Genomic DNA, 137,628 nt, shown 5'->3' on the forward strand with positions numbered 1-137,628 from the left:
AATGCAGTTTGCTATATCAATAAATACCGTTTTATTAGACTAATTGATTAGTGCAGCTTTTCTCTTGTAATACTTAAAATTGCACTCACTTGTTTGGCGTAATCCAGAGAGGGTTTCTTGAGAAAGCATCATTCTTTTTTGCTCTGATAATTTGACTGGTTGTGAGTAGGCATACTGCTCCCACTCATCCAAGTAAGGTAGGTAAACATCTCTAAGCCACTAATAGTAAAAACAAATGGATATCAAGTATTTAGATTAGACTTAGAAATAAGGAAAAATACCACTTACCTTTAATCTGCAATCATTCGGTGTGTAAAATGGTCTAATATTTGGATTGCGTGTATGATATCCTTTCAAAACATGTCCTAGATTCATAATATCAAACCATTTGTTAAATATTTCAATGAATCTAACAAGTTCCGGACATGTGTCTCCAAATTCAATTTTCAAGGCGTTTGCCACAGACTGACTAAGCACTTGGGTAGCGTATTTTACTTTCATTCTGTTTTGAAGGTTTACGTGTTCTGAAGTTAATTTGTGTAGCTTCACTAGGTTTCCCTCAGAGTAAAGTCCCTTGTTATAAACATCTCTTATTTTGCTCCACATCAGAAGTTCCTCATTAATTTTCATAAGCCTATGTTTGTTGCATTCTTTGCTGTTGGCTAAACAATTTCTGACGGTTTTAATGAGATGTGGTGGATCAAAAATAAAGTAAACAGGTCGAGCTTCAGAACCAGAGTAAGGGTTGTTGCATTTGAAATACCCTTCTTTGCTAGAATTCATGAGGAAACATTTCCGATTTGTGGCAGCTCCATCACCAACAACAGTCAGAACTTTAAATCCACAAAGTTCCAATTTTTCAATAGCTTCCCAAATTAGTCTGTCAAGCTTTTCTGCAGTTAACGTTCTAGTTGCGAAATAAGCAAATGGGTATTTGAATCCACTTAAAATTCCTCTTAACATAAATTGTAGAACGTGGGAAGCAAGTGGTTTTTCTCTGTATTTTTCAGTGTTGAGCGATGCAATTTTTTCATCAATGTTGCTAAGCTGAGTGTATCCAATTAAATCACCAGTTTCAACACTATATACGAGGTCTTCTTCTATTTTAATTTCGTCCAATACCAAACTAAAATATTCTTTATAATCTGGATCTTTAGAATGGTCAATATCTTCTTTCATTTTTCTAAAAACATCCCCATGAAATCCAGGCCTTGAACCAAAATTAGAGGCATGTTTACGTAATGTTTTTCTTGACGGCAATTGAAGGATTCCGGATTGTTCTAAAACATCGTATAGAGATGCCGACTTTTCATGCATATATATGCACCACTGAAGAATGTAGGGATGCCAACGTCTACGGTTAGAATTTTTCAACTGCAACATTTCAAATTGAGTTTTCATGAACAATCTTCTGAATTCTTCATTGGTTTTATTTCTTGAACTTCCAATCGCAGTATCACCCGTACTTTTTGAAGAAGTAAGATCTTTCTCTAGCATACTTGTGAAAACTTGATCTGTTTCTGTATCCAGTTCCTGTCCATTTTTATTGATAATTCGTTCATATTTAATGCGTAAGCGACTCATTTTGCGTTTCACCTTTGATAATGTATAACTCTTTTTCCGCAAACAAACTACTAATTCTTCTCTAGACAAGTTCTTCAATTGGGTAACACTGTTTTCCAGTTTTTTAATTCTTCTCTTTGCGATTACTCGAAATGAATCTCTTTGTTTTAAACAATAAAAACATCTTTTTCTATTGCCTTTTTCGTTAATAATCAGAGTACATCGGTTACTATGAACGCCTCCACCAATACCTTGAAAACCCAAAGGTTCACTACGAGCTTTAAAGATTTTTACGTATTCCTCATCTGGGTTTCCAACACAAAGTTTGGATTCACTTAGTTTTTTTAATACCATATCAAGCTCTCTAGAACAGCGAACATATTCAGGAAATTTTGGTTCAGAAATCTGATTGGTGAATTTCTTGCCATTGACCATATATTTTGCTTCATAACTACTGTTAATGGAAATACCAAAAACGGTAGCACCAGTTTCTTCATTAATCTTGCCTATACGTAGGCAATCTTCGAGGATAGTGATTGACCAGCCCAAAGGACAATTAAAATCTTTTGAAAGTATCTTAAAATCATTATTCTCCAACATGTTATCCGACGAAACGTTTTGGTTATTTTCTACGGTTTGTGTAATAAGCACCTAATATGCAAAGACAAAAAGTATTTAATCAATTCCCTATGCTAAACGTGCAAAAAAACAGCTAATTATATTTTACTCCATTTTCCTGATTGCTCAAAGACTCATCAATGTCTAACGGTTTCATAGCATTTAGGCTTTCATTGGTTTCCTCGGCCAAAACCTCAGATTGACCTAATTCTGAGCAAGATAGTGGTTTGGAGGATTTAAGCTGCATCGAGCTTACATAATTTTGAGGGTTTTCTGGCTGAACGTTTGAAGGCTTATTTCCCACATCCCCTAGTATTTTTTCCCCACTAGCTTCTTGCGCTTGTGGTCTCAAGATTGAAACCAGATCCTATTACGTTGAAAATATATATTTTATTAAATAGATTGCCTATGAAATACCTTAATTACTTTTTGAGAATGAATGGGGTCTGGAAATTCAATGGTTGGACCATTTCCATTGATACAACACAAATATCTATGACCATTAACTCTTTCGATTGGGAAGTCATCTCTGCCCAGTCAATTAATCCATTTCTTGCAAATATTTAAATTTCTACGACGCTTTGGGAAAGGAATAAACCAAACGCCTTTCATATAATCTTTGTGAGAAGAGCGTGTGTCACTTCTGCAAGATCGGTACACACAAATCTTGTGCCGTATCATTTTAAATCAATAATCTTAAAATAATATTAATAAAATATTAATTAAATTTAGCCTTGGCATGCTATTAAACTAAATTAGTGTAGACTCACCTCATATATTCTGGAACTTATGGATTATGGCTTTAATCTTCAAATAATATTTATAAAAACTTTTAGCTTTGGTCTTGTCTATTAATAAAATTAAATTATGATTTTTAGAAACTCACCTCATTCTTGAACTGAAATAAAGAATGTTTTTAACGACCGTTGACAATTCATACAAGGACTATACAACATGCTTTAGAAATCTATCTCTCTTTCGTCTATGCTTTCGCGAAAATAAGATAGGTGGCGCCATACCGATATTTCTTTTCCGTTTGACGCACCAAAACAGTAGGTGGGGAAGAGGGGGATGGGTTATAATTTCGGAACAACTAGAGAACATTCCCTTACTATAGAGATCTGTGTGTGCGTTTTATCCCTAGACATTTTAAATAATCCTTGATACGAAAAAAGTTAAAACCAATCCAAAAACCTGGAATACCGCTCCCTTGGAATATGATAATTTAACAAGTTGGGAAAACCAAAATATTTCCTCTCCGAGGAGGACTACTTACAAACTTACTTACCCAGATATGGAAATGTTTCTTTTTTTAAGAACAAATACTGAAGTTAAAATTTATGAAATATTAAAGCAGTATACAAAGCATAGCAATTATACTGTAAATCAGACGACATTTTACATCCAATAAGGATATACTTGTACACATTAAAATCATCCGATGGGGGAAAAACGGGAAATGAAGAGCTAAAACTTTGGAGGGATATTACCTTTACGTTTTTGTAAAGGCCCAATTTTCTACTTCTCAACTGTATACCCTCTATGTTCAAAGCCATATTCACAACAGGGTTGCCATGTAAACACTATACTCTCGTTTTACCTCAACGATTTTCTTAGTTTGTCAACATGACTGTTAACGTTACATAACACCAAAGCTTATTTGTGGCTACACACACTGAAAGTAAATGCGCACCATAAAAAGCATGAAAACACGAAGCTATAATCCGATTACGATCAGACATTTCACTGGTCTGGGCTGCGTCCAGCAGAGCTCCCCAAAATGACAGCGGATTTTGGAAAACGTTTACCGGTGAGATCTGTCGTCATAGCTTTTCTCCGGTCATCGGTGTTTTAAAAATGACGCTAGCGCAATAAAGCGTGCAAGGTACCAAGGCTTAACAAAAATTGTATGATAACATATTTGAAGAGATAGATAACAACTTTTATAATTAAAATTAGAAAGTAACATGTCTCTTAAAATTCTCGCGTGATCAACTGGTTTCACGCCAATTAAATAGCTATAGTCCCATCAGAATCAGCAAGAGCTATTTGTATTAATTCCTCCATGTTTTTTGCCAAGCTGAGAACTACGCGTTTTACGTAACGTTTTCCAAAAACCCGACTATTTTCTATGAAGACCGCGCTGGCTCAGCGCTGAGCACCGTGACGTCAAATTCTAAAAACAAAATCCCGTCCTGTAGGACACTGCTAACAGCGCTGAGCTCTGCTGAACGCGGCCCAGATATCCACCATGATTATAAAATCTAAGCCTAATTATTTAAAAGTGTATTTAACTTTCGGCTCACTTTGAACCGTTAATGTCTCTGCATTACAGAAACGGAACTAAACCCAAGCGTTTACTTTTTGGTTCACTAGGCCTATTGACAATTAGAAGTTCAATTGACCAATATCGTTGCGTTCTTCTTGAAATCACTATAGAAAGGATTATGCTATAAACAGATGTAGTATAGCTTAAGTAATATATAAACTTCCATTTCAAATAACAATATTAAAAAACATCCTTGGAATATCAAAATGAAACAGAGCTTTAAAGCTACAAAAGTACTAAATGCATCGTAATTACGAAAAAGATTTCCACATATTCACTTTATATTATGGAAAAAGTGAATATTAAGGTTCTGTAGGATTTCTTAACACGTCAAAACAAAGCGAACTGCTAACTCGGCGCACTAGTGTGACAACGGACAGACACACACAGACAAAAAAATAGACTGCTTTTTAACTCTTTCCGTTTTAATTTTGATTTGAGAAACAAGATTATCTTAAATATTAAAACAAGTTGGGAAAACCAAAATATTACCTCTCCGAGTCAAGACGACTACTTACAAACTTATTTACCCAGATATGGAAATGTTTCTTAAGTTAAAATTTATGAAATATTAAAGCAGTATACAAAGCATAGCAAATATACTGTAAATCAGACGACATTTTACATCCAATAATGATATACTTGTACACATTAAAATCATCCGATTGGGGAAAAACGGGAAATGAAGAGATAAAACTTTGGAGGGATATTACCTTTACGTGTTTGTAAAGGCCCAATTTTCTACTCCTCAACTGTATGCCCTATATGTTCAAAGCCATATTCACAACAGGGTTGCCATGTAAACACTATCCTCTCGTTTCATCTCAACGATTTTCTTAGTTTGTCAACATGACTGTTAACGTTACATAACACCAAAGCTTATTTGTGGCTACACACACTGAAAGTAAATGCGTACCATAAAAAGCATGAAAACACGAAGCTATTATCCGATTACGATCAGACCTTTCACTGGTCTGAGCTGCGTTCAGCAGAGCTCACCAAAAAAGACAGCGGATTTTGGAAATGTTTACCGGTGAGGTCTGTCGTCATAGCTTTTCTCCGGTCATCGGCGTTTTATAAATGACGCTAGCGCAATAAAGCGTGCAAGGTACCAAGGCTTAACAAAAATTGTATGATAACATATTTATAGAGATAGATAACAACTTTTATAATTAAAATTAGAAACTAACATATCTCTTAAAATTCTCGCGTGATCAACGGGTTTCACGCCAATTAAATAGCTATAGTCCCATAGAGCTATTTGTATTAATTCCTCCATGGTTTTTTCGCCAAGCTGAGAACTACGCGTTTTACGTCACGTTATCCAAAAAGCCGATTATTTTCTTTGAAGACCGCGCTAGCTCAGCGCTAACCACCGTGACATCAAAATTTTAAAACAAAATCCCGTTATGTAGGACACTGCTAACAGTGCTGGGCTCTGCTGAACGCGGCCCAGATTTCCACCATGATTTAAAAATCTAAGCCTAATTAGTTAAAAGTGTATTTAACTTTCGGCTCACTCTGAACCGTTAATGTCACTGAATTACAGAAACGAAAACCAAACCCAACCGTTTACTTTTTGGTTCATTAGGCCTATTGACAAATAAAAGTTCATTTGACCAACATAGTAGCGTTGTTCTTGTATTCACTTTAGAAAGGATTATGCTATAAACAGATGTAGTATAGCTTAAGTAATATATAAACATCCATTTAAAATAATAATATTAAAACAAATCTTTGGAATATCAAAATGAAATAGAGCTTTAAAGCTACAAAAGTACTAAATGCATCATAATTACGAAAAATATTTCCACATATTCGCTTTATATTAAGGATAAAGGGAATATTATGGTTCTGTAGGATTTCTTTACAAATCAAAACAAAACGAACTTCTAACGCAGCGCACTACTGTAACAACGGACGGACACACACAGACAAAAACATAGACTGCTTTTTAACTCTTTCCGTATTAATTTGGAATTGAGAAACAAGATTATCTTAAATATTAAAATAAATATAATTAATATTTAATATTTTCTTCGTTAGTTATTCGCCTTATTGAACGTTACATCGTTTTAAAAAGGAACGATTAAACATTCTTGAGAGACTTGACTAATATTGGCGTTTGAAATGAAGCATACGCCGGTTGCTTTGCCTTACTCTAATAGGTAGTATACAGCTAAAAGCAAGAACAACCGCAATTGCGAAAACCTATCGTGGACAACCCACCCTAGGGAGGCTAGACGTTTCTCGTAACCCTAGCTGATCGCCGCGAATGTCTTAAACCCAACGATGACGATGGAGTAGAAGACAGGTGTGCAGACTGGTGTCCATGTGGGATGGACAAAAACAAAGACCAGAAGATGGTGGTGTAGAAGCCAGGTGTACAGACTGGTGTCCATGTGGGATGGACGAAAACAAAGACCAGAAGATGGTGGTGTAGAAGCCAGGTGTACAGACTGGTGTCCATGTGGGATGGACATAAACAAAGACCAGAAGATGGTGGTGTTAGAAGCCAGTATGTACAGACTGGTGTCCAAGTGGAATGGACAAAAACAAAGACCAGAAGATGGTGGTGATTAGAAGCCGGTATGTACAGAGCGGTGTCCATGTGGGATGGACAATGACCAAAATATGGTGGTGATTAGAAGCTAATATGTACAAACTGGTGTCCGTGTGGAATGGACAAAGAATAGAAGATGGTGGTGTTAGAACTCAAGTAGAGGAGCCATTTCCGTGACTGTGAAAGCAGTTCGGAAATGGCGAACATGTTTGCTCCGATTTGGAAACTGCGAACGCGGTCACGTGGGTGTAACAACAGACACACAGACAGACAGACAGACACACACACAGACACACACGATCGTTATAGAACCTCTCCGTGACATACGTCACTCGGAGAGGTAATAAATATAATTAATATTAAATATTTTCTTCGTTAGTTGTTCGCCTTATTGAGCGTTACATCGTCTTGATAAAGAACAATTAAACATTCTTGAGAGACTTGGCGTTTAAAATGAAGCATACGCCGGTTGCTTCGCCTTACTGAAATAGGTAGTATATAAGGATTTCGAATCGCAGCTATGGATAAGAACAGCGCAATTGCGTGAACCTTTGGTGGAAACCCTGCCATTGGGAGGCCGGACGTTTCTCCTAACCCTGGCCGATCGCCGCGTATGTCTTAACCTTTAGGATGATGATGGAGTAGAAGCCAGGTGTGCAGACTGGTGTCCATGTGGGATGGATAAAAACAATGACCAGAAGATGGTGGTGTAGAAGCCAGGTGTACAGACTGGTGTCCATGTGGGATGGACAAAAACAAAGACCAGAAGATGGTGGTGTAGAAGCCAGGTGTACAGACTGGTGTCCATGTGGGATGGACAAAAACGAAGACCAGAAGATGGTGGTGTTAGAAGCCAGTAAATACAGACTGGTGTCTATGTGGGATAGACATAAGCAACTCCCAGAAGAGTCTGGTGTTTTAAACCAGTGAATACAGATTGGTGTTCATGTGGAATGGACAATTGACTAGTCAGATGAAATAATAGTGGCCAGTTGAATTGTGGATAGCCTCAAGTTTTGAATTTTCCGGGAACTGTGAATGCGGTCCGGAAATAGCGAACACATTTGCTTCGATTCGGAAACTGCGAACGCGGTCCCCTGGGGTGTAAGTTAATAACAACAGCCTGACACACACACACACACCCCTACACACATACAATCCATCAGCGCAAAAATTAGGTGTGATTATATAACAACACCAGGGAGGAGAGACTTGAGAGGGAGTGTTAAAGTGAATAGGCGCGTTCGTTCGCTTTCCTGGCTAAACTCGTCTCTCTCTGGCGCTGACTCGGGGACTCATCGCGGTGTCCGCGCGCATGCGTCAAATTTAAAAACCGGCTTTGAACTAGAAGGGGAAGGTCGTGTTTGAATTTCTGCCATGGTTATCTATAAGAAGTGTTGTTTTTTAATTGTTCAAGTAACCCTAAGTATTTAACAAGACCCGACATGGCAAATATCGTTTTCAAACCATTTCCCAAACCAAAAACAAAGCTTGAAATTTTTTAGAGGTGTGCGGTTAACCGTTTCAATCGAATAATTCGATCGAATACCGAACCGAATTATTCGATTCGGTATTCGATAAGCCCATTTTCACTATTCGATACGAATATCGAATACCGAACTGACTATTCGGATAAAGTTCGACTACCATAAATTTAGGTCCTTGGCACAAGAGACCCACCTTGTTTTAAAAATATCATTTAATTTGTCCTCCATCAAAAACTACCAACAAGTGCCTAGGAAAATTTTAGGAAACACTTGACCACCAGTGAGGAGAGGTATTTTGAAATTTAAGAGCTTCTAAATGTTTTTCTCCTTACTTTGTATTAACTATTCGCGAATATTGGGATTGCCACCTGGTTTATCGCGAAAAGTTAAGCCTAGTATTCGCGAGTATTAGGGTTAACTATTCGCGAATACTAGGCTTAACTTTTCGCGATTAATCGGGAAGGAAAAAAATTACCAAGGCCCAACTATTCGGTATTCGATTTGGAATAAACTATTCGATTCGGTATTTGATAAGGAAAATTTTTTAGTATTCGATAACCGGTTCGATACCCAAAAAGTGCTATTCGCACACCCCTAAAATTTTTTGAAAGTGAATAGAAGCTAGTGGAAATCGGTCTTCCACAAGCTAATATCCATCTTTTACATTTTTCTATCTGGGTTTTTGGCCTTGGAAACGCGTGGAAGGATATTCCTTTCATATATTTTTAAGCGAATACCTTGAATCATTCCTACAACCGTTACAAAAACAATTTGGCATTTTTATTAAGCCTAGGTTTCCTCCCAACAGACGTTGATTGTTGGTTGAACAGAGTGAGTGGGGCAACAGTCGATGGAAGGGGAAGCTGGCGCTGGCGGCCACGGCCAACTTAGGAGATGATCTAAGTTGGCCGTGTGGCGGCAGATAGAATTTTTAAATTCTCTCTGCTGGCGGTAGTAAACGACGTCACTCGCGCCTGTGCGTTAGCTAAAATTGAGGAACGGAGATAAAAATTCCTACCCCCCACTTTTTTTCCTATTTGCCACTGTATGACGGTTTTTTTAGCATTAGATCAAAACTCCCTCTAACGTTCCTTACTCCCTGACCACACCTAGCTAAAAACTAATAGTTCGTTACGTTTGCGAACCATCTTAAATGAAAGATAAAATTTCAGTGTAGTGCCTTTTCATAGTTTACAAGTAGACTTCGGCACATTCTTCAATAAGTAGGGGGGGGTTACAGAGTTCGTTTTAGCAGAAGTGAGATGAGACTAGAAGTACTGAGCTAACCAAATTCTTCACTCGGCGAAAGTGAATATTCTTGAAAACACACCAACGGTTGGCCCTCTATTGGCGGTTTCAGAATTTCCCCTCAAAAACGAGAGACGCTCGCGGTGGTAGACGGCCGAACTAGATTCAAGCACCCGCGTCCGTGTTTCGCCGCTTTAGGTTGAGGGGAAGGGGTAAGAAATTTTTTTGGAACTCGACCAATTTTTTCTCTCTAGCGTAGGCGCGATTGAAGCGGCGTAAAATCCTCAAATTTGTTCACTAATGCCAGGATCTATTACCAATGCTAGACCCCTTCACTTCTAGTCTCATCTCACTTCTGGTTTTAGTATGTATTTCAGGCTTTTTCATCTCTACTCATTTAACATTCGTAACTACATTTAATAGCTCTTTTTTAATAAGTCAAGTCCGACTTTATCATTAAATAAACGTAACTTACTTTCAATAATTATCAAAATATCACGCACATAGTTCAAGTAATTACTGTTAAAAATGCGTCCGGGTTCAAAGATATTTGAATAGGCTTCCATTCAATAAATTCTTAGCAGCTTGGAAAGTAGGTAGCGTATTGAAATAAATAATAAATCCCTCCATGGTCGTTAGAATATAGAAAGCCAATGTTGTCCATAATAACCCAAAACATTTGGCGATCGACTGCATCTTGCAGCATGTCTTTCTCATATGAATTTTTCATGGGATTCTAAATGGGTTTTCTGCACCGTTTCGATAATTTAGTTATATTGACTCCTTTCATCATAGAGCAGCGGAAAACGCCGCTGTACGTTTCATAAACGCGATTGTCATAATTTGCAGTAAGTGGATTATTTTATATCTAGAAATTCGCCGTATCAAGAGCTTCGTTTAGTTGATTAACACTGTTGATATTATTTTGTCCAAGTAAACCCTTTACACTTTCTAGCTGGAAAACCGGGCAAAATATTAGATTATTTGACCGACTTTTAGTTATATTTACGAACAATAGAAGGGTATGTATGCATAGCAGCAGCTACATAGAAAATATATCCCATCCATTATCGCTTAAGTAAATATTTAACTTCCCCGGGTCTACTTTTCAAATATTCGTGACTGCAAAAACACACTTACATAAAAATATCTAATGTTTAGAATCATGAGTTATAAATTATAATTTTAGTGCTATTGTCATAGCGGCCGGTCAAGCGTGGCCGAAGCACTTAAGTTTATGAATAGTTTTGTTTCCCACAACAGTGGACTATTAAACTATATATAAATTCTAGGAAAATTTGCCTTGGAACTCGTCTATGGTCGACTCCAGTGAAAAATGTCAATAGTCGCTGAAGTAATCGGGACAAAAGAGGTTCATGGTTAGAAATTTTCCAATTACATTATCAAAATTTTCCTTAAAATTACATTTAGGTTTTCATTTAGATTTCAGACACGTAAAGCTGTATTGAGATCGGAATAGGTATGGCTTTCGACTCGATGGCAATAAACCTTTCCGTAGCAATATCAAAAGTAAGATTAATCCTTATTACTAAGAGATCAGGTGTCAATGAAAATATTTATATAGTTTTAGGGGAAGTTTTGGAATCATTTGATTTATTTTCTTTATGTAGAATAATTTGACTTATTTTCTTTATGTATAATTATTTGATTTATTTTCTTTATGTAGAATAATTTTATTTATTTTCTTTATGTAGAATAATTTGACTTATTTTCTTTATGTATAATTATTTGATTTATTTTCTTTATGTAGAATAATTTGATTTATTTTCTTTATGTAGAATAATTTGATTTATTTTCTTTATGTAGAATCATTTGATTTATTTTCTTTGTGTAGAATCAATTGATTTATTTTCTTTATTTAGAATAATTTGATTTATTTTCTTTATGTAGAATCATTTCATTTATTTTCTTTATGTAGAATCATTTCATTTATTTTCTTCATGTAGAATCATTTGATTTATTTTCTTTATATAGAATCATTTGATTTATTTTCTTTATGTAGAATCATTTCATTTATTTTCTTTATGTAGAATCATTTCATTTATTTTCTTTATGTAGAATCATTTGATTTATTTTCTTTCTGTAGAATCATTTCATTTATCTTCTTTATGTACAATAATTTGATTTATTTTCATTATGTAGAATCATTTCATTTATTTTCTTTATGTAGAATAATTAGATATATATTTTCTTTATGTGGAATCATTAGATATATATTTCCTTTATGAAGAATCATCCTTTATGAAAATTGTTCTGTAATGAATTTTATATTGATTCTACATTTGATCAAAGCTGTGTCAAACATCATTCAAGAATTTTAGATTATAATTCAATTATATAAGCCTGGGCTAAATTTTAATTTTAAACATAACGAAAACCTTAAAATAGATTTACTATAATTTGAGTAACAAGTGTGATCTATGCAATTAATTATACAGTTTTGATCTCCAATTTGTTTTAACGGATGATATCACGCGATAATAAGAGCCCCATTTCTAAAACCTTTTATTTTCGTATCCAGTGGATTCCATGGATTTCTTATCAGAAAACGGAGAACGGCAATATCAAAGACTTGGAAGGTTCAATGACAACTTTACTAGATCAATTCACTAGAAACATGAATGTTAGGTGAGGTCTTTAAAATATGTTTTTACATTTACTCTCTACTTTTTAAATTGGCATCATATATTAATTTAAATTAATGGCATCACACCCTTATCAACTGCGCTAAAGAAAACCTTCCATTGGTTCACACTTGTAGACATCATTTATATATTTATATCTTGAAGGAAGAACTATTTTTTTCGAAATATCATAAGACATAATGAATATTTGATATCGGAATAATTTTTAGATTAATATATATATTTTAAATCGTTCGTTTCCGTGCGGATCTTTGTACGGGAACTCCATTTACCTCCAATTCGGACGTCAGACGTGCGAGGGTGACACTGTAAAGCTTTTGAGTTTGACCTCGAGTTCACAGAGGTCAAACCACATGATAATTTGACCCGCTTATGTCTTACACAGAAATGTTCTGTGAATTAAAGGGGCTGTCTGACCCCTCTCCTTTTTTTCCTGTCCGCTATTTATTTACACTTTAATCAAGCTTACTAATTGACAATTAAGACTGATTTTCCCACATCTTAGCAGAAAAGTTTTGATATTATTATCATTGCTATATCTATCAAATGCATATTTTTCTTTTGCAGTTTTCATTACATCGAAGCTCCTGATAAATCATGGGGTAGAAGACTCGATAATGGTTCGTACAACGGAATGATTGGAATGGTTCATAGAAATGTAATTATTATAAATTTAAATTTAAATTTAATTGAAGATTATAAAAATGCTATCCTTATTTTAGGAAGCTCATTTTGCTGTTGGACCATTTACAATAACTCAAGAACGAAGTTTGGTTGTTCAATTCACAAACCCAATCTATATGGATGTCGTGACGATGCTGGTTGGAAGCCAAGAAGAAGCGCAACCCTTATTCTTTGTTCTTCAAGTTTTTCAAAAACTGGTATTAGGCTACTGCGATCCTAAATTCATAAGATATGTTCCATAAGTTTGTCACTGTTTACTGAGATCCTGTCACGAAGTGACGAAGAAGAAATTTCATAGATTCTCGTAATGTGACGCCTGGTGAGGCGCAGTCAAAGGCTTGGTACAGACTGAATAGGAAGATGGACTGCAAAACCGACTGTAGTCAAATCTCGCTTGTCGTTCTCGAACTGGCTCTCATTAAGTTTCTAGCATTAGGGAGTATAGGAAGTGACATACTTATGGAATATATCTTATAAACTTATGCTTTTATACAGTGTAAATTATATTTTGATAAGATCAAACCTCTCCCTAATTAGATTATGTAAGAACACCAAAATTAACAAATCAGAAATAGATATTATAAGGGTACTAAAACTTAAATGAAACTACTAAGACTCATATCAAACACCAAAAGCTTTAATAGTACCACACAGTTTCGCAAATACCATTCACCCAAGATAGTCAGGTCACCCCCATAGCGGTGCTACCATGGAAAGAAAACCTCTTGTATTATTGGCGCCTGATTCCTCTTAGACGCTGACGTAAAGGGCAGGAGACTTTCCAACAAAGACCTAATGGTGGACACTTAAAGATGATTATTCGCTTATGCTTATAGGTGTGGATGTCTATTCTTCTAGCATTCTTATTCATAGTCTCCACTCACGTCTTAATAGATTTGTTAATCAGTCACAAATCTAGCACCAATTATTTAGTCAACGACGCCTCTTTGACATATTTTCGACCATTAACATTTACATGTAAGAATATCTTATTTTGTTAACTTGCATTGTATTGCGTTGAAATATGTATTTAATTATAAAGGTACTCCTCTAAGACAAGACCTGAAGTTGAGCCAAAGATTGTTATTCGCATTTTGGTTGTTTGCAACTGGTTTCCTGTGCCGAGCGTTATCTGGAGAGTTGCTTTCGTATTTAGTAGTAACACGCCCGGAAGATTTTGTTAAGAGTTTGGAGGATTTCCAAAGATTTCCTAATGCAATACCACTCCTAGAAGATGGTTCAAGTTTTGTATCTGTTGTTAAAGTAAGTACCTGTTTCATTTAGCAAGTTTACCCAGGAAGGAGTAGAAAAGGAGAGGTATTGCACGCGCTGACATCCGTCTCTAAACGGGAGAAAGCGGGATGTTGGAAAACTTGGTTTATCACGTGTCAAGTATCATCAGAGTTCCCACAAACTCCTGAATTGAACTGCCCTTTCGTGAGGATGTTGATCATGAAAAAAGGCATTCGCTGACTGTAGTTGCCCAATCAGTACGAGACCCTTTGGAAAATAGTTCATTTTTTGTTCGAGAGAGGGCACAAAATTGTAACAAATATACAAAGAAGGAACCAACTTGACCCCTCTTTATCGACCCTCTGTGGAGGATTAGGCGAGTGGTGTAAAATATTAGTTTGCCCCACAATAAGTCTCCTTCTCTACTGCTCCCTGAAGGCTTGACATAACCCAATAATGCATAAGTATGGGGCTACTGTTATAACTTCTAAACAACCGCCAAGATAACGAACTGAATAGAATCGAACTAGAATCTAGACTTATGGCTTTCAATTAAAAAACTAATGATTATAAAAAAACTAGATAAGACTGTATATAAACGAGATAACATAGTGTAAAAGCTCAGTTGTAAATAGAGTTTTAGTTTAGAGTATAATGTTTAATCGAGTATCCATAGTTCGCTTTGTCAACCTTTCTAATTAAATTTATGTTAAACGCACGGTTTATAAATTAAGCTGTTTAGGACATGACCAATAAAAGTTTTTAGTAACATATCTTTCGTGAGTCATTTCCTACTGCAACTGTCGAGTCGCAACATATTGGTGCCGAAACCCGGGAGACAAGGACTGAGGAGATATTTTGCGGCAGGTCAGACATCGAGAAAGAGCGTGCAGTAAACTTGATTCACCAAAGATATGGAGGCAGCGAAGAAAGCGAGGAAAGTCATTCGCCAGAGAACAACAATCCTAATGAACCAAATCGAGCAATATTTGAGAGAAGAGTATCTTGATACAAACGAGCTAGAGGAGCTCTTGGAGCTGCTTGAGAGTAAAAACACGAGTCTAAACGAGCTCAATACAGCCATCCAAGAGAACATGGAAGAGAACGAGATAGAGGCGGAGGTAGCAGCCTCAGAGGATTACAAAGAGAAAATAGTAAAGTGGCGAACGAAACTGAGAAGAGCTGTGAAATCAATACCGGACCGAAGACAGGAGGACGTAGTTTTCACCGAGGCTCAGGGACGAGTGGGACATGAGAGACACTTTGAACGCAAAGCTACAGTCAAGCTACCACGCTTGACCATTCAAAAGTTCGGAGGAGACCCATCAAGTTGGCAAGGCTTCTGGAGTCAGTTCGAAGCTTCGATTCATTGTAATTCAACACTAGCGGCCGTAGACAAGTTTGGGTATTTGAAATCATTCCTTGAGGGTCCAGCGTTACAAGCCATTGGAGGATACACTTCGTCCGCCGAAAACTACCAAGCTGCCGTAGATAAACTCATTGATCAGTTTGGAAAGAAGTCATCCGCCGTTAATACTCACATGGTGAAACTCCTACACTTGCAACCAGTGAAGAGAGCGACAGATGTTGTAGCCCTGAGACAGCTCTATGACACCTGTGAAATCCAAATAAAAAGTCTGGAGGCCTTGGGCACAAGCATGGAAACTTACGGCTCTTTCTTGTTCCCGATACTCACACAAGTTTTGCCTCAAGAGGTCTTGTTGGACTTTAACAAGACGCACCCGGACGAGCTACAGGATGCGGGAAACCTTCTCAGACATTGTAAGCAAGAAGTCGAGAGCAGAGAGAAAACGCTTGCTTTGTGCAGACCAAATCAACGAGCCGATGAAGAACCCCGTGGACAAGAAATTGGACGATGGAGTAATCAGAGAGGAAAGAACGAGCCCAGTCATTTCAAGATGTAGCATTACCCAAAGAGCCGGATTCCTACGGCAGCAGTCCTCAAGACAGCAGTATCGAAACTATGTATATATTGCAACAATTCTGAACATCTAACCGAGCTATGTCGAGCCATTTCCATAGAACAGAAGTCCGAAATCATCAAAGACCAAAACCGATGTTTCGTATGCCTAACTGAAGGACATCGAGCACGTCGTTGTACATCGGGAGTAAAATGTACCCATTGCCAAAGGAGACACCATTCATCAATCTGCCGTCTGAAGTTCGGCGAAGTCATTGATCCATCTAGAGAAGACAACGTAAAACCAAGCGACCAGCAACCTGAGAAGAGAACCATTGCAATGACAACCTTCATTCCACGAGCCCCAGAGACACCTATCCGACGCAAACTACTTCTCCAAACTATCGTGACATATGCCGAGGGGGAAGATATCAGAACCCCCGTCAGATGCCTTTTTGACGGAGCCAGTGAAGGGACATTTGTTCGAGAAGATTTGGTTCGACATTTAAAGTTACCAGTCACTAAGACAGAAACCATTAACGTATTTCCCTTCGGGAAGACGGAGGCAGAACGAGTAGTACGACGAACAGTAAAATTGACGCTGCGGAGCGTCACGGATCCCACGGTTGTCGTCCACATCGAGGCGCTAGAAGTCCCAACAATTAGCGGAGCTATTATAACCGTTCCTGGAGAGCACATTCGATGTCGAATGGAGGAAAGCAAATTAGTGCTGGGCGACATGGATGAAGTACAAGGAGTACCTGTCCCGCACGAGGTTCCAGTGCTGATTGGAGTGGACTATTTCTGGACGTTAAACACTGGAGAGAATAAGAGACTGGATGATTCGTTGGTTGCTGTGAAAACTATCTTTGGATGGTCAGTACATGGAGTCCAGAATCAGTCACTTGCGGTCAATTCCATACAAGTTATGACAGTGGGGATCAAGGAATGTGAACTGAATGGTATACTGAAAGACTTCTGGGAGATTGAGTCGTTGGGTATCAGAGATAAACCCCAAACAACAGCAGTCGAAGATCAAGTACTTGCCTATCATGAGAACACGCTACAGTACGAAGATGAAAAATACACAACGATTCTCCCTTGGAAAACAAATAAAGATGAAATCGGCGACAATCTTACGCTATCCACCAAGAGACTGAACTATCTAGTCAAGAAATTAAAGCAAGACCCTGCGCTCTATATGAGATACGAAGAAGCCGTCGATGAGTTGCTCAATCAAGGCTTTGCCGAACTGTTCCCCGAGGAAGATTTATACAAGAGAAAGGGAATACATTACCTGCCACATTTCCCAGTCATTCGAGAAGACAAGACCACCACAAAGCTGCGGATAGTCCATGATGCTTCTTCACATGAGAAAGGGTTTCCTGCCTTGAATTCCTGTCTGCACAATGGACCTAGTCTTGTTCCAGACCTATTGACAATACTCTAACGATTCAGACGACACCGAATTGCCTTGATGAGCGACGTTGAGAAGGCATTTCTACAAATATGCCTAAATACCGAAGAACGAAACTACGTACGTTTCCTGTGGATTAAGAAGCTCCCGAATCCAGACGAGCCCCTGGAACTAATACATCTACGAATGACGAGAGTTCTCTTCGGGGTCGGTTCAAGCCCTTTCCTGCTAGCAGCCACTCTTCAGCACCATTTTAAGAAATTTCTGAAGCAGTATCCGGACATAAGCAAAATGTTGGCCACGCACCTTTACGTCGATGACTTGGTCACAGGAACAGAAACCGTTGAAGAAGCTAAAGAGATCTACAGGGTATCACGAGAGATATTCGCCCATGCCGGAATGAACCTGCGAAAATGGGTTACCAATTGCTATGAACTAGCGAGTCTGTGGTCTGAGGATCAAGCTACCGTCACCTTGCTAAATCAAGAATCTGATTCCAGTCTGCTAAAGGTCCTGGGTATATCCTGGAATCCAAGGGAAGATGTCCTGACTTTCGATGTTTCCGCTCTGCTTGAATTTCTGAGAGACAGACAAGACACAAAGAGGGGAGTCCTTAAAGAGGCAGCGAGAATCTTTGATCCGATCGGCCTACTCTCTCCTTACCTTATAAGAGTAAAGTGTCTCTTTCAAAAGTTATGGATCAAAGGAATTGCATGGGACGAGAAATTACCGTCAGATGAACAAGTCATGTGGGACGCCTGGGTGATGGAGCTAAAGCTATTCGAGAGAGTCCGGATTCCAAGATGGTACTATTCAGCTGTACAAGGACGAGTCACGGAAAGAGAGATCCACCTTTTCTCTGATGCTAGCGAGGTGGCCTATGGTGCTATGATTTACCTTCGTTACGAGACAAACGACGGGGAAATAGGAGTCTCCTTGATCTCATCTAAAACCAGAGTCGCACCAATTAAAACTCTTACCATCCCTAGACTGGAGCTGATGGCCGCCTTCATCGGAGCGAGGCTGTTGAAAAGCACTATGGAAGTGTTTGAGGGGATGGTGACGAAATATACATGCTGGACTGACTCGCAGATAACACTGCATTGGATTCAAAGAGTATCAAGGGAGTGGAAACCCTTCGTCGTAAATAGGGTCCGAGACATTCAGGCACTGACAGACCCTCATTCCTGGTGTCACGTGGCCGGCAAAGAAAATCCTGCTGATCTGGCATCCCGCGGCTGTTCAGTTGAAACCCTAATCAACAGTACGCTTTGGTGGAATGGACCGTCATGGCTTGCGGAAAAGAGAGACCAATGGCCGGATGGGTCACGAACGACTTTCAAGTTAGAAGAAGAATCAATCCTCAAGGAGAAAAGAAGTCTTGTCACCCTCCTTTGTACTACGGCCTCAGAGCCTTTGATTGATGTGAAGAAATATAGCCGAGTCAGCCGTCTTTACCGGGTCACCGCATGGGTTATGCGCTTCGTCTACAATACAAGAGCTACAGTCAATGATCGCCGCAAAGGATCACTCACCGCGCAGGGTTGGCAAGTTTTAAACAAATTGTTTTAAACTTTGGTTTAAAACTTGTTTTAAACAGCCATGAAAAAAAACTTTAATTTGTTTAAAACGTTTTAAACAAAAAGTTTAAAACATGTTTTTTTATGGAGAAAAATTTCGAATATTTTTAACTCTTTTTTTATTTGAAAATGAGCGAAAAGATTAAATAATAGAAATTATAAGCTCCAGTCAAAACCTTCCAATTATTCGACTGTTTCAAATGTGTGTTTAATTGTTTAGAGACCCTACCAGTTGTTTTATCCATTACCAATCTGTATTGAAGACTGATATTCAAAAATATGATTATGGATAACTTATTTTGTCATCTACTTAAAGCAAAGCAATAACATTTTTCCTATGTGGTTTCTCTACACTGTTGGTACATTTTACTGTTCTAAACAGATTACGCGTAATCTATAAAGCCAGGCCTTTGACAGTGCTAAAATTAATACGCCTAATCCGATAACGGAAAACATGAGCTCCTACAAATAAGTAAGGGGTGGTGAAGTTTCAAATGTATAATGAGTTCTGACCAAGAAACTCGGAAGTACGGAAGCGGAAATGACTGAATAGTGGCCACAAAAGAAATCAGGCATTTAGACATTAGGGGTTAAATGTACAAATTTACGCATCACACTCATTTTGTATCCGATATTAAAAAAATTATATTTTCCTTTTGAAAAGATCGTTTGCTCTTTCTTTTAACAGTCAGTAGAATTTTTCAAATATTAAATATTGTATCCTCAACACGTACTCCCTTTTAAATAATTAATTTCATGATAAAATGTTTTCCGAAAATCTAACTTTAAATCGTGTTATAAACAATAAAAACACAAAATTTTTTAACTAAGTTTTTGCCAACCCTGACAAGGACCCTTTCTTACACCTTCAAATTCTAAACTTTAGGAGCTCTTGATTTTCCTGTTTGACTTTGCAGTACATGTTCGTTGTACGTTGGTCTAGGGGTATGATACTCGCGCTGGTTGCGAGTGGTACCAGGTTAAATCCCGGAAGGTCGCGTCTTAGAGCTTCATATTATAAATTTAGGAGTATTTTTATTTTCGTGTTTTACTTCTCTATACGTTTCGTGGTTCGTTGGTCTAGGTGTATAATACTTGCTTTGGGTTCAAGTGGTCCCTGGTTCTAATTCCACACGGACAATTTCTTACACCTTGAAATTCTAAATTTATTCAATATTGAACGCTCAAAATAATTAATATCATAAAATAATTTCGGAAAATCTAATTTGTTCTTGAAAATGCGTAAATTTGTAGTTTCAATCAATTTGGAGGGAATAAATCGACTAACTGTTAAATCAGTTGATTGAATTAAATATTGATTAAGGATTAAATTAATATAAATAAAGAAAAATTGCAATATCGGGACTTCAGTCAATTGATAAACGTCACTCTTATCGTTTGTTTTTTCTGTCTTGGTCCAAAGCAAGACCTTTTTTAATCAAGTAGGTTGTAGCGGGAGTAGTGGCTTAAATGGAGACCGGCAATATAGACAATTAGATCTGGAAGAGTGATTTAAACATGTTTAAAACTAGTTTTTTTTGTGTTTTTTTACTGTTTTTTTCTACTTGTTTAAAAAACAGTTTAAAACAAAAAATCGTGTTTTAAACAATAAAAAACACAACTTTTTTTTTTTTTTTAAAAAAACATAATTTTTGCCAACCCTGTCACCGCGGAAGAACTTCAAGGATCAAAGCTCTATTGGATTCGAGAAACTCAACGTCAAGCGTATCCTGAGGATTTTGAGCGTCTTCAGGAAAGTCAACCATTAGAAAAGACATCAAAGATACTACAGTTCCAACCATTCTTCGAAAATAACGTCATACGCGTAGGAGGACGTCTTCAATTTGCGAACATCAGCTACGGATCAAAACACCCCTATCTGTTACCCGCTGAACAATGGCTGTCTGAAATTATCGCCTTGGATGCCCATCAAGAAGTAAAACATTGCGGTCTGGAAAGCACGTTGGTACAATTGCGAGAGGAGTTATGGATCACTCGAGGACGCCAGTCAGTAAAAAGGATCATCAACCGATGCGGGAAGTGTAGACGTTTTCGCACCAAGCCTGGAGTTCAGATAGCTGCACCCCTGCCAGCTGATCGAATATCGGAAATGCCACCGTTTGCAACTACAGGCATTGACTTCGCGGGCCCGTTATTCATAAGAGAAGGAGAGAATCAGAAAAAAGTGTACATCGCGCTATTCACCTGCGGAGTAACCAGAGCAGTACACCTAGAGGTGGTGACGGACCTAAGTACTGAGAAATTCATTCTATCATTTCGACGGTTCGTCGCACGAAGAGGTCTTGTTACCACGGTCTATTCGGATAATGCAAGAACGTTCAAGAGAGCCGAGCAAGAACTAAAGGAGCTTTATTCCGGCATCGAGAACAACGAGTTTCAAGATTTTTTGGGTCAGAAAAATATTCGTTGGAAGTATATCGTCGAACGAGCGGCCTGGTGGGGAGGCTTTTGGGAAAGAGTCGTGCGATCAGTCAAACAATGCTTAAAGAAGACGCTGGGTCGAAGTAGCCTAAATCACGAGGAGCTGTCCACCAGCTTGACGGAAATAGAAGCAGTGCTCAATTCACGACCGTTAACGTACACCCTCAACGAAGTCGATGAGCCCTTTCCCATTACCCCATCTCAATTCCTCATCGGCCAGCGCCTCACAAGTCTTCCAAGTCAGAACCTTGCAGCTACGCCACCAACCGTTAGCCGAACACAATTAGTCAGACGTTTGCGCTACAGACAGATGATCCTCGATCAATTTTGGAAACGCTGGAACTAAGGTTTCCCACAGTTCGGTTCAAACAGTTCAGTTTTCGGTTCAGTTCAGTTAAGGGACTAAACTGATTTGATTGCTTCAGTTCAGTTTCAGTTCTTAAATTTCTAAACTGATCAGTTTTCGGTTCGGTTCGGTTTTTTTCTTAAACTGAACTGATAAAAACTGAACTGAAGAGAACCTCAATGCCAGAAAAAGATAAGGTTCTTAAGAGTGCGACTTCGCGAGTCTGTAAGAAGACGGAGAGGATCAGGCGGTGCTCTGCAGCACAGCGCATTCGAATGCGTGGTCGAGTGGGCTGTGGCCGCGGAGTTATAAATTCTTACACGCGTTTCACAAATTCACATATATATTCTTGTGCCAGCGGAGCGAACTTAGTCAAACCAAAACTAAACCTTTAAAAGCAGTCTGAGCTTGTGGTCTTTGAACATTGAAATTGGCGTTTTCACTAGACTCTCTAAAAATAAAAATTGGCGTTTAACTTTAGTAGTTTTAATCTGAGAAGCCCTTGGCTTACTCAAATTAATACCAGTACCGGACTAATTAAATCCGAGTCATGGAGGAGGACGGAATTGCAGAATCACGGGTCTCTGATCAAGAATCTGATTTTACTGATACTGTTAATGACCACACTAATGAAATTGGTGTTTCGGTTTCGGCACCCAAGAAACGCCGCAGCGGAATTTGGGAACATTTTGATCTAATTGTTGAACAAAATCAAGGTAACAATGTTTCCTATGCGAAGTGTCGGCTTTGTAAAAACAGTAAAATGTAAGTATTTTATATTTATTATTTTTTTTTAATGTGGAATTAATAATCTATCTGCCAAATCTAAAGTTAGATAAGTCATGTCATATGATTCCTCTTATTAACTAAATAATCCTGCCCTCGTAGAAAATACAAAATTTCCGGAAAGACTAATGGCAGCACATCGAACTTGTTAAAGCATTTCAACACAAATCACAAATCGATCCAATCACATTCACAACCAACAATTGGACAAGTGGTTCAATCTCAGAAGGCTCGCCAAGGAATTTGCTTGGAGGTAAGTGTAGTACATAATTAAGGAAGCACTTTGAGCTATACTAACAAATATAACCGAAAAATAGGATTCGGAATTCTCCCAAAAGAACTTTCGAACTTCGGTTTTAGAATGGATTGTCCTTAACGACCAACCGCATACTGAAGTCGAAGCTCCTGCTTTTATAAAAATGATTAAAACTTGTAATCCCAGGGCTCAACTGTTCTCGAATAATACTGTTCGCAATGATCTACTTGAGGAATACCAAAGAAAATCTACCTGCTTAAAAGCAATGCTTAAGGTAAAATGATTCCTTTGCTAATAATTATTTAAAATTTTGCAGCTAGCACTATTAATACTAATTACTAAGTTATTTTTTAGGAAGTTAATGGAAAATTCTCCTTTACAATGGATATGTGGACTTCCAGAAATAATTTACCATTTCTTGGTGTGAAAATCTTTTTCTTGACAAACAGTTTTGAAAAAAGGATATTTTGCTAGATTTCCCAGTTGTGAGAGGCAGTCACAGTGGTGTATCCATTTGCAACGCATTTTTGGGTGCATTAGAGAAGTTCGATATTCCAGCTAGCAAAGTGTCAGGAATAACATTAGACAACGCAGGAAACAATGATACATTTTGTCAACAATTCGACGTTCGATGCGCAGAAATAAAGGTCGCCTTTTCATCAAAAGAAAACCAAGTTCGTTGTCTGGCACACGTTTTAAATCTTGCTGTGCAGGATTTGTTGAGTGGGCTCAAGGCATCCACAAACATACACGATGAAGCTGATTTGGATGATGAAATGGAAGAAGATGAAATCCTCACTGAGTCTGGAATTGAAATAGAAACGACGATGAGGAAATTGCGTCGAATCATAAAAAAAATCCGGAAATCACCTCAGAAATCCGATAAGCTACAAGAGATTTGTAAACTACAAAAACTGAAGCAACTCAACCCAATTATAGATGTCAAAACACGTTGGAATTCCACCTTCGAAATGATAAATAGAGCTTCCTACCTCAGATCTGCCTTAAATGCGCTTATAAGTATGGATGGAGATTTGTTCGCATTAGCTTTGAACGAATCTGAGTGGAAAACTTTAGAGTCGTTGCAGGACCTTCTGCAACACTTTCATAGGACAACCAACCACATATCAATGCACCGTCATCAGACAATTTGTTCTTACATACCGGCTTGGGATATTCTTATGGTAAAGCTGCAGTCATTCAAAACAAACGACGATATTCTAACACATGCGATTAATTCTGCCATTAAGAAGCTGGAAAAATATGCTCCAGATTTAGAAAAACACGAACTTCCTTTCATTGGAGTTATTCTTAACCCTGCACTGAAAATGGAGTATTTTAAGCAGCATAAATATTTGTACGACAAAAGAATGCTGAAAAACCTGAAAGATCTTATTACATCAAAATACAATTGGTATTGCAGCCAAGAACCAACTCCGATGGAAAACGAGCTGGAAGGTGAATTACTAGAAGATGAGTTTCTCATGCATATGCATTCTTCTAAAAAATCCAAGAAGTCTGAAGTCCAGAAATATTTGGATGAAGCTGTTTCAGGACGTACAATTGACCCTATTGAATGGTGGAAAGTTCATGAAGTGGAATATCCAATTTTGAGCAAGCTTGCAAAGGATGTGTTATGTGTTCAATGCACATCTGTTAGTATTGAGAGAACTATCTCCGCTGGTGCTGATCTCATCGTTCCTACACGTTGTAGACTTAATGCTGAAACTATAACGAAGACAATGTGCCTCAAGTCCTGGTTTAAAGAAATTAAATAATAAAGTTTCAACTTGAAGAATCAAACTTTATACAAAAAAATGTACATTTGTAACACTTCAAATAAATTGTATGGCACTTCATGATTCCAAAATACTTATTTAGTGGTAGTAGAAAATGTTAGCGGTTAATAGTGATAGTCAAAAATACCGTTACAATCTGGGTATTTTGGGCCTCATATCTTTTTTTTCTTCTCTATAATTTCAGAAGGGGTTTTCGGTTCAGTTCAGTTATAACTGAAAACTGAACTGGTCAGTTCGGTTTCCTGGCTGAACCGAACTGATAATTTCAGTTCAGTTTCAGTTCTTGAAAATCCTAACCGAAAAGTTTCAGTTCAGTTTCAGTTTTAGTCCAAAACCGATTTGAACCGAACTTAGCTGGAACCATTCATACCTGCTAGAGCTCAAATCGGCTCACGCCAGTAAACCAATCCATGGGGTCTTAGAGTTCAAGAAAGATGATGTTGTCCTATTATCGGAGCCCAAACTTCCTCGCCAAAGCTGGAGACTAGGACGAATACAAGAGGTGTTTCCTTTCCGAGATGGGCGCGTCCGAGCCGTAGCTGTCCAACTACCAGGAGGAACTATCATACGTCGAGCGGTTCAAATGTTACACCGTTTAGAAGTTTCGGCAGAATGAACAGTGTCCATTGTGGGGAGGATGTTATAACTTCTAAACAACCGCCAAGATACACTGCAAATTCCAGGATCATTCCAAGAATGGTTGAAGCACACATTAAGACCACCAAATTTGGTATCGATTTAAGAACACATTCACTTCAGGATCATTACAAGACCACTTTAAAATGTTCTAAAAGTGATGTTGAAATGTTCTTGATATGTTCATGCGTTCTTAAAACATTCTAATCATGTGTTCTTGAAGTGGGTAAACGTTCTTATAGTGTGCCGTATATTGTGCTCTTATTGTGTTCTAAAGACGCGAAGTGTTCTAAAATTCGCTTTTTTAAGAACACTTTATATGATCTTGATGTGGTTCTCGGAAGTGTGCTTAAAATGCTAATAATAATCATTCAGTATACATTTTCACTTTCTTTATTCATTTATTATTGCCACAGTGTTTTAATTTCCTTATCCAGTTTTGCTGCTCTATTTCCAAGCTTATAATACGAATGGTTCATGACCCATTTCGCAAAGAGGGCCATCGGTTGAAGAAACACAATTGGGTAGTCCAATTCTTGAGTGTAATATGCTGAAAGCAAGGTCATCAGTATCGTCGGGAGTTTCAGTTCATGATCCTTAAATATAATTTCGAATCCGTTGCCGACAATCACTGCTTTTGATATTTTACCGTTATCAATCGCCACTAGGCACAGGGGTGGTCCTTTCGCACGAATTTTCATTTGCTCAAGTATTTCTGAGTCCTGTCAGATGGGGAAAAGAGTTAAATATTCAAATGAATAGATATGAAAATAAATGATATTTACATACTTTAACTTCTTCAATAATTGACATAGTTTTAATTCCTTTGGTTTGAAAATTTCCTGCCTTTTTAACAAACCACATCCACGCGAAGTACATAAAATCGTGGCCCTGAATTAAACACTTTAAAACGCTGTTTATATTAGTTTAATTGATATGCAAATACCTTATTTTTTCTCGCTTCTGATATGTCTATAATTATATTGAAGAATTTTTCAACATTACGGGATACTGATTCAAATACCTCTCTTCCGCATAAGGTTTCCCACAGTTCGGTTCAAATCGGTTTTGGACTAAAACTGAAACTGAACTGAAACTTTTCGGTTAGGATTTTCAAGAACTGAAACTGAACTGAAATTATCAGTTCGGTTCAGCCAGGAAACCGAACTGACCAGTTCAGTTTTCAGTTATAACTGAACTGAACCGAAAACCCCTTCTGAAATTATAGAGAAGAAAAAAAAGATATCAGAGGCCCAAAATACCCAGATTGTAACGGTATTTTTGACTATCACTATTAACCGCTAACATTTTCTACTACCACTAAATAAGTATTTTGGAATCATGAAGTGCCATACAATTTATTTGAAGTGTTACAAATGTACATTTTTTTGTATAAAGTTTGATTCTTCAAGTTGAAACTTTATTATTTAATTTCTTTAAACCAGGACTTGAGGCACATTGTCTTCGTTATAGTTTCAGCATTAAGTCTACAACGTGTAGGAACGATGAGATCAGCACCAGCGGAGATAGTTCTCTCAATACTAACAGATGTGCATTGAACACATAACACATCCTTTGCAAGCTTGCTCAAAATTGGATATTCCACTTCATGAACTTTCCACCATTCAATAGGGTCAATTGTACGTCCTGAAACAGCTTCATCCAAATATTTCTGGACTTCAGACTTCTTGGATTTTTTAGAAGAATGCATATGCATGAGAAACTCATCTTCTAGTAATTCACCTTCCAGCTCGTTTTCCATCGGAGTTGGTTCTTGGCTGCAATACCAATTGTATTTTGATGTAATAAGATCTTTCAGGTTTTTCAGCATTCTTTTGTCGTACAAATATTTATGCTGCTTAAAATACTCCATTTTCAGTGCAGGGTTAAGAATAACTCCAATGAAAGGAAGTTCGTGTTTTTCTAAATCTGGAGCATATTTTTCCAGCTTCTTAATGGCAGAATTAATCGCATGTGTTAGAATATCGTCGTTTGTTTTGAATGACTGCAGCTTTACCATAAGAAAATCCCAAGCCGGTATGTAAGAACAAATTGTCTGATGACGGTGCATTGATATGTGGTTGGTTGTCCTATGAAAGTGTTGCAGAAGGTCCTGCAACGACTCTAAAGTTTTCCACTCAGATTCGTTCAAAGCTAATGCGAACAAATCTCCATCCATACTTATAAGCGCATTTAAGGCAGATCTGAGGTAGGAAGCTCTATTTATCATTTCGAAGGTGGAATTCCAACGTGTTTTGACATCTATAATTGGGTTGAGTTGCTTCAGTTTTTGTAGTTTACAAATCTCTTGTAGCTTATCGGATTTCTGAGGTGATTTCCGGATTTTTTTTATGATTCGACGCAATTTCCTCATCGTCGTTTCTATTTCAATTCCAGACTCAGTGAGGATTTCATCTTCTTCCATTTCATCATCCAAATCAGCTTCATCGTGTATGTTTGTGGATGCCTTGAGCCCACTCAACAAATCCTGCACAGCAAGATTTAAAACGTGTGCCAGACAACGAACTTGGTTTTCTTTTGATGAAAAGGCGACCTTTATTTCTGCGCATCGAACGTCGAATTGTTGACAAAATGTATCATTGTTTCCTGCGTTGTCTAATGTTATTCCTGACACTTTGCTAGCTGGAATATCGAACTTCTCTAAAGCACCCAAAAATGCGTTGCAAATGGATACACCACTGTGACTGCCTCTCACAACTGGGAAATCTAGCAAAATATCCTTTTTTTCAAAACTGTTTGTCAAGAAAAAGATTTTCACACCAAGAAATGGTAAATTATTTCTGGAAGTCCACATATCCATTGTAAAGGAGAATTTTCCATTAACTTCCTAAAAAATAACTTAGTAATTAGTATTAATAGTGCTAGCTGCAAAATTTTAAATAATTATTAGCAAAGGAATCATTTTACCTTAAGCATTGCTTTTAAGCAGGTAGATTTTCTTTGGTATTCCTCAAGTAGATCATTGCGAACAGTATTATTCGAGAACAGTTGAGCCCTGGGATTACAAGTTTTAATCATTTTTATAAAAGCAGGAGCTTCGACTTCAGTATGCGGTTGGTCGTTAAGGACAATCCATTCTAAAACCGAAGTTCGAAAGTTCTTTTGGGAGAATTCCGAATCCTATTTTTCGGTTATATTTGTTAGTATAGCTCAAAGTGCTTCCTTAATTATGTACTACACTTACCTCCAAGCAAATTCCTTGGCGAGCCTTCTGAGATTGAACCACTTGTCCAATTGTTGGTTGTGAATGTGATTGGATCGATTTGTGATTTGTGTTGAAATGCTTTAACAAGTTCGATGTGCTGCCATTAGTCTTTCCGGAAATTTTGTATTTTCTACGAGGGCAGGATTATTTAGTTAATAAGAGGAATCATATGACATGACTTATCTAACTTTAGATTTGGCAGATAGATTATTAATTCCACATTAAAAAAAAATAATAAATATAAAATACTTACATTTTACTGTTTTTACAAAGCCGACACTTCGCATAGGAAACATTGTTACCTTGATTTTGTTCAACAATTAGATCAAAATGTTCCCAAATTCCGCTGCGGCGTTTCTTGGGTGCCGAAACCGAAACACCAATTTCATTAGTGTGGTCATTAACAGTATCAGTAAAATCAGATTCTTGATCAGAGACCCGTGATTCTGCAATTCCGTCCTCCTCCATGACTCGGATTTAATTAGTCCGGTACTGGTATTAATTTGAGTAAGCCAAGGGCTTCTCAGCTTAAAACTACTAAAGTTAAACGCCAATTTTTATTTTTAGAGAGTCTAGTGAAAACGCCAATTTCAATGTTCAAAGACCACAAGCTCAGACTGCTTTTAAAGGTTTAGTTTTGGTTTGACTAAGTTCGCTCCGCTGGCACAAGAATATATATGTGAATTTGTGAAACGCGTGTAAGAATTTATAACTCCGCGGCCACAGCCCACTCGACCACGCATTCGAATGCGCTGTGCTGCAGAGCACCGCCTGATCCTTTCCGTCTTCTTACAGACTCGCGAAGTCGCACTCTTAAGAACCTTATCTTTTTCTGGCATTGAGGTTCTCTTCAGTTCAGTTTTTATCAGTTCAGTTTAAGAAAAAAACCGAACCGAACCGAAAACTGATCAGTTTAGAAATTTAAGAACTGAAACTGAACTGAAGCAATCAAATCAGTTTAGCCCCTTAACTGAACCGACAAATAACTGAACTGAACCGAAAACTGAACTGTTTGAACCGAACTGTGGGAAACCTTACTTCCGCACATAAGGCGAAACTCAAACAAAAACTGCAAAGTGCAAGAAATCTTATTCAATGTGGGCTTTATAAAGCACTTTTCTAAGTTAGAAGTTAAAAACAATACGTTTAACTTACAATGTCGACAGTTTCAAAACAAGAGAACACTTCTAAAATCACTTCATCGCTACTGATAAGGTTGGTTCGCAAATTGAATGTCTTTTTTAAATTTGCCTTTACAACGCCCATATCTGGCTTGGCTTTAATCCACTCAGTTTGAATAATTTTTATACAATTTTTCTCTTCATCAGCAGTTGCCTGGTCTCCCTTATAATGGCTTCTCGAAAATCCAGTAAAACAAACACACATATTTAAAGGAAAAATTGGTAAAGCCCTATTGAAATATGAAAAACCACAAAGTAAAGAAATCATTTAAAATAATAAGAATCTTAATATAAAATAATGTTACGCTGCTAGCTCTGGTGGGTATGCACATTTATACATTTGAATGAAAGGAAATAAATGATGGCAAATATATTCATTTAATGTGGGGTATAAAGTACAGCTATTAAGTAATTAATAATTTAAACGAGGGTTTTAGCTATAGAAATACTGCAAAATTCCTTTACTTTAAGATATCGTAGAATTTAGAAAGGCATTAAAATATAAATGCTCACTTTAAGACGGGTTTTGATTTCGAATTCTTAGAAACTTTTGGTTTTGAGACTGTCTCTGTATTTGCCGCAGCTAAACGCTTGAATCCTTTTGTTTCTCTCGTTTCATCAGTCGATTTTTCAATTATTCTTTGCTTTCTTATTTTCGAGCTAAGTGATTTTGTAAATTTTTCCTATAAACAACTTAATTACTCATAGCGAAGAGCTAAAAAATGCATTCATTATCGGATTTATACCCATGGTGTAGTGCCGTCTAATTTTATGCTTGGATATAGTTCATACATCCTTGAGCCTATATTTGTGTAAGCGGTTCGTGTACAAACATTGGGGTTTTTTATATAAAAAAAACAGCATTCAGAGACGAAAATGTGCCAAGTATGGCCACTGGTGACAGTACCATCCTTTAGGGCTTTCTCTATAAACTTAGAAAAGGCAGGAATACCATAGTCTGAAATCTTCGCGTATATATAGTTAGAATATTATCAAGTTATATATAATTCAAATATAACTTACTGAGTTTTCTGGCTTTTTGTTATTGGTATTTTCTTCCTCAATAGTAATAGAAGCAAAGCTGGCTTCTTGATCTTTGCCAATGGTATCAGTCTCATCAGCAGTTTCTTTGCTGTTTGAACTAAGAAAATTTGGCTTCTCCGTATGCTGCTGGCAATTTAAGGTCTGAGAATAGTTCTCGCAACTAGTTTCCATCACAGACATGCTAGAATTAGGTCCTACAAAAACAAAATCATTTCAAATATATAAAGTTACACCCCTATCCAATAATTTAACTACTTATGTCAGAAGACGCTCCTTTTTCTAATGGGAAGGCAGGTTTTGAAACATCATTTGCGTTAATCACTACATTAATAAATGCGCAGTTAAGTAATAGTCTATTTATGAAGGTTTATGAAATACTTTTTTCGTGTTTCGTAACTGGGCAACAACAGTAAGCACAATTGTTATTTGTTACATCTGCACTTCTTTCGTATTCACAGCACTCGTCCTTTCCACAATCTTTACACGCACCCCTAAGGATGTTCCGACTATCTAACATTTCCGAACTGCAAAAAAAATCTTCAAATTAGGAACAATATGCGAAATTGCAAGGGGATGACTAGCAAATTTGTCTTCCATTTGGTGGGATGAAATTAAATGTGCTAAACCAACGCCTTATTACACTAAATATCAATATAGCACATCTATCTCATTGAGAATAACGACTCAAATTATTAAAATTAAAAATTATATGGTACATAAAAAATTAAAAGTATCAAAATATACATAATTTTCATTAAAATTTAGTATAGTTAAATATGAATGAATATCTATAAATTTGTACTAGGAATGAGGCATGAATATTTGTTGACCACATAAAGATTTTCTGCTAAGTACCTTGGGGCCAATGGAAATGGGTTTTGCAGAGATGACTGACGAACCAAACTATATAATTCGTTTAATACTAATTTGTACGCATTAAAATCTGGGTTGTACTCGTTTTTTGAAGACTCTTGGATCACAAAGCACAAATCATTTTCTAAACTTAATATCCGATGAACAACGGCAAAATTTGGCTGTGCTTCATTAATGCAATTTAATACTATACAGTTGCCTTCCCTGTAGATATGGCCATGTACAACAGCTTCTTTGATATCCCAAATTTGAGATAATCCCGCTAAAGCCCTAATGCCCGTTATTATATATTCTGGATATTTTGACAAGTCCAATGGTCTCTTAACAGATATGTCATTTCCACCGTATAAATAGTTCAAATTTCCGCTTCCATTTGGTCCTCTTTGATAAAAACAATTTCTCAGTAAACTATAATTGCCCATGCTTTTCGCTATGTTTTTAAAGCTTCCCCACTTGCGCCCTTTAAATACCGAAAAAAATGCTTCAAATCTCATATCTCAATGGTGTCTTAATGGTCCAAACATAGAAATCTGCCTAGGTAGATGTATTAGATAATGGAATTTTGGTTTAATTGAAATATCCGGGTAAAGCCGCCGAAACTCTATTATGTATAGTTAAACGGCATTTTTAAGCTCGTCAACCGTTTTTGATGTTGCGTAAGGCAATGTCCCGATGTGAACTATTTGCACCAAGCGAATGAAGTTTTTTAGATTGTCCTTTGACTCATCTGTAACCCTTTCTCGTATAACAAATGGCAAGATTTCTATTAGAGTTAGACACGAAGCTGCGGATATATTTAAAGATCCTTCAGATTTCAGGATAGAACTTTCAATTGTTGGTGGTTTATTTCTATTTTCAAGATAATAGTATTTAAAATTATTAAGGGATTGATTTAACCATTCTAAAGTAAACAATTTGGCTTCAGAAATGAAATAACTCAAAACTGCTTTTAACTCAACAAGGGCAACGCCTTCTAACAAAACATGCATAGGGTCATGGGTCGAAATACTTAAGTCAATACCCTTTATATCAAATAGAGGGGAACGCCGGTTTATACCATATTCCTTACTAAAATCCTTCCTATATTTTTCGGTAGAAATTTCATCTAGAATATCACATAAATCAAGGTGATCTTCTGTTGTACGCAAACTAAAATGCTCTTCTCTGAAGTGCTCAAAAACATCAGGCTTAGATCCATGGCATGTTCTGCAACATTTATGAGCGAATCCAACCCCCTCTTTAAAACCCCAAAGCTGGTTTGAAGCAGGAGTATCTGCTGGTGTACCAAGTAAAAGGCCAGTTAAATTTTTACTAACGCCATCTATTTTAAACCCCAAATCTACACCATTCTGAAGTTCATTCATAGATTGTACAAAATCTAAAAGAATATTTTTCATACCAAATTTCTTAATGTAGGATGATTTAACAATTGCCAGTAATTGTTTTGTGTACAATTTTGACCTGAACATAGGAGGGATATTCACTAACTCATACGTGAAAAATGTCAGTTTGTGAATTTTTTTGTGCATTCCAATTGGATTACATGTCTCAACATCATCTACATTTAAAATAATTTGCAGGCAAAATGCTCCAGCTAAATTATGGTTTTTATAGAAAATACCATCACACCAATCTTTCATTACGTCCCCAGTAGTATCAAGTGCATTTGTAAGCCAGAATTTGACATCAGGCATGGCAATTAAACATTTTAAGCTCTCTAAAATGGGAATACTATAACCCCAAACCGACTGATTTTTCAATTTCCCCTTAGAAACGACGGTCATTCTTCCCATGTACACTTCCTGAGGTGTAATTAAATTGAAATCTGACTTATAAAATGTTTTCCTTAACGCGTCAGATTTGAGAGATAATGAAATGTCTTTGATATCAAAAAAATTATCAAACAATGTATCTGATAACTTTTTCCCATCTTCATTTGCAAAATTGCCAAACTTAGAACGGATAAATACCCCAAATGCTTTCATAAGCTCACTAAATTCTTCAACAATGCAGTCTATACTTTTCTTACTGAATCCAAACTTTGCTTCAAGTTTTAGCAAAAAGTACCCGAAAGCTTTTTTTAGCAATAAGTATTCATTTTTAGGATCCTTCCCTTCAACTAACGGGGCATGGTCATTAATGTTAAACTCATCTGTGTCCATTGAAATATCTTCCAGCGAATGATATTCATCTTCATCATCAATTTCATTTGGAATTGGTTCATTAAGTTCCGGTTCAAGTTCCGGTTCATTATGATACTTTGAACAATGTTTTTTAAACGCGTGCCAACTTTTAGATGTGTAAGGACAATTTTTGCAAGAAACAAAAAATAATGGATCATTCCGATGTAATTTTATGCAATGCAAACTTTACGCTTGTAAAGTTTTTCCAGAATAGCTACAAATATTGCATGGGAAAGTATTCATATCTATATAATCCGTCCCTAGCTTAAAATAAGCTAGCCAAAAATAGCTGAAAAAAAGGGAAGAGAAACACTGATTCCTGGTCAGTGATGTTTCGAAAATTGATTTTTATCATAAATTGAACTTTGCTAGGTTATAGGACTATGAAATAAATGTGCATAAACAGAAAATTTCTCACAATTGCTCGTATACTTACCTGAAAAACAATGATCTTGTTTAACCAAGAAGCCTAGAAAAAATAAGAAAAATTTTTGAATACCTAGATTTACCGATGGTGAAGGAAAATAGTTTTAACTTTAAAATCTATTTTCCAATAATTACAGCCAAACTTCCCCAGCCACGCTTGCTCTTACCCAACTGTTCTCCGTTTGAATTTCCTTAGCACAGTTAATTACGAACCTGAATTTGTTTGTAGGCCTTTAACTAAGCCTATTGCAGATACAAAGAGAGCCTCATGTTACCCTAAGCCTAACAGAATTTTTTTTTTTTTGCTCCGTTTTTATTGTCGAGCTAGGACCAAAGAAAAGGTCTTACAGCTCCGAAACTTTTTGAAAATACTTATGTACACTTTACATTACAAGATATAGGGAATATAATACAAAAGTAACATTAATTAAAATTCAAAATTTCATCAGTACATTCTATGTCCTATAACCCCTGTGTTATTGTTATATAGAGTACCTTAACCAGTGGGAGCCGTAACGCTTTATCTTTTAAGTTGCTCAATTATTTTACGTTATTAAACAACAAAAAAGGTACTTACTTATGCTTATTTACTCGTGCCCTCTGCCGAAAAACTGGACTACGTTCAACAGAACTTAGTAACCTTCGCCGAAAGCCCGAAAGAAAACTTTCCAAAAACCGATAACTTCAACTCAACCGCCGGCTTTTCCGCAAGCCCGTATTCCGTTATTTTGCTCTTCAGAGACGAGGCAACTTCACTCTTTCTGTCCGAGTCGTGTCGTGTCACGTGCTATGAAACTAACAACGGCATTGGGTGAAAGAAATGCGTGCCTTCTGGCGGGTTTTACCGAAACGATCCTAAGACAGTAAGCTTAGCTCGCGAACGCGAAACCGTACGTCTCCGAACGCAGGAGCCTCGGAAAGTTGGAACATCATGGCGCCGTCGTTTTGTTGTGTACCTCAGTGTAATTCTTCGAAAAATAAAACCATCCCAGGACTTTCAATGCACTTATTTCCAAAGGATAAGAATATTAGATTAGAGTGGAAAACAAAAACTAAAAATTAGGAAGAAAATAAGCAATTATATGCGGGTTTGTGGCCTTCATTTCCAACGGAAGGATTTCTTCTTTCCAGGTAATTGAGCCAAGGCTTAAGTAAACATTTTGAAGTTCTGACCAAGCAATAATAATTAATTTGGAATAATAATATTTTTCTATTAGATTTGCCAGCAAAGAGACGAAAACTTAAGAAAGGAATAATTCCTTCACAGAATTTGCCAGTAACTTTGCTAGAACCAAAGGATATTGTCGGGAAGAGGAAGTTACGAAAACAGTTTGTGAAACATATTCCGAAGGAGGATAGTGGCTCTAAATCGGTTCAATATAGCGTATTGAAAGAAACTGACAGTAGTAATTCTGAAAATTCGGACCATTTATTCAGTTCATGTAATTTGACTACGTCCACTGAAACGTTTGTGTGTGTTAGAAAGTTTGACAAGACTTGCCAGGTCAATAAACATGTTTCCCATAACTTCAATCTTTTGAACATTATAAAAACTGATAGTGACTTGTATAATATGTGTGGAATAGCTTCTTTTGAGCTGTTCAACGTACTTGTTGGCTGTACGCGTTCCATATTTACTATAGATATTTCCCTGCCAACCGAAGGTCTAGTATTTTTAGTACTAATGAAAATGAAACTCAATCTGAGTTTTATCGTCATAGCGACAGTGCTAGGCATTTCTGAAAAAAGTTGTAGACTCTACTTTCATCAGGGTGTACGTGCTTTAGCGGATGTTTTGGAAACAGCAATTGAATGGCTCAGTAAGGATGAAATTCTAAAAAACCTGCCTACGTTTTTTGAGAATTACAAGAACGTGGTTTTGATTTTAGAATGCACAGAAGTACTAATTAAAAAGTCCAAGTGCTTGAGGTCCAGCATTTTGACATGTTCATTCTGTAAAAGTTGCAACTCAGTAAAGTTTTTAGTGGGTGTTGCTCCAGCTGGAAACATAACGTTTATCAGTAAAGCTTATGGAGGACGAACCTCTGATACGTTTGTAACTAATGATAGCCAAATATTAGACAAGCTCACACCATATACAGATGGTATTATGGTTGGCAAAGGTTTCCACATCGATGAACTGTGCTACAGTCGAGGAATTGAGCTAATTAGATTGCCATTTCCTAATAAAAACAAAAATCAGCTAACCGTTATGGAGCCAAAAACTGAAGTAGACCTAGTCAAAGTCAGGGATCATGTCAAAAAGTCCATTAAGCGATTAAAAATATTTGAAATATTTAATAACAACATGGAATGGGAATTCATGCCTCATTTTCATTCTATGATAACTATAGCCTCAGGCCTTGTGAATTTATCAAGGCCATAAGGCTGATACTGAGTCACTTTTTTCCCTGAAAGTAAACTATTTTTGCCATTGGTTACTGAAAGCAAGAGCAAATAGAAGAGTATAATACTTTGCCTCCATGCGCTGAACCTCGTTTGAGGGGCAAGATTCCTACCACGCGGTTAGCGTCGGCTGACGAGCAGCGGGATCTCTACACTCCCACACTCCCTTGAGTGGTTCTACTTTCTCAAAACACCTCTAGCGTCCTGATAGGTTAATTAAAATTCTAGGGGCAAAAGTTAGATTTTGACTTGAGTCAAAGCTATTTTTTAAACTGAGTTACTTAAAGTTGCTGATAAGTCCTATCTCAAAAATATGTTTTCCCTATCATTTCCGAGTTAATTAAGGGTGAAAAACCCGTAAACTAATTTTTATCAAGGTATGTGTATTATTCCAGGGTTGCCACGGGTCATAGAGAACCTGGAAAAGTCAGGGAATTTAAAAATGGGCTGAAAATCCGGGAATAGGGACTTGGCAATTCAGGCTTAACTCCGCCCCCAGCGCCATTATGGTATGTTTTTTAACAGAATGAAAGCTACATAAGCCCCTCCTCCTGGTATGTTTTTTAGCACTAGTGGAAGGTAGCCTGACGTTGCATGACGTAGTACTGCCAAGTCCCTATTTTAAAAGTTTCAGCAAAGTCAGGGAATTTGATTTTAGTGGGTAAAAGTTATGGTGATAAGTCTTTATTGAAAGAGTATAGTGAAAGTTGCTCCTCATCCTCTCTTAACACGGATAACTCTAGAGCAATCCTTAAAAATGTCTAGAATTTGTTTTTGTAAAGTAAATGCTCTCTAAAAAAATCTCTTAGACTGTTATTTATAGTTAAATATTTCTTAATCATTTTGGTAGAACAAATACATTGGAAAACTTAATGTAGAGAGTTTATTTAATTATAAGTACTTAAAATGTTTATTGCTCTGAATAAACTTAGTAATTTTTTGGAAACTTTTGGTTATCATTTCGTTAACCTTCTCTACGCTGATATGAAAAATTTAATTACTTTACAACCGTAAATCATGATAAATTTAATGAACTTGAGCAAAATGTGTTTTTAGGGTAAAAGTATTATTGTAAACTTCTCGTTAGAACACTTAGCACAGGAGCATAGTAAGATCACTTTCAAATATTTGGTGTTCGCTTTAATTTTCAAAGTCAAGTCATAAGAACACTTTAAACTTTCAAGAACACGAATGATCGCTATTAGAACGAAAACGGAACCATAAGATCATATTGAGAACACATCGACTCACTTCAAGAACTCATCAGGAACACTTAAGTGTTCTTTTGTGATCTTGAAGTGATCCTGAAATTTGCAGTGTAACGAACTGAATAGAATCGAACTAGAATCTAGACTTATGGCTTTCAATTAAAAAACTAATGATTATAAAAAACTAGATAAGACTGTATATAAACGAGATAACATAGTGTAAAAGCTCAGTTGTAAATAGAGTTTTAGTTTAGAGTATAATGTTTAATCGAGTATCCATAGTTCGCTTTGTCAACCTTTCTAATTAAATTTATGTTAAACGCACGGTTTATAAATTAAGCTGTTTAGGACATGACCAATAAAAGTTTTTAGTAACATATCTTTCGTGAGTCATTTCCTACTGCAACTGTCGAGTCGCAACAGCTACCGTTTGGAACTTTAGTAGTGTCATTGTCCGAGCGAGATAAAGCTAAACAGAGTTCTGCGTCGTATAGGGAGCTAACAACTGGTTAGGGGGAAGAGATAGTCTGACGTCAAGTAGCCCCTCTCTGGTTGGCATTTTTGCGCGTAGAATACTGTTTCCAACCGTTAGGGGAGATGAAACTCCAGTAAGAGATAGAAGGGTGTGACGTTTCAGGGTCAGAACTGTTAGCTCCCTATTCTTTTAAACAAGTCTCCTACAATCCTGAACAAAATCGAGGCAAGAGTATTCGATGGTTGCTATTTCCGGCAAATCCGCCACCAGAATACGTCCCTATACGAAAAATACACCTCAACGAGGCGCCACTCTACCCGTTTATAAAAGATTCTGTTATATTCAGTAACAAACAACAAATCAAATACAATAGTTCCTATAACCGCCGCTAGAAGACGACACATGCTTAACATGACGTCAGGCTTTTTGTATGTAAGAAAGTCGGGATTGGGGATTTTAGAGATCGGGACTTCTCGGAGAGACGCCGAGTGTGAAAGTCGATGTACACATTCCTTAATATTGTTTACCTTTTTATTGTTGATTAAACTTAGTAAATTAGTAGAACCACGTCTCACAATTATTACAAGAACACAACAAAAATGGCGACGGAGGCGAGATGTGAATTTCCTATTACGTATTAAAGTAAGACACTTTCAACACGGAAATCCACGCTATAATCGAACCAGTATTAGCCAAGGCTTAACCACCCAACGATAGCACAAAGGAAAGAACCATCGCAAGTTTGGAGACAACGTGTATACGCGCAATAAATAGCGAAAAATACCGACCCAGACTATTCACAACCACGTGTATACGCGCAACAAATAGCGAAAAATACCGACCCAACAATATACGAATCACGTTACGAAAATCGATTTCCATCGTCAAGATACTGGCCTGTAGCCCACATGTTACAGCCTTTTGTAATAAACAATTACATTAACTCGACGTCTACACAAGTATTTTTGTGATTCATCACTCACACACCACCTTCATAACGGGACTAGCACTCACAAACAAACACAATGGCACTGTTTGGTAAGCTAAACATATTTGATAACAAGACCGAATCATGGTCCCAGTATTCGGAACGTTTGAATGCCTATTTCTTGGCCAACTCTATAGTAGAAGCGGAAACGAAACGCGCGATCCTACAAACTGTCCTTAGTCCAGACACTTACACTCTTTTGCGGGATCGAATCCGTCCAGCTACGGTAGCTTCCAAGTCTTATGCCCAGTTGGTAGATACACTGAACACTCACTTCAACCCTAAGCCGTTACGTTGCATTGCCCGCCTGAGATTCTATCACCGTAATCGTCAGAATGGAGAAACCGTCGAAGCTTTTATCGCTGCGCTTCAATCTCTTACAGAACACTGCGAATTCACGAATCGCGAAGAAATGATCGTAGATAAGCTCATCTTCGGAATTAACAATGACACAATGCAACAAAAGTTAATTGCCGAAGAAGAAGAAAAGAAGTCGGTTACGCTAGCAAGCGCAAACACTATCCTGACGGCGATGGAAAATGCAAAACGATGTTTGGGTGAAATGAAAACGGAAGATTTGACCAGAGGGGCAGCTTCAGAGGTGCATCATGTTAACGGAAAACCTCCGGCACATCAACACAACGGAAAACCTAACAAAGGACGTCATAAACGACCACAGTCGCGTCCACAGAACACTGCCGAGAAACACACTCCGGTAAAGCCAAAACCTGATTTCAGTCGGTGTTTACGATGTTCAAATGATGGCCACAAGGGTCCAGCTTGCCCTTACATTGACGCAACATGTCTCCGATGTCATCGCAAAGGACACATAGCTAAGGCTTGTTTAAACACTCCTGATCAGACCACACAACGATCTCTTCAGCGTTCCCACTACATCGACAGTAATCCAGGTAATCCAGCGCTAATTCCTAATGACGATTACTCACCCGAAGTCTATCACATCGACGCATCGCCGCTGTCAGCTGCAGTTCCCCAAGCTGCTATACCTACAGTAGCCAACGTCGCGCCAGGTGACGAGGAGGTACCGCCTCCAGAACGCGTCACCTTGGATGTCAATGAGACCAAGATAGAGTTTGAAATCGATAATGGCTCTGGGTTTACGATGATCAATGAAAAAGATTTTGACGCGCTTGGATCAAGAGCTCCTATCACGCCGTTCCCACTGCAGTTGCAGTCTTACACGGGCAACAACATCGAAATAAAGGGCCAATCACTCGTCTCCGTCACGTTTCGGGGTCGACAGGCCACGTTACCCCTGTTGATCGTCCACGGCTCAAGACCAAATCTTTGCGGCCGTAAGTGGCTATACTCCACTTTGAACATTCTGCCCTCGTTTCACACTCATAACGATGGCACCGAAGTCGTCAGTACAATTGCATCACCGGACGTTCCGGAGCTCACTCAACTCTTGGATAAACACGCAGCTTTATTCACGCCAGGCCTGGGTAAACTAAAAGGGATAAAGGCCAAACTTTACGTCAAGGAGCAGGCCACGCCTAAATTTTGCAAGGCGCGCACCATTCCCTACGCCCGCCAGGAGGCCGTGGCGACTGAGTTGCGTCGAATGGAGAGCGAGGGTATTATCACCAAAGTCAACTATTCTGATTACGCATCCCCTATTGTGGTAGTACAAAAACCACAGGGTGGACTAGGCATTTGTGCGGACTTCAAAACGACGTTGAACCCGCAATTAAATATCGAAAAGTACCCGTTACCACGCCCTGACGATATTTTTGCGACTTTGGCTGGTTGTCAACTTTTCTCAAAGCTCGATTTAAAGGAGGCATACAATCAGATAGAGCTGGAAGAAGAATCCAAACAATACACAGTCATTAACACCCCACTGGGCCTATTTAAATTCAATCGACTGCCATTTGGAGTCGCCTCAGCCTCCGCGATCTTCCAACGCATTATGGAAACCGTACTTTCGGACATCAAACAAGTCACGCCTTTCCAGGACGACACCCTAGTTGGTGGTCGATCCCGCGAGGATCATCTCATCATCCTCGACGCTGTCCTCACGAAATTCATGCAGTATGGTTTGAAGCTGAAGAAAGAAAAATGTACCTTCCTTCAGACAGAGGTAGAGTTCTTGGGCCACCGATTAGACGCTAACGGAATACAGCCCCAAGAAATCAAGATGAAGGCCATTATGAATGCCCCGGCACCGCAGAACGTAGAAACCCTGCGTTCCTTCCTTGGTCTTGTGAATTATTATTCACATTTTCTTCCAAATAACGCGACCAAACTCGCGCCTCTGTACGAATTGCTTCAGAAGAACACTCCATGGCAATGGGAACTTCCGCAACAAACAGCATTTCAGAACGCCAAAGACGCATTCAAGTCTTCAACGTTACTCGTCCATTACGATCCGCAACAGAAAATATCTCTCGCATGCGACGCTTCCCCGGTAGGCATCGGTGCCGTTTTATCACACCATTGGGACGACCAAGAAAGACCAATTGCATTCGCATCAAGAAGCCTCACCCATGCTGAGAGAAACTACTCCCAACTCGATAAAGAAGCGCTCGCAATCATCTTCGGGGTGAAGAAATTTAAAGATTACCTCTACGGCACGCACTTCACGTTATTCAGTGATCATCAACCCTTGATCACGCTTCTGGGAGCCCACAAAGCGGTACCACCAATGGCAGCGGCTCGCTTACAACGCTGGTCGCTAATCCTAGCAGCCTACTCTTACACGCTGAAGTTCCGTAAAGGCTCCGCTAATGCCAATGCTGATGCAATGAGCCGGTTACCGCTTCCCGTCGACGCGACAGCAACACCAGTCCCGGCTGAGTATGTCTTTGTCGTCAACGAAGTAACGAACGCGGGTCCTTTAACGGTGCGCCAGCTTGACGAGGCCACGCAACGTGATATCACTTTGCAAACTCTCGGGACATACCTGAGAATTGGATGGCCAGACAAAAACAAACTGCCACAAGGACTAGAAGCGTTTTACCACAGACGAAATGACCTGTCAAACTTTAACAACATTTACCTGATGAGAAACCGCGTCATCATACCAGAGATTCATCGAACCTCAATGTTGCAAGAGCTCCACGGCTCACACATGGGCACAGTCAGAATGAAAGCTACCGCACGTTCCAGATTCTGGTGGCCCAATATAGATCGTGACATTGAGCGCATATCTCAGACCTGCCAGGTCTGTAGTGAACATGCTGCGTTGCCACCACGCGAATTCGGCCATGGCCTCCTACCAACACACCCTGGGGTCGTGTACATGCCGATTTCGCAGGTCCGATAGAAGATAAATATCTCCTAATCTTTGTAGATAGTCATACAAAGTGGCTAGAAGTCTACGTCACCAAGTCACAAACTACCCAAGTTGTCGTGTCACACCTGCGCGAACTCGTAGCTCGTTTTGGCATCATGCCAATTCTCGTCACGGATAACGGGCCATGCTTCGCAAGCATAGAATTCGCTGAATTTACACGTCTAAACGGCATTCGCCATATCACCTCCGCTCCATATCACCCTGCATCGAACGGACTCGCGGAAAGGGCAGTGCGAACTGTCAAAGATACCCTCAGGAAGATGTCTTCCCCTACTACGGACGTCATCGATGTTCTTAATTCCGGATTTGAAACACACAAATCGGGTTCGCTGGAAATACGTTTGGCGCGCATTCTCCTACACTATCGGCGAGCTCCCAATGACTCCGGAAAATCACCGGCAGAGTCCATGTTCGGTAGACAAATTACCTCGCGATTGGATCTTTGTCACCCGAAGGTAGTTACGGCACAACTTGAAGCCGTACATCGCCCTAACAAGGGTAAATTCGAAGTCAACGACTCCGTCTACGCCTACAACTATGGCAGAGGCGCTAAATGGATAGCTGGCACAGTCACGGGTCACATCGGGCAAATGATGTACGCTGTCCAAACCGTTAACGGAACGTTACGCCGTCATCGAAACCAAATCAGAGCTCGTCATGACTCCGCTGCACCCACATCACCTCAACCAAACGAGAATGGTTTCCTGCTCTGGGACACGTTCCATCAAACGCCAACAGATCCAGAAGGAGATCATACCTCTAGCGAGCCCATCGCGCCACCGATTCGACCGCTTAATGCACCACGACCTGTCCCTAAGGAACCTCAGCCACCCAGAGTTAACTATGACGCTGACCCATTAACAACAGTCCCAGACGTCCCACCTACGCAGAGATCGAACACTCGTCCCCAACGTCAAAGACGTGTGCCAGAACGCTTTCGCGATACTTGAACTCACCGTGTAATGATAACACGATAGGACAATGACATTTGATTTTACTTTTCCTTAACGTTTGCAATTTCGTTCATGTACCCTGTATTACTTTCATTGTTTACCTTGTGATAACATTAGTACAAAACCAAAAACGGGGATATTGTTATATTCAGTAACAAACAACAAATCAAATACAATAGTTCCTATAACCGCCGCTTAACATGACGTCAGGCTTTTTGTATGTAAGAAAGTCGGGATTGGGGATTTTAGAGATCGGGACTTCTCGGAGAGACGCCGAGTGTGAAAGTCGATGTACACATTCCTTAATATTGTTTACCTTTTTATTGTTGATTAAACTTAGTAAATTAGTAGATTCACGTCTCACAATTATTACAAGAACACAACAGATTCGTGGTTATATCCAATATCCATCGACCCATACTTATGGAGAATATTCCATGCTTATGGTTTTTAACGATAGACTTTATTCTTTTGCCATCTTAAAGCAAAGCGCAAATGACGGTACAAGACATCTGTGGGACATCATCCAACAAAATCCAAAGCAGTGCTTACTATCTAGTGACGTGATATTTACGCACCGTCAATTCCTTTCGGTATTGCGAGACAAGAGATACGTTGCTATTACCGAACTTTCATCAGTAATGGCGATGTTGGCTCAAATGGTGGCCAAAAAATTACCTTGCGGGTTTCACTTGACTGCCCTAGAGGCTTATGGTAAACCGCAATCGATTGCTTTGAACAAGCATTTGCCAAGAAGTTTAAAAGAACGCTTTACTTTCAAGTAAGAAGTACTTCATAGGAGCAGGATTTCCACTATTTAAAGAAGCAGAGATGAATAGCCATTTACCTTTATTTTAGTCTCAACTCCTTTCCCGAAGGTAAGACCCAGCCCTCAAAGCATATCGAAATTTTAAAATATAATGTTTACTCTATTTAATCTATGTTTTGGTGAAGTTCTGACTTGTACTAGCACTAGAGGCACCCTGCCTGTCAGCCCCTCGAGACATTCTTATTACTTTTCGGGAAGCCATTTGAAGATATGAAAGCAAATCTTACCCCAACAAACCGGAAGTTCGTCTATAGGAAAAATAGGGAACCAGTCTACTAAATATTGGTGAAATTTGCTGTAACGAGTGGAAGTTATTTCATATGAAAGGTTTTTTTTATTAAAGCTAGATTCCCACTCGACGGAAAACACGACGGAAACCCGACAGAAAGGGGTTCGACCGAAAAAATTTTACGTTGAGCCCGACGGAATTACCGTTCGGCCGGGCGTAAGTTGTGTTCTATTTTTTCGGTCGTGTTCGGCGTTACGCCGGTGTCTCAGCCAATGAAATTATCCCACTGACTTCTTCATAAATTTCAAGTGCGCACGCATACGCGAGATAGATTTTATAGCCGCCATTTTTTGTGGTTGACCAAGGCTTAGCTTAAACTTGCCACCAAGAAAGAAAAATGAAACCTAATGGAAGTAAAAAGAGATTAGATGTTAATAGGAAAGAATTTAGTGAGGAGGCTAGAAAATATCCCTTCTTGTACGATCGAAGCGACCAGGGGACAAAGATACCAATTCAGAGTGCGAAAGAGATGATGTGGAAACCACTTAAATCTGTCACGTGACCCAAAAATATCTAACGCCAAACTAAAAATTCAGTCGTAGTGAGAACGGTCTACCGCCGGACGCTGGCGTAAGTTAAAATTTCTACCGTCGGCTGCGTGATTTCCGCCTGGTATTTTCGGTCAAGTGGGAATCTAGCTTTACACTTCTGGCCGCCTTTTTCAAGATGGAAACGCCCGTAAACCCACTAAAGCTAGATTCCCACTCGACCGAAAAAACCCGGCGGAAATCACGCAGCCGACGGTAGAAATTTTAACTTACGCCGGCGTCCAGCGGTAGACCGTTCACACTACGGCTGAATTTTTAGTTTGGCGGTAGATATTTTTGGGTCACGTGGGAGATTTGAGTGGTTTCCACAACATCTCTTTCGCACTCTGAATTTGTATCTTTGTCCCCTTGTCGCTTCGATCGTACAAGAAGGGATATTTTCTAGCCTCCTCACTAAATTCTTTCCTATTAACATCTAATCTCCTTTAACTTCCATTAGTTTCATTTTTCTTTCTTAGTGGCATGTTTAAGCTAAGCCTTGGTCAACCACAAAAAAATGGCGGCTATAAAATCTATCTCGCGTATGCGTGCGCACTTGAAATTTATGACTTAGTCAGTGAGATAATTTCATTGGCTGAGACACCGGCGTAACGCCGAACACAACTGAAAAAATAGAACCGCGATTCTGTCCGACGAAACCGAAGTTCCGTCGGGGTCGACGCCAAATTCTTTACGTCGAGCCCTAAACGCCGAGTTTCCGTCGTGTTTTCTGCCGAGTGGGAATCCAGCTTTAAGCTTGTTATTCATTCCTGCTTCTTTAAATTAAGCAAATTCCTGATGTTAATTTAAAAACAGTTTCCATTATTTCGGTTATTTATTATTTCAAAAACTATATCATTGTTGAATTATCTTGTTTTCTATTTTTAATTATTGACGGTTTTAAGCAATGGCGATAAAAAAACTTAAATTGATAGCGTATTTTTCTATACATTTGCAGCTCTCTCCGTTTAGTGGACAATGGTTTAATTGCTCAAGACATTAAGCAAAGTAGCGAAAACTACGAAGTGTGCCTTCAAATTTTAAACAATGATTCATTTAAGGCTATAGGATTTTCAGATGCAAGAGGAGTTTTTATAATTTTTCTTAGTGGAGTTGGTGTTTCAATTTCATTGCTTATTTTGGAAAACGTTTTCCATTTTCTTTTTAAACGAAATTACTTTTATGGAAGAAGCAAAGCAAAATGAATTTTTTTGGGGGCTTTTTACAAATATAAAACATTATGTTTAAATTTATTGAAGAAATAACGCTTTAAGACAAGCATGGTCTAATAAATACATCGTCAAGAATGCATGAACTACTTCAATTTTCGCGTAGCTGATTTAATGAACTTTCACAATTTAATTAAAAGATCTGAATCGGATGAATTAAGATTTTTGTAAAGTAATTTTTTCGCTATGTTGAATAACTTTACTGGAAAACGTAATTAAGCATTAAAATTTTCATCGAGACCTTTGTAACAGCATATAAAACAAATTTGAAAATTTGATATTTTGACTTAATTCCTCAACCTAATTTAAGAAAATTTTATTTTTCTGATTCATGCTTGAATAATTTTATTAAAATACGTAATTAAGCCCTTTCATCGAGACATTTGTAATTACGTGTTAAACAGCAAATAAAGCTAATTTGATATTTTCACTTAATTCCTTAACCTGATTCACACTTCAATGAGTTTGATATTTTTACTTAATTCTTGAACCTGATTTAAATAATCTTTATCTTGATTAATTTCGGCCAAATCGTTTAAATGCCCTAAAAATTTATCACGAGCTTCCTGAAACATTTTTGCAGCATTATCAATTTCTCTTTCATAACCTTCAACCTTTTCCATTTGTCCCAAGAAATATTCCACAGGTACATTTACATATCGTGTCACAGTTTCGTTAAAAGTATTTCCTAATTTTTCCACAATTTCAAAGACGAAATAAGGCTTTGTAAAATAAGGTTTAATAGTCAGTACAATAACCCTATTTCGAATCAATATCTTTCTAAATGGAATTTTGGTAAACAGGCCAATTTTACGGCTAGATCTGGTCGATGAAAATTTCCTCCAACGAATAAACAAAAAGAATAGACAAATTTATCGTTTACGGTTCTTGTAATCATAATGTATCTCGGGTCAGTAAACGAACAGGACGTTACGCCATTGTACCACTCGACTTTGAACTGCTCACCTTCGAAAATCAGCGTTGGTTTTTCTAAATAGCCAATCATTTCGAAGAATACTCGACCTTTTCTACCATTTACTTCAATATTTAAATAAAGACAGCAGTGTGGGCTGTAATTTCTAATGAAAAACGTGTCCAGAGCAACGCCTTTTGCTTCCAAAACATCAGCTTCTTTATTACCGTTAGTGCTTGAAGCGATGCACCACATATTATCGTCAATATTGAAACTGGATTTAAATTCTTCACTTAAAATGTCCATTAACTTTAGCGCCCTTATAACGCAATTCATTTGCGTCGCGTCATACTTTTTGAAACTCATTTCATAATCGACGAAAAATGTTGCGAATGGTTTACTCTGATTCTTGAAGTCTTTGTGGAGATCGGTTCCAGGTGTGACTTCAACACTGCAGTTGGCTTCGAATTCATCAAGTATTTTGTGACATTGGTTCATAAAGCGTCCAATTTCTACCTCGTCCGTGAACTTTACCGTTGGCAACTCGAAGCTCCACCAATCTAATTTGGGTACTAATACTGAGTAAATTGACTCCATCGTGCTTGCGTGGTTCTGAACTGTTGTGAAGACTGACTTAAATATAGTATCTGAATACGATTTTATTAAACGATTTATCTTCTGTTATAGAGGTGCCATTAATACTAAGGATTTATTTGTGTTTATATTACTCAGATTGAGGGCACAGATGTCAATTGATTGGATAAGGATATTTCTTTTGTTAAATTAATAATACATCGAATATATACGTCTAACAACAACACATGATATCGTGCTAGTATATCAAAATTATCCATCATACATTTCGCCAGTCAAATTTAAGTTTACGTTTTCTATAAAAATAAATGGACTGTTTTGCCATTTTTAGTAGAATCAAAAATCTCTGATATAAAACTTGACGTATGCCAAAGTATAGTTTGAGTTAAAGTACGCCAAAGCATAGTTGGATTTAAAGTATGCCAAAGCATAGTTCGAGTTAAAGTCTTGCTAAATACGCTTTTATTTCCCCATTGAACCGTAAAAGGTTTTGTGGAATTCGAAGTTAACGAAATTAAAACAAAAAAAACGTTAATGTTCACGTTTTGATGTAAACTTTTAAACACTCTAATGTAAATTGAAGAAACTTGGAGTTGGAAAAGTCCAAAAAGATAACTTCGCAATATATCTCAAGTGATATATTAATAAACATTAACTATCATTAATTACCAGAACTTGCTGAGTTAGAAGAAGTAATTGACAATTAACCTAAATCGAGGTTTGTATAGAGATGGTTGAAAAACTATGACTTTCTGAGTGGCTAAAGTTTGGATAGACGAACCATTCCTGTCTTCCAACCATCTCTACACAAACCTTGCCTAGATGAACCTAGGGAAAACCCAAGTTCTTCAATAGAAAACAATTATTACACTTTCAAAACAACGAAAATAATGGAGGAAAACAATTACGATAATTAATAATTCACTCTTATCTATTAATGAGAACCACAATGACGGCAAGAAACATAATCATATCCTTATGTAATATAAAAACGGTAGCCTATCAACAATAGCAAATTGATTTTAGGTTGCAGAGTGTAGAAACCATTGAATTAACAATATGGAAAGCGTATACGAGGAATGCGTTCCTAAATGGGACTGGTGGCAGTACAATGTCGAAACGTTCGAATTCAAATCCAAGAAAGCTCTGGAAGAATTCGTGGACAAATGCAGCCAAATATGTTACGAGTATGAAGCCAATTCCAAACAAACCCTAACACAAACGCAAGACATATACCGTGAATACAAGAAACAGCAGCAATCATTCGAAGTATTTTTCTCGACCTATAATCCTGATGCGAATGACTACGGAATTGAAAACATAAACTGTTCAATTCGCGCTCGAATTTTACGAAATTTACTGGAAAACAAACTTCAAGATGACTACCCTGGAATCAGAAATAAAATATGCATAGCAAATTCAGTTATGGGTCACGAAGTGCCAATTGAAAACTTGGAAAACGTTGAAATTACAAAAATTCTTCATATTCGAAAATTTTGTCCACATTTATGTCCATTTTTAAAATTTAAAATTCGAGACCAGGATGCTGCTGGTTACATTATTTTCGAAATGCCGACGTATTTTGAAAAACCGGTAGTGATATTTGAAGGCAAGGTACAAAGATTTGATGGAAAATTTGATTACAAAATATGTCAGGTTATAAATAACTACGTCGTTATAAAGAAGTACGAGCGTGATCAGTTTTTGTTCATGTTCTATTTATACGTAGGTGGAAATTTAGTAAATTTCAATAAGGCTTTTAAATTATCTTGTTTACCGTTGGTTCCTGTGACAAAATACAGAATTAGTCAAGGACAGGTGACCTTTTTCTTATTGGGTAATTTGGTTAAATCGTATTTTAAACTTTTCTTGTGTAACAATATTCAAACTGAAAAAATGGAGAGTAATGAAAAACATAACAGACTTGTTAGTAAAATTTCGGTTGATTACATTTTGAATCGTGGTAAGATTGAGAAGGATTTAGACACGGAAAAAATTCTTGAAATGTGCGCGGAAAATTATGGAGAGACTGTTGAAGAATTTATGGAATGTTTAACCGAGATTGCAATTATTAATAGAGACAAAGAATTTGCGATTCAATTTCAAAATTATTGTCAAAAAGTGGATGAAATGAGAAAATATTACGTAGAAAATTTGCTACCAAAACTGCATTTAAGTTATCATTAAGAACTAAATAATTTTTTATGGCTTTTTTGTTTATATTTGGTGGTGGATGATCTTATACTAGTAATAACCTATCAATCTTTAGTGTCAAATAACTTATGATGTATTAAAAGAACATACGAATAAACTATCCATTGATCTTCAGTAACAGGTGCGTACTTCATTTACTAAGAGAGCGGTTGCAATCCGCTTCTGTCTTTTTGAAAATGGTGGCCTGGGTTTAATTAAGTTTTGATATTCTAAACGCGAATAGAGCAAATTACCAACTTTTCTTTATACATAAGTACTTATCCAATTTTTTTTTGTAAAAAAAAATAAAAGAAAGTGTAATTTTCATTACATTAAAAATGTTTTGATTTCGGTCTAACCAGGGTTCATTTTCAAGTAATATCTAAACCGTAATGACTCTAGATTATACAGGGTGTTTCTGAAATTTCTATCAGAATTTTGAGCGATTTCGAGTCAAACATTTTCAGTGACATTTTGCCGTCTGAGTCACCGTTTTCAAGCTATGTTAGGAGTACTTTACAGATGATCCCTAATTAAATTAGCATTGTCTTCCATAAAATACTCCTATCTTAACTTGAAACCGGTGACCCGGACAGCAAAATGGAGATAGAACAATTTCGACTCAAAATCGCCCAAATAACACGCCCCTTTATTTCAGACAGACTTTTCAGTAACACCCTGTATCGCTAGCACTTCACTAACCAATACATTATCTAAGCTTGACATAATTACAAAATCAACAACCTGCCTTCCATATAACGAGGAAATCATTATAACAATGAGGATAATCAAAAATGGATTTGACCAAAGCCATTGTTTTTCGTTTTCAAAACTCTCGACTCCAGAACATTTTGTTTGATCAGTTGGTATTGACAGTTCGGTCATAAGTATATAATGTAACATATTGCACAAGTCATCGAAAGTTTGGATATAAACTAAACTATGATTTGCTTAAGTATAGTCTGTTCTCACGTCGTTGTTTAACTTTATTTTTATTCAACCACCCTATTTCGTTAATTTTATACCAAATGTATGGTAAGTCGTTGTTTACACATACGTCATTCTGCTAAGTGTGGGCTGTTTTTACATTGCAATAAATAAATCTCGAACTAAGGATGTTGGTATCGGGAACAAAAATCGATATTTCGATTTATAGATATTGTTCAACATATCGATAAAAATTTCAATGTGAGAGAGTAAGGATGACGGTATAAACCCAAAAATTTTACCCCCCTTCTTTCCCCCCCTTTCAGGGGGGGGGTAAAACTTTTTGGTTTATACCGACATCCCTGGGGTAGGGGGATATGGGGGGGAATTGATGACGTCACGTGATGGTGTTGCGGGGGGGAGGAGAGGGGGGGAATTGACGACGTCACGTGATGCTGTTGGCGGGAAATTTGAATTGGTGCGTCGTTGTTGGTGGATGTTTTAGGGGTATATTTTAGCGTCTTTGGTGATGCTTGTTGTCGATTGTTGCGCCACCTAGTGGTGGGGTTTTTTTATTTTATGATGTGGCTAATTTTAGGCTTATTGTATGGTAGATCTTCCTTGTTGGTGGATGTTTTGGGGGTATATTTTAGCGTCTTTGGTGATGCTTGTTGTCGATTGTTGCGCCACCTGGGGGTGGGGTTTTTTATTTTATGATGTGGCTAATTTTAGGCTTTTTCTATGGTAGATCTTGAAAAAAATAGGCTTATGCTATGGTAGATCCTGAAAAGATAGGCTTATGCTATTGTAGGCTTAATTTATGGTAGATCCTCTTACGCTTATGCTAGTGTGTATCCTCAAAAAGGTAGGTTTTTTTTCTATGGTAGATCCTGGTTGGTTTATGCTATATTAGATCCTGAAAATATGTTTTTATGCTATTGTAGGCTTATTTTATGGTAGATCCTGGTAGGTTTATGCTATATTAGATAGGTTTATGCTATTGCAGGCTTATTCTATGGCAGATCCTGGTAGGTTTATGCTATATTAGATCATGAAAGATAGGTTTATGATAGGCTTAGTCTATGGTAAATGCCGAAAAAGATAGGTTTATGCTATTGTAGGCTTATTTTATGGTAAATGCCGAAAAAGATAGGTTTATGCTATTGTAGGCTTATTTTATGGCAGATCCTGGTAGGTTTATGCTATTGTAGGCTTATTTTATGGCAGATCCTGGTAGGTTTATGCTATATTGGATCGTGAAAGATAGGCTTTTATGCAACGTTTATTCTTTTGTAAATGCTGAAAAAGATAGGCTTTTGGTATTTTAGACTTATTCTATGGTAGATCCTGGCAGGCTTATGCTGTATTAGATTCTTTGGTAAATGCTGCAAAAATATACTCTAATGCTAGGTTATTCTATGGTAGATCCTAGGCGTTTTAAAATAGCTTCGTACATGCATTTTATAACTTGATCATTCAAAAGGTTGTAGTGAAATTTCATAAAACTAAATTTATCGTTCAGTTTCCATGCCTCGGTCTTTGTTAGAGTGAAGACGCTACCCGCGTTGAATACTATCTCCCCTCCATAACGGTTACTTTTATTTTCAAGTTTAAGTAACGATAATTACCCCAGTCGCTGAATAGATCTCCGTCCACTCCTCCATAAATTCCTTCAAAACGTCTTCTGATATGGTAACAATGAATCTATCCTTTTCTGTCAAAAGTATACTTGGCTCGTATTCACCCCGAAAACGGCATAACATTCATCCCCATAGTCTAACGAGTGCATTTGCGCGGTTTTCTTGAGAGTTCGGGTTGATAATTAGCCTGAGGGTATATTGACTGATGCTTTTTTATTGTCCTTTCTTGGCTACATACCATGTGATTTAGGACCTTAAAAGGGGGCGTGGCTAAAGCGTAACGAATGGAATTTATCCCCGTCGGCTTTTTATTTATAGGTAGAATAACCAGGTGGTGGTTTTCTTGATGGCGTCAGCACTAATTTTTGATGACATCACGTGGCTGATACCTGTAGGGGTAGGCTTATGCTAGGCTTATGTTATGGTAGATCCTGAAAAGATAGGCTTTTGCTAGGTTTATTCTTTGGTAAATGCTGAAAGATATGCTTATGCTTGGTTTATTCTATGGTAGATCATTAAAGATATTCTTATGCTAGGTTATTCTATGGTAGATCTTAGTAGGTTTATACTATATTAGAGCTTGAAACATGGACTTTTGCTAGGTTTATTCTTGGTAAATGCTGAAAAATATAGTCTTATGCTAGGTTATTCTATTGTAGATCCTGGTAGGTTTATACTATACTAGTTCTTGAACCATAGGCTTATGCTAAGTTATTCTATGATAGATCCTGAAACAATGGCTTATGTTAGGTTATTCTAGTTGTATAGGCGGAAGAATCAGAGTTTGTATTAGGTTTAGAACATTTAATGAGCACGAAAATCTGATTTTTCATAGAAAAATTACTACCGTTTTTTCATACGAATACTACTAAAATACACATGAATATTGATTAAAATACTGGCATTTATATAATACTACCTTAAAAAACACCAATTTTACCCTGCACAAGTGGCTTATTAGAGACTAATACCGATTTTCTATACGAATAATAATACTAAACTACATGGGATTTATATAAAATACATGCAAAGGTTATAGCTGACTACTACTAAAATACCCATTAATATTGAATAAAATACTGGCATTTATATAATACTACCTTAAAAAACACCAATTTTACCCTGCACAAGTGCCTTATTATATACTAATGCTGAACTTAATACAAACAATACTAAACTACATGGGATTTATATAAAATACATGCAAAGGTTATAGCTGACTACTACTAAAATACCCATTAATATTGAATAAAATACTGGCATTTATATAATACTACCTTAAAAAACACCAATTTTACCCTGCACAAGTGCCTTATTATATACTAATGCTGAACTTAATCCAAACAATACTAAATTACACGTGATTTATATAAAATACATGCAAAGGTTATAGCTGACTACTACTACTAAAATACCCATGAATATTGATTAAAATACAGGCATTTATATAATACTACCTAAAAAATCACCCATTTTATCCTGCACGAGTGGCTTATTAGAAACTAATACTGAATTTCATACGAATAATACTAAATTACACGTGATTTATATAAAATACATGCAAACGTTATAGCTAACTACTACTAAAGTACACATGAATATCGACTAAAATACAAACATTGTTATGATGCAAAGTGAAACATACCCTTTTTTTATGAAGCAAAAGTTGATTTGTATTAACTATGATGCTTCCAAAATTCTATTTCATCTCAAAAGTCACTGCCGTACCTGATTTAAATCTCTGGTGAATCATCTGTCCATTTGTAACACGGGCACAAGTCCTTAATTCGGTATTTAAACTCACTGCACAGAGTACAAAAGTTTCGCTCGTCAAGAAGATGTCTTCGCTCTTTATGGGTCGACATACGGATAAGGTTTTTGGTTTGAACTAAAACACAACGTCTGAAGTGCGCACAGTCAAGTGATGTGCAGAAATAATTTAATTGGCCGCAGTCAGGCACGTCTTTTAAAGTCCCATCACAATGAGGGCAGTGTAGATGACCCGTACGTGGCATGGGGGCATACCCTAGTTTTTTGAGGTTTTCATGAACATTTTCGGCCATACCGAAAGAGATGTGGTCAGATGAATGAAATATACCGGAATATAACTTATTATGCTAAAAAACTTACCGATCTTAACATTTCCGAGTAAAGTATACACGAATATGGCTAGACTGTCTCATATGTTTTCTATTTAGCACACATTTTAAGGGACATTTTTACCAAAACAAGAATTACATATTACGTAAGGTGCATCGGAGGAAACACGTGATCTCTTACTAGCCTTGTCACCAACCTTTCTCTCCAGAGTTCGGAAGTGAAATGACTCTCTATAGTTTACAAAATCGCCTTTTGGCCACCCAGGTGTGTGTTATATGACATTAAGGGGAGAGGAGGGGGGTCGAACATGGTTCATAACAAAAGAATTTATCCCAATCTGTTTTTACTTATACGTAAACACGTTCAGACGTGTCGTAATGGCTTTTGGGGGCGTGGTCGAACCAGTTGTATTGTTATCAATGGAATTTATTTTGTCCTTTCTTTAATTGGACCACCCACCAGGTTTTATGACATTGAAAAGGGGGGGGGGGTAAACCTTTATCCCCATCTGTGTTTTAGGTATACGTGAACATGTCCAGGCGTGTCTTAATGGCTTTCTGTAGAACCATTTGTAGTGCAAGGTTATCAATGGAATTTATTTTTAGAGTGATTTATTGCTTTATTAATAGGGGCTGGTGATTCATCCTACAAGGGGGTTCAAGCATTTAATTGATTACAGGTGGTTGCCCCGAGGGCATTATTAGTACAAGTCTCAACAAGTTTAAGATGTTTCCGTTGCGTCAACAAAAAAGGCAATATATCATTAGACCGAAGCATTGACCTAATCGTACTATATTTATCAAAATTATCGGCAGCGTAATCAAAAATTTGTGAAAAACGTAAAACGGTATTGAAAGAAGAATCATTCACAACGCATTTCGTGTTAGAAGTAAAAAACAATCGAAACGTTTTTGATCAACTACGATACATTTCTTCGAAACGAAAACACTAATTTACAATTCCTAAAAACCCATAGGAATACATGGGAAAATGAATAAGCCACCGAAACGAAATCAGTCGTTTAGGATACATTTTACCGAAACGAAAAGCGTCATTTGAAAAACATTTCAAACTGTTAAAAACGTTGAGTTAAATTTCAATGAAATTTATCAAAATTACTCTATGTTTCACCAAAAAAACTTTTAATTTAGCACCGATTAAGAATTTAGGATACATTTCTTAACGGTATATACTCCACCCAAGGGGGGGGTGGGAGGGGGAAGGAGATCAACAAAGATGTTAACGGCATGATTGTAAAAATAACTCACTATGACACGCTGAAGGGTCCGTTACCATTAGGTGCGGGAGGTTGCTACGTTCTCCCCATCCCCATTGTATGTTGTGAGTTGTTATGGAGTCAAGTACACAAAGGTTGACAAGAATACGCCAGATCTTGTAGTACAACCTCCTAAAAACTACTTATTGTACTATTTATTTCATTGATCTTGGGAATGCTGGAATTCCTTAATCTCTGGTTTCAGAGTTTGGACGAGATTGTTTGAAGAATGACGTCATCTTACAAACATGTTGAAACGCGCCCGTAACGAATAACTTAATCCTTTTGTTGAGAAATACTCTTTGTAATCTCTTTTGTATTTTTAAAAAATAAATGTGTCACCTTTTTAATACTGTTTTCCTTTATTTCATATATTAAGTAATGGAGGGGGGGGTAAAAGAGAGGGGTAGGAACTATTGGTGATAAATAAATCGTATATTTCTATCATCATATTCATTCATCATCATGAACTCGGAGCTGCAGAGATATCATACTTTTTACTCCTGGCCACAAGATGGAAACTATAGAAAAGCTTTAAGTAGAGCGGGGTTTTATTCGTTACATACCGATGATCTAGTACAGTGCTTCGAATGCAACGGCATTTTATTAGCCTGGAAACCCACCGATAATCCTTACGAAGAACATTTGAAACATTTCCCTAAGTGCAACTTTATCAGAGGTAGGCACACAAAAAACATACCCTTTAGCATAGATGAAACACAGACGTACACCAGGTCAATAAATAACAAAATCAAGACCGAGGAAAAAACACCTGAAAAACCCCAAGAAAACAAGGAAGAAATTTATCATACCTTTAAAGTTAAAACTACAGATCTCGAAAAATTAGTCTTGGAACTTTACGTTAGAAAACAACTAAACGCTTTGTATATCAAAGAAAAACTTAATGACTTACGTAAGATTTACAAATAATATTAAAATTTATCATCTTCCTTACGAAGATAGAAGAAATTACTATAGGTTAAATCAAATGCAATTTAAAATGAAAATTGAAAAAATATCCTTATTGTTAGAACCTATACTTTTAAAGAAAATAAATAACTTTTTACTTTATATCATAGTCTTTATAAATTTATTCCTACAGAAGCATCCTTTGTTATAAGCTTACAAAACTATAAGCCTACACAATCAATCAAATATTGACAGGTTGAGAAAAAAAGAGGGGAGTACGTAAAACCCGGTCCACGCCTTAACAGTGGCCGAGCATCTTGTTTCCCATGCATATTTATGGAATTACAGAAGATGTAAAATATTATTTTCGCTTTGGTCGGTGGCAAAGCAATTGATTCCAAAAATATGTTGTTACACACAGATGGTGCACAGAACTAGGCATTATCTTCTATAAGTTCCGAATTGAAAAAGGGGGAGGGGTTGCAAGAGCTGAAGAAACTCACTATCGTCCAAACATCAAAGGTAATCCTAATTTAAGAGTGGAACCTTGCGTTGACAAAGCATCCATTTACCGCCAAGAACGCTAAAATATGCCGCACAGAAACACACCACCAATTCAAATTTCCCACCAACAACATCACGTGACGTCATCAACCCCCCCTCCCCCCCAACCCATTCCTATTTCTAATTTGGTCTATGAGAGTTCCACAAAGTGATTTATGGCCTTTTGGGTGGGCACAGCAGAAATTACACTACCTCACAACTAGCCGTTCATTTAAATGTTATTATTCATGTCGGAATATATTACAGTGTAACTTTCTAGGATGTTTTCTTAAATTGTATATAAATTTTGTCTAAAATTGTCAGGATATATTATAGTGTATTTTTCTAGGATTTTTTTCTTACATTTTTTACAACTAGCCTTTCATTTAAATGTTATTCAGAATATCTTACAGTGTAGCTTTTCTATGATGTTTTCTTACATTATATATAAATTTTGTCTAAAATAGTACCTATAATAGTGTATTTTCTTAATGACATTCTACCGTGCTAATATATTTTTGCTTGAGTCATGCCTTAAGAGTTTTTTAATATAATATTTCAACTTTTTCTGAAACCAGAGATTAAGGAATTCCAGCATTCCCAAGATCAATGAAATAAATAGTACAATAAGTAGTTTTTAGGAGGTTGTACTACAAGATCTGGCGTATTCTTGTCAACCTTTGTGTACTTGACTCCATAACAACTCACAACATACAATGGGGATGGGGAGAACGTAGCAACCTCCCGCACCTAATGGTAACGGACCCTTCAGCGTGTCATAGTGAGTTATTTTTACAATCATGCCGTTAACATCAAGAAATGTATCCTAAATTCTTAATCGGTGCTAAATTAAAAGTTTTTTTGGTGAAACATAGAGTAATTTTGATAAATTTCATTGAAATTTAACTCAACGTTTTTAACAGTTTGAAATGTTTTTCAAATGACGCTTTTCGTTTCGGTAAAATGTATCCTAAACGACTGATTTCGTTTCGGTGGCTTATTCATTTTCCCATGTATTCCTATGGGTTTTTAGGAATTGTAAATTAGTGTTTTCGTTTCGAAGAAATGTATCGTAGTTGATCAAAAACGTTTCGATTGTTTTTTACTTCTAACACGAAATGCGTTGTGAATGATTCTTCTTTCAATACCGTTTTACGTTTTTCACAAATTTTTGATTACGCTGCCGATAATTTTGATAAATATAGTACGATTAGGTCAATGCTTCGGTCTAATGATATATTGCCTTTTTTGTTGACGCAACGGAAACATCTTAAACTTGTTGAGACTTGTACTAATAATGCCCTCGGGGCAACCACCTGTAATCAATTAAATGCTTGAACCCCCTTGTAGGATGAATCACCAGCCCCTATTAATAAAGCAATAAATCACTCTAAAAATAAATTCCATTGATAACCTTGCACTACAAATGGTTCTACAGAAAGCCATTAAGACACGCCTGGACATGTTCACGTATACCTAAAACACAGATGGGGATAAAGGTTTACCCCCCCCCTTTTCAATGTCATAAAACCTGGTGGGTGGTCCAATTAAAGAAAGGACAAAATAAATTCCATTGATAACAATACAACTGGTTCGACCACGCCCCCAAAAGCCATTACGACACGTCTGAACGTGTTTACGTATAAGTAAAAACAGATTGGGATAAATTCTTTTGTTATGAACCATGTTCGACCCCCCTCCTTCCCCCTTAATGTCCTATAACACACACCTGGGTGGCCAAAAGGCGATTTTGTAAACTATAGAGAGTCATTTCACTTCCGAACTCTGGAGAGAAAGGTTGGTGACAAGGCTAGTAAGAGATCACGTGTTTCCTCCGATGCACCTTACGTAATATGTAATTCTTGTTTTGGTAAAAATGTCCCTTAAAATGTGTGCTAAATAGAAAACATATGAGACAGTCTAGACAATGGGAACTATTATTTACTTCAGTTGCCTTCCAGGGCGACAATTAGAAGGAAAAGCCTCAGTACGTTGTGAAAGTACTGGGTTTTGGAGTGGTCAGGCACCAAGATGTCGACGTAAGCTGAAAATAATCTAGTAACATTCTTAATGGCTAACACGAACTATTTCTAAAACACATAGTAATAGCAAGCTGTACGGAACTCGGTTCACCTCAGTTCGGAGTAGTGTTTGGAAAAGTACAGACTCCTAAGGATGGGGACATTATATTTTTCTCGTGTGATATCGGATATAAGCTTGCAGGAAGACCATCTTTAAAGTGTCAAGATGATGGACATTGGGATGGACCCTCTCCAAAATGCGAAAGCGAAACGCAAACTGTCACATCAACCAAAGGTAATTAAAATGTAATGTTTTGACTCTGTAATGGAGTGTCACGTGCAAACTGCCAGCCAATAGAATACGCCTTAGCTTAAGCCTAGGAAGAAGCTTTTTCTCTAAATTAGCTTCTATATTTACTTATTTAAAATTTTAGAGTTTCCGGATAAGGTAGAAAAACACGTTATTCTCGAAAATGATTCCAAAATCCCACTTCCAGTCACGGTGGAAGCGAAAAACTGGCTTAACGTTAGAGATGTATGTTGATATTGAACAGAAATTAAGACGCAAATTTAACTTAGCTAAGACAGTATAGCATTGAAATTATTAGTACCAGTTGCATGGTGCTGGTAGAAACCTTTTTTTAGAAATTCGCGGTACGACATATTTCACATTATGGCTGCTAGTTGTTTATTTTAACACAGAAACACATTTTTGGAGCTTATGTAGCAGGAAAACATCGAAACAACACTAAAACTTTAATTTTATACTTAAAACTGTGGGAAAGCTCGTATCATATCATTATTGTCGTCACCATATGGTCCAAGCATGCTGAGCTTCCTAGAGTACCGAACCACTTCTCAAAGTATCATCTAAACACAGTTGAGAGAAGAAATAGAAAGATCCCCCGTGTCGCTTCTATATTTTTCTATGTCAGGCACCATAAGTTTATAAGATATGTTCCATAAGTATGACATTACCTATACTTCTTAACGCTAAAGGCTTAATGAGAGCTAGTTCGAGAACTACAAACGAGAATTGCAGACAACACTCGGTTTTGCAGTCCGTCTTCCTATCTAGTCTGTACTAAACCTTTGACAGCTTCTCACCAGGCACCACTCTCTTTACGGGAATGTATATTATAACGTTTCACCTACGTAACTTTCATGACAGGCTCTCAGTAACCAGTGACTAACTTATGGAACATATCGTATGAGCTTATGCAGGCACGTACTGCTTACATTGCGTAACTCAGGTTTCCCTAATATTAAGTGCGCCTTCACATAACTATAACCCTTTAAAAATACTGCATGTATTTGATTATTCCTGCAACATAATTTAACTTTCACGTCAAAATAAACAGTCCAATTAAAATTTCAACCGTTTGTAATGTTTCTCTTTATAATTTTCAGTGAGAATCTCACCGTGAATGTCTTCAGTCATGAAATAAATAAAATTTGAGAATTTTATTTAACGTTGTCTGAAATTCATTTAAACCTATAATATTGATTACAAAAATCCTTAGAATGTTTTGAGACTTTTGCAACGTAATCCTAATTTTTCTTGTTAAATGAGAGTCAATAAAAAAGAATAGTTTCATAAATAAGAGTTGAAATTAGAGATAAATAATAATTTCGAGTTAAACAAAACCATCGTAAATATTTAAAAGCCTGCAATAACTAACATGTAAAGGTTATCGCGTTTAATATACCTTGGTACTCTTTTTTATTTTGTCGAACACATCTGCATTGGATAAGAAATCGTAAAACTCTAGGTTTACGACTCTTTGTTCCCTTTCAAGCTTGATGTAATAAATTTCGTTCAAAAATTTTAATAAAAAACCATTCTAAATTGACTAAATTATAACTAGATCACAGCTTACTGTATGAAATCTCAAACTTTGCGCAAAAGCAAACGTTAACCTTGGTTGTCTTAATAATCCTAGGCTTTCTTGCATCCAGATAACTATGCGTTTCTCCGTGTTGATTTGTCTAATTATTACAAGTACATCGATTCAATGGTCCGAGGAAATGGAAGATGATATAAATAACATCAACGATGTTATGAGTGAAATTTTCCAAGATGCTAACCTAAGGAACAAGTTCATTTCCTCGTTAATGAGAACCTTACCACAGATATCTTCTGCTGCAGATTTCGAAAGTAAAATGGTAAATGCGAACGAGATTGATACCCCGATACCCCAGAAAGTCTTGAACTGTGTGAAATCTCTAGAATATATGTCAACGAATATAAAGAGTGCGTGGGTGCTACAAAGTAAGTCTGAACATAATCATCGTTATAAAATAGAGAACATTTATGTTCTGACCATGGTTAGAACCGTTAGAATACCGTTTACAGCAAAGAAATTGGTTGGTGGTTTGTTTGGTTTGCGTGTTTGTTCTAAACAACAAACACAATTCGTTGTTGAATTTGGTGAAGTTTATGGTTGATATCAGCAACCTCATGGGAACGTTTTTAGAAACGCATTAACCCTGTTAAGAACGTCTTATTTTAGACCAATAATATTTTAGCTTTATGGATAATTCCTAATTACGCACCGTTTGATTTAATTTGAAATTTGTACAAAAATTACTTTCTTAAAGACAAAATGATGCAGATATTTCATATGTTTGCCCCATAAGAATATTTTTTAAACTAGTCACTGCGACAAGTGATTAACCCCCTAGTGTTCAAAATAATAAACTTGTCTCCGGACTGGTACCCCCTTTGTTTTCCAATAGAATTGCAATTGATAACCTGGTCTTAGTAAAGATAATTAATAAACTGAATTTGTACCAGATGACAGCTAACGAGAATGTTTCTTTTTCCCCAGTGTTGGACTCTGTGGGCAAACCACCGAGTGGAATTTTATTAGGAAACACGTATTGGTCTGGAAGTTTCGATGAATGTGTACGAGTAAAGGCGCCAAAATCCACAGAATTCTCATCGGGATTAAAAGGGAGATACTGCAAGCTTGGGACGGAAGTTCACGGGGTACTACAAATTCAGATAATGTTTCATCAAAAGTATAGATTATGAGAAAAACTTATGTCATTTTTGAACCTACCGCTACCATTCTTATTCTTAATCTCAACTGTAGATCAGGAAAAAATTCATATATAGCATCAGTTATTATATTTAGAATATCTTACCACCGAGTACCGCTCAGATGATATGTTTTTTCAGGTATCAAGTGGTTTCAGATTAGGTCTCTGCGTACCGAACCCATGTGGCGCTGAAGAACTACAGCATAGTTATACTAGAAAACGAATTCAAGCAATGTTTCACCTAAAGAGGATCCTTAAAAGTATTGAAATATTTATATAGTCATCATGGCTAAGCGAGTATGGATATTATTGTACTAATTTCGGCAGTTATCGTGTCATAATTACCTTTCAAACCCCAATTTCCCATAATTACTAGGGGCCAACCACACAGCGTAATAAGTGTACATATATGCTGTACTTTTGACTGGACTAAAGATGTTACGCGTAATGTTTAAAACCCCTGCCCTTGCCAATGTTAAAATGATTACTAGTAATCCGGAGTGCAGTACAGAGGAGTGATTATCTGCTTGCATAATTCCCGCCAATTTATATCAAATTTTAAGCTTCTCTGCTGATAGGATACCATGATCATGTTAATCAAATGTCACATTTAAATTATTTACGTTGTATTTTGAATCCCCCTACTTTAAAGAAAGAATTCAATTGCCAGACAAGCAATCGATTAGAATAATGAAACAACAAAAGAATTCTTTAAAAATTTACCAAAAATATTGTGCTAACTAACAGTTTTTAAAGAAATCGCCATGAGGACCTTTCACTAATTAGCGATCGCGTTGCCACGTAATCTTTCAGATGACAGCGCACTCCTTTTATTTCTGATAAAACCTAGTGCTGTATTAGTCTATATGGGTTACTAATATTCAAACAGATTTTGTTATTTAACTAGTTTAACTATTAGTCAGTGGCCAATTGAATTTCCCTTTACCAAATATAAAATTACATCTATCACTCGCTTGCTCCATGGAACAACAACATGGTATTACGGAACATATTTTATGTTTAAAACCTTTTTTAGATAGGCCTAGCATGTCAGTTGAAGCATTAAATAGCATTCTCCCAGTTTCATTTCTGGGTAATATTTTATCTACGCATGATATTGTATGCACTCCAGTTGATGAATCTTTACCATTCCGGACAATCATATGCGTGTAAGTAAACCGTGAACAGACACAATATAGACCATTTCGATGTACGTACGATTAATTATTAAAATTACGTGTAATATTAAAAAGGGGATAGGCAACCCTCAGTTCGAAACATACCAGGGGGTTGATACATTGGGAAGCCCTCAGATGAGCGATTCCCGTATGAGCGGATTCCATAATAGCGGTCCTCATATCAGCAGTTCCCTAAATAGCGGTTTCCCGAAATGGCAGTTTACCCGTTACAACAGTTACCGATACAGCGGTTCTCGTAAACGCGGCGTACCATTACAGCAGTTCTCTAAAGAGCAGAAAAACAGGAATGCGAAAAACGACTGCTCTTTTTTATAGTGTACGCTGTGTTATATGAACTTAAATAGAACTAGGTCAGATATGGTTAGCTTCGAGTTGATTATTTGAACCCCCAATAGTGTTAGGTTAGGTTTGGTTAGGTTAGGTTAGGTTTGGTTAGGTTAGGTTTGGTTAGGTTAGGTTAGGCTAGGTTAGGTTTGGTTAGGCTAGGTTAGGTTTGGTTAGGTTTGGTTTGGTTTGGTTTGGTTTGGTTTGGTTAGGTTAGATTAGGTTGGGTTCGGTTGGATTTTTTAGGTTTTGTTTTGATTGGTTAGACTTAGGTTGGTAATATTTTGGAAAAGGTGTAATAATTTTACGCCTTTTCCAAAATATTGTTGTTTGTTATATTTCACTTCCTAAATAATAATATGCCTTTTCCAAAAAATTACTCTTTACAATTATCTACTTCCGAAATAAAATAAGCTTTCTTGAAATATTTTCTATTCTGGTATTAGAATTGTAAACTGATACAGCCTGAAGAATAGGGTAATATTTAAGTGTACTTTAAAAACACGATCCGTTAGTAAGTCACATTACTGACTAAATGATCACAGAAAAAGGTAGTTTTCGAAAACAACGAATATAACTGTATTGTTAAGAAATACTCGAAACTGAAGACAAACACTGCTATTTCCCAAAATAGCAGCCGCTATTTCTAAAACAGCGGCCGCTATTTCTAAAACAGCGGCCGCTATTTCTAAAACAGCAGCCGCTATTTCTAAAACAGCAGTTTTGAAGAACGCCGCTGTCTTTTTGGAATCGCGGCTGCTATTTCGAGAACTGCTCTACCGGGAACTGCTCATACGAGGTACACCCGATACATTACCGTCTCTGTGCACTATTATGATGCAAAAAGACTACAGCGCAGACGCCAAAAAACGAGGTGGAAAGCAAAGTTTTACCCCCGTGTCTTTTCCTCTTAGATACATCGAAAATTCGAAATGATCTATTCGCTGAACAATAACTAAATAAATTAATAATAACACTCTACGAAAGATGTCTTTCAACAGTTCGACGTAACGTAACTAGCTCTCACTTTGCAGGTTATTTCTAATTTTGTTGATTGTTATTGTGATCGTGGGTACATTCGTGGATTTCAAATCAAACCAATCCCGTAATATCGAACTTAAGACGCTCCCTAATATTTCCGTTCATTCAACTCCCGATGATGTAAAGTTTAGTTCTTCGAAAGTTCTGGAGCACGTGTCGAAACATCAAAGCGCAGTCAGAAAATTTAGTGGTAAAATAATTTTTACAGGTAAGCTGGTATAATTTTGCATGGAATAGCAACTTTGTTTGCGAAAATTTCAACAATTTCTCTCGTGAAAGATTTATGTTCCTCAATTTATTTACAATATTTCAATTTTTAACCCAATTTAAGAAATCATGCGATGCTTCTCCGTAATAAAGAATACAAGTATCATTTTCGACACATCAAGTAGGCCTGGTGATCTCAGTTGCTTACACGGAATTCGCGCAATTACCATGGCCTGGGTTATAGTTTGTCATTCGCTCGTTTTTGGTTTCACATCAATGGGTACGTTTAAACTTTTTCCTATATTGTAAAACTGAAAATAAGTTTCAATAATTTTCAGACAACTTTCCCGACTTTTATATTGAGGCATTAACGCTACATTTTAGTTTTTTATCGCACGGAAGTCTCTCTGTTGACAGTTTCTTCTTAATGAGGTAGAGTTAATATTAAATTTCACATAATTATCCTTCGATGTTCATTAATGGTTTCCCCTTTGTCAGTGGATTTCTTTCTGCGTACTTCTTCTTAAAAGAACAAACCGCCAAAGATTCAAAATGGAATATTTGCAAACAGTACGTTCTTAGATATTTAAGGTAAAATTAAGAAATATTTTCTCTAGTTTATGTGGCACTGCACACACGTTTATAACGTATGGGAGACACTCCATACCCTTGGATCATTATTAAGTGTTGTACTACATTGGAAACCACACGGAGTATTGCAAAATAATTTTTGACCTTGTCATTTGCAGGTTGACACCAGCGTTCATGATGGTTCTATTTTGCTTTATCGCATTGCCACCTCTTTTTGGAACTATGGCAAATTGGAATTATCTTGAACATCAGAGGGAAATATGCTATAATAGCTGGTGGCAGAATTTGCTTTACATCTCCAATATTAATCCAATGGAGCAGCAAGTAAATAATAACCAAACTATATTATATATGAAAACATGCCATAGAAAAATGCAAATTTGCAGTGACGTTATTCTTAAATAGTAGCAGTGATAGATGTAATTTTAGAAGCAACAATGGAGAACGGTTAGTATTTACTTCTGGGTTTTTTTATAGACATTTGGTCCGACTCATAGTCCAGTATAGAGTCCCTCCCTCTAACACGTAACGATAATTTTAAATTATCTTATTGGCTCACTTAAACCTAAGACCATTAAACACAGATGGACTAGAATGATAAGCTAAAACCCCTATCTTTAAACTTCAGCGCGTATCGTCGCCCCTAGCGGGAGTCCCGAAACTTTTCAAAGCATAGATCATGTGACCTTTATTACGTCGTCTGCTCTGTTGAATTTTTATGATTATACGGTCTAGGTACGGTTAGGTTTTTCCTCTCCGCTTTTTCGGCATTTATGTTCGTTTTCATTTTTAGTAATTTAAAGGATTAGTTTGGGTATTTAAGATGCCAAGCCAAAGGTGCGTTTTCGGAGTTTGTAAAAATGATGAATGTTATTCTGATAAATCCCATATGAAAGGCATTAATTTCTACAAAATACCAAACCCCAAATATCAACTTTCTAAAAGTGCACCTAACATAGAGTTTCGAGCTTTAACGGGCCTAATATCCTCTTTTATTTCACGCGCTGTTTGTTTGATTGGAAATAGTTTCAATATTGGTCGCGGCGTGGCGCTAGAGAGACGCTTCCCACTAGGAACCACCCGCCCTATCTCCATTGCAGTCCATCTGTGTTTAATGGTCTTAGCTTAAACGAGGACGGCCAAAAATAAATTATTCCTTTTTACCTCTGTCGTTATGACCCGCCTCTTCTTTCATACCCCCAACCGTCCCGGGGAAGGGGGTCCGGGACTTTGACTCGCGCCCAGATTACTCTGTTCTCCATTTCTGCTCTAAAATTACATCAATCCCTAATAGTAGGTACGCACTAAGAAAGATTTTTTCAATCCGCGGAAATCTTGAAGATGGCGACCAGAAATGTAAAACAACCTTCTGTATGGAATAGCGACCATGAATTTCAACCGATTTCACTAATATTTAGTACACTGCTTTCATATATCCTGATGAATGATTTATATTTTCAGTGCTTACTTTGGGGGTGGTACCTTTGCTGTGATTTCCAATTCTTTATAATTGCTCCATTGTTTTTAATATACTTAAAAAGGTTTGTTCGCTTGTTTTTGAAGATGCTTCAATACTTCGGTGGTTTAAGTGGCGCGTTTTTACTATAGCCCCAAGACGTTCGAAAGAAAAATTGGGTTTGTTATCGCTCTAACGATAATACTTGGTTCATGGTTCGCTACATTTTTTGTATCCTGGAACAACGGTTTCACAGCGGCAGGCTACATTTATAATAGACGAAATATTACCAGACTGGTGATTGACACATCATCAAACTTCCTCAAGTAGGTTCAACACTTTTATAGTTCGAGGATTATAGAGCCAGTCTGGGAAATAGCACACTTCCTCTGGCCCAAAACCATGCAGTTTATTAATTGCTTGGACTAGTTTTTTAATTCAAGAAAAGGGGGTTACTGGTCCTCAGGACCAGTTTATTAATTGCAAATCCATGGGAGAACAAAGGCTGGGACCAGTCCGGAGACCAGTTAATTATTTCGGGGACTAGGGGGGTCACTGGTCCCAAGGACTAGTTTAAAAAATATCCTTATTTCCCAGACTGTTATAGACCGTTTCCTAAAGAAGGCGGGGCTTAGTATCGTCTGCTTGATATTGGGGTTAAGACGGAACATCGTGGATGTAGACCCAAAGACGTTAGATATGGCTTCAAAGTTACCAGTCCACGAAAGTCCTTTTGAACGAAGCCATCAATAACATTTCGGATCTACATCCACACCTGGGGTTCCGTCTCAAGAAAACAAGTTGTTCAAACCCCCAGACACTACACCCTTCTATGTCTGCCTCAATACTCGAATCACCACAAGGCCTAATAATAGTCACATGAAAAGGAATCCAACAAGCCAAAATGATCGTACTTAAAAATTTCCTTTTAAGAGGGCAATATTACTTTCAAACTGTTTACATTCAACCACAATATCGTATTTCACCGTACATAATTGGATCTTTGTTAGGATATGTTTTGTTATTTGTTGAACAATCTGGTACCACACTGAGCAGAGTAAGTAAACGCCTTTACTATTATCCTGAAAGTAGAATCCGACCATGGAACGAGCGCAATTTAACATATTTTCTACCTGAAGCATTATTTTTCTAATGTTGTATTCTACTTTCAGTAGTTCAAAAAATCATCCTTCGATGCGAAAAATTATTTTAAACTGTTAACGTCTCATTTAAATTACTAGAAGCAAATACTGTCAGGATGGACACTCTCTTGCTTCGCTCTTTTACTACCTGTCTGTGGTCTTTATTTTGTTGACCATGGATCGATTATAAACACGCTATTTAACACATTCTCGAGGAGTGTATGGGCCACTGGAGTGGCGTGGGTCATATATGCTTGTTTTGCTAATCACGGAGGTAGGTAGTTTTGTTATAGTCCCATGATTTCGGGATTCAGGCTTTAACACTATAAATAAAGATAAATCAAGCTTAAATATTGATTATTATTTTCTTTTCTAGGCTCAGTTAATACGCTTCTTTCCTTAAAAGTTTGGGTTCCATTAAGTAAGCTGTCGTATTGTTCCTATTTGATGCACCCTATTGTATTATCGATGTACAAAGTTGAGACTGACTCACCTAATCACTTTAGTTATGGCACATTGGTAAGAACATTTGATCAAATTATTTCAACATCTCTTAGCTAGAAAAACGATAGCAATTATCGGCAAGCTCCAATAAGCCTCTTCAGTGTTAAAAAGGGAATAGTCAACCCTCAGTATCGAGACCATCGAGCACCAAATTCTCTGTCAGCCCCTTTCAAAACCGGCACCAAGCACTGGCTCTGTCCTACAGTTCCGTACAAGTACATGCGCAATCAGTGCAACAGAGAGAAATTTGTACAAAACCACGGAGGAAGTTCTCACTGCTCTAACCGGCTCTAACAGTATTTTCCTATTTACTGTTATAATAGGATAATTAATTACGCTTAGAATTAATAACAAAGGTTTAATACTGAAGAATTGTTATGAGTTTGTTACATCTGGCGACTAGCAAGGCTTATTCTCTAACTGCGTATATCGTCTATCTTTTTATGTTCGTTTTCAGCACTAGGTTTTTTTATACATCTATATTAATCGATCCGTAAAGGGATTCCTCACTAGACGCCATCTATCTTAGTACATGTTACGTTTACAAAATAATATTTGAATTATACAACATCCTTCCCTTTAGTTTATAAATTCAGTCTTTGTGGTTGGCGAACAACGCGTCCTGCTCGCGTACGATAAGGTTCTGGAGGTGTTGCAACGTCTTTTGTTTGATGTCTAACTGGTGTTGACAATTCTTGATCGGATTCTTTGGAAGCAGTATCAGGAGGGCTTGGCTCCGAAGAGTCTTGTACTTCTTGAGGATTTTCATTTTGTATCTCAACTTCAGGTGTTAAGGGTATGAGGTGAAATCTATTTCGTCTTACGGTGCCACGTGGTGTTTTCACAACATACGAGCGAGGTTCTGACGCCTTTTCAGTCACCGTTCCTTGTAGACGCATATCTGTGATCCAGACAGTTTCACCATTTGCTAAATTTCTCAATGACTTGACATTGTGGCGAACATCATAATACCCTTTCTGCGTAGCTTTCAGTTGTTCTTCCTTTTTCGCGACTTGTTCGCGTGGAGGGATGCACGGTGTTAATTGAGTTTCATGGATTGGTACAGTGGAACGTAACTTTCTACCCATCAATAATTCGGCAGGGCTGTACCCATTGGCCAACGGAGTCGTACGATATGCTAACAAAGCTTTGTAAGGATCTTCTGATTTCTTTAGTTGTTTCTTGACGACTTTTACCGCGGCCTCCACGAACCCATTGCTCTGTGGAAAGCGCGGACTGGACGTGACGTGACTGAAACCGTAGTCCTTCGCGAACTTCCGAAATTCTGATGTATGTGTGGGCGCAAACTGTGGGCCATTGTCTGATTTGACTGTGACCGGTATCCCATGCGTAGCAAAGACAGACTTTATTTTCGTGATCACGGCGTCAGCCTTCAAATCAGTCAGTGGGCGTATTTCAAAATAACGGGAATAATAATCCGTAACCACGATGTACCATTGTTTCTCCAAGTAAAACAGATCCATGGCGACGGTCTGCCAAGGACGTTCAGGAAATTCTGACGGGATCAATGGCTCGTTTCTGTTCTGAGATTCCTGAATACATGCAGTGCAACGTTTGACTTTAACTTCAATGTCTCTAGACAGGCCAGGCCACCAAACTGCTGACTGTGCACGGGCCCGACATTTCGATATGCCTTGATGACCTTGATGTAGCTGGTCCAATACTTCTGCGCGTAACGCAGTAGGGATGACAATACGAGGACCTTTCATGATAAGTCCGTCTTGAACCGATAGATCAGCCCGATAAGCATAATACACCTTACATATTAAGGGTAGGCAGTTTTTCGATGGCCATCCATGGTCAATGTATTTCAATAGTTGAGCGCAAATGGGATCATTCTTTTGCTCTGCCCATATTTCCGCCAAACGCTTGTCGGACGCGGGGAGCGTGGATGCTATAAACTGAACATATGCCAACAGTTCATCTTCTAGTTCGGACTTGTCTTTATCTTCCTGAAGGGGGCTGCGCGAAAGTGTGTCTGCTGCATATAAATCTTTTCCCGGGACGAAGGATATGTAATAATCATAGCGCATCATGCGCAACCTAATTCTTTGCAACCTTGGAGATAAGTCATCTAATTGTTTCGTTTGTAAAACCGCTATCAGTGGCTTATGGTCTGTTTCAAGCTCCACCCTGATTCCTATAATATAGTCTCTGAATCTATTACAGGCCCACGCTAACGCAGTGGCCTCTTTCTCGATTTGCGCGTAGCGCTTTTCGGCATCGGATAATGTGGTTGACGCATAAGCAACGACGCGACGTTGTCCTTGAGGGTGAATCTGACTCAACACGGCTCCTATTCCAAAAGAAGAGGAGTCTGCAGATATGATGGTTGGCAATTTAGGATCATATACTGCTGGTACTGGAGACTCTGTTAAGAGCCGCTTTATCTGTTGAAACGCTTGTTCTTGTGAAGGACCCCATATCCACTCATTCTTCGTACTTAGCAGATCATGAAGCGGCTTAAGTACGCTTGACATGTTCGGGACGAACTTTGCTAGGTAATTGACCATGCCTAATAGTCGTTTTAGGTCAGTGACAGTTTCAGGCGGTGGCAACTTCGTTATAGCCTCGAGTTTCATTTCATCAGGGTGTATTCCTTGCTCATCCAAAACATGCCCCAAGAACTTTACCCTCCTGACTGAGAACTCACACTTGGCTCGGTTCAACGTAATACCGGCTTGCGATAACCGAGTGAGAACTTGCCTTAGGCGTGCATCATGTTCTTCCTTGGTGCAACCCCATATTAATATTTATCAAAACTGTCTTTGTACACAAAGACGCGAAAAAGTAAGAGATAAGTGTAGAAAATTAATTGTTTGAAGTAACAGATATTCAAATTTTCATTTTTGAAGACGTGATTATAAAACATCAATTATTTGAAAAAATTTCTTATCTTAGTTTTTTTCACCAAAATTCCTTAAGTAAAATATTTTATCCTTAAACATGTGCATCATTTGAAAAATAGAACACGTATGCATTTTATTTTCTTTTTAAAATTTAGAGTTAGTTTGAGTATTCGGGCCTATAAGGAGAATAAAATGGACAAAAAATCGTTGATAGCAGACAAAATAAAACAAGCATGAAAACTTAACAAAACGTGTTCGTTAATTTTAAAGTTTTCGAAGTTTCAAAAATTGACGTGATGTATATCTCTCAAAAGATCACGATCAAGCTACAGATCCTTTTGACTCTAATAACTACATCACAGTCAAAGGGCGAATGTAATTTTCGGTTCGCAATATTTTCAATTTTAAAATATAAAAATAAATTCTTCTATCTCTATTTTTCAGATATCCGAGCATTTGAACTTCCTCGAAGCAAATGTTTCTAGAAAATAAAAAGTAGTATTAAGGTAGTTTCTCTGAAATTTTTGTGAAAAAAAACTAAGATAAGAAATTTTTTCAAATAATTGATGTTTTATAATCACGTCTTCAAAAATGAAAATTTGAATATCTGTTACTTCAAATAATTAATTTTCTACACTTATCTCTTACTTTTTCGCGTCTTTGTGTACAAAGACAGTTTTGATAAATATCTGTCACTTCAGTCTTAATATGAATTAAAACTGTTTAGAAACTAGTATTTTAAAACGTATACTGAAAAGCAGGCGCTCCATTTAAGTCTTGTGGTGTTGCGCGTATATTAGTTACCACGTTTGAACTAACAAGGCCCTAACCATCTATTATAGAAGTATTAATCTTGATTGCTTCAACGCCCAGTCCAACTCAAATTGCCTTCCCGTCGTTTTCACGTGCAAAGCACAGTGGATGCAATAATACAAATAGATTCCGAAGACTTAGGCTAAAAAAATATTACGTAGACCTGTGTACAAAAACAATCTATACACCTGTGCACAAACATATTCCGTAGACCTGCGCTGGGTGACCACATTTCCTAAATTTTATAATTTTTCCTATTTTCGGATGTCTTCCTATTAGTTCCTATTATTTCGATAATTTTCCTATATTTTCCGATTTTTTGAAATTGTAGATATTTTGTGCGCTCTCACTTTTGGTTTTGTTATATATCACCAAAGCTATGGAAGCCTCTAAAAATATTTGTCAGGGAAGTCTGTGATGTTTTAAAGTTATAGCATATGTTTCTAAGATTACGTTCCATAAGTATGACACTTCCTATATTTCGAAATGCTAGAGACTTAATGAGAGCTAGTTCGAGAACGACGCGAGAATTGACTACACGCGATTTTCTACTCATCTTCCTATTTAGTCTGTACTAAGCCTTTGACAGGGATTCATCAGGCGTCGCTCTACGAGAAGCTATGACGTTTCATTTACGTCACTTCGAGACAAGCTCTCAGTTTCCAGTGACAAATTTATGTAACATATCTTACGAACTTATGGTTATAATTAAACCAAAGCTCCTTTGTAAATCTTGTCTTATTACTTTCAAAGCATTTGCAACCTATATTTTGCTATTTTTTCAAGAGTAGTTCTCTTGTCTTTTCCTGTTTTTTTAATTATACATCTATATCTATATAAATCAAAGTCCTGACCGACTGACAGACTGACTGATAATCATCGCCCAGCCCAAACCGCTGGCCCCAGAAGGCTGAAAATTTGGAGGAACGTTACTCGTAAGTAGTAGGCGCGTACTAAGAAAGATTTTTCCAATCCGCCGCAATCTTCATAATTGGCGCACAGAAATGTAACAAATCTTCTCTTTGTAAGAAAGTCCGTGAGTTTCAACCGATTTCACAAATATTTAGTACACTGGATTCCTTTAACCTATGGTCTTTCGGGATCGATTTGTTGCCATCATTTTAAATGGCGGCCAGATATTTAAAAACCTTTCTTTATAGAATGTCTGCGTGTAAAGTAATAAAAAATGTCCCGACGAGCTGATGGGCGACGCCGAGTGCCTTCGCTCCTAGGATGCTACAAAAATATTAGTCGACTCAGTAAAATGTACCCATACTTGATGGAAGTTCTTACTACACTCAAGCGATGCCGCGGGTAACAGCTAGTCTCCCATAATTTCCTGTAAATAAATTGTAAATTTCCTATTTTCCTATAACTATTACAAGGTTATTTGTGGTAACCCTGAGTGCACAAACATATTTCGTAGATAACATAGACTTATGAAAACACATGTCATATAATTGTGTACAAACAGATCCCGTAGACTTGTGCACAAACAGATCCCTTAGAATTGTGCACAAACAGATCCCTTAGAATTGTGCACAAACAGATACCTTAGAATTGAACACAAACTGATGTCATAGACTTGCGCACAAAATGATGTCATAGACTTACGCACAAACAGATGTCATAAACTTGTGCAAAAAGAGATGTTATATACCTGTACACAAAAAGATTCCATGGACCTCTGCACAAAAACATTCCATACCCCTATGCTCAAAAATATGCTCAAGAATATCTCGTACACCAGTGCACAAAAATACTGCATATCCATTTGCACAAAAATATCCCGTATCCATTTGCAGAAAAATGTTCTTTAGACCTGTGCACAAACAAATGCAGTGGCCTTTGCAAAGACAGATTCCTTAGACCTCTGCACAAACCGATTCAGTAGGCTTGTGCACAAAAATATTCCGTAGACCTGTGCACAAAAATATTCCGTAGACCTGTGCACAAAAATATTCCGTAGACCTGTGCACAAACAGATACCGTAGACATGTGCACAAACAGATACCGTAGACATGTGCACAAACAGATACCGTAGACATGTGCACAAACAGATTCCGGATACTTGGACACAAACGGAAGTCACAGGGTTGTGCACAAACAGATGTCATAGACTTGCACAAAAAATACATCATTGACTTGCGCAATAAGAGATGTCAAGGATATGTGCACATCAGATTCCACGGACTAGTGCACAAACAGAAGTCTTAGACTTGTTTACAAACAGAAGTCATAGACCTGTTTCCATAAAGATTCCATACCCATTTGCACAAAACAATTTCATACCCATTTGCACGAAACGATTCCATACCCATTTGCACAAAACGATTCCATAGACCTGTGCACAAAAATATTCCATAGACCTGGGCCCAAAGAGATTCCATAAAACTGCACAAAAGATTCCCTAGACCTGTGCTCGAAAAATTATACCGTAGGCCTGTGCATAAACAGATGCCGTAGACCTGTAAGGAAACAGATTCCGTAAACCTGTGCACAAACAGATGCCGTAGGCCTGTGTACAAACAGATTCCGGAGAGCTGTGCACAGATTCCGTAGCCATGTGCACAAACAAATTGCGTAGACTTGTGGAAGTCACAGGCTTGTGCACAACAGATGCCATAGACATGTTCAAACCAGATTCCATAGTTTTGTGCACAAACAGAAGTCATAGACATGTGCACAAAAAATATTCTATAGACTTGTGCACATCAAGTTTCCATAGACCTGTGCACAAAAGATTTCATAAAGATGTGCACAAAATATTTCATGGAACTGTGCACAAAACATTATATATGCTTGTGCACATAAAGATTCCATAGACCTGCGCGCTAAAGATTCCATAGACCTGTGTACATAAAGATTTCATACCCATAGCACAAAACTATTCCATAACCATTTGCACAGAAATATTTCCTAGACCTGCGCACAAAACATTTCATAAAACTGTGCTGTGCACAAAAAGATTCCATTGACCTATGCACAAAATATTCTATTGGCTTTTGTATAAACATGTGACATAGACCTGTGTACAAAAATATTCCATGGACCTGTGCACAAAAACATGCCTTGGACCTGTTCAGAAACATTCCATACCCCTATATGCTCAAAAATATTCCACACCCATTTGCACAAACATTTTCCGTAGACCCGTGCACAAACAGATGCCGTAGACTAGCGCATAAACAGATTCCATAGATTTGCGCACAAATATATTACGTAGACTCGTGCACAAATAGATTCCACAGACTTGTACACAAACAGAAGTCACACGGTTTTGCACAATGTTATAGACTTGTGCACAAACAGATGTCATATGCTTGTGTAAAAAACTGATTTCATAGACTTCCTCAAAAAGAGATGTCATCGACATTTGCACAAGATATTCCGTAGACTTGTGCACATAAAGATTCTTCAGACTTGTGCACAAACATATTTTGTAGACCTGTACACACAGATACCATGGACTTGTGCAAAAATAGATGTCAAATATTTGTGCAAAAACACATACCTTAGACTTTTGCACAAACTGATGCCATAGACTTGTGCACAATCATATGTCCTAGACCGGTGTACAAAACATTCTATAGATTTGTGCACAAACATGAGTCATATACCTGTATACAAAAATATTCCACGGACTTCTGCACAAAAACATTCCATATACCTGTACACAAAAAAAATCCATGGACCTCTGCACAAAAACATTCCATATCCCTATGCTCAAAAATGTTCCTTACCCATTTGCACAAAAGTATCACGTTCACCTGTGCACAAAACTATCACGTACACCTGTGCACAAATATATTCGGTATCCATTTTCACAAAAATATTCCGTACACCTGTGCACAAAAATATTCCAAATCCATTTTCACCATAATATTCCATACACCTATACACAAAAATATTCCGTACACCTGTGCACAAAAATATTCTGTACTATTGTGCATAAAAATATTCCGTACACCAATGCAGAAAAATATTTCGTACACTTGTGCACAAATAGAATCACAGGCTTGTGCACAAAGAAATGTCGGAGACTCGCGCAAAAAGAGATGTTATAGACATGTGCACATCAGATTCCATAGAGTTATGCACAAACATTTTCAATGCCCCTATGCTCAAACAGATTTCAAAACCTTATGCTCAAACAGATTTCAAACCCTTATGCTCAAAAAGATTCCATACCCATTTGCACAAAAATGATACGTAGACCCGTGCTCAAAAATATTCCGTAGACCTTTGCTCAGACAGAAGTCACTCGCGTGTGCACAAACAGATGTCATAGACTTGTGCACAAAGAGATGTTATAGACTTGTTCACAAGCAGGTGTTATAGAATTGATCACAAGCAGGTGTTATAGAATTGATCACAAACAGGTGTTATAGACTTGTTCACAAACAGATGATTTAGACTTGTGCACAAACAGATGCTTTAGACTTGTGCACAAACAGATGTTTTAGTCTTGTGCACAAACAGATGTTTTAGTCTTGTGTACAAACAGATGTTTTAGTCTTGTGTACAAACAGATGTTTTAGTCTTGTGTACAAACAGATGTTTTAGACTTGTGCACAAACAGATGTTTTAGGCTTGTGTACAAACAGATGTTTTAGACTTGAGCATAAACAAATGTTATTGACTTGCGCAAAAAGAGATGTCATAGAAATGAGCAAATCAGATGTCATAGAAATGAGCAAATCAGATTCCATAGACCTGTGCACAAACAGAGGTCGTAGACCTGTGAACAGACAGAAGTCGTAGACCTGTGCACAAACAGAAGTTGTAGACCTGTGCAAATAAAGATTTTTCACTTGGACAAATAAAGATTCTTCAGACTTTTGTGTGCACATAATGATTCTTCAGACTTGTGTGCACATAAAGATTCTTCAGACTTGTGTGCACATAAAGATTCTTCAGACTTGTGTGCACATATTGATTCTTCAGACTTGTGTGCAACTAAAGATTCTTCAGACTGTGTGCACATAATGATTCTTCAGACTTGTGTGCACATAAAGATTCTTCAGACTTGTGTGCACATAAAGATTCTTCAGACTAGTGTGCACATAAAGATTCTTCAGACTAGTGTGCACATAAAGATTCTTCAAACTTGTGCAAATAAAGATTCTTCAAACTTGTGCACATAAATATACCATAGACCCATGAACAAAAAATTCCATAGACCTGTGCACAGAAGATTCCATACTCCTATACTCAAAAGGATTCCATGCAGATTTGCACAAAAACATTCCGTAGACCTGTGTAAAACAATATTCCATAGGCCTGTGTAAAACAATATTCCAGAGGCCTGTGTAAAACAATATTCCATAGGCCTGTGTAAAACAATATTCCAGAGGCCTGTGTAAAACAATATTCCATAGGCCTGTGCACGAAATGATTGCATAGGCCTCTGCACAAAGAGATTTTATACTCCTTTGCACAAAAATATTCTGTAGGTCTGCGCTTAAACAGATTCCGTAGACTTGTACACAAACAGATGTTATAGTTTAGACTCGTGTAAAAATTTAATTACCTATAATTGGTAATTATCTTTAATTGCTTATTTTGTTTAATTATCTTTAATTGCTTATTTTGTTTAATTAAGTTTAGTCCGTACTTCGCAACTAAATTAGTTGGACGCGCAATAGTTATAATGACAATTAAGTTAGCTAATTGCCCTACCAATTTGATTATCCGCAGTAAAACGACGTAAGTCCTAGAATGACTTTCTTTATTACTTAACCCAAGCAAAAAAGTCTTAAGTTCCACAGTTTAAAGGTAAACCACGTAATTCGGAGCAGGTACTTAAAACTATTAAAAACAATACTTAAACTTTGTTTTTCGTAATGAAACAAAAATTGGCGCCCACTTAAAAAATGGGGCTTTCATTTAAGACCGTTTTCAAATCTATCAAACGTATAGTTATTTTTGTAAGGGCAGTTACAAAATGGGTAAGTTTGGAAAATTTCCCATGTTATTTCTATGGAGATTCTCTAGTTTTTCGCCAAAATCTGTGATTAATTTTATGGAAATGAAAACCACCCTTAGCAACTTTATGCTTTATAAAATAAACTATTAGGTGGATCATCTTTAAATTTTTACCACATACTAAGGGCCCGGATTTTAGTTCAGTAGAAAAATTTCGAAACAATAAACTTAATACGAAAAAAGTTAAAACCAATCCAAAAACCTTCCTTATACATTAAAGCCGTCATCAGGCCTTATCTAAGGGAGCTACCGCTCCCTTAGAATGTCATCTTGGAGGTTGACCGCGCCTGCAAGACCTTCAATACAAACGCTTATTCTCCTTTGGAAATGCTCGGAAGCAGAGCTCAAACCAAAAGGCATGCGGTTAAAGTAAAATCTCCCAAACGGCGTTATAAACGTGGTTAGTTTAGCGGATTGGGGATCCAGAGGTACTTGCCAGTACCCACTATTTGCATCTAGTTTAGAGAAGTATTTAGCGCCCGCTAGTTGTCCCAATGTGTGATCTACTGAAAGTAATTGATAACGCTCTCGCTGGACATATTTATTTAGGTCCGCCAGATCGACACAGATACGAAGTCCTTTATTCGGTTTTGGTACTATGACCATTGGAGCGCAAAAATCCGTTGGTTCTTCAACTGGCGTGATTACTCCTTCTTGGACCATTCGATGGAGTTCTTCCTTTGTTTGCTGCATTAAGGGCAGAGGTACTCTCCTCGGTGTATGCAATGCAGAAGGAGACGCATTTGGCAGCAATTTAATAGTGAATGGTTCACTTACTTTTCCCAGGCCATCGAATAGGTGAGGAAATTCATCCTGAATATGGCTATTCCGCAGTTGGCTCGACCCCATGCCGTCAACTCTTGCAACTATTTGCAGCTTTTCGCAAGCATGAAGTCCCAATAATGGAGTTTCCAACGCAGGGATTATATATATTTTCTCTGAGATCTCAATATCCCGATACGCTTTTCTTGCCGAGATAAAGCCCAAACACCTTATTTCCGTACGTCCTGGACCATACAAGGTGCGATCGGCTGACTGGAGGCTTTGAGGTATGCACATCGCTCGGAAAGTGACTTCAGGAAGGACACTAACATCGGCGCCTGTATCGACCTTGAATCTGATCCTTTGCTTGTTAATTTTCACAGTAGCATACCATTTTTTAGAGGAACTGCTCTCCACTGAGCCCAAAAATACCTCTGAATGCGTTTGAGTAGCCGTAACTTCCCTGATAGAGTTATTTAAACATTTCTTGGCATAATGTCCTCGCCTACGACATTTGTTACAAATAGCATTTGCAGCTGGGCATCGTTCTCTTGGATGAAACTTCGCATGCCCGTAACGTTTACAACCTTCTTGCAATGTGGACTGTTGAAATGTGGATGACGCAAATGGTTTAGAAGGAGCGGGAGTGTACGCTGGAACCTTGTTTCTGTTGCTATGTTGATATGCAGCTTTTGGACTAGGTTTAGTTTTTGCCATTCGAACTCTATCCAAGTTTTGTGCATTCTTATCAGGGTACAACTCCTTTTGTTGCAACTTAATTTGCTCATTTTGCCTCGCCTTTACAATTGCGCCCTCTAATGTTAACTCTTTGTCAAGCTGTAGACGCTCTGAAAGAGCCTTATCCCGTATGCCAACAACTATTCCGTCACACATGAGTTCGTCACGCATTTTCCCATATTCACAATGCTCTGATAACGCAAATAATGCTGTTATATATTCTTCGGTGCTCTCACCTTCATGTTGTTGGCGATTGTTGAATTTTGATCGTTCAAATGTGCGATTTCTTCGTACTACGAAATGTCCCTCGAAGCGAGCTTTAACTGTCGCGTAGCTGGATGCTTCCTCTTGGTTAAGCTGGAATGAGTCATAGATATCGTCCGCTTGTTGTCCCATGAAGTAAATTAAGGCGTTGACCTGTTCCGTTTCATCATTACGACTAAGTCCAGAGGCTTGTCGAAATCTTTCAAACCGCCTAATCCATTTAGGCCAATCTCCCGCATTTGATAAAGAATCCGGAGCAGTTATTTGAAATGTAGGAGCAGGTCTAGGCTCTCTTTCCGCAACGGAAGAGGCGTCCGCATTTTCTTCGGTGTTCGACATTCCGATGATGGGTGTGATCAAGGCTGCAACCCGTTGTGTTGCGTTGGTTGTGTAAGAATTTGTAAAATGCTACTAAATCCTATCAACTATCCACTCCTCACGGAAAAAAAAACTGAAGACGAGGGTAAACTGACACCATGTTATAATAGGATAATTAATTACGCTTAGAATTCTAAGGGAGCGGTAGCTCCCTTAGCTAAGGCCTGATGACGGCTTTAATGTATAAGGAAGGTTTTTGGATTGGTTTTAACTTTTTTCGTATTAAGTTTATTGTTTCGAAATTTTTCTACTGAACTAAAATCCGGGCCCTTAGTATGTGGTAAAAATTTCAAGATGATCCACCTAATAGTTTATTTTATAAAGCATAAAGTTGCTAAGGGTGGTTTTCATTTCCATAAAATTAATCACAGATTTTGGCGAAAAACTAGAGAATCTCCATAGAAATAACATGGGAAATTTTCCAAACTTACCCATTTTGTAACTACCCTTACAAAAATAACTATACGTTTGATAGATTTGAAAACGGTCTTAAATGAAAGCCCCATTTTTAAAGTGGGCGCCAATTTTTGTTTCATTACGAAAAACAAAGTTTAAGTATTGTTTTTAATAGTTTTAAGTACCTGCTCCGAATTACGTGGTTTACCTTTAAACTGTGGAACTTAAGACTTTTTTGCTTGGGTTAAGTAATAAAGAAAGTCATTCTAGGACTTACGTCGTTTTACTGCGGATAATCAAATTGGTAGGGCAATTAGCTAACTTAATTGTCATTATAACTATTGCGCGTCCAACTAATTTAGTTGCGAAGTACGGATTAAACTTAATTAAACAAAATAAGCAATTGAAGATAATTAAACAAAATAAGCAATTAAAGATAATTACCAATTATAGGTAATTAAATTTTTACACGAGTCTAAACTATAACATCTGTTTGTGTACAAGTCTACGGAATCTGTTTAAGCACAGACCTACAGAATATTTTTGTGCAAAGGAGTATAAAATCTCTTTGTGCAGAGGCCTATGCAATCATTTCGTGCACAGGCCTATGGAATATTGTTTTACACAGGCCTCTGGAATATTGTTTTACACAGGCCTATGGAATATTGTTTTACACAGGCCTCTGGAATATTGTTTTACACAGGCCTATGGAATATTGTTTTACACAGGTCTACGGAATGTTTTTGTGCAAATCTGCATGGAATCCTTTTAAGTATAGGAGTATGGAATCTTCTGTGCACAGGTCTATGGAATTTTTTGTTCATGGGTCTATGGTATATTTATGTGCACAAGTTTGAAGAATCTTTATTTGCACAAGTTTGAAGAATCTTTATGTGCACAAGTTTGAAGAATCTTTATTTGCACAAGTTTGAAGAATCTTTATGTGCACACTAGTCTGAAGAATCTTTATGTGCACACAAGTCTGAAGAATCTTTATGTGCACACAAGTCTGAAGAATCATTATGTGCACACAGTCTGAAGAATCTTTAGTTGCACACAAGTCTGAAGAATCAATATGTGCACACAAGTCTGAAGAATCTTTATGTGCACACAAGTCTGAAGAATCTTTATGTGCACATAAGTCTGAAGAATCTTTATGTGCACACAAGTCTGAAGAATCATTATGTGCACACAAAAGTCTGAAGAATCTTTATTTCTCCAAGTGAAAAATATTTATTTGCACAGGTCTACAACTTCTGTTTGTGCACAGGTCTACGACTTCTGTTTGTTCACAGGTCTACGACCTCTGTTTGTGCACAGGTCTATGGAATCTGATTTGCTCATTTCTATGACATCTGATTTGCTCATTTCTATGACATCTCTTTTTGCGCAAGTCAATAACATTTGTTTATGCTCAAGTCTAAAACATCTGTTTGTACACAAGCCTAAAACATCTGTTTGTGCACAAGTCTAAAACATCTGTTTGTACACAAGACTAAAACATCTGTTTGTACACAAAACTAAAATATCTGTTTGTGCACAAGACTAAAACATCTGTTTGTGCACAAGTCTAAAGCATCTGTTTGTGCACAAGTCTAAATCATCTGTTTGTGAACAAGTCTATAACACCTGTTTGTGATCAATTCTATAACACCTGCTTGTGATCAATTCTATAACACCTGCTTGTGAACAAGTCTATAACATCTCTTTGTGCACAAGTCTATGACATCTGTTTGTGCACACGCGAGTGACTTCTGTCTGAGCAAAGGTCTACGGAATATTTTTGAGCACGGGTCTACGGAATATTTTTGAGCACGGGTCTACGTATCATTTTTGTGCAAATGGGTATGGAATCTTTTTGAGCATAAGGGTTTGAAATCTGTTTGAGCATAAGGGTTTGAAATCTGTTTGAGCATAGGGGCATTGAAAATGTTTGTGCATAACTCTATGGAATCTGATGTGCACATGTCTATAACATCTCTTTTTGCGCGAGTCTCCGACATTTCTTTGTGCACAAGCCTGTGATTCTATTTGTGTACAAGTGTACGAAATATTTTTGTGCATTGGTGTACGGAATATTTTTATGCACAATAGTAAGGAATATTTTTGTGCACAGGTGTACGGAATATTTTTGTGAAAATGGATACCGAATATTTTTGTGCACAGGTGTACGTGATAGTTTTGTGCACAGGTGAACGTGATATTTTTGTGCAAATGGGTAAGGAACATTTTTGAGCATAGGGATATGGAATGTTTTTGTGCAGAGGTCCATGGATTTTTTTGTGTACAGGTATATGGAATGTTTTTGTGCAGAAGTCCGTGGAATATTTTTGTGTACAGGTATATGACTCATGTTTGTGCACAAATCTATAGAATGTTTTGTACACCGGTCTAGGACATATGATTGTGCACAAGTCTATGGCATCAGTTTGTGCAAAAGTCTAAGGTATGTGTTTTTGCACAAATATTTGACATCTATTTTTGCACAAGTCCATGGTATCTGTGTGTACAGGTCTACAAAATATGTTTGTGCACAAGTCTGAAGAATCTTTATGTGCACAAGTCTACGGAATGTCTTGTGCAAATGTCGATGACATCTCTTTTTGAGGAAGTCTATGAAATCAGTTTTTTACACAAGCATATGACATCTGTTTGTGCACAAGTCTATAACATCGGATTGTGCAAAACCGTGTGACTTCTGTTTGTGTACAAGTCTGTGGAATCTATTTGTGCACGAGTCTACGTAATATATTTGTGCGCAAATCTATGGAATCTGTTTATGCGCTAGTCTACGGCATCTGTTTGTGCACGGGTCTACGGAAAATGTTTGTGCAAATGGGTGTGGAATATTTTTGAGCATATAGGGGTATGGAATGTTTCTGAACAGGTCCAAGGCATGTTTTTGTGCACAGGTCCATGGAATATTTTTGTACACAGGTCTATGTCACATGTTTATACAAAAGCCAATAGAATATTTTGTGCATAGGTCAATGGAATCTTTTTGTGCACAGCACAGTTTTATGAAATGTTTTGTGCGCAGGTCTAGGAAATATTTCTGTGCAAATGGTTATGGAATAGTTTTGTGCTATGGGTATGAAATCTTTATGTACACAGGTCTATGGAATCTTTAGCGCGCAGGTCTATGGAATCTTTATGTGCACAAGCATATATAATGTTTTGTGCACAGTTCCATGAAATATTTTGTGCACATCTTCATGAAATCTTTTGTGCACAGGTCTATGGAAACTTGATGTGCACAAGTCTATAGAATGTTTTTTGTGCACATGTCTATGACTTCTGTTTGTGCACAAAACTATGGAATCTGGTTTGAACATGTCTATGACATCTGTTGTGCACAAGCCTGTGACTTCCACAAGTCTACGCAATTTGTTTGTGCACATGGGTACGGAATCTGTGCACAGATTTCCGGAATCTGTTTGTACACAGGCCTACGGCATCTGTTTGTGCACAGGTTTTCGGAATCTGTTTCCTTACAGGTCTACGGCATCTGTTTGTGCACAGGCCTACGGCATAATTTTTTGAGCACAGGTCTAGGGAATCTTTTGTGCACAGTTTTATGGAATCTCTTTGGGCCCAGGTCTATGGAATATTTTTGTGCACAGGTCTATGGAATCGTTTTGTGCAAATGGGTATGGAATCGTTTCGTGCAAATGGGTATGAAATTGTTTTGTGCAAATGGGTATGGAATCTTTATGGAAACAGGTCTATGACTTCTGTTTGTAAACAAGTCTAAGACTTCTGTTTGTGCACTAGTCCGTGGAATCTGATGTGCACATATCCTTGACATCTCTTATTGCGCAAGTCTATGATGTATTTTTTGTGCAAGTCTATGACATCTGTTTGTGCACAACCCTGTGACTTCCGTTTGTGTCCAAGTATCCGGAATCTGTTTGTGCACATGTCTACGGTATCTGTTTGTGCACATGTCTACGGTATCTGTTTGTGCACATGTCTACGGTATCTGTTTGTGCACAGGTCTACGGAATATTTTTGTGCACAGGTCTACGGAATATTTTTGTGCACAAGCCTACTGAATCGGTTTGTGCAGAGGTCTAAGGAATCTGTCTTTGCAAAGGCCACTGCATTTGTTTGTGCAAAGGCCACTGCATTTGTTTGTGCACAGGTCTAAAGAACATTTTTCTGCAAATGGATACGGGATATTTTTGTGCAAATGGATATGCAGTATTTTTGTGCACTGGTGTACGAGATATTCTTGAGCATATTTTTGAGCATAGGGGTATGGAATGTTTTTGTGCAGAGGTCCATGGAATCTTTTTGTGTACAGGTATATAACATCTCTTTTTGCACAAGTTTATGACATCTGTTTCTGCGTAAGTCTATGACATCATTTTGTGCGCAAGTCTATGACATCAGTTTGTGTTCAATTCTAAGGTATCTGTTTGTGCACAATTCTAAGGGATCTGTTTGTGCACAATTCTAACGGATCTGTTTGTGCACAAGTCTACGGGATCTGTTTGTACACAATTATATGACATGTGTTTTCATAAGTCTATGTTATCTACGAAATATGTTTGTGCACTCAGGGTTACCACAAATAACCTTGTAATAGTTATAGGAAAATAGGAAATTTACAATTTATTTACAGGAAATTATGGGAGACTAGCTGTTACCCGCGGCATCGCTTGAGTGTAGTAAGAACTTCCATCAAGTATGGGTACATTTTACTGAGTCGACTAATATTTTTGTAGCATCCTAGGAGCGAAGGCACTCGGCGTCGCCCATCAGCTCGTCGGGACATTTTTTATTACTTTACACGCAGACATTCTATAAAGAAAGGTTTTTAAATATCTGGCCGCCATTTAAAATGATGGCAACAAATCGATCCCGAAAGACCATATATATATAGGTTAAAGGAATCCAGTGTACTAAATATTTGTGAAATCGGTTGAAACTCACGGACTTTCTTACAAAGAGAAGATTTGTTACATTTCTGTGCGCCAATTATGAAGATGGCGGCGGATTGGAAAAATCTTTCTACTACTTACGAGTAACGTTCCTCCAAATTTTCAGCCTTCTGGGGCCAGCGGTTTGGGCTGGGCGATGATTATCAGTCAGTCTGTCAGTCGGTCAGGACTTTGATTTATATAGATGTAGATGTATAATTAAAAAAAACAGGAAAAGACAAGAGAACTACTCTTGAAAAAATAGCAAAATATAGGTTGCAAATGCTTTGAAAGTAATAAGACAAGATTTACAAAGGAGCTTTGGTTTAATTATAACCATAAGTTCGTAAGATATGTTACATAAATTTGTCACTGGAAACTGAGAGCTTGTCTCGAAGTGACGTAAATGAAACGTCATAGCTTCTCGTAAAGCGACGCCTGATGAGGCCCTGTCAAAGGCTTAGTACAGACTAAATAGGAAGATGGAGTAGAAAATCACGTGTAGTCAATTCTCGCGTCGTTCTCGAACTAGCTCTCATTAAGTCTCTAGCATTTCGAAATATAGGAAGTGTCATACTTATGGAACGTAATCTTAGAAACATATGCTATAACTTTAAAACATCACAGACTTCCCCGACAAATATTTTTAGAGGCTTCCATAGCTTTGGTGATATATAACAAAACCAAAAGTGAGAGCGCACAAAATATCTACAATTTCAAAAAATCGGAAAATATAGGAAAATTATCGAAATTATAGGAACTAATAGGAAGACATCCGAAAATAGGAAAAATTATAAAATTTAGGAAATGTGGTCACCCAGCGCAGGTCTACGGAATATGTTTGTGCACAGGTGTATAGATTGTTTTTGTACACAGGTCTACGTAATATTTTTTTAGCCTAAGTCTTCGGAATCTATTTGTATTATTGCATCCACTGTGCTTTGCACGTGAAAACGACGGGAAGGCAATTTGAGTTGGACTGGGCGTTGAAGCAATCAAGATTAATACTTCTATAATAGATGGTTAGGGCCTTGTTAGTTCAAACGTGGTAACTAATATACGCGCAACACCACAAGACTTAAATGGAGCGCCTGCTTTTCAGTATACGTTTTAAAATACTAGTTTCTAAACAGTTTTAATTCATATTATGACTGAAGTGACAGATATTTATCAAAACTGTCTTTGTACACAAAGATGCGAAAAAGTAAGAGATAAGTGTAGAAAATTAATTGTTTGAAGTAACAGATATTCAAATTTTCATTTTTGAAGACGTGATTATAAAACATCAATTATTTGAGAAAATTTCTTATCTTAGTTTTTTTCACAAAATTTTCAGAGAAACTACCTTGATACTACTGTTTATTGATCATGCGAGAATTTTAAGAGATATGTTAGTTTCTAATTTTAATTATAAAAGTTGTTATCTATCTCTATAAATATGTTATCCTACAATTTTTGTTAAGCCTTGGTACCTTGCAAGCTTTATTAGGCTAGCGTCATTTATAAAACGCCGTTGACCCGTTTTTCCCCCATCGGATGATTTTAATGTGTACAAGTATATCATTATTGGATGTAAAATGTCGTCTGATTTACAGTAAATTTGCTATGCTTTGTATAGGTACTGCTTTAATATTTCATAAATTTTAACTTAAGAAACATTTCCATATCTGGGTAAATAAGTTTGTAAATAGTCGTCTTGACTCGGAGAGGTAATATTTTGGTTTTCCCAATTTGTAATTCATATTAAGACTGAAGTGACAGATATTTATCAAAACTGTCTTTGTACACAAAGACGCGAAAAAGTAAGAGATAAGTGTAGAAAATTAATTGTTTGAAGTAACAGATATTCAAATTTTCATTTTTGAAGACGTGATTATAAAACATCAATTATTTGAAAAAATTTCTTATCTTAGTTTTTTTCACAAAATTTTCAGAGAAACTACCTTGATACTACTGTTTATTTTCGAGAAACATTTGCTTCGAGGAAGTTCAAATACTCGGATATCTGAAAAATAGAGCTAGTATTTATTTTTATATTTCAAAATTGAAAATATTGCGAACCGAAAATTACATTCGCCCTTTGACTGTGATGTAGTTATTAGAGTCAAAAGGATCTGTAGCTTTGAGAGATATACAACACGTCAATTTTTGAAACCTCGAAATCTTTAAAATAAACGAACACGTTTTGTTAAGTTTTCATGCTTGTTTTATTTTGTCTGCTATCAACAATTTTCTGCCCATTTTATTCTCCTTATAGGCCCGAATACTCAAACTAACTCTAAATTTTAAAAAGAAAATAAAATGCATACGTTTTCTATTTTTAAAATGATGCACATGTTTAAGGATAAAATATTTTACTTAAGGAATTTTGGTGAAAAAAACTAAGATAAGAAATTTTTTCAAATAATTGATGTTTTATAATCACGTCTTCAAAAATGAAAATTTGAATATCTGTTACTTCAAACAATTAATTTTCTACACTTATCTCTTACTTTTTCGCGTCTTTGTGTACAAAGACAGTTTTGATAAATTAATAACAAAGGTTTAATACTGAAGAATTGTTATGAGTTTGTTACATCTGGCGACTAGCAAGGCTTATTCTCTAACTGCGTATATCGTCTATCTTTTTATGTTCGTTTTCAGCACTAGGTTTTTTTATACATCTATATTAATCGATCCGTAAAGGGATTCCTCACTAGACGCCATCTATCTTAGTACATGTTACGTTTACAAAATAATATTTGAATTATACAACATTTACCCCTTTGAATTTCCTTTCTGACAAATCTCGTGCCGTCTGGCTCTCGCTTTGTGCCGAGATAGGTGTGCATGAGGTACAGAAATAGGTGTGCCCTTCCCTCTTGGACACTTTGTATTATACTTCCTCTGTGTCGGGATATACAAGGGGTTGATCTATTTCTGACTTTGAGCGCTCAAATACCAAAAACGCTTTAGTGCCCAGGCGTCAAAAAGAAAAATGGACAGCAAAGTTTTACCCCCGTGTCTTTCATTCTTATTTACATGGAAGAGGCTTATAACATCAGTAGTTTGTTTACCCTTGAAGGAGAGTAGGTTGGAGTGGTAATCACCATACCTACCCCACCTTCGGCAACGAAGTCCTCCCAGCATGCTCAGCACATAACAATCGCCTACCAAAGGGTAGAGGCGTGCCCAATTTGCACTGGAAGACTTTGATTTCGCCCATCGTCATTCCACTCCATCTTACGCTGAATCAAGTACATAAATCACGGTGAAACTAGCCTTAGCAAAAACAAAAGGAAGAGGCATAACTATGGTTATGATCAGACCCGGCTAAGATATGATATTAATTTTTCAGTTCAGAGATTCCTTCGGATATCTTGCTTTGACGTATATTTTATCTTTCTTTCTGATATTACTCGTGGAATTGCCAACGACGAGACTAATCAAGCTTCACATATCAATCAAAACACAACCGAAATATGAGGAATTGAATGAAAATGGGAAAGTAGTGTAGACCTGAGCCACTTTGAAAAATTACTGCAATCCTTTTAGTTATTATTGTGTGCCCATAACACCAGGGATGTTTTAAAATGGGTTCCAATGTATTTAATCAATAATACACTGAATAAATATAAACAATTAAAACTAAAGGGGAAATAGTCCTATATATTCTTTAATTAAGTAAAAGACATCGAATAAAAACACATACTCTTTTAATTGTGGATATCTGTTGTAGAAAATCTTATATTATAATGGTTGTTGTTGTTGTTATTTGTATTTAAGATTTAAGATATGGTTTTGAGATGCTGTGGTTTTCTCATTGTTAATGTAAAATCAGGCTTTTATTACGCTAAGGTACATTAAGATAAATTTGTGTTAACAGGTCAATGCAATGTATTGTGCGATACATTGCTGACCACTGTATAAAAGTACTAATGCACCTACGGTCTCTATGAAATTAATTAAAACATTAAAAAATTTTTAAAAAATGTGCTTATCGTGCCGAGATACGTCCATTTTGTGTGGTTTTTAACACCGCACCAAAATCTTATTTATCGCTCGATTGAGATTAAATCACTTTTAACAGAAGTTTAGGACTTCTTATCCTGGGAAGTATACTCAAACCATATCCGGAACCATCTCTGTTAGCCAACTTCTTAATAGGTCCGATCACCGCGCCACCTACGGTGTTTCCCTCATTTTGAGCTGGCAGGCTGATTTGCGCGCCAGCAGCGGGCAAGTAACGAAACTTTAAGGTGTGCCCTGTGGTTTGAGGTAACGAATCAGAAACGGTGACAAGAACAGCTGTTTGCTAGAAATTCCGTTCAAACTAGTGTGGGGTCCTAGGCCCACAGATTGAAATGGATTTGCAGAGAATTCTAGACAGACGGCTATTCAACGATTGGCGCTGAAGAAGTTTTGAACACGCCCCACAGTTTGAGAGCCACAGCCTCTCTTCGTGGGATTTTTTTCAGTAGACTAGATCGTTCTCCTAGTAGGGAGAAAACTTTCGACCCTCTTTTACGATTGCCATAGGCAATTTTGACTAGCAGGGATGGACACTATATAAAGTCTTATTGTCCAATACTTCCCAGGATAAGAAGTCATTAATTTCTGCTTTCATCCCAAACTTTCGTCCAAACTGACATAAACACAACCAAAAGTTTATCATGCCTCTAAGTAGAGTAAATATGGGCTTCTCCGTGCTGATTTGCCTAATTATTACAAGTACATCGATTCAATAGTCAGAGGAAATGGAAGACGGTATAAATAACGTCAACGACGTTTTGAGTGAAATATTCGAAGATGTTAACCTAAGGAACAAGATCATTTCCTCGTTGATGAGATTCGTACCAAATATATCTCCTCCAAAAGCTTTCGGAAGTAAAATAATAAATGCGGAAGAGATAGAAACTCCGATACCACAGAAAGTCTTGAACTGCATGAAATCTCTAGAATATATGTCAGCGAATATAAAGAGTGTGTGGGTGCTACAAAGTAAGTCAAAACATAACCATCGTTAAAAAATCAAGAACATTGTGATTGAAGTATGGTTAGGATTTCGTTTACAGTAAAGAGAGCGGTTTGCATGTTTATCCTTAATAACAGACACAATTTTTTAAAGAATTTGGTGAAATTGCATGATTGAAATCAGCAACACCATGGAAACGTTTTTAGAAATCATTTGGTTGCAAGGTTTCAAACCCCTAGCCTTTAATCCTGTTAGGAACGTCTTAGAATAATCACTCATTATGCATCGTTTAATTGAATTTGAAATTTTGTATATAAATACGCTAAATTAAAGCCGGGTAGCTTAGACAGTATGATATAGAAGCAGAATTGACAGCTAACAAGAATGTTTCTTTCTTCCCAGTGATGGGTTCTATTGGTAAACCACCGAGTTGGATTTTATTAGGAAACTTCTATTGGCCTGGAAGTTTTGATGAACGTGTACGAGTAAAAGTGCCAAAATCCACAGAATTCCCTTCGGGATTAAAAGGGAGATACTGCAAGTTTGGGACGGAAGCTAACGGGGTACTACAAATTCAGATAATGTTTCATCAAAAGCATATATTATAACAAAAGGTTTCGGTGTCCCAACTTCGTATGTGTTTGCCAAAATTTGTACTAAGGAGACATTTCAAGTCGAGCTGTCGCCCATTTCGATGTAACTGAAAGGGAAAGACACGAGGGAGGGGGTAAAACTCCACCTTCCATCTCGGTTTTTGGCGCCTGCGCTGTAGTCTTTGTATTATGAGAGTGCGCAGAGAGGGCGATGTATTAACCTATTTGTATGTCTAGATAGTGAGGGTATATCACATTGAAAAACTTTCGGAGTCCCACCTTCGTATGTGGTTGCCACCTTATGAACGTAACCCAATAGACCATTTCAATGTAACTAAAGCTTTGTCCACATTAGGCTCCCTATTTACTTGCTTCACGAAAACCATTTGCGCTCCTGTTCCGGAACAGGAAAATATGGTCTCGCCGATTTGGTCGCGGGACTAATTGGTCTCACCGATTTGGTCTCGGGACCTGTAAAGCGTTTAGTTTTAACACTATTTGATTATGCCTACAAAATTATTTACATTTAACCCTTTTAACGTCTAATTAAACAGTCCAATTAAATTTTCAACGTTTTGTAATGTTTGTCTTTATAATTTTCAGTGAGAATCTCACCATGATTTTCTTCAGTCATGAAATGAATAAAATTTGAGGACTTTAATTAACGTTGTCTGAAATTCATTTAAACCTATAATATTGATTACAAAATTCCATAGAATTTTTTGAGACTTTTGCAATTTTTCTTTTTAAACAAGAGTCAATAAAAAAGAAGAGCTTCATAAATAAGAGTTCAAATAAAGATTACGAGTTTAACAAAACCATCGTAAAGCACGGTTTATCGTAAATATTTAAAAGCCTGCAATAACTAGCATGTAAAGGTTATCGTGTTTAATATACCTCGCTACTCTTTTTATTCTGTCGAACACATCTGCATTGAATATACAATCTTAGAAATCCAGGTTTACGACTCTTTGTTCCCTTTCAAGCCTAATGTGATAAATTTCGTTAAAAATTTTTAATAATAAACATAAATTCTAAATTATTTTATTCTAAATTTCTTTTCATACAGTCCTTCATTTCCTTTTCGCAAAAGGAAATGTTAACTTCGGTTGTTTCAATAAGCCTAGGCTTTCTTGCACCCAGATAAATATGCGTTTCTCCGTGTTTATTTGCCTAATTATTACAAGTACATCGATTCAATGGTCCGAGGAAATGGAAGATGGTATAAATAACGTTAACGATGTTATGAGTGAAATTTTCCAAGATGCTAACCTAAGGAACAAGTTCATTTTCTCTTTAATGAGAACCGTACCAAAGATATCTTCTGCTGAACATTTCGGAAGTAAAATGATAAATGCGAACAAGATTCATACTCCGATACCCCAGAAAGTCTTGAACTGCATGAAATCTCTAAAATATATGTCAACGAATATAAAGAGTGCGTGGGTGCTACAAAGTAAGTGAAAACATAATCATCGTTATAAAATAGAGAACATTTATGTTCTGACCATGGTTAGAACCGTTAGAATACCGTTTACAGCAAAGAAATTGGTGGTTTGTTTGGTTTGCATGTTTGTTCTAAATAACAAACACAATTCGTTATAGAATTTGATGAAGTTTATGGTTGACATCAACTACATCATGGGAAAGTTTTTAGAAATGCATTAACCCTGTTAAGAACGTCTTATTTTAGACCAAAAATATTTTAGCTTCATGGATAATTCCTAATTACGCACCGTTTGATTTAATTTGAAATTTGTATAAAAATTAGTTTTTTAAAAGACAAAATTATGCAGATATTTCATACGTTTGCCCCATACAGTCTGGGAAATAAGAATATTTTTTAAATTGGTCACTGCACTGCGAAAAGTGAACCCCCTAGTGTTCAAAATAATAAACTTGTCTCCGGACTGGTCCCCCTTTCGTTCTCCTATAGAATTGCAATTGATAACCTGGTCCCCACTTCTTAGCAAAGACAATTAATAAACTGAATTTGTACCAGAGGACAACTAACAAGAATGTTTCTTTTTCCCCAGTGTTGGACTCTATGGGCAAACCACCTAGTGGAATTTTATTGGGAAACTTCTACTGGCCTGGAAGTTTCGATGAATGCTTACGAGTAAAGGCGCCAAAATCCAAAGAATTCCCATCAGGACTGAAAGGGAGATACTGCAAGCTTGGGACGGAAGTTAACGGGGTACTACAAATTCAGATAATGTTTCATCAAAAGTATATATTATGAGAAAAACTTCTGTCATTTTTGAACCTACGACTACGCTTCTTATTCTTAATCTCAACTGTAGATCAGCAAAAAATTCATATATAGCATCAGTTATTATATTACCACCGAGTACCGCTCAGATGATATGCTTTTTCAGATATCAAGTGGTTTCAGATTAGGTGTCTGCGTACCGAACCCATGTGGCGCTGAAGAACTACAGCACAGTTTTACTAGAAAACGAATTGAAGCATTGTTCTTCCTAAACAGGATCCTAAAAAGTATTGAAATATTTTGAAGTCATAATGGCTAAGCGAGTATAGATATTATTCTACTATTTACCGTGTCACAATTCAAACCAATTTCCCATAATTACGAGGGGCCAACCACACAGCGTAATAACTGTACATACATGCTGTACTTTTGACTGGACTAAAGATATTACATGTAATCTTTAAAACCCCTGCTCTTGACAATTTTAAAATGATTACTCGTAACCCGGAGTACTGTACAGAGGAGTGATTATCTCCTCGCATAATTCCCGCCAATTTATATCTAATTTTAAGCTTCTCTGCTGAGAGGATACCATGATCCTGTTTATCAAATGTTACATTTAAATTATTTACGTTGTTGTATTTTGAATCCTCCTACTTTAAAGAAAGAATGCCAGAAAACAAATCGATTACACCAGGAGATTACACTAATGAATGAACATAAAAATTTTTTGAAAATTTACCAAAAATATTGTGCTAACATATTTTAAAGAAATCGCCATATGGACCTTTCACTAATTAGCGATCGCGTTGCCACGTAATCTTTCAAAAATATTTTGTTATTTAACTAATTGAACTATTAGTCAATGGCCAATTCAATTTCCCTTTACCAAGTATAAAATTACATCTATCACTCGCTTGCTCCATGGAACAACAACATGGTATTACGGAACATATTTTATGTTTAAAACCTTTTTTAGGTAGGCCTAGCATGTCAGTTGAAGCATTAAATAGCATTCTCCCAGTTTCATTTCTGGGTAATATTTTATCTACGCATGATATTGTATGCACTCCAGTTGATGAATCTTTACCATTCCGTACAATCATATGCGTGTAAGTAAACCGTAAATAGACACAATATGGACCATTTCGATGTAAAGCTTTGTCCACATTGAACTCGCGTTCGCGTGTTCGCGCCTTCGTCTATTCGCATCTTCGCAACAGATCACGAAAAACATTTGCACTTCTGTTCTGATACACGCTAAAATTTTGCTTTTCCAATTCGGAGAGCCAATAAAGTTTGAGCAATCATTGCGCCATCTGCCCTTCTCCATCGACGTTGTCCAAATAGAAAAACGAAACTAATCGCACCAGCCTTCCTCTCGTCTGTGATTGGTGCTTTTCTTGCCTAGTCGCAAGAAATTTGTATCTTCGCGAGATAAGGACGCAAAGTAGCGAAAACGAAATGTGGACAGTAGCACGATCTTGCAAACAAGCAAAGCGGAGATGCGAACTCGCAAAAAGCGTCACTCTGGACAGGCCTTAAGTAAGATGGGAAGATACGGGGTGAAACTTTGCCTTCCATCTCGGTTTTTAGCGCCTGCGTCGTTGTCAAATTGGAAACGAGAATCCTTGCCCGCAATTCGTTGGAAGGTTGGAAAAGCCAGGGATTTGCAGATAGTGTACCTTTCTACAACAACCTTGGCCCTGGGGGACTCTAGAATCCGATAAGACTCTCTAAGGTGCAGAAATGGTTTACCGTGGTTTTCGATGTAAAAGGAGGGGGTAGGCAACCCTCAGTGTCGGGACATACAAACGGTTGATAAATTGCCGTTTCTGCGCACTCTCATGACAGAGCAGGCGCCAAAAAGCGAGGTGGTGGGCAAAGTTTGCGTCTTTCCCTCTTAGGCACATCGAAATGGCCCATTCGCTGAACAATAACTAAATTTAATAATAACACCCTACGAAAGATGTCTTTCAACAGTTCGACGTAACGTAACTAGCTCTCACTTTGCAGGTTATTTCTAATTTTATTGATTGTTATTGTGATCGTGGGTACATTCGTGGATTTCAAATCAAACCAATCCCGTAATATTGAACTTAAGACGCTCCCTAATAGTTCCGTTCATTCAACTCCGGATGATGTAAAGTTTAGTTCTTCGAAAGTTCTGGAGCACGTGTCGAAACAACAAAGCGCAGTCAGAAAATTTAGTGGTAAAATAATCTTAACAGGTAAGCTGGTATAATTTTGCATGGAATAGCAACTTTGTTTGCGGAAATTTCAACAATTTCTCTCGTGAAAGATTTATGTTCCTCAATTTATTTATAATATTTCAATTTTTAACCCAATTTAAGAAATCATACGATGCTTCTCCGTAATAAAGAATACAAGAATCATCTTCGACACATCAAGTAGGCCTGGTGATCTCAGTTGCTTACACGGAATTCGCGCAATTACCATGGCCTGGATTATAGTTTGTCATTCGCTCATTTTTGGTTTCACATCAATGGGTACGTTTAAACTGTTTCCTATATTGTAAAACTGAAAATAATTTTCAATAATTTTCAGACAACTTTCCCGACTTTAATATTGAGGCATTAACGCTACATTTTAGTTTTTTAACGCACGGAAGTCTCTCTGTTGACAGTTTCTTCTTAATGAGGTAGAGTTAATATTAAGTTTCACATAATTTAACGTTCGATGTTCATTAATGGTTTTCCCTTTTTCAGTGGATTTCTTTCTTCGTACCTCTTCTTAAAAGAACAAACCGCCAAAGATTCAAAATGGAATATTTGCAAACAGTACGTTCTTAGATATTTAAGGTAAAATTAAGAAATATTTTCTCTAGTTTATGCGGCACTGCACACACGTTTATAACGTTTGGGAGACACTGTATAGCCTTAGATCATTATTGTTGTACTAGCTTAGCACATTGGAAACCACACGGAGTATTGCAAAATGATTTTTGACCTTGTCATTTGCAGGTTGACACCAGCGTTCATGATGGTTCTATTTTGCTGTATCGCATTGCCACCTGTTTTTGGAACTATGGCAAATTGGAATTATGTTGAACATCAGAGGGAAATATGCTATAATAAATGGTGGCAGAATTTGCTTTACATCTCCAATATTAGTCCAATGGAGCAGCAAGTAATTAATAACCAAACTATTTAAACTAAATTATATATGAAAACCTGCTATAGAAAGCTGCAAAACAGCAGTTACGTTATTCTTAAATAGTAGCAGGGATAGATGTAATTTTAGAAGCAAGAATGGAGAACGGTTAGTATTTACTTCAGTCCGACTCATAGTCCAGTATAGAGTCCCTCCCTCCAACACGTAAAGAAAAGTTTAAATTATATTATTGGCTCATTTAAACGGGGACGGCGAAAAATAAGTTATTCCTTTTTACCTCTGTCGCTATGACCCGCCTCTTCTTTCATGCCCCCCACAGTCCCGGGAAAGGTGGTCCGGGACTTTGACTCGCGCCCAGATTACTCTGTTCTCCATTCCTACTTCTAAAATTACATCTATCCCTGGTACTAGGTACGCACTAAGAAAGATTTTTTCAATCGACGGCCATCTTGAAAATGGCGACCAGAAATGTAAAACCACCTTCTTTATGGAATAGCGACCATGAATTTAAACCGATTTCACTAATATTTAGTACACTGCTTTCATATATCCTGATGAATGATTTATATTTTCAGTGCATAGGTTGGGGGTGGTACCTTTGCTGTGACTTCCAATTCTTTATAATTGCTCCATTGTTTTTAGTATACTTAAAAAGGTTTGTTCGCTTGTTTTTGATGATGCTTCAATACTTCGGTAGTTTAAGTGGCGTGTATTGACCATAGCTCCAAGACGTTCAAAAGAAAAATTGGTTTTGTTATCGCTCTTACGATAATAATTGGTTCATGGTTCGCTACATTTTTTTTATCCTGGAACAACGGTTTCACAGCGGCAGGCTACATTTATAATAGACGAAATATTACCGGACTGTTGATTGACATATCATCAAACGTCCTCAAGTAGGTTCAACACTTTTATAGTTCGAGGATTATAGACCCTTTCCAAAAGACGGCGGGGCTTAGTATCGTCTGTTTGATATTGTGGTTAAGACGGAACATCGTGGATGTAGACCCAAAAACGTTAGATTGGGCTTGAAAGCTACCAGTCCACCAAAGTCCTTTTGTATCAAGCCATAAATAACATTTCGGATCTACATCCATACCTGGGGTTCCGTCTCACGAAAACAAGTTGTTCAAACCCCCAGACACTATACCCTTCTATGTCTGCCTCAATACTCGAATCACCACAAGGCCTAATAATAGTTACATGAAAAGGAATCCAACAAGCCAAAATGATCTACTTTCTAATTTCCTTTTTAGAGGGCAATATTACTTGCAGACTGTTTACGTTCAACCACAATATCGTATTTCAACGTACATAATTGGATCTTTGTTAGGATATGTTTTGTTATTTGTTGAACAATCTGGTACCACACTGAGCAGAGTAAGTAAACGCCTTTACTATTATCCTGAAAGTAGAATCCGACCATGGAACGAGCGCAATTTAACATATTTTCTACTTGAAGCATTTGTTGTATTCTACTTTAGCAGTAGTTCAAAAAATCATCCTTCGATGCGAAAAATTATTTTAAACTGTCAACGTCTCATTTAAATTACAAGAAGCAAATACTGTCAGGATGGACACTCTCTTGCTTCGCTCTTTTACTACCTGTCTATGGTCTTTATTTTGTTGACCATGGACCGATTATAAACACGCTATTTAACACATTCTCGAGGAGTGTATGGGCCACTGGAGTGGCGTGGGTCATATATGCTTGTTTTGCTAATCACGGAGGTAGGTAGTTTTGTTATAGTCCCATGATTTCCGGATTCAGGCTTTAGCACTATAAATAAAGATAAATCAAGCTTAAATATTGATTATTATTTTCTTTTCTAGGCTCAGTTAATACGCTTCTTTCCTTGAAAGTTTGGGTTCCATTAAGTAAGCTGTCGTATTGTTCCTATTTGATGCACCCTATTGTATTATCGATGTACAAAGTTGAGACTGACTCACCTAATCACTTTAGTTATGGCACATTGGTAAGAACATTTGATCAAATTATTTCAACATCTCTTAGCTAGAAAAACGATAGCAATTATCGGCAAGCTCCAATAAGCCTCTTCAGTGTTAAAAAGGGAATAGTCAACCCTCAGTATCGAGACCATCGAGCACCAAATTCTCTGTCAGCCCCTTTCAAAACCGGTACCGAGCACTGGCTCTGTCCTACAGTTCCGTACAAGTACATGCGCAATCAGTGCAACAGAGAAAAATTTGAACTAAACCACGGAGGAAGTTCTCACTTCTCTAACAGTATTTTCCTATTTACCCCTTTGAATTTCCTTTCTGACAAATCTCGTGCCGTCTGGCTCTCGCTTTGTGCCGAGATAGGTGTGCATGAGGTACAGAAATAGGTGTGCCCTTCCCTCTTGGAAACTTTGTATTATACTTCCTCTGTGTCGGGATATACAAGGGGTTGATCTATTTCTGTCTTTGAGCGCTCAAATACCAAAAACGCCTAGTGCACAGGTGTCAAAAGGAAAAATGGACAGCAAAGTTTTACCCCCGTGTATTTCTTTTTTATTTACATGGAAGAGGCTTATAACCTCAGTAGCTTGTTTACCCTTGAAGGAGAGAAGGTTGGAGTGGTAATCACCATACTTACCCCCAGTGGCGTCGGAACCGGGGGGGCAGGGAGGGCTCAAGCGCAGCCCCCTCACATTTGGTTTTTAATTTTCTTAGTTTGTATTCATTTAGGTATTAAATTTAAGATTAAAAATAAAAAAAATCTATATTTTAAGGCCTACTGCATTACAAAAAATTGTAAAGCATATTTTAGCTATACTTTCGGAATTTCTTTAATAGTAGTCTCACCCCTTGAGAAATACCAAGAAGTTATGTCAGTATCTCAGAGAGAAGGTATAAGATGCCTTTGTATTCGCGCGCCATAGTCCCAGTCCCCCTTTCAAAATACAAGGGGGGACGTAAAAGGAGGCGCCGGGCTATTTCGCCTCTCCTCAGTCGGAAAATATGACTGTAATTTTCGTCACTCACGTCGTCGCGCTGACGTGAGTTTTCAAGAACCAATGAGATGCTGGTTGTAATTTAGAGACGGGGATTGACTCCGGACCTACGTTTGGACTGGACATAAAGCTGGAAATCTGGCGAATTTATACCTTCTCTCTGAGATACTAGATATAACTTCTTGGAAATACCCAGGGCCGATACTAAGTCACTTTTCCAAAAATTAGTTACTATTTGTAATTTTTTTTTCGATTTTTGAGTCTTTCGGTGTTATTTATTTTCACGACCATAAAGTTAAACGTAATATATTTGTCTTATGACGGTTTAAACGCAAAAATAGCGAGATCACAGTTGATCAAAGTCCAAAATCGTGGAGCTCGCTTCGCTCGCTCAGCAATTGTTTAACTTATTATTTAAAATTAATCCAATTCAAATGAATGTTTGTTTTATTTTTGATTTAAAACGGCATCAATTGCTTTGCATTCTGTAATTGAATTTCGCCGTAGACCTTTTATGAGGTGACCTTTCCTTTGACTGGAAATATCTAAGACCATAGATTGGGCTTAATTACGACACCGACCTTTAAAATATCTTTTAAATCGGTCATCTCTGAAAACATTTCATTTCAAGTGGCCCTTTTTATAGCTTAATTTGCCCCTATTTAGTCACTTTTTGCTTACTATTTCTAAATTAATTAGTCACTTATTCAACTAAAATTGAGCGTATGAGTGAGTATCAGCCCTCAATACCTTATGCACAGTCACATTCCAGGTTAATATCCCCTTACAGTCTCATGCCTCATCCCCGGTGAATATCGCAATCCTCTTATGCATTTGTTTCATGTCTCATCCCCGGTGTATATCTATAATTATACTATTTAAAATTATACTTGTGTAAATTACGACCACAGCTTTCAAAAGACGCTCCGGAGCAGGTTTGGGGCGTCATCCCATACATCCTCCTTGGTCTTCATCGGAGCCCGAGCCCCCCCAACATCAAAACACTTCCGACGCCCCTGCTTACCCCACCTTCGGAAACGAATTCCTCCCAGCATGCTCAGCACATAACAATCGCCTACCAAAGGGTAGAGGCGTGCCCAATTTGCACTGGAAGACTTTGATTTCGCCCATCGTCATTCCACTCCATCTTACCCGTTTTCTCCCTGAATCAAGTACATGAATCACGGTGAAACTAGCCTTAGCAAAAACAAAAGGAAGAGGCATAACTATGGTTATGATCAGACCCGGCTAAGATATGATATTAATTTTTCAGTTCAGAGATTCCTTCGGATATCTTGCTTTGACGTATATTTTATCTTTCTTTCTGATATTACTCGTGGAATTGCCAACGACGAGACTATTCAAGCTTCACATATCAATCAAAACACAACCGAAATATGAGGAATTGAATGAAAATGGGAAAGTAGTGTAGACCTGAGCCAATTTGAAAAATCACTTCAATCCTTTCAGTTATTATTGTATGCCCATAATACGAGGGATTTTTCAAAATGGGTTCCAATGTATTTAATCAATAATACACTGAATAAATATAAACAATTAAAACTAAAGGGGAAATAGCCCTATATATTCTTTAATTAAGTAAAAGACATCGAATAAAAACACATGCTCTTTAATTGTGGATATCTGTTGTAGAAAATCTTAGATTATAATGGTTGTTGTTGTTGTTGTTATTTGTATTTAAGATTTAAGATATGGTTTTGAGATGCTGTGGTTTTCTCATTATTAATGTTAAAGGGGGAGGTGCAGAAAATTAAATTTAATTGAAACCTATTTTTTTGGGGAGGAATGATGTAAAACGTGCTCATACAAAATTTCACTTAAAAATATTCAGTCGTTTTTTCAAAATAAGAATTACAAAACACCGTTTTTACACAAAAAATTCCCGGCGAAATTCAAATTTTCAATTTAGGGGCGTGGCTTAAAACTATTTCTGGCGCGTAGAAAAGCATATGTTTCGCACTCTCGAGAGCGCGCCTCGCACCCGTGACCCGTCAACGCCCTGTCGCCCTCTATAGTCACGCGCTCAAGGCAGTAAGCGCGGGAAATCAGAACGAGAATCTCCAATGTCTCTAATCGCTGGCGCGTGGGGGGGCTCTATTTAAAATAGAGCCCCCCAGAAATTTGTCAGACTTTGAATTTTTCCAATTTTGGTTTTTGCAATTTTGCGACTATAAAATGTATTCTGAATGTACTAAAAGTATATATTTTCTTGGATAATTTCTTCTGCTCTACCTTATTCGGTGACAGTGTCGAAACCAAAAAAGTGTGCCCCTTTAACTAAGCTTTATGGAACTTTTTTGAATCTTATAAAAAGCACATCCAGACATTAAAATTCAAAAGGTCAATCAGAGGGAAAAGCTTAAAACAGAAGAGAACTTGAATTTTCAGCCGAGCAAAATATTTCTGAGAGGGGCGGCATATCACTCAAGAAATTAATCAAATAAAATTTGTAAATTAAGACAAATCATAGTACGGTGGGGGGGTTAAAGAAATGTGACGTGGTTTTTAGGGGAGGGGTCTGAGAAAAGCGTGACGAAGCGTGATCTGGGGGGACGGGGGGTCAGAAAATGCTTTTTTTCGCGTGACGTAGTTTGTGGACGGTCCCAACGTACATTAAGATAGATTTGTGTTAACAGATAAATGCAATGTATTTTGCGATACATTGCTGACCACTGTATTAAAGTACTAATGCACCTACGGTCTCTAGGAAATTAATTAATACATTAAAAAATTCTCAAAATGTGCTTATCGTGCCGAGATACGTCGATTTTGTGTGGTTTTTAAAACCGCACCAAAATCTTATTTATCGCTCGATTGAGATGAAATCACTTTTAACAGAAGTTTAGGACTTCTTATCCTGGGAAGTATACTCAAACCATATCCGGAACCATCTCTGTTACTGTTAGCCAACTTCTTATTAGGTCCGATCACCGCGCCACCTACGGTGTTTCCCTCATTTTGAGCTGGCAGGCTGATTTGCGCGCCAGCAGCGGGCAAGTAACGAAACTTTAAGGTGTGTCCTGTGTATTGGAATTATTTCGAATACTTAATTCCTATGCTAGAAAGCAAAAATACTGGCACAACATGTTAGTGTACAAAAAGAAGAAAGAATAAGTTTTATTTCCGAAGGTTACAACATGTACTGAAATAGCAAGAGTAAAAATCAATAACAAAAATGGGATAAACCAGGGAGCCCACTCTTAAATTTAAATTCCTTATAGGAAAAATAGGAATTTTTTTCCGGAATTATAGGATTTTATAGGACAAAAAAATGTGTTTTTATAGGAAAATATAGGACTAAATATGCTCATATATAACACAATTTTGGGGCTTAAACTATGTAGAAAAATCTCAAAAAATAACAAATTGGATTTTACTTTGAAAACTCAGAAGAACTTAATTAAATATAATATAATATATAAAAAATATACTCACTCATACGCTCAATTTTAGTTGAATAAGTGACTATTTAATTTAGAAATAGTAAGCAAAAAGTGACTAAATAGGGGCAAATTAAGCTATAAAAAGGGCCACTTGAAATTAAATGTTTTCAGAGATGACCGATTTTCACAATTATTTGCTATAATTAAAGATATTTTAAAGATCAGTGTCGTAATTAAGCCCAATATATGGTCTTAGATATTTCCAGTCAAAGGAAAGGTCACCTTATAAAAGGTTTTCGGCGAAATTCAATTAAACTATTTTCGAGCACAGCTCAGAATGCAAAGAAATCGATGTCGTTTTATATCAAAAACAAAACATTCATTTAAATTGGATTAATTTTAAATAATAAGTTAAACATTTGCTGAGCGAGCGAAGCGAGCTCCACGATTTTTGGGTTTGATCAACTGTGATCTCGCAATTTTTGCGTTTAAACCGTCATACAGTCAAATATACAGGGTGATTCAGAGATGTATGCGTTCCTTGCAACAGTAGATTCCTTGCAAAATTTGGCGTCGAATTTTCCTGAGCGGTTTTGGTCTAAACCGAACCGTTACAGAGTTACAAGCCCTTAAACTCCGGGCCCATTTGGGCCCTAATACCCCCTTCAGACGGTTCGTAAAATCTTGGTCTAATAAGAAAGCTTGTTTAATACTCTTGTTACTTTTGAAAAAAAAAACAAACAGGTCGTAAAGCGATTTTGGTTAAACGAAATTCAGGTTTTCTGAAGAAACATGCGATATCTAACATTGCCCCTCACTATCTTTCTCAAGCAAGCGTTTAGTTTCAACGTGTCGTCTGAAGAGGGTATTAAACAAGAGGTAAAGAGAAGTTTAAAATGAGCTATCATCGGTGATTGCCAATTTGAGAAGTTCTTAATTGTAAATTCACATTTTTGCCTCCAAGCTTCCGCTAGAGCCTTCCACCCTCTTCAGACGAAGCATAAAAAGTACTTTCAAAAATTTTTTTGGATATTTCTTTATTTTGATGTAACAAACGAATTAAATTGAAACAAAAGAATTTAATTGCAACAAAAGAATTAAATTGCAACAAAAGTTCTTCAACGACTTATGAAAGAAGTTGCTCAAAATGAGAACCATTGGCGTTGATGCATGCCTGAGCCCGACGTCTAAAAGACCCTTGCACACTGTTTATCATTTCCGGATGTTCTCGAATGTACGCCACAGCATGTTAAATGCGCTCCCAGAGAACGTCTCTTGTTGGCACTGGTGAAAAGTAAACCATGGCTTTCATGGTTCCCCACAAGAAAAAATCCAGTGGATTTAAATCTGGAGAACGGGGAGGCCACAGCACTGGTCCAGCGCGTTCTATCCATCTTCCTGGGTATTGTTCGTTTGGAAATTCCCGAACCGCACGACTATAGTGCGCGGGAGCACCATCCTGCAGGATCCACATGCGTGCTCGGGTAGCCAAAGGGACGTCTTCCAATAGTAAAGGTAGATCTTGTCGAAGAAATTCCAAATACGCTTCACCAGTTAGACGTGGTGGAAGCATAAACGGACCAACAAGATGGTTGCCAACAAGTCCGGCCCAGACAGCGAGTTAATTTCAGCCGTTGGTTATTACAACGCGACACAAACGATCCGAACTTCCTGTCAAGCATTCTTTCCATGGATGAAGCGAATTTTTCCAGAACAGGCATAATAAACCTTCACAATTTGCACTACTGGACTGCAGAAAACCCTCATCTAACTCGAGAAGGCAGTCATCAGCACCAGTTTTCCATAAATGTCTGGGCCGGACTTGTTGGCAACCATCTTGTTGGTCCGTTTATGCTTCCACCACGTCTAACTGGTGAAGCGTATTTGGAATTTCTTCGACAAGATCTACCTTTACTATTGGAAGACGTCCCTTTGGCTACCCGAGCACGCATGTGGATCCTGCAGGATGGTGCTCCCGCGCACTACAGTCGTGCGGTTCGGGAATTTCTAAACCAACAATACCCAGGAAGATGGATAGGACGCGCTGGACCAGTGCTGTGGCCTCCCCGTTCTCCAGATTTAAATCCACTGGATTTTTTCTTGTGCGGAACCATGAAAGCCATGGTTTACGTTTCACCAGTGCCAACAAGAGACGTTCTCTGGGAGCGCATTCAACATGCTGTGGCGAACATTCGAGAACATCCGGAAATGATAAACAGTGTGCAAGGGTCTTTTAGACGTCGGGCTCAGGCATGCATCAACGCCAATGGTTCTCATTTTGAGCAACTTCTTTCATAAGTCGTTGAAGAACTTTTGTTGCAATTTAATTCTTTTGTTTCAATTTAATTCGTTTGTTACATCGAAATAAAGAAATATCCAAAAAAATTTATTGAAAGTACTTTTTATGCTTCGTCTGAAGAGGGTGGAAAGCTCTAGCGGAAGCTTGGAGGCGAAAATGTGAATTTGCAATTAAGAACTTCTCAAATTGGCAATCACCGATGATAGCTCATTTTAAACTTCTCTTCACCACTTGTTTAATACCTCTTCAGACGACACGTTAATTTAAACGCTTGCTTGAGAAAGATAGTGAGGGGCAATGTTAGATATCGCATGTTTCTTCAGAAAACCTGAATTTCGTTAAACCAAAATCGCTTTACGACCTGTTTGTTTGTTTTTTTTTCAAAAGTAACAAGAGTATTAAACAAGCTTTCTTATTAGACCAAGATTTTACGAACCGTCTGAAGGGGGTATTAGGGCCCATATGGGCCCGGAGTTTAAGGGCTTGTAACTCTGTAACGGTTCGGTTTAGACCAAAACCGCTCAGGAAAATTCGACGCCAAATTTTGCAAGGAATCTACTGTTGCAAGGAACGCGTACATCTCTGAATCACCCTGTATAACGTTTAACGTTGTGGTCAAGAAGATAAAGAGCACCGAAAGGCTCAAAAATCCAAAAAAAAGGTGACAAATAGTAACTAATTTTCGGAAAAGTGACTTTTAGTAACCGAATTTAAAAAGAGTGACCTTTAGTGAGAAAAGTGACTTAGTATCAGCCCTAAAATCCTACAGGGTTCGTACAAAATTTTTGGAATGAAATTCCCTGACTTTTCCAGGTTTTCCCTGACTAAATTAAACAAATTTCCCTGACCATTTGCAATAACGTACATGGCGAACATATATGAAAACCAATCTAAATTCATTCGAAACATTTTTGCACAAGTTATTGTTACAAAAATTAGCCAATTCGTTTAAATTTAACTTTAAGTGAATCATAAATAACCGGAGCGAGCGAAGCGAGCTCCGCGAATTTGAGGCTCTGGTCATACCTCGATACTGTCTCGATAAAAAAAATCTAAATTTTGATAAATTTGATTCTAAATTATACGAAGCAAAACTTCGACCAAGTCAAAAATATAGGATATTACAGGACCTTTCATGAAATTATAGGATAATACAGGACTGGTTCAAAAATACAGGAATTTATAGGAATTATAGGACCCGTGGGCTCCCTGGATAAACTGGCGCCATCTATAACGGCTTGTTTGGGCGCGAACTTTAACTTTGTTTCTACACCCTCTCTCAAAGTTATAGAATATTAGTCTCCCTTTACTCAGTTAGTCCAAGCGACGTTGACAGGTCTTTCGTTTTAATTCGCTCTAATGGTTTAGTAAGTAAATCTGCGAGCATTAATTCTGTTGGGCAATACTCAAAACTAAAAACAGTTTTCAAATCCTTAACAAAATGGTGCCTTGTGTCAATGTGTTTGGTCCGTTGAGTAACACTTTCATTTTCAACCATTTTCAAATAACTTTGGTTGTCCTCAAATATTTTAGTTTTGCCGCATTCTTGCTTCGGGTCTTTTAGTACCTTTTCCAACCAGAGTGCTTCTCGACAGGTTTCAGTTAAAGCTACATACTCAGCTTCGGTAGAAGAGAGTGCTACGTTTGTTTGTTTTCTACAAGTCCAGCTTATAGTACCACCGAGCCACATGAAAACATAGCCCGTGTTTGATTTTCTATCAACGCTGTTTCCAGCCCAGTCAGCGTCCGCGTATCCCGTTAGATTTTTGGATTTAGCGCTCTTTGATCCAAGCATCAGTTTCAAACCTTGGGTTCCTTTCAAATAACGCATCACGCGCTTGACAGCGGTCCAATCTGTTGAACTTGGATTGGTGATTTTTCGGCTTAGAATCGAAATGCTTGCCGCGATATCTGGGTGCGTGCACGTGGCTACGTACAACAAACTACCGATCGCTTGCCGATATATTTCTTTATTTGGCATTTCTTGGTCTTCTAGACGCGCTTCTGCATCCTTTAAATAGCCCATGTCTAATGGTGTTTTCGCTGGGTTAGCATTTTCCATACCGAATGTCTCTAGAATGCGAGAAATATAGCCAGATTGGTGGATTTCGAAAATCCCGTCCGCATCGCGTTCGATTTCAACGCCGAGGTATAGTTTCAATTCTCCTAGGTCTTTAATGGCGAATTCTTTCTTCAAATATTCGTAGACTTTATCCACGATGCCATCATTTGGTGCAATTACAATTATGTCGTCGACGTAGACAAAAACATACATGTATGTGTTTCCTATTTTCTTAGTGTAAAGACACTTGTCAGACAACCCTCTCTGAAAACCATCCTCCTCGAGCACCGCATTTATCCGTTCATTCCAAATGCGGGCTGACTGTTTCAAGCCATAAAGACTTCTTTGAAGTCTGCATACTTTTTCCGGTGAACCTTTATCAACAAATCCAGGAGGTTGCTTCATGTAGATTTCTTCATCTAATGTTCCATTGAGGAAAGCCGTCTTTATATCAAAATGACGTACAGTCATCTTTTGGTGACCCGCTAGGACTAACAACGTCCGTAACGTTGAGTGTTTTCCTACGGGAGCAAAATCTTCGTCATAATCGGTTCCGAATTTTTCCGTAAACCCTTGACGTTTCCCTTCTAATCTGTTTTGGTTTTATAAACCCATTTGCAGCCTACGGCTTTCTTGCCAGGTGGTAAATCTACCAAGCTCCAGGTTCCCATTTCGTTTAAAGACGTGATCTCTTCATTCATGGCTTCCATCCATTCATTTTTATGAGGACTCGAGAGTGCTTCATCTAATGAACGAGGATCTCCGCTTTGTTTATCTTGTTTCGTCATCATAGTGGTAATTAGCCTCTCTGGTGGCTGGCCTTTGTTGTCTCGTACCGATCTTCTAACCTGTCTTTGATCGTCGTCAATTATTTCTTGATCAACTTGCCTTTGATCGTCAACTACTTCTTGTTCAACTTCACCTCCATCGCTTCCGTCTTCACTGCCGTTTACCTCGCTTTCGTCATCATTATTAGACGTTTCTACGATAGGTGGATTTTCTACAGATGCTGGTTGAAGTTCCACTTCAATGGTAATACTTTCATTTTCAGGGTGCAGTGTTCCTGCTGTGCGTATACCTTGACAGTGTTCTTCCATAAATCGGACGTCTCTGCTGACAGTGACTTTGTCCGTTGCAATATCGACAAGCCTGTGGGCTTTTGATCCATCTTCATATCCCAGGAAAATTAACTTAGTGGCTTTACCATCCAGCTTCCTACGTTTTTCATCGGGAACATGAACAAAAGCAGTACATCCGAATGTTCGGATATGACGCAAATCGGGTGTGTTTCCAAACCATAGTTGAAAAGGGGTTTTATCCAAAACTCTACTTAGTAGTCGGTTTTGCAGGTAGCAGGCGTTCATTACGGCCTCTCCCCAAAACCGATTGTGTAGTTGAGCGTCCATTAGCACACAGCGTGCCATTTCCATTAAGGATCGGTTCTTCCTTTCTGCTATGCCATTTTGCTGTGGTGTGTATGGTGCAGTTAGCTCCCATTCGATTCCTTCTTCCTTTAGGAACTCCGTAATCTCTTGATTCACGTTCTCTCCACCTCTGTCCGATCGGAAACATTTCGGCTTTCTTTGGTATTTCGTTTCACATAGCTTAACGAAATTTCTTATCTGTTCAGCGACTTCGTTTATGTTTTTCAACAGCTTAACTGTCGTGTACCGACTGTAGTCGTCGATAAGCGTGAGTACATATTTTCTTCCTCCTGGCGTCACCGTCTGCATAGGCCCACAGAGATCGGTATGAATTAGATCCAACATTTTGCTTGATCTAGTTTCTGAAGTAGGAAATGGTAAACGTTCCATTTTTCCCTTCGCACAGGTCTCACAAACCGTCTCTTTGCAGTTGCAGTTTGACATCTTGATTCCTGTTCCTAACTCTTTATTGACTAGCGTCTGAAGAGCTTTTGGGTCTCTATGTCCTAATCCACGGTGCCAGACGTGAATACAGTCTTTCGCTACTCCATGGTTCGCCAACATAGCCGTTTCTGGTTGATCTAGTTGATATAGATCTCCAATGCCATTCGCAATTGCTATAATCTGGTTATTCTCAGAAATCGTGCAACGTGTGCTTTCAAAATTCACACGTAAGCCATTCTCGGTCAGTTTTCGAACTGATATTAGACTTCCATTGAGATTTGGGACATACAGGACATCTGTAACTTTTATCTCAATGTTCTGGTTGTTAATTTTACGGCACTGTAAAATACCAAAACCCTTTCCGGCTACTTCTAACGTTGAATCATCAGCCGTGTAAACTACGTCTTTAAAGGTTTCGTCCAGATCGGTGAAAAATCTTCTATCATTCGTCATATGGCATGTGGCCCCCGAATCTATGTACCAACCGTTTCTTGAGGGTTTCTTTGTGATTTTAAAAATAGCATAACTATTTTTGGGTGGATCCTGTGTGGCTAAGCTCGCGTGTTCTTTCGTGTTTCTTTGATTTTCATTCACGCGTCTTGCTTTATACAGTGTGCAATCCCGTTGGAAGTGGTTTGCCTTCCCGCACTCATAACAACCCGTTTTTCTTCTCGGCTGAGAGCCTTTAGCTCCACTGCCTTTTTTCTTGCCCGAACCAGCGTAAGCTTGTAGCGCTGATTGCCGTTCGCCATTATGAGTCTGCTTCTCCATAGAGCCTTCCCGTCTTTTAAATTCTTCAATCAATTTCCCTTTGACTAGCTCTAACGTTAGATCGCTTGCTGGCCTGGTCTCTAATGCCATCACGAGCGTGTCGTAGCTTTCAGGTAGGCTACACAGCAGGAATGCCATCACTAGATTTTCTTGGATGTTTTGACCTAATCCCCTTAATCTGTCTACGAGATCCAGTAGAGCATCGATATGTGCCTCCATATTTCCAGATTCGTTAAGCTGACTTCTACAAAGCCTCTTTAACAGAAATACCTTGGATGATAAGGTACTTTTCTGGTGGTAGTCCTTTAGAGCTGTCCAAACGGTTTTTGCTGTCGTTTTGTTTCTGATATGCTGCAGTTGATTGTCTTCGACGAGTAAACTAATTGATGCTCTCGCCTTTCCATCTGCCTTTGTCCAAGCATCCGTAACGGGCTCCGGTGCTGCTTCAGATACGACATGCCATAACTCGTCTTTAATCAGGCACATTTCCATTTTAAATTTCCACGTCTGATAATTGTTATTATTCAGTTTTGCGAACTGAACCTTCATTATCTCCGACGCCATTCTTTTTTCTTACTAACGACCCCGCCCTATTGTACTGGGAACAGCTAACCTGATAATCCTTTGATTACTCAGTTTCTGTTTAATTCGTTCAGCACCTTTTACTTTCTTCCGCGTACGAGGCCCATAACCTATTGGAATTATTTCTAATACTTAATTCCTATGCTTGAAAGCAAAAATACTGGCACAACATGTTAGTGTACAAAAAGAAGAAAGAATAAGTTTTATTTCCGAAGGTTACAACATGTACTGAAATAGCAAGAGTAACAAGTTGGGAAAACCAAAATATTACCTCTCCGTGTCGAGAAGATTATATAAACTTAAGTGTGCAATGAAAACGTCGACCTTTTGCCCTCATCCTTTCCCGCGCTTTGCGCTTCCGCATTTCATCCTTACTCTCAACATTATCTTCCTCCATTTTACATACAAAAATCAAATACTTACAAAAAGAAGCGGCAAAAACCTGCTGGCTCTTTACAACCACTTAATTTGACTTAATATTCAACTTCCAAACACAAACATTTACTGGTAGATAAATTGACAGCCTACAAGCAAAGAAAAATTCTTAAGAATGGCTCCCGCAAATTTAAATGGTCTATTTTCAACTAGGTGGGCGTATCTGATTAGATATAAAATATATATTTTTGAAATTTTTGGTCTGACTGTTATCTACACCTAGATGGTTTTCAGTCAAACAAACAAGGAGCATAAACACAATAGTGGAAGCTTCAGTCTTATTTAAAACATGTAAAACAATCATCATTTCTGCAAATAGCTTACACGTGTCTTTTTAACAATGCCTAACCGTTTGGATTTTTCTAAGGCAATCTTAGCACCAAAAAATATTTTTTGATACAAAATAAATTTTTTATATTCTTATTAAGAATAAAACAAGAGGATTAAAAAGGTCTGTCCTCTCGTAATTTTTTAAGCTTTTATCATGATTACTCTATACAACAGTAACAAGGAGTATAAACCCATTAGTGGAAGCAGTATTTTTTTTCCGAAACAATCTCGCTGTTTATCCTCTCTAGACTTCGCTAAAAACGTATTACTCCTAAGTAAAATATTAATAGACAGGCAAGGATACCATTAAAGAAGGAGCGCAATATTATCCATATTTTCATTTCATATACAGAGAAAAGAAATTATTATGTTTCTGAGAGGCGCTTCCCATTTTGGTTGTTGTTTTGAAAAATGCGCGTATCGATCCTGTCCGTTAGTCATTTTTAAAATACTGTTTTAGATTATTCTACAATTACATTACTCTTAGTAAAAAAACATGGAGTAAATACCGATGAGTGGAAACTGTAGTATTATCAAAACATATGACAATCTGGTTTATATCAATCATCCTTATAAATCGCTCAAACACGGCTCCATTACTCCTAGTTTCAAGTATGAAAAGAATTTCAATGATGCTTTTTTACACCATTCTGCCATCTTAGAACTGAAATTCATTTTATACTTTTTAAATAAATAATTTTACTTTACGTGGTGATAGGCTATGTTTAAACAATAGATAGTTTACACACAAGTAGGATTCATACCATTTACACCAGGAGGGCAGGCTAGCTGGATGACAAAAACCCGTCTGCTTTTGTTCTGCAGGTAGCCCGGAATCCTGGTGTAAATGGTATGAACCCTCCACGTGTGTAAACTATCTATAGTTAAAAAAACCAAACAAAAAACATAATGATAGCTGTTGCTTTAAATTCAGTAATAACCAATAAAAAACCTTTACGTTTTTCTCAAAGCCGCAAATAAAAAATATTCTGCCAACTTTTTTAAACTGGGAAATGCATGTCCTTAATCTTTCTGTATTATTTAAGTCGTAAGGTTTTAAAAAAACGTCATAAAACATGTCTATTAGTGAGTAGGTTTAAATAAAAAAATACTTTTTCAATGAAATAAAAAATTGAAAATTCTGTACCCTCGAAACACTTGCGTTTCGCGCTGCCAGAAGTTAGTGTCTTAAAATTAGTGCTTCCAAGTTCAAGACGCCGGTTATTGAGAAACAAGATAGCAGAGTACAGGTTAACAGTAACTGTTTTTCACAGATTCAGTTTTCATCCGTTTCAGCTAGGAAGTACAAAAAACTGTGGTTCCTAAATTATGGCTTACCTAATTCGGTAAATAATTTTCATTTCAATCATAATAATATTAGAGTCACCCCAGAAAAGATTAATTTTTTTTAAATCATAAGATAATAATATATATATTATTTTCTTATGTTAAAATTTAGTATCGAAACGAAAAGGTTATTTATATTATTCTATATTCCTTGTAGAGCAGAAAAACCACCGTATGTAGTTAAAGTTAAAGTTGGTCGTGGGAAAACCATATGCGATAGCCTTATTCGTACCGATCGATATTTTTCAAGAATGCCTATAAAATTATGGGAACATTTGGCCGATGCGCCTTTTCAAAGGCTAAATGACAGCATTAAATCGGTTGAAGACGTAGAGTCTTGTATTGGCGTGACATTGGCCAATATACAAATAGATGATAAAACCTTACACAACCACAAAGTTCTTGTTAGTTCCGTGGAAACATTGTTTTCCTTAGGGACAATTACCCTCTTTGGTCTTGGAGCAAGCATTCACTTTCCTACAAAACGATTCACCCTGACGCAAGCGCAACCACTAACTGAACTTCAACTTTGCCGTATCCACAGCCTTTAAAAGATGTCCAGTGCTTCGTTTGCAAAGAATGGGGTCATTATAAATCCAACTGTGAAATAAATGTGGCTTCCAGCAAAAGACAGGAAAATCGAACAGCACCATATAGTAAAAAAAGAACGCCATCTCATCCACTAAGTCAATCCGACTCAACATCATCAACTCAACAAAGTCAATCTCAGCCAACAAGCTCTGCGCAGCAGAAATATTCACACCACATGGAAGATGATGATGATGATGATGATGATGACATCGAAGAATTTGATGAATCAATTATAGATTCAATAGAAAGGCGTTTTTCCCTGGATAAATCTAAAAATCTGGTAACACGATAAACATGAAATTTAATTTTATAAATTTGCAAGCATGATAACAAAAAAACGTTTTGTAATATTTGTATTTTTTATAGTCTCAAGAGATAAATGTCCCTATAGTCACGAAAGACACTACTCCTCGACCACCTACTACAATTGAACTTGAAAAAACTGACGTCAACGAAAATCGAGATGAAACCACGAAAAACTATGATGACCAAACATCACCGCATACCGTTAAAGAAGTAAATGCTAGTCAACCCGAATCTGATAAGGACATTTTCAACTAAACAAATATATATAAGTTTCTATAAGATTTGTTATCTCCTCCTTAAAATTTATTTTATTTTTGTAAGTCAATTCAGACTTAATTGTAATTTGAATATTTTCTTTCACTTCTTAAATATTTGTAAATTTTAATTTCATGATACACATTGAATATGTATAGCTTTATACATAATAAATTTTGTTTTTGCTGAATAAATTACATCAGAATACATGAACAAAACGATTTCTGGATAATTGATGTATATCAACGGATAGGCAATTTTACGGACACAAAAACATTTATCATGATTACTCTATACAACAGTAACAAGGAGTATAAACCCATTAGTGGAAGAGGTATTTTTTTCTGAAACAATCTCGCTTATGTTTATCCTCTCTAGACTTCGCTAAGAAGTTACTCCTACGTAAAATATTAATAGACAGGCAAGGATTGATACCATTAAAGAAGGAGCGCAATATTATCCATATTTTCATTTCATATACAGAGAAAAGATATTATTATGTTTCTGAGAGGAGCTTCCCATTTTGGTTCTTGTTTTGAAAAATATATCGCAATGCGCGGGCCTTGATAGATATAGGAGGCAATGAATGAAATATATCACACGCACGGGCCTTGATGTATAGGAGGCAATGATTTAATCTCTCTTTGCACGAGAGGTTTACCTTTAATATTTAAATAAATATAATTATTTTTAATTATTTTTATCTTCAATAATTAACATTAATAATAGTTAAATCGTTTAAAGTAAAGTTATACCTATTATCTTCTCAAACTTTGCTGATATTGACGTTTAAATTGAAGCATACCCCTCTTACCCGATTAGGGTCTAGATCCACTTCCCTGGGTTAGGCTTAACGAAAAAACGCGGAAGTGACAATTAACGAGCAGACAACCACGATTTTCTGGGGGTAGCCGTATAAAACGCCATCTCTCGAGTGAAACTTGAGGTGAAAATTATTTACTCTCACTTGAAATTTCAATTAGGCCTCACGCGATATTAGAAATAGGCGTAACAACTATTATGTTCGAGTATCGCTGAAGGTTATTTAGTCCACGGCTAGGAATTTTACTAAAAATAACTACTTGAGTCCGATAAATTTCCAGGTGTGTTATTTTTACATACCGACAACACAAAAGGCCAGCCAAGCAGCAGAGAAACTATTATTGGAATGGAAAGACTACTATTGCGGTTTAGCAGCTATGGTTGTCTACACGAGAATACTTTATTTCCTTTCTTAAGACGTCTTAAAACGTTCCTCAAATAATTTTCAAGGTTATTTAACATAAGGGTTACATTTTTATATAGGCCTACTGCTCAGTGTTTACCACGGTAATTAAGACGTCCATTTTCAACTCATAAACATTTTATTTAAGCGCTGACTTCTCTAAACCTAACAATAACATCGTGAATCATATCCCCTGTGATATCACTATATGTTGGCATTTTCACGAAATTTCTAGGATTCACCAACCTTGGTAATCCAACTTTATCCGTGAAGTGCCCGCATCTGTGTATCACAGCTGGATTCTGAAACATCAAACTTAGCGACGAAGTATTTAATATTTTGCAATGTAGAGTATCACATTCCGTGTGATATCACCCTATATAGGTAATTCCACGGAAACTCTAGGATTCACCAACCTTGGAAATCCAACTTTATCCGTGAAAAACCCACATCTGTGAATCACACCTAATATAGAGTATCATATCCCGTATGATAACACCACTTGTAGGTTATTCCCACGGAAGTTCTAGGATTCACCAACCTTGGAAATCCAACTTTATCCGTGAAAAGCCTGCATCAGTGTCTCACACCTGGGATATAAACCCCCGAACTCTACATAACACTTGTCATTTCTTTTATACAGTATATCATATTTAAATGCTCCCTTTCTCTAACTTACATTACAACGATCAACAAGTAAATCTACTTAAAAGTTAATTTGAATAAAAAAAACCCACTTGTACGTGGGAAAAAAGATTCTGGGAAAACCCACATGGGGAAAAAACCATTAACATATATCAACATTTAACATTATCATAATTGTTTTCAATACACAAAGTCGTATTAAAAGATTGCGATGCTTTTTCGAAATGAAAGGCTCAGTAGACTTTAACGATTGTCCAGAGAATGAAAGACGTCTCCAGAATTTCACGTATGTGGAGAGATTGATAAACGTAATGCTTCATTAGGCTTTCAAACGTTTAGAACAAACCTTGTAAAGAATGGAGTTTATTAATTGAGAAACAGGTTTTCAATGACACCATTTACCCTTTCTAAGAATGGATGCAATAACGCACATCTTCACCAACTCGGGAGTTTTGTCTGCAATTAAAGGTTTAGATATTTTTCACCAATTTCTAGCTTGAAAAACAAAATGGATATAAAGATAGAAATTAAGCGAAAAACAATTCACCTACATGGTTAAGCATAATTGAAATTTACCTTGAAAACCAAAATCGTAATCGATTTGGTTAGCTATGTCATTGTACGATTAACTACGAGAGAGGGGATGACTAACGACCATTCAGTAGGATCAGTACATTTCCTATATGCTCCCGTCGCTAGAACGAATCAGGATTACACATATTGGAAGTAGAACCGAAAACTGAACATCCGTGAATGGTAAGCGAACTGTAGATAATGCAATTAGTGAAAAGCCATGATACATTATGCAATCTTACCCCAACAATTTTCAAATACTTGCTTACGATCATTTTTTACGGTGCGATTCCTTGCGTCACAGAGATCTAAAATGTAATTCATCATTTCGATCCTTTTCTACAATGGTAATAAATCCTGTAAACTCTGTCAATTGTGATACCACTAGCAATTCTGCCTCTCTCTCTACAATAGTGATAGATCTTATAAACTGCGTGGGTCAAACGTGATTTTACCTTATACTTGCCAATTGTCTATTAAAGGTAACACTACCAATTCTCTATCTCTCTCTCTCTCTCTCTCTCTGCTTCATATAACATTTTGAGAAACCCTTTCGGGTCATAAGTTTTTCTCTCTTAATGGTGCAAATACCATTTTGAGAAACCCTTTCGGGTCATGTGTTTTTCTCTCTTAAAGGTGCAAATACCATTTTGAGCAACCCTTTCGGGTCATAAGTTTTCAATTTCACAAGTTTTCAATTTCATACGTTTTCAATTTGGTACATTTTCACTTTCTTTCATTATGGGACGCCACAATTTCTGATAATCACACATATCAGAAAACCACACTTACAACTTTACAAAGCTCCTAGAGCTAGGATATCTATCAACCAATCATTACGGCTGATAATACAAGGCCTCTAGGACCAGGACTTCCTACCCTTTCGGGTAATTATACAAGGCCTCTAGGACCAGGACTTCCTACCCTTTCGGGTAATTATACAAGGCCTCTAGGACCAGGACTTCCTACCCTTTCGAGTAATTATACAAGGTCTCTAGGACCAGGACATTTTCACTTTATTTCATTATAGGACTTCCGCCGACAATTTAGGCTTAATATAAGACGCCACAATTTCTGATAATGACACATATCAGAAAAAAACACTTACAACTTTACAAAGCTCCTTGAGCTAGGATTTCTATCAACCAATCATTACGGCTGATAATACAAGGCCTCTAGGACCAGGACTTCCTACCCTTTCGGGTAATTATACAAGGCCTCTAGGACCAGGACTTCCTACCCTTTCGGGTAATCATACAAAGCTTCTAGGGTTAGGACTTTCACCAACAACTACAGTTTATTATACGACGCCATAACCTTTTTAATAAACACACATATCAGAAAACAACATATCAGTTGACTTTACAGGGCTTTCGCAGATGAAACTGTCACCAAAACTATTCCCTTTTAAAAAACATATACCTTTATGATATGAATAGTACGTCTCTCTGTAACACGCTTTGTATCTCTCACGGAAAAGCTTGTTTCCGAACGCTAAATCTAACTGGCAATGATAGTCAGTTGATACTTTCTCTTCAAGACCAGGCATAAGAATCATATCAAACGAATCCAAGAACATTTTCAACGCGGTTTTGCTTTTAAAAAAAATTATGTTAAAATCTCCCACAACAACTGTCGGAATAGAGGCATCATATCTAATATCGAATAAAGGGTTAAAATCCTCAAAAACTGATCTCAAACTCGCTCCAGGCGATTTGTACAACAAAACAACAGTCATCGGTTCACTTTCAATGGAAACATCCAACCAGCAACGTTCCACATGCGAATTTCTGAAAGGTCTATCGGTTCGTAAAACCCTATTATTCAAATCTTTAACTACATTTTCTGGTGTATCTTTTAAATAAATGGAAGAACCAAATGCAATTCTACGTGCCGTTCTTGGCAAATAAATACCACCCACTTCCCTAAAGGATGGCACATGAAACTCATCATTTTCTTTCTTCCACGTTTCAACAAAGCATAATAACTGGGCATTTCTTATTACAATGTCTGCTAAAATATCTTCCAAATGTGCGTTTAACGACTGCACATTGTGAACATAAATATAAACCGGTTCGTTCAAGAACGGTAACGCAATACTCTTCGTATCTCGTAATCTTTTAAGTTCCAATTCAACTTGTTTGTTTTTAGGCGCATTTGAAACTTGAAATTTACCCTCAATATACAAACCAGAGGCGTTTCTCGCTCTACTACAAGCAACGTATAAATGAGCTCTCTCTAATTTCTTTCTTTGATTACAATGCACTACTACAGACGAATACGTATCACCTTGACTCTTGTGTATCGTAATAGCCTCAGAAATGACCAAAGGAAACTGTTTCCTAGAGACCGAAACATTATTTTGCCTCCATTTTCTACTGAATGCCTTAGTAACTTTCTCGACAGGAGTCCAAATCCTGTTAAAGTTATTCTGCTCGTATAACCCATGACTCTTTTGTCTCAACAACTTTCCAACATTAGCATCAGCAAACTCAATCCATACCCTAAACGGAATTTGTTCACCCAGCCTATTTTTGCCGTACTCTATTTTTCTTAACCAACCTGTTGCCTCATTTGTAAGTCCGTCAGACGTATCAACATTGTTAGTCATCATGTATCTGGCGCCACAAGCGAGCCTTAATTCTTCAGGCAGACCATACGTATCAGACGTTGCCAACTTTTGAACTTGAGAAAGAATGTTATTTCTAACTTCGCTAGTAAGATCACCATTTACAAAATCTACTGAAACGGAAATAGACTTTTCCGTATTCATGTTTAAAAGCATCTCTTCGTTAAATTGGTTCACTTCAACGTTACTAGGGAAAAGATGTATCGCTTCTTTTGGCGGTACACGCTCTCTATTCACTTCTAAACTTACAAAAAAGTCAATATCATCCTGATTCATACTTCCCACAGCCATTCTGTTCAAAGCTTCCGCAAATCTTTTGTCATCTTTTTGCCTCATAATTTCTTCAAGCTCTGCAAACTGGAATTCTTCCCATATTGGGTTACCAATTAACGCCGCATAGGGATTGTCAGTATCACTTTGACCTTGAAAAGCGAAATGATCGCGCACTGGTCTAAGTTGGTTAAAATCTCTAACTGACAGTACAGATACACCACCGAAATAATCTGGACTCCCCATTATCTCTTGCAATCTCGCGTTAACTCGGTTAAAAACCTTGGCTCCAACCATTGATATTTCGTCAATAATTACCAATTTCACTTGACCATACACCAATCTACAATTGTGAAGAGTTTCACTTTCTAGCCTGGAAATATTCCCGGCAAATTGACTAACCGGTAGACAAAAGGTACTATGCAAAGTAGCGCCACCTATATTAAAGGCAGCCTTGCCCGTAGGTGCGCATCGCAAAACTTTAACTTCCGAGGGATTAGACCCTGGCTGCTTATTGTAAAATCTAGTAACAGCTTCAAATATGGCACTTATCAAAAAGCTTTTTCCAACACCAGCGCCACCGGTAACAAATAGCCGTAAAGGCGTTTCCTTGCATTTTAAATGATGCAGAGCTTCATAAAATATTTCTTTTTGTTTCACATTCAGCATTCTAACAAGTACATTGTACTCAGAATCATTGACTAACGTCACTGACGGAGCAATAGTTCTTTCCGCATTACCATCAAGAATATCACGGGTAATATTTCCTATAGACTCCTGAACCGTATTAATTAAAAATTCAGAATCTTCAACAATTAAAGATCTATCTATTTCATTTCGATGTTCCAATTCAGGCTGAATATTAGTAAGATCAGCTTCAATAGCTTCACTTTCGAAATCTCGGACAGCCTGTTCAATGGCCGCTTCGTCAATTTCGTTATTAAATTCTTTTCTACATTCCTTTATAATCTCAAGTTTAAGTTCATACTCTGATTTCAGATCCTTTGTCAAAATGTCCCTACTCTCATCGCGCCAAGGCGAGAACAACATTATTTGCTCACGATAATACTGTTCGGGTTCTTTCACTAAATTGAATCTCCGATACCGCATAATTTTAGAATGACCACGTTTTCTAATAAAACCTGAATCATTTTTCAGTTTCAACCATTTACCACATTGAACTTCAAGGTTTTCACTGTCATCAATATGACTTTGGGTTTTCGCAACTCTACGACTTTTGGAAAACTCGTACCACGTCGCAAATTGAGCTAACGTTACTGCCTCTAAATCATCTGGCCTTTGAACATAATGGTCCAACATTCCAGAAGCGAAAACGTCCATACTATCTTCTGACAACTGTTCAAGCTCACTTTTGCTTTTGAGAATATGGACTCGATTTTCGGGCAAATTTGTATTAACGTAAATACAGGCTCGACTACATCTAGAGACTGGAATTTGTAAAACACTATATGCCGCTTCTTGCGCGCTTACCTCGTGCGCATTCAAAAACTGATTTGCTATCACTTTCAACTTTTGCTTTACCGTACATTTATCTGACTGTGCTCGTTTAGCAGCTTCACGCAAAAGCATTGACATGCCACGCTGAGATTTTCCTATATAAGACACAATATACATAACCAGAGCGTAAGGATCAAGTACAAACTGAATGTCCATATTCGCTTGCCAAAGGCGCAAAGTGCACGGGTTGTACGGATTAACCCTAGTATCTTTAGGGTGTCTTTTCAATAAAACAACTTTCTTTTTTATGTCATACGTAACTGCCTTAATATATTCCTCTTCACTCATTCGCAACTTTGCCAACAACTCCTCGAAACTATCTACCCAAAATTCCTTTTCTTTCGATTGCAAAAGTTCATTCAATTTTTTGGAATTCCTCTTACATTACAGTTCTTCGTCAAGAGTACCGGGTTCTCTTAAACTCGGATCATAAACAATAGTTCTAGGCATGGGAGGAAATGGAATTCCAAAACGACAAACTGAACTGTTATTTACCTTTTTCTTACACGTTGTCGTATGCTTGTGCATTTGCAAAGACGTTAACAAATCCCCATTATCATCGTTCAATTTACCAGCGCAAGAAATAATCACGTGAAATCTTGAGAAAATCAGAAATAATCACGTGAAATCTTGAGAAAATCAGAAATAATCACGTGAAATCTTGAGAAAATCAGAAATAATCACGTGAAATCTTGAGAAAATCAGAAATAATCACGTGAAATCTTGAGAAAATCAGAAATAATCACGTGAAATCTTGAGAAAATCAGAAATAATCACGTGAAATCTTGAGAAAATCAGAAATAATCACGTGAAATCTTGAGAAAATCAGAAATAATCACATGAAATCTTGAGAAAATCAGAAATAATCCCATTATTTACTAGTAATCTTTAGTAATATCCACGGTAATCACACATTTCGTGAAATAATCACGCCTAATCATTCGAGGAATTCGAAAATCCAAAATTAAAATCGTAATTAGTTGAAATAGAAATAATCACTGCATTCATCGAAATTCACGAAGAATGCAGAGGTGATCACGGCATTCACCAAAAAAATCACCGGAATTCATTAGACTTCAAACAGAAATCACAAGTAATCTGCGGCAATAACTAGAAATCAGTGTAAAGATTATCGAAATCACCTAAGAAAATCTTAATCACGGAAATCAAGGAATTCATTCAGTAATTAACGGAATGCCCGCCAAAATTCAGAAATAGGAAATCAGGTGTGCAAAATGTTTGCGAATGACTAGCCCCTCGGGCAATATAAATTCCTGTGTAGCAATAGTCTTCAATCTAACATGTCGTGTTTGTTGTTTCTAACTAAACACAATAATTCATAGTCAACGTTACGTTTATTTACAAGTTATTAAAGAGTGGTTACATCGAGACGCACTGTCGTTACTGCCCCTTAACTAGGCTAAGAGGTTACTTATATAGAGTTCTGCAGGGGAGTTCTAATCAGTTCAAATCATGATATGTTAGTGTGTTCAGTGCATACTAACACATAACCTACAGCAACAATGTACTACGAAGTGGGTAGAATTGTGCGTACACTGGAACGTAAAACTATTTACTCCCCATATCTGACCATTTCCTTGTTCTAGGGACAAATGTTTGTGAACCCATATCTCCATAACTAGGGTCAACAGGCCTAACTTGGAGTAGTTCTAATTTGGAAAACTTTTTTGAATTCGCCATAACTTAAGTTTGGGACCTTCAAAGAATACTTAAAAGTCTCATTTTGTATATTATAATTCAATCTATTAGTCTGCTTGTTCAGTTCAGTATTATATTTGGAACTAAAATATCTTCCTTTCCAAAATGCTTGAGAGTGTTCAAAATAGGGTCATAACTAAGCGCTATCAGCTGCGATGTACACACAAACATTTATATAGCTTTCTTAAAAATGTATAATAGTGTGCTTAGAGACTAATAATTAAATCAAACAAAAATAGTTACGTTCCAATTTACTTTCACCCCAAACTTTCGTCCAAACTGACATAAACACAACCATAAGTTTATCATGCCTCTAAGTAGAGATATGGCTGCTATTTCTATGGCAATAGTGTTTATCTGGCTCCATTTAATGAAACCCTATACTCTCTCCATATCATTTATCACCTCAACTTCAATACAAAATTGCATCCCTTTTAGAATGTTTCAGGACTGAAACCGACTATCTCACGAGAGAGAGAGGGATTTTGGGGTTGCTTAAAAAAAATTCGTCCCCCTCTCCAAAGCCTATACGAATCGTAAAAATCTTCCTTATTCCATTGGATGATTTTTTCATGTGACCCATTTAGTAATCGTCTCGACCGTTTGGTGGCTGCACCGCGACAGGAATTTGAAAATTTTCTGTCTTCGGATCTTGACGCTATACGAGTTCTGACGTCACAGTAGCCTGCGAAAGATGCCCAGTCGTAACCAATATTTTTTGTACTTAGAGGCCTGATAAACGTATGAAACAACAGAGTTTCGAATATTACGCAAAAGCAAACGATAACTGTCCTCGTTGTATTTCGTGTGTTCATAATACAATGCTTTTTTTACACCTAGGTAAATATGGGCTTCTCCTTGCTGATTTGCCTAATTATTACAAGTACATCGATTCAATGGTCCCAGGAAATGGAAGGTGGTATAAATAACGTCAACGACGTTTTGAGTGAAATATTCGAAGATGTTAACCTAAGGAACAAGATAATTTCCTCGTTGATGAGAACCGCACCAAATATATCTCCTCCAAAAGCTTTCGGAAGTAAAATAATAAATGCGGAAGAGATTGATTCTCCGATACCCCAGAAAGTCTTGAACTGCATGAAATCTCTAGAATATATGTCAACGAAAAAAAAACAGTGTGTGGGTGCTACAAAGTAAGTCAAAACATAACCACTGTTAAAAAAATCAAGAATATTGTGGTCTAAGTATGGTTAGGATTTCGTTTACAGTAAAGAGAGTGGTTTTCATGTTTATTCTTAATAACAGACACAATTTGTTAAAGAATTTGGTGAAATTTCAAGAATAAAATCAGCAACACCATGGCATGGAAACGTTTTTAGAAATCTTTTAGTTGCAAGGTTGCAAACCCCTAGCCTTTAATCCCGTTAGGAACGTCTTATTTTAGCTTTATCAGAAGTCCATTAAATTAGCCAATGAAGTAAACAATTACAATAGCTGGTATAACGTACGTCTCTGCTGGGATAAGAACTCTTTTTAACTCCATGGCTAAATTTTCCCCCCTTTCCTAAAACTGTTAGAAATCTCGAGCTCCTCTCTAGGAAGTCTTTCTTGACGTGAGCGGGGCGTGACTTCTTCAGCCCATGAACGCTGGATCCCTAAAGATATTGGATAGAATCCCGTTGGACCAAATTCAAATTTCTACAATTGTAGCCAAATTTAAAACAAGTTATAGCCCAAAGAGCGATTTTCTGCTGAATGGGAATATTTATATGGAAGAGCTTTCGACTGAAAGGGTTGGGTTTACACATATAAAATCATAGCGTTTTCCTTCAGTTGCCGAGCTCCAGTACCGCAATGGATGAAGTGATTTGGATGATCGAAGAAGTTAAGCAGCATCGAGCGCCGTCAGTACTTGGGAGGGAGATCTGTTAAAGGTTATGTTAGGTTAGGTTAGGTAAGGATAGGTTAGGGTTAGACAATTTCCAAAATTAAAGTTTTTTACTGAAATTTATTGAGGAATGTTATTGGTGAACATATTATTTGCTGCAATATCAAGAAGTTTAATAAGAAAATCAATTCTATTTTTGGATTAGGTTAAGTTTGGTTTGGTTAGGTAAGGTTAGGTTAGGTTAGGTCAGGTTAGGTTAGGTTAGGTTAGGTAAAGTTAGGTTAGGTTAGGTTAGGTTAGGGTTAGGTTAGGTTAGGTTAGGTTAGGTTAGGTAAGGTTAGGTTAGGTTAGGTTAGGTTAGGTTAGGTAAGGTTTGGTTTGGCTAGGTTAAGTATGGTTTGGTAAGGTAAAGTAAGGTTAGGTCAGGTCAGGTAAGGTTAGGTTAGGTTAGGTTTGGTTAGCTTAGGTAAGGTAAGGTTAGGTTAGGTATGATAAGGTTAGGTTAGGTTTGGTTAGGTTAGATTAGGTTTGGTTAGGTTAGATTAGATTTGGTTATGTTAGGTTAGATTTGGTTATGTTAGGTTAGATTTGGTTATGTTAGGTTAGATTTGGTTATGTTAGGTTAGATTGGGTTTGGTTAGGTTAGGTTTGGTTAGGTTAGGTTAGGTTAGGTATGGTAAGGTTAGGTTAGGTTAGATTAGGTTTGGTTAGGTTAGGTTAGGTTAGATTTGGTTATGTTAGGTTAGATTGGGTTTGGTTAGGTTAGGTTAGGTTAGGTTCGGGTAGGTCAGGTTAGGTTAGGTTAGGTTAGGTTAGGTTAGGTTTGGTTTGGTAAGATTAGGTTAGGTTAGGTTATGTTTGGTAACGTTAGGTTTGGTAGACAATTTCCAACAATGAAAATTATTTTCTGAAATTTATTGAACATAAATATTATTTGCTGCAATATCAAGAAGTTTAATAAGAAAATCAATAGAACAATAGGAATGAAAGGAAAATTCATGATTGGAAAACCGCCCAAGTTGCGGTATTCGGTCTAATGGGATTCGGTCGAACAAGACATTCGATCCAATGGGATTCGACCCAATGGTGGACAATCTCTCTAAAGGGTAGATTGTTTGCTTTATAAAAAATAAAAAAGGAACGGAAACGGTCGTTAAATAGTTATTTATTTTCAATAGGTTTATGAAGAGTCATAAAAAACTGAATGACCTTGAGTGTTCCAAAATTCATACCCCCATCCCTTCTCCTGATTCTATGCTAAAGAGGGCTCGGTTTTACAGTGGAAGAGGGCGTTTCCGGTCCCTTTAGAGATACAGTGTTCATTTTCAGCTAATAGTTTTTTCTCAATACGGTAAATTTTGGCGTACGAGTCGCACCTAAACCGGAGATCTGAGAAAAGTTATCGCTAGGTGGCGAATGTGTCGCCCTTCTTCAGTATTGTTACACAAGAGAGGGGTGAAATCGCGAACTAAGTAAAGTATGTGACGGAATGTAAATGAACACGTCGAGTATAAAATCAACTAATTAAACTTTATTTGCTGCAAGATATTACTGCATTGTTACCCGTGATAGAACTGATTTAATGCATAGATAGTATGCCGTTATTTACAAAAGTTAAAAAACATTAAGTGAGATAATTAATAGACCAAAAAACTAGTTTGAGTATAAACATCCCGGTGTCCTTAAAATGATACATTTTAAATGGTACATTGATTAAGCATGATTAAATTAATCTAATGGTAATAAACAGAGTTTCGTCACCGAACGTTTAAGTAATCTATCCGCAGTTTTTAAAGTTACAACTCGCACGCAGCCGTCATTCCCAGGATGAACTTCTTGGACTCGCCCGAGTTTCCATTTAGTTGGTGGAAGGTCTTCATCTTTTATAATGACAAGGTCGCCGGACTGGACATTCCTCTTGAGTGAGACCCATTTTGGACGTTGTTGTAGTCGACTCAGGTATTCGTTCCGCCATCTCCTCCAGAAGTGTTGCAATAGTTGTTGCCCCATCTGCCATCTTGATAAGCGATTAGTTTTCACATCGGTAAGGTCAAGCTCGGGAATTGCGGTTAAGGCGTCACCAATTAGAAAGTGGCCAGGAGTTAAAGCTACCAATGAGTCAGGTTCCGTAGAGATGGCAGATAAAGGTCTCGAGTTGAGGCAAGCCTCGATCTGGCATAGTAGAGTGCTCATTTCTTCATATGATAAGGTTGTTGGTCCCACCACTCGTTTGAGATGGAATTTCACTGACTTGACGCCAGCTTAACACAAGCCTCCGAAGTGAGGTGCAGATGGAGGATTGAAATGCCAGCGGATTCCTTCGTCTGATGTCCATCGATTAATCTTCTCATGGCTGGTTGAAGTAGACAGAGCCTTTAGGAATTCTCGCATCTCTCGGTTGGCGCCAATAAAGTTAGTGCCGCAGTCACTGTAAATGTCAGAGCTCTTCCCGCGTCGAGCAGTGAATCGTTTCAAAGCAGCTAAGAAGGCGTCAGCAGTCATGTCGCTTACGATTTCTAGGTGAATTGTGTGTTGTGAAGCATACGAACAATGCCATATATGCTTTAAATGTTCTTTGTCCACGACCCTTCATGAACCGAAGACTGAAGGGACCAGCATAATCCACTCCGCATTTCAAGAAGGCTCTGGCTGGGTTTACCCGGGCTGCTGGCAAATCTCCCATCTGTTGTTGTAAGGCGGCTGCCTTTTGGCGAGTGCAGGAAACGCAGCGTCTGATATGGAATCTTACGGCATCTCTATTTCCAAAAATCCAGTATCGTCGTTGAAGAACAGTTATGAGGAGCTGGGCTTCTGCGTGGAGGTGCCTAGTGTGCTCATGGTTGATTATCAGATCGGTTAACTTGCTTCTTCTGGGTAGGATCATAGGGTGAACTTGATCCGTATTAATCTTGGCGTTACGAATGCGACCTCCAACTCTAAGTATTCCACTTGGATCGATGAACGGATTTAAGGACAGTAATTTGCTTTTCGATGATATTGGCTGAGTTCTAGCGAGGCAGTGAATTTCTTCATTAAAGACTTGTCGTTGAGCAATCTTTATCCAATGTTTGAGTGCTGACTCGATCTCAGTTGAGGTTAGTGGACCAGTGATTCTGTTTGCCTTGATGGTGCGTGCATTGTTGCCGAATCTTTGTACGTAGACTGTTACGTGGAGAATTTTACTGAGAGATGAACAGTTGTCAAGCAGGGTGGTATCAATAGTTCCATGATTTGAGAATATGGCCGTAGGTCGAACTTCCAGGAGACAATCTTCGGTTTCGACGGCGAGAGTACTTTGTCTAACTTCTGGACAGCGAAAAAGCCAACTAGGTCCGTGCCACCACAATGAATGATTAAGTAGTTCGGTAGCCGAGACACCACGAGATGCGCAATCTGCGGGGTTGTTTTCGCCCTTGACATGGTGCCATCTTGCTTCAGGCACAGTATCTTGGACCTCGCATACTCTGTTGGCAATGAATGTCCTCCATCGCTGTAGTGGAGAAGCTAACCAGCCAAGTACGGTCATGGAGTCAGTGTAGCAATGGATTTCTGGGATTGTAATCTTCAAGGCATCTCGGATCAATTTCATCAGTCGGATAAGAAGGACAGCGCCGCAAAGTTCCAGTTTCGGCAAGGATACTTGCTTCAGCGGTGCTACCTTTGTCTTGGCTGCAATAAGATGTACTTGAACGACCCCGTCTTTATTCGTCGTACGTAGATAGACTACAGCGGCATACGCTTTTTCTGAAGCATCGCAGAATCCCTGAAGCCCAATCTCTTGAGAATGACGTTGCGACATATGGCGTTGAATAGCGAGGTTTTCAATCTCTGGGAGCTCAGATTGAAAGGTCTTCCACCTGCGAGCAAGGGTTTCAGGCAAGTGGTCATCCCAATCCAGTTTGAGCCTCCATAACTCTTGAAGTAATAATTTGGCTTGGATTATAACTGGTGATAGTAGTCCCAGAGGATCAAAGACCTTGGCTGTCTCGGAAAGAACTGCACGTTTGGTTATGCTGTCCATTTCCAGTGATCTGTTGACAATAAACGAAAAGTAATCTGCTGCCGGTGTCCATCGCAGACCAAGGGTCTTAATCGATTCATCGTTGTCGAAGTTAAGTGGACCTTGAATTTCGCGCAGATCTTTGGAAAGAGAGGCTAAGAGTGCAGGATCGTTGGAGGCCCATTTTCGTAGACTGAAGCCTGCTTCGTTTGTGGCTTGTAAGAGTTCACGTTGTAGTTGAAGTGCCATTTCTGTAGTGTCCGAACCGGTCATCAGGTCGTCGACATAAAAATCGTTACTCAATGCTTGAGCGGCAAGCGGATACTTATATTGAACATCCAATGATAGTTGCTTTAGGGCCCTAGTTGCTAGAAAGGGCGCAGAAGCAGTTCCGTATGTGACAGTGCGGAGTTCGTAATCCTTGATCGGTTGTGATGGATTAGATCGCCAAATTATCCTTTGAAAGTTCGTATCATGCGGGTGTACCAAAACCTGTCGGTACATTTTAGCAATGTCTGCAGTTATTGCCACAGCATAAAGTCTGAAACGAAGCAATAGCATTATTAGGTCTTCTTGGATTTTAGGACCGACGAGGAGGACGTCATTTAGGGAAATCCCGTTAGCTGATTTCGCCGATGCGTCGAACACCACTCGAAATTTAGTGGTGCTACTGCTTTCTTTGAAGACAGGATGGTGTGGCAGATAGAAGGCGTTATGGCTTGAATTCGCCTCTTCCGGCACAAGAGTCATATGGCCAAGTTTGATGTATTCCTCCATGAAGTTGCGATATTGCTCTAAGATACTGGGAGTAGTCTGTAGTCGCTTCTCGATGGAGATAAATCTTCGTAGGGCGTGTTTCCTGGAATCGCCGAATTCTTTGTGACATTTTAGAGGTAGCCGAACGATGTATCTTCCTTCCTCATTTCGACTGTAGGTATTGACGAAATTCTCTTTACATCGGCGTTCATTTGCGGTTAGTGCCCTTTCAGGACAGATTTCTTCCAACTCCCAGAATTTGGCAAGCTGCTCATCTATTGTAGTTGTATGTACTTTGATCCCTTGGGTCGGTTCAAGTAGTTTCTTTGATTCAATCGGGCCGCAGATCACCCAACCGAAGACTGTGTTAAAGGCGCCAGCTGTACCGGACTGGCCTGAGCACACGCCATCCCGCAATAGATGCATGTATACATCCGCTCCTAATAAGACGTCAATCGGCCCAGGTCGATGGAAAGTTGAATCGGCCAATCGTAGATTCTTGATATGTGCCCATGATTCAACGTTGATAGGATGAGTAGGCAAGTCAGCTGTTATCTTCCTTAGAATTAAGGCGTTGACATTAAAAAGCGAGCTTCCTGTTCTTGGTTTCATGATTAATTCAACGCTTCCTCGAGAGGTACCGATTCCAGTGGCTCCAATTCCTCCGACCGCAACAATGAGACGTCTTCGCTTCAACTGAAGTTTTCTGTAGTACTGTTCATCAATAAAACTGGCCTGTGAACCAGAATCCAACAGTGCGCGGACCGTTGCCCATTCTCCATTTGACAGTTGAACTTCGATAATGGCTGTGGCCAATACCACTTGAGGTAATGCACGTGGCTCTCTGGATACCAAGGACGTGACGATACCATTAGAATTTGTGGCTGATTCTCCTGATGGTCTCGTATCTTGATGCAACAGCGTGTTATGACTGCCTGGACATTTTCGACAGCTTCCAGATTTACATTTAGCCAGTTGGTGATCAGATCGTAGACAGTTATAGCACAAGGAATGCTGCTTGACTATCTTCCATCTATCATCTATACTTGCTTTTAGGAGAGTCGGGCATTTGTAGACAGCGTGTGACTCCTTGCAAATGCTGCATCCTTCCTTTACTGAACCATGATGGGCATGCGTGTTCTTCTTTGTGTACGGAACGATTTTAGTCTTATGAGGATTGTTGGAGTCTTGGGATGACATCAATGCACGAGCACGTTGTTCCAAGAACAGTGTTAGCTCTTGAAATGTTGGTCTGCTGGTGCCGGTTAGTGATAATTCCCAATGCTTCCTGGATTCTTGATCGATCTTTTCCTTGACTATATACAGAAGAACCGCATCCCAATACTCAACTGGCTCCTTCAAGACCTTCAAAGAACGAATGCACTCGGTTGTCGTATCAATAAGGCAGCGAAGTGCTGACGATGACTCTTCCTTGATGGCCGGTTGACTGAACAATCTTTTGAGGTGGGCGTCGATTATCTCTCTCGTATTGTTGTACCGATTCAGGAGAATGTTCCATGCTTCAGTGTAGTTTTCATCAGTGACCAGGATTGATTTAACAAGTACTGCAGCTTCTCCTCGTAGAGACATCTTTAGGTATTGAAGTTTCTGCGCACCAGACAATGATGAGTTGTGGACGGTGGCAGTAAACAAGTCATGGAACGAGAACCATTCAACGTGGCTTAGGCTAAACGTCGGTAATTCCATCTTAGGCAGTCTTATATCCGCAGTTGGTTCGGCTCTACCTGGTTGTTGTGTTATTGCAGTTTTTTGACTCAGAAGATGGTTGAAGTAGATACTGATTTCTTCTGCTCGTCCAATGAGTAGATTGTATTCTGCTTCATGTTGATTGAAGGCTTCTGCTGGGCTTTCAACTATGATTCCTTCTTGTATGATTTCCAAGTCGTTAAGAACTCTGTCCGCTCTTTCTTGGTATGTCTTTACGGCGGTGACTGAGAACGACTCCGGTGTATTGTCATTAATGATGGTTTCCAATCTAGTGAGTTGACCTTTAATAGCACGACGCTTACTGAGTAAGGCTTCCATGATGAAACACACTTGATCAGCTAAGTTCCTCAAGTACTTAACTCTTCCACGCGAAATAACCGTATCCTCTCAATTCAGTCGTATATTCTAGAGGGCCGGTAGGCCCTTCTAGATAAGATCCCACACCCTCCCGTAATGTTAAATGAAAATTCACAGATTTTCGCCGATTTCCCCATAGGAATAACATGGGGTTTTTGGTGCTCCTGTACATCGAATCATTTAGAAACTACATGGAAGTTAGCTTTCGGAATACTTTTAAATTAACAAGTAACTATTCAAGGTGTGCCTTTTTCAAGTTTCATCAAATTTAATTAAGTCTAAGTATGTTAATTTAATTAAAAATGTAAGAACCTCAAAAGATTATTCTACAGCAGACGACGCTAATTGTTCGTTACTCTACAGTAGACGACGCTAATTTGCCATTTCACCGCCTTGAAACTATAACTTTATATTTTTCAATAAATATAACACTATATTTATTAAAAACTTCTCTGACGGGACTAATTTTCGTTTAATTATGTGTCTCGGTTGAAATTCTATACTTAAGATACCTTTTTAATTTATATTTTAGATGTTAGTTTCGTCCAAGGCTTAAGTTGCCTTACTTAGGCCATGGATTTATAATAGAAGCTTACGCTTCATGGATATTTCCCTGTAGCCTTCAGTAAGGCATTTTGATTTTAAACACATTTATGTCACAAAAATTCGCGCGGGTGGGGACTGGGGGGCTGATGACGTAGAAATTGAGGCAAACTTTTTTCTTTTGGCGCGCGTGCGCGCGCGCTATTCAAAATTAGAACTCGATCACGTGAAAAACTTCAACCCCCCTCTGAATTTGCCTCAAATTCTACGTCACAAACGCGCGTGCCAGGCTGGTACTATTTCAGACGAGGAATAAATGTTGTGCGCGTTTTAAGGTGAGTGAAATATCCAGGAAGCGTAAGCTTCTATTATAAATCCATGCTTAGGCAGACTATTGAGTGAGTCTATGCAATGGGTGATTGTAAAAGCTGGAAGTATAGATGGATCAGTGTTGGAAATAAGGATATTTTTAAAACTGGACCTGTGTTCTAGGTACAGGCCCGTAGCCACGGGGGGGGGGGAACCAGGGGGCAATGCCCCCTCAAAAATATATCCTGCCCCCTCAAATAAGATTTCGGTTTGCCCCTAAATGCCCCCTCAAAATTTTCCAATGCCCCCTTATCAAACTAACTTTGCCCCTGTAATGAATATTTTCATTTTGGTACACAAATATTAAAACTATTTTGAATGTATATCAACATATTTTAGACTTTATTGTCTTTACCTGTGTATATTCCTGATACACTTGGATTTTTTTAATTGATATATCTCTGATTCATTTGTATGTTTTAAATTCACTTTTGATATGTATCCCTGATACACTGGAATAGCCTTTTGTCGTTATCCTTGATATATATCGCTGGTTTTGTCACCCAGGACCGAAATATTATGTCGGGGTACAGCGAGGGGTCGGACGTTTTGGATAAATTGTTCGGGATTTTGAAATCCAATTTGATTTCTTCGGATGCCGTTTGATTTCGTCGGATTTCGTTTGATTTCAGAATTCGATAAAATCCAATGAATTTCATCGAATTTTGAGATTTTTCCCGTGATTCCGTCGGATTTTGCTATTTTTCCCATGATTTCGACGAATTTTGCGATATTTCCCGTGATTCCGTCGGATTTTGCTATTTTACCCGTGATTTCGACGAATTTTGCGATATTTCCCCTGATTTCGTTGGATTTTGAGGTTTTTCACGTGATTTACTCGGATTTTAAGATTTTCCCCTTGATTCCGTCGGATTTTGTGATTTCTTTGGATTTTGGATTTCGTGAATTTTCAATTTTGTAATGGATTTCACGATTTCTTTACTGAATTTGTGATTTCGCTTCTGATTTCGTGACTTTTATGTTGATTTCGTGATTTCTTTGTTGATTTTGTGTTTTTTTCCTGATTTTATGATTTCTTTAATGTTTTGTGATTTCGTTGCTGATTTCGGATTTTTTATTTGATTTCGAAATCAGCATTGATTTCGGATTTCTTAAGTTTGATTTCACGGGTAGCGTACGGGAGTTCATGAATGACCGACCCCTCGGGGTACAGACTTACATTTGACGCCTCAACAGCGACTTGTGAAGTTGCGAGGCAAGCTTTTCCTGCCCTACTCGGGTATTTTCACTTTAACGACGAGCTATGTCACTTGAAAGAAAGTGAAACTTAACCTCCCTAGCCTACGAAAAAGATCTGACTAGAAATTTAGATTTAGAATTGTTTATTAACAATTTATTTATTATTAAACTTTTATTAGGAAACTTCTATTGGCCTAGAAGTTTTGATGAATGTGTACGAGTAAAGGTGCCAAAATCCACAGAATTCCCATCGGGATTAAAAGTTTGGGACGGAAGCTAACGGGGTACTACAAATTCAGATAATGTTTCATCAAAAGCACATGTTATAACAAAAAGTTTCGGTGTCACACCTTCGTATGTGCTTGCCACCTTACGAACGTAACCCAATAGACCATTTCGATGTAACTAAAGCCTGGTCCACATTAGGCTCGCGCTCGAGTGTTCGCGCCTTCGTCTATTTGCATCTTTGCAACAGATCACGAAAAATATTTGAGCTACTGTTCAGATACACGCAATCATTTTGCTTTTCCTATTGTGAGAGCCAATGAAATTTGAGCAATGTCCATATTTATTAATAGTGACTCGACTGAGCTGCAGGCTGCTTTCACCATTGTGAAAAAGTGACGAAAACGAAACTAATTGCAGCCCTCCACAACCCACCTTTCCTCTTGTCTGTGATTAGTGCTTTTCTCGCGAAGGGACAAAATTCTTGGACTAGTGGCAAGAAATTTGTATCTTCGCGAGGTGAGGACGCAAAGTAGCGAAAACCCAATGTGGACAGTAGCGCGATCTTGCAAACATGTAAAGCGAGCGTGCAAAACGTATGAGTCTGCAGTTCTGCACAGAGGGAAAGACACGGAGGTAGGCCTAAAACTTTGCCTTCCATCTCGCTTTTTGGCGCCTGCACTGTAGTCTTCGTATCAAGAGAGTGCACAGAGACGAAAATGTGTTAAGCTCATTCATGTTTAGATTTTGAGGGCGGTCTGCCCCTTATTTACATCGAAAAGTTCTATCACATTCAGTTTTAGCTACGCCATTTAAAAAAAATTATTTTACGGCCTTAATTGAATTATTTTTAACAACTGGCGTTCGTATTAACATCCCTCTACTCGAAGTAGGACGGCTTAAAAAGGGGATAGGAAATTGGGGAAACGGTTATGACTTGGCACGATAACGCTTGCTAGATCGAGACTTTTTTTAATATATTCTAAGGGAGCGGTAGCTCCCTTAGATAAGGCCTGATGACGGCTTTAATGTATAAGGAAGGTTTTTGGATTGGTTTTAACTTTTTTCGTTTTAAGTTTATTGTTTCGAAATTTTTCTACTGAACTAAAATCCGGGCCCTTAGTATGTGGTAAAAATTTAAAGATGATCCACCTAATAGTTTATTTTATAAAGCATAAAGTTGCTAAGGGTGGTTTTCATTTCCATAAAATTAATCACAGATTTTGGCGAAAAACTAGAGAATCTCCATAGAAATAACATGGGAAATTTTCCAAACTTACCCATTTTGTAACTACCCTTACAAAAATAACTATACGTTTGATAGATTTGAAAACGGTCTTAAATGAAAGCCCCATTTTTAAAGTGGGCGCCAATTTTTGTTTCATTACGAAAAACAAAGTTTAAGTATTGTTTTTAATAGTTTTAAGTACCTGCTCCGAATTACGTGGTTTACCTTTAAACTGTGGAACTTAAGACTTTTTTGCTTGGGTTAAGTAATAAAGAAAGTCATTCTAGGACTTACGTCGTTTTACTGCGGATAATCAAATTGGTAGGGCAATTAGCTAACTTAATTGTCATTATAACTATTGCGCGTCCAACTAATTTAGTTGCGAAGTACGGACTAAACTTAATTAAACAAAATAAGCAATTAAAGATAATTAAACAAAATAAGCAATTAAAGATAATTACCAATTATAGGTAATTAAATTTTTACACGAGTCTAAACTATAACATCTGTTTGTGTACAAGTCTACGGAATCTGTTTAAGCGCAGACCTACAGAATATTTTTGTGCAAAGGAGTATAAAATCTCTTTGTGCAGAGGCCTATGCAATCATTTCGTGCACAGGCCTATGGAATATTGTTTTACACAGGCCTCTGGAATATTGTTTTACACAGGCCTATGGAATATTGTTTTACACAGGCCTCTGGAATATTGTTTTACACAGGCCTATGGAATATTGTTTTACACAGGTCTACGGAATGTTTTTGTACAAATCTGCATGGAATCCTTTTGAGTATAGGAGTATGGAATCTTCTGTGCACAGGTCTATGGAATTTTTTGTTCATGGGTCTATGGTATATTTATGTGCACAAGTTTGAAGAATCTTTATTTGCACAAGTTTGAAGAATCTTTATGTGCACACTAGTCTGAAGAATCTTTATGTGCACACTAGTCTGAAGAATCTTTATGTGCACACAAGTCTGAAGAATCTTTATGTGCACACAAGTCTGAAGAATCATTATGTGCACACAGTCTGAAGAATCTTTAGTTGCACACAAGTCTGAAGAATCTTTATGTGCACACAAGTCTGAAGAATCTTTATGTGCACACAAGTCTGAAGAATCATTATGTGCACACAAAAGTCTGAAGAATCTTTATTTGTCCAAGTGAAAAATCTTTATTTGCACAGGTCTACAACTTCTGTTTGTGCACAGGTCTACGACTTCTGTTTGTTCACAGGTCTACGACCTCTGTTTGTGCACAGGTCTATGGAATCTGATTTGCTCATTTCTATGACATCTGATTTGCTCATTTCTATGACATCTCTTTTTGCGCAAGTCAATAACATTTGTTTATGCTCAAGTCTAAAACATCTGTTTGTACACAAGCCTAAAACATCTGTTTGTGCACAAGTCTAAAACATCTGTTTGTACACAAGACTAAAACATCTGTTTGTACACAAGACTAAAACATCTGTTTGTACACAAGACTAAAACATCTGTTTGTGCACAAGACTAAAACATCTGTTTGTGCACAAGTCTAAAGCATCTGTTTGTGCACAAGTCTAAATCATCTGTTTGTGAACAAGTCTATAACACCTGTTTGTGATCAATTCTATAACACCTGCTTGTGATCAATTCTATAACACCTGCTTGTGAACAAGTCTATAACATCTCTTTGTGCACAAGTCTATGACATCTGTTTGTGCACACGCGAGTGACTTCTGTCTGAGCAAAGGTCTACGGAATATTTTTGAGCACGGGTCTACGTATCATTTTTGTGCAAATGGGTATGGAATCTTTTTGAGCATAAGGGTTTGAAATCTGTTTGAGCATAAGGGTTTGAAATCTGTTTGAGCATAGGGGCATTGAAAATGTTTGTGCATAACTCTATGGAATCTGATGTGCACATGTCTATAACATCTCTTTTTGCGCGAGTCTCCGACATTTCTTTGTGCACAAGCCTGTGATTCTATTTGTGCACAAGTGTACGAAATATTTTTCTGCATTGATGTACGGAATATTTTTATGCACAATAGTACAGAATATTTTTGTGCACAGGTGTACGGAATATTTTTGTGTATAGGTGTATGGAATATTATGGTGAAAATGGATTTGGAATATTTTTGTGCACAGGTGTACGGAATATTTTTGTGAAAATGGATACCGAATATTTTTGTGCACAGGTGTACGTGATAGTTTTGTGCAC

General features: G+C 37.7%; 6 protein-coding genes and 1 long non-coding RNA gene across 12 annotated transcripts; 3 read left to right on the forward strand and 4 right to left on the reverse strand.

The window, feature by feature from the left end:
• The first annotated feature begins 10,548 nt into the window (after nt 1-10,548).
• LOC149587320 (glutamate receptor-like) lies at nt 10,549-46,724 on the forward strand. The gene is made up of 9 exons (XM_089863559.1): nt 10,549-10,622; nt 10,764-10,830; nt 12,351-12,452; nt 12,980-13,132; nt 13,197-13,355; nt 13,995-14,136; nt 14,201-14,421; nt 44,342-44,637; nt 46,460-46,724. Exons 1-9 carry the CDS (start codon nt 10,549-10,551, stop codon nt 46,704-46,706), a joined length of 1,461 nt encoding a protein of 486 aa, XP_089719685.1. The 3' UTR covers nt 46,707-46,724.
• Nucleotides 30,491-32,320, reverse strand: LOC149587321 (uncharacterized). The gene is made up of 6 exons (XM_089863776.1): nt 31,881-32,320; nt 31,404-31,549; nt 31,281-31,346; nt 31,005-31,219; nt 30,728-30,946; nt 30,491-30,664 (listed from the first exon to the last, which is right to left on the reverse strand). The coding sequence occupies exons 1-6, from the start codon at nt 32,318-32,320 to the stop codon at nt 30,491-30,493; spliced, it is 1,260 nt and encodes a 419-aa protein (XP_089719902.1).
• LOC149587322 (uncharacterized) lies at nt 32,513-35,438 on the reverse strand. The gene is made up of 2 exons (XM_089863777.1): nt 35,085-35,438; nt 32,513-34,550 (listed from the first exon to the last, which is right to left on the reverse strand). The coding sequence occupies exon 2, from the start codon at nt 34,058-34,060 to the stop codon at nt 32,513-32,515; it is 1,548 nt and encodes a 515-aa protein (XP_089719903.1). The 5' UTR covers nt 34,061-34,550; nt 35,085-35,438.
• On the forward strand, nt 35,504-37,302 carry LOC149587323 (uncharacterized). Of its 2 annotated transcripts, XM_089863394.1 has the most exons (3): nt 35,504-35,638; nt 35,725-36,327; nt 36,397-37,302. In XM_089863394.1, exons 1-3 carry the CDS (start codon nt 35,590-35,592, stop codon nt 36,891-36,893), a joined length of 1,149 nt encoding a protein of 382 aa, XP_089719520.1. In that variant the 5' UTR covers nt 35,504-35,589; the 3' UTR covers nt 36,894-37,302. The 2 variants fall into 2 exon arrangements, with proteins under 2 accessions (XP_089719520.1, XP_089719519.1); XM_089863393.1 differs by having other exon boundaries at nt 35,506-35,638; nt 35,725-37,302.
• A 12,893-nt stretch (nt 46,725-59,617) lies between the features above and the next one.
• Nucleotides 59,618-61,630, forward strand: LOC149587324 (protein lev-9-like). The gene is made up of 3 exons (XM_089863598.1): nt 59,618-59,864; nt 59,929-60,141; nt 61,257-61,630. Exons 1-3 carry the CDS (start codon nt 59,753-59,755, stop codon nt 61,271-61,273), a joined length of 342 nt encoding a protein of 113 aa, XP_089719724.1. The 5' UTR covers nt 59,618-59,752; the 3' UTR covers nt 61,274-61,630.
• A 54,305-nt stretch (nt 61,631-115,935) lies between these two features.
• On the reverse strand, nt 115,936-119,025 carry LOC149587325 (uncharacterized). 5 transcript variants are annotated; one of them, XR_016380270.1, is made up of 5 exons: nt 117,740-119,025; nt 117,303-117,662; nt 117,037-117,225; nt 116,863-116,955; nt 115,936-116,806 (listed from the first exon to the last, which is right to left on the reverse strand). It is a non-coding gene; the product is annotated as an uncharacterized LOC149587325 (long non-coding RNA). The 5 variants fall into 5 exon arrangements; XR_016380271.1 differs by having other exon boundaries at nt 117,303-117,438; nt 117,500-119,025; XR_016380273.1 differs by having other exon boundaries at nt 116,863-116,916; nt 117,303-119,025.
• Nucleotides 119,026-126,746: 7,721 nt separating this feature from the next.
• On the reverse strand, nt 126,747-131,820 carry LOC149587326 (uncharacterized). The gene is made up of 3 exons (XM_089863560.1): nt 127,602-131,820; nt 127,292-127,534; nt 126,747-127,243 (listed from the first exon to the last, which is right to left on the reverse strand). Exons 1-3 carry the CDS (start codon nt 131,818-131,820, stop codon nt 126,747-126,749), a joined length of 4,959 nt encoding a protein of 1,652 aa, XP_089719686.1.
• Between the last annotated feature and the right edge of the window lie 5,808 nt (nt 131,821-137,628).

The sequence above is a fragment of the Phalangium opilio genome, unplaced genomic scaffold, assembly GCF_054372755.1.
Source record: "Phalangium opilio isolate 3A_F unplaced genomic scaffold, DU_Popi_V2 ptg001170l_1, whole genome shotgun sequence".
NCBI lineage: Eukaryota > Metazoa > Arthropoda > Arachnida > Opiliones > Phalangiidae > Phalangium > Phalangium opilio.

Coding starts and splice junctions, on each gene's coding strand:
- LOC149587324 (XM_089863598.1), top strand. CDS start 59,753: ATGGGAACTATTATTTACTTCAGTTGCCTTCCAGGGCGACAATTAGAA. Junction 59,865..59,928: donor TCAGGCACCAAGATGTCGAC/GTAAGCTGAAAA, acceptor TAAAACACATAG/TAATAGCAAGCTGTACGGAA.
- LOC149587321 (XM_089863776.1), bottom strand. CDS start 32,320: ATGGGCAATTATAGTTTACTGAGAAATTGTTTTTATCAAAGAGGACCA. Junction 31,220..31,280: donor AGGAGCGTCTTCTGACATAA/GTAGTTAAATTA, acceptor TTGTTTTTGTAG/GACCTAATTCTAGCATGTCT. Junction 30,947..31,004: donor ACAAAAAGCCAGAAAACTCA/GTAAGTTATATT, acceptor ATATACGCGAAG/ATTTCAGACTATGGTATTCC.
- LOC149587326 (XM_089863560.1), bottom strand. CDS start 131,820: ATGGAAGCCTTACTCAGTAAGCGTCGTGCTATTAAAGGTCAACTCACT. Junction 127,535..127,601: donor TCTTCGGTTCATGAAGGGTC/GTGGACAAAGAA, acceptor CAATTCACCTAG/AAATCGTAAGCGACATGACT. Junction 127,244..127,291: donor ATCTGCACCTCACTTCGGAG/GCTTGTGTTAAG, acceptor ATCTCAAACGAG/TGGTGGGACCAACAACCTTA.
- LOC149587322 (XM_089863777.1), bottom strand. CDS start 34,060: ATGGACACAGATGAGTTTAACATTAATGACCATGCCCCGTTAGTTGAA.
- LOC149587320 (XM_089863559.1), top strand. CDS start 10,549: ATGGGTTTTCTGCACCGTTTCGATAATTTAGTTATATTGACTCCTTTC. Junction 10,623..10,763: donor GAGCAGCGGAAAACGCCGCT/GTACGTTTCATA, acceptor TACACTTTCTAG/CTGGAAAACCGGGCAAAATA. Junction 10,831..12,350: donor TATTTACGAACAATAGAAGG/GTATGTATGCAT, acceptor TTTCGTATCCAG/TGGATTCCATGGATTTCTTA.
- LOC149587323 (XM_089863393.1), top strand. CDS start 35,590: ATGCGGGTTTGTGGCCTTCATTTCCAACGGAAGGATTTCTTCTTTCCA. Junction 35,639..35,724: donor GAAGGATTTCTTCTTTCCAG/GTAATTGAGCCA, acceptor TTTTTCTATTAG/ATTTGCCAGCAAAGAGACGA.